The sequence below is a fragment of the Onychomys torridus genome, chromosome 13, assembly GCF_903995425.1.
Source record: "Onychomys torridus chromosome 13, mOncTor1.1, whole genome shotgun sequence".
In the NCBI taxonomy this organism is placed as follows: Eukaryota; Metazoa; Chordata; class Mammalia; order Rodentia; family Cricetidae; genus Onychomys; species Onychomys torridus.
The window spans coordinates 2,322,431-2,466,609 of record NC_050455.1 but is presented as its reverse complement, the minus strand read 5'-3'; the positions used below and the strand labels follow the sequence as shown (position 1 = coordinate 2,466,609).

The 144,179-nt window shown below is 41.6% G+C and overlaps 1 protein-coding gene across 2 annotated transcripts; it reads right to left on the bottom strand.

The window, feature by feature from the left end:
* Positions 1-36,564: 36,564 nt before the first annotated feature.
* Positions 36,565-115,337, bottom strand: Rbbp8 (RB binding protein 8, endonuclease). 2 transcript variants are annotated; one of them, XM_036205179.1, is made up of 19 exons: positions 115,131-115,337; positions 111,564-111,768; positions 100,962-101,004; positions 93,880-93,975; positions 92,143-92,255; positions 87,339-87,405; positions 79,074-79,249; positions 75,250-75,354; positions 67,875-67,972; positions 65,394-65,506; positions 63,171-64,062; positions 62,966-63,092; positions 60,151-60,239; positions 58,520-58,628; positions 52,728-52,853; positions 47,363-47,432; positions 42,288-42,384; positions 38,390-38,531; positions 36,565-36,808 (listed from the first exon to the last, which is right to left on the bottom strand). In XM_036205179.1, exons 2-19 carry the CDS (start codon positions 111,670-111,672, stop codon positions 36,711-36,713), a joined length of 2,670 nt encoding a protein of 889 aa, XP_036061072.1. In that variant the 5' UTR covers positions 111,673-111,768; positions 115,131-115,337; the 3' UTR covers positions 36,565-36,710. The 2 variants fall into 2 exon arrangements, with proteins under 2 accessions (XP_036061072.1, XP_036061073.1); XM_036205180.1 differs by lacking the exons at positions 100,962-101,004; positions 115,131-115,337 and having other exon boundaries at positions 111,564-111,626.
* Positions 115,338-144,179: the final 28,842 nt, after the last annotated feature.

Below are 144,179 nucleotides of genomic sequence, written 5' to 3'. Positions count from 1 at the left end.
TCAGAACTACACTTTTTCGTCACTGTGATGGTTGTTCTTGGTTGTCAGTTTGGCTACATCTGAAATCAACTAAAATCCAAAAATGGAGGGCATACCAGAGAGGGACTTTTGCTTAATTTGAAGCAGGTAGATCCATTTCTAATCCAGATCTTGAGGAAGGAAGGCACACTTTTGATCTGGGCCACACCGTCTACTGGAAGCCGGTGTAAGGACATGGAAGAGGGAAGCTTTTGCTCCTTGCCTGCTTGCCCTAACCTTGTTAGCACATCTCTCCCCTCACTGGCATTACAGCCTACTTCTTTGGGAGTCCAGCATATACTGAAGGCCAGCTGAGACATACAGCCTTGTGGACTGAGAAACTTCTGGATTCTTGGACTTTACATTCACAGCCAGCCATTGTTGGATTAGCTGGACCACAGCCTGTAGGTCATTCTAATAAATTCCATATATATTCAGTCTATAAATTCTGTTACTCTAGAGAACTTTGACTAATACAGTTAGAATCAATGTTGGCTTCAGATTGGAGAGTTTGGCAAGAGTTAATTAAATTGTTCTTTGAAAACCAGTTGGAGATGTAGAATTTAAAGAGTAATGTGCATCTTACAGTTTTTAAGTTATGTGATACACTTTTTTACCAGTCATTCATCATACACTTACATACAGATCTGTGCATAGCAGCACTTACTGTTCTTGTTAGAGGGGCAGTTGTTAACCATCCTCACCAGGTAGAGTGATCCCTTACCATTTCCTCACACAAGTACCAACATCCAGAAGCCTTCCTTTATAATAAGAGTTGGGGACAATCAAAATAATTAACATAAGCCAGGTGCACTCCTTTAATCTCAGCACTTGGGAAGCAGAGGCAGATGGATCTCTGTGCAATAGAGGCCAGCCTAGTCTACAGTATGAGTTCCAGGACAGCAAGGACTACACAGAGAAATCCTGTCTTGAAAAATAAGAATAATAAATAAATAAATAAATAAATAAATAAATAAATAAATAAAATTGGAGAAAAGAAAGAAAAAGAAGAAGAAGAAGGAGGAGGAGGAGGAGGAGGAGGAGGAGGAGGAGGAGGGGGGAGGAGGAGGAGGAGGAAGAGGAGGAGGAGGAAGAGGAGAAGAAGAAGAAGAAGAAGGAGGAGGAGGAGGAGGAGGAGGAGCAAGAGGAGGAGGAGGAGAAGAAGAAGAAGAAGAAAAAGAAGAAGAAAAGGAGGAGGAGGAGGAGGAAGAGGAGGAGGAGGAGGAGGAGGAGGAGGAGGAAGAAGAAGAAGAAGAAGAAGAAGAAGAAGAAGAAGAAGACTGTAACACTGTGGCAATTGAGCCACTACCTGTGGCCATATTGGTTTCCAATGACCAGGCTGGCACTGGGGCCATGCTGATCTGAATGGCCTGAGCTGCTGCTAAGGGCCATGTCTGGATGTGTTCCTTTGTTGCAGCTAGGGTCCGTGTTGATGTCCATGGCCCATGTTACCACAGGAAGCCATAGGAACCATGCCTGTTGAAATCCAAGGGCCATGGTGAGCTGGCCTCACTGTTCACTGGCCCTGGGATAGCTGGCTCTGCCCCTTGCTGCAGCAAGAGAGCTGGTCCCACCCTTCATGGGAAAGCTGCCTCCCCTACCCCATCCCCACACTTGGGAGAGATGCTCCCACCCCTCACCATTAGTGTGGGAGAGCTAGCTTTGATGACATGGGCCTAAAAGAGCTGGCTCTGTCCCTCACCTGAGGTGGGCAGTCCCAGTGGCCTGATAGACCAGCTCAGCTACCACTCAGACCCATGTCCTGGGCCTTCGGTTGGCCCTCTTTAATATCTACCCCATCTGTGACCTGCTGGAGCAGGTGAAGGGACTGGTCCTACAGAACCATAACTTGGGGCAACAGCAGGATATCTGAGAGGGGTTTTGGAGAGGGTCCGGTGATGATGGTGTGCAGAGGTCTTGAACATTTGTCGGTGGGGCTGAGTGGACAAAAGGGTGTACTGTGTGACACACTGCAGCTCTTGGTGACAGTAGGAGAAACAAAGGAAGAAACGTTGAAGCAATGGGAAAGATGGAGGAGTGAGGTGGGTTTTTTCTTTGTTTTTAATTAATTGGGGGGTCCTTTTGGGGAGGACACTGCAAGGGTGAGGGGCAGATATGGAAGGACTGGGAGGTGAGTGGGATTGGGATACATAACATGAAATTTCCAATGAATCAATAAAGAATTGTTTTTTAAAAAACTACTGTGGTAATGGGTTAAGTTCCAGCAGCCACATGGCAGCTCTCGACCATCTGTAAGTCTAGACCCAGGGGACCTGATGTTCTCTTCTACATCATCAGACACTGCATGCACGTGTAAGCAGAACACCCAGACACATGAAAAAACTGGGAAAAAAATAAAAATACTGTGGTAAAATGTACTTAGCATAAAGTTTATAATTTGACCCATTTAAAATGTGCTCTCAGTGGCGTCAGGAGCATTCACATTTCTGAGCAGCAGCAGCACCATCCATCTCCAGAACTCTTCTTATCATCCCTTTCTGAAGCTGAGTATCAAGCAACAGTAAGCCCTCATCCCGCTTCCCTCAATAAAACTCTGCTTTATTCTGTTTTCTGTATCTCAATTTTCATATTCTGGGCATCTCATGTAAATAGAATCACATCACATTTATCTTTCTGTGCTCTTTTCCCCACTTATTACAAGCATTCAAGGCTTACTTACATTAGAACCTGTCAAAAAAAACCTTGGTTTTTTGTTTTTTGTTGTTGTTGTTGTTGTGGGATAATCTTTTTGTACACTGTGAAGATGTATCTCTGTCTAAGGCACCTTCTGATTGGTTTAATAAAGACCTGAATGGCCAATAGCTAGGCAGGAAAGGATAGGCGGGACTTCTGGGGAGAAATAGGCACTCTGGGGAAGAATCTGAGAGGTAGGGAGTTCACCAGCCAGTCACACAGGAAGTTGGATGTATGGTACTGAGGAGAGGTAACAAGTCATGTGGCAGAATGTAGAGTAATACAAATGGGTTAATTTATGTTATAAGAGCTAGTTGGGAACAAGCTTTAGCTAAGGCCCAGGTTTCATAATTAATAAGAAGTCTCTGTGTCATTATTTGGGAGTTGGCAGTACAAATGGTCTGTCCACATTGGTTTATTCATTCACGTATCTGTGGAATTTGGGCTGCTTCTACCTTTTGGTTTTTGTGCATAATATTTCTTCACTACAAGTTCTTCCCTTCCTCTTTAGAATATTTTTAATTGTCTTCTGCAGGGCAAACAAGAGCAAGATGGCTCAAATGGGGTTCTTGTACGAGCCCAAACCATTGCTTTCACTGAGCAGGTGCTTTTGTCTCTTCTCCATCTTCCTCTTCCTCTTCCCCTTCCTCTTTTCATCTTCTGCTTTTGTTGTTTTTTGTTTTGTTTTTTCAAGACAGGGTTTCTCTGTGTAGCCCTGGCTGTCCTGGAACTCACTCTGTACACTCTGCCTCCCCAAGTAACGGTATTAGAGGTGCACACCACCACTGCCTGGCTTCTCCTCCCCTTAAATAAGAGGAGTTGTGTGCTATGGGAACAAGACCCAGGAAGTCCAAGCTTGGCTGCTGAGACAAGATACTAAGTGATGTTTTACAGATGAAACATGGTCTGGACTCCTACCATAGTATAAACTACACTTGCCTCCTGCAATGGGTTGATAGATACCCCAGAGGGTGGTTTCTGGTGAGCCAAGTGTCTTTGATATTGTGAGATAGTGGTCTCCGGGGATGAAGGAAGCAGCAAAAGGTTTAATCTCCTCCAGGAAATGCCAATCTAACTGAAAAGCTGCAGTGATGTGGATCTGAATAAGTTTTTGTTTTGTTTTGTTTTTTTAATTTTAACAGGGAATAATTTATCCTGATATGTGCATAGTTGCTGAAAAAGCGGTTAGTCTTTCCCAGATGGAAACAACTATTTGCTATTAAAAATTCATTTTAAAATAACATGCCTATCATCATGTTTCTTTGTCAGCTTTTTTAATCCCCTAAAAACAACTAAAAATAGAATAGATGATGAGAAAGGGTGTTTTTTTTTTGTTGTTGGTTTTTTTTTTTTTTTTTGTATGTGTGTGTATGGGGTTGTTGTTTTTGGTTTTTTTTTTTTTTTCTGAAGGGGAAAAACAGACGTTTTTGGTCTTTTGGGCAAACAGTAGAGCTGCGTTCAGCAGGGCAAGGTCACTCTAACAAATGTGTTTCGGCGGCATCAAAGCTTGGAATGGAATCAAAGACCCCAAGATGAAGAACACTTCTACAATTACTTTTAAATCTTTTGTCAGGCCTAGAAAAGGTTCCTAAGTTGGAGAGTGCTGGCCTCTGCTGACATGGGAAGAACTTTGATAAGGTAAGGATGGGGGCAGAGTGTTAAAATTGCCACGGTTGTATAATGCTCAGGTTGCAGCCACTTCTCCACTGCCTTTTGTAATATCTACTTACCAAGACCTCAGTTTACAGACATTCAAAATTCTGCTCTGTAATTCCTGCCTACACCTCCTGGTCATGGGAACTCTCTGGAAGACCCCAAATCTGAGTGTACTGGACACAGCTACCACAGAGTCAGTAGCAAGTTCTGAGCAATGCTCTCAGTTGTGCCCATCTGGGTCCCAAGTCTGTCTGTCTCTATGGAACACAAGCAGATGTGCTGGGCAGAAGCTGTCCACCTCAGTCCATATCTTCATCTGGGGCAGCTCCTACCTGTACCAGACACCTGGTTCAATAATGGATCTAACAAAGCCTCGGAGTGTTAGCTCCTAAAGAAGGAGAAAGGAATGGACCTAACAAAGCCTCGGAGTGTTAGCTCCTAAAGGAGGAGAAAGGAAAACCATCTCTCTGCTTACAAATATTCAGGTTTTTAAAACCAGACAAGTCTCCTATTCTCTATAGATTCCAAGTTGTGTCCATAACTTACTTCGGTTTTAATATAACCTGGAGTTGCAGTAGTGTGCACAATTTAAGAGCTCGGCATATGCCCTACTCCATATTGTATAAAACAGTGGCTTTTCTAGGCTGTGCATTTCCCTAGGTGACTCCATTTTATAAGCCGCTCTTCATTCCATTTTGAGGGAGAAGGATGGCTTCGGCCGCTGGACAGACTGAGAAACTGCACCATCTGTCGTCACCACCCATGCAGCATAGAATGATCAACAATTTATTCCTGCTAGTAGGAAGGGAGCCACCCTGGAAGTTTATTGGGGTGAATTTAAATTGTGGGGACACATGGGCATATTAAAATCCTATTGGGGAAACCAGGCCAAGAGCTAACTAGACATATCAGACTGAGGGGAGAGTGTGATTCCCTCTTATGAACCCCATAAAGTGATGGGCACTCAGCGATATGATGGCAGGGCTCCCACCAGCCTGTCACCTTCACCAGGGACAGAGCACTCCCAATGTGGCTCCATGCCCTGCTGTCAATGTAGCCTGCTCAGCTGTACATTCACCTGTTTGGACTGGACTAGACTGGCTGTTTCCTGTGCCTGACTGGTTTCCTGCTCTGGACCTAGTTTGGCCTTTTACCTTGAACTCTGCAGCTGCCCTCTCACCCCAGGCTCCAGCGGCTCCCAGGGCTCTGTCAGCACTGGTCTGGTTCCCTATCTCATCAACACAGACTCAGCCCTGTCCTGCAGCCTCTTGAACTTATATTCACTCTGTAACCACATGTATGCACATAGATACATTTACTGTGTGCTGTGGGATACAAGAATTAGTGTCAGTAAACAAGATCAGAGTAGACTTGCGTTTGACTTGGCCAAGCTACCAAGGCAGGCGGATTTTATTAAAAATTGATGCCATTAAAGCTATTGTTAATGGTTGTTCAATAAATTCTATCATTGTGGAAGGATATAAAGACATGCTCATGGATGTACCTTGTCAGATACTCCAGGCCTGGAGGGTGAAGATGGATGCCCTAGTGTTACAGAGGAACCTTGGGTGACTGTCCAGGCAGCCAGATGTCTCTGTCATTTCTATAGTTTTGGAAGTTGCTTTCTCTGCATTTCCTGTTTACTCAGGTAATATTCTTACATCACTGATGGAGTTGAAAATGAGATAGTTATAGTTACAGCTTTCTTTGTTACTAAATTCAAAAAAGAAACTCACAAAAGAAGTAGAAAATGTATAAGGTTGAGAGACATAAAAGTTTAAATTGTTTATGAAGAAAAATGTTTTGAAGTCTAAAAATAGGTTTAAGATGATGATACAAGTTATGATAGAAAATGGTCTAGGCATAGAACTTTAAATTCATCAAGACAAGATGGTAATAGAGTATTTTCTCTCAATATGCCAAATACAAATGGACTGGACATTGTTAATACAGTTCTTATCTGATAATTGTTCTTATTGCTTATAGTTTTATTATATTAGAGTTAAAACCTTTCCTTTTTATTTAGACAAAAAGGGGGAAATGTTGCAGAATATTCCTTTACACCATGTGAAGATGTGTCACTGTGATTGGTTTAATAAAGAGCTGAATGGCCAATAGCTAGTCAGAAAGAGGTTGGGTGGGACTTCAAGGGACAGAGAGGTCTCAGGGAAGAAGAAAAGTGGGGTTGCCAGCCAGATACAAAGGCAACAGGACATGTAGGAGAAAAGATAAGAGCCATCAGGTGTGTGGCAGCACATAGATTAAAATAAATGGGTTAAAGCCAGGTGGAAGTGGCACATGCCTTTAATCCCAGCACTCGGGAGGCAGAGCCAGGCAGATCTCTGTGAGTTCAAGGCCAGCCTGGGCCACAGAGTGAGTTCCAGGACAGGCACCAAAACTACACAGAGAAACCCTGTCTTGAAAAAAAACAAAATCAAAACCAAAGCCAAAACCAAAAATGGGTTAAGTTATAACAAGCCTAACCTATAGACTGAGGTTTCATAATTAATAATAAGTCTCTGTGTCATTTTTTTTGTGGGCTAGTGGCTCAAAGAAAAATCAGGCTGTACCCAAACAACTATTTGACTAAAATAATCAGGTATTTTCAAATTTCTCAGGTTTGATAATTTCTCTAAAACTTCATAGAGCACGGGGAACATTTTACTTATTTTTGCCAGTTTATTACGAGGGACATTAAAGGTCTCAAATAAACGGCCATTGAAGTGGCACATGAACGAGGTCCAGGAGGCCTTGAACACCTGTCCTGTAGATTTGGGGTACCTGGATGTGTTCACCGGCTCCCAAAGCCTCAGAGCTCTGTTTTCAAGGTTTCTAAGGAGGCATTATTAGGTAGGCATGATTGATTGAAGCACTGGTGTTGGTGGTTAGTCCAATTTCCAGCTCCTCTCGTCAGAATCGGGGTCTGACCACAAGACAACCCACAGAACCAACAGACCAGGGCTCATAGCGGCTCCCAGAGACTGAACCGACAACCAGGGAGCCCGCACGGGGCTGACTTGGGCTCACTGCATGGATGTCACCGCTGTGTAGCCTGGTCCTCTTGCGGGACTCCTAACAGTAGGGCAGGGACTGTTTCTGCCGCTTTTACTGACTTTTGGGACCCTGCTCCTCATACTGGGTCACCTTGCCCAGACTTAACACATGAGAAGGTGCTCAGTCTTACTGCAACTTGATATGCCATGTTTGGTTGATGCTCATGGGAGACCTGTCCTTTTCTGAACAGAATCAGAGAAGAAAGGGATTGGTAGGTGAGAACAGAGGGGGTTGGATGGGGGATGTACTGGGAGAAGAGGAGGGAGGGGAACTTCGACCAGGATGTAAGGTACATCAATGAATTAATTAAAAATAAAATTGGGTCTGGGTGGGGATGTGACTGACAGTGCCAACTCCTCATTATGCCCTTATCCTGGTCACTAGCAGACATTCCATTGCCCCAGTTACACAGGCTTAAGGAGCTCTGGGCCAGAACTTTATAATAGATGTATACACATACACACACACACACACACACACACACACACGGGGCACACACACACACACGGGGATCGAGAGAATCTGACATGCTGTCTATCAGATATTACAGAAGTGGAGTTACAGATAGGTGTGAGCTGCCATGTAGGTGCTGGGAGCTGAGCCTAGATCCTCTACAAGAGCAGTAAGTACTCTTTACCGATGAGCCAACTCTCCAGCCCTAAACATAGTTATTTAACTAACATCTTGCCTTGATCATCTGGAAAAACCAGGCCTTTAGCATTATAAAACATTAACAAGACAGCAAAACTATAATTGTTCAAATTTCGCAGTTTTTGCTAATGTCCTTTTCTAGGCAGTGGATCCAGGTTCCCAGGTGGTATGGGATTGCTACATCTCGGTTTCTTCTATTTTATCGTAATTCCAGTAAGTATATTCTTAAGAAAAAAAGGCCTTCCCCACCATGGCAGTGCTTAGTAATGGAGAATGCAATGGCCACTAATTGATTTAGGCACTGCCTTTGTGATGTCGTGGAGTGTTAGCATGGTGGAAAGGCAGGACTGTGTTAGTTACTTCCTACAAGGGTTGTCTGGAAAGAAGCAAGGCCTTCCGTGGAGCCAGAGGGATACCAGGTCAAGTCTGAGCGCAGGCATTTCTACTCGTAACTGGTTTCACAGCATCAGGACTGTTAGGCATCCAGAGAGAGCTGTTCAAAGCTCTCTGTGGATGAACACAATTCCTACCCAGAGGAAATAGCAGAGCCAGGAAGAGCCATGGCACTCTGTTGGGAAGCTTCTCTTTGGCACCTCTTTCCTACCAAAGCTGGGAGTCCAGTGCTGCCTGCTGCCTGAGGCCACACAGGAGAGAGCCTGTGTCACCCACAGTACAAGTGCAGAAACCTGAAGGAAAAACCAGGTGTCCTCAGGCTGTACTGGGTGCCTGTCCCGGCAACACTTGGACTTTGAGCAGCCTGGGGGAGTAGTTTGTGACTCAGATGCCAGACATTTTCCTCTTTTCTCAAACACTGCACCCTCAGGAAATCCTTCCTTGAGACTCTTCTCCACGTTAACCTGAGAAATGGATCACCACCAAGGTAAGGGCGACCGTGAACTGTGGGATGATTCATCAGGTAAAGGGGCTTATTACCAAGCCCGGCCTACTCCAGTTTGATCCCTAGGACCCATAGTAGGAGAGAACCAAATCCTCTCAAATTGTCCTCTGACCTACCTGTACACACACCCAAGCACATACATACATACATACATACATACATACATACATACATACATACATATGTAAAAAAATTGTGTTATGTAGGAGTGCTCACGTTTCAATAAGATAATTTTGCAGGTAGCATGAATTAAAAAGAAAACAATCTGTAGTGGGGCCATTTCAGGTGAGGCTTGGAGGCAAATGGGGGTGATTCTGGAGCTCCTGAAATTGTATCAAGTGCCTGCACAGCTGAGGCTGAATGGTTAAATGATTGGAGGAAAGAGAGACAATGTATGTGTCAGTAATTTATCTCTTTGTGAAATGAAAGTTGTGGGCTTTAAAAGTTTTAACTTTCTCATGAATGAAAATACATATCGCCAAAGGACAACTGGAATCATGACATCTGTCTCCGTTTGTAGCTGGTTTCACAGACAATCACATTTTTTGACATGGCCTTGTCATTACTCCTAGTGGTGTTTGGGCATTACTTATGTGGGGCATGTTTTGACGTTCGAGGGACAGGTCCCCAAACCTCTCCACTGTGCCGTTTTTCTAATTCAGAAGGTTTTCTCACGTGCTGTGCAGAGATGGAGGGAGGCACATGACAGGGAACATCTTTAGATAATTCAGCAGCTCTGTCATTTAACCCGGCTTCCCTCCACCCTGTCTGGAACAAATGGGTGCATGGAGAGGTACATTTCGGGGAACAGTTGGTACTGCCCAGAGGATAACTTGTACCTGAAATGCACACCAGTCTACTACCAGACCTATCGGCACACCACTGCATCTGCAGAAGGTCAAACTGCTTTTCTTTCAAGCCCTGAATTATGAAACAGGGCCACACACACTCTGGAACATCTCCTCTGTAGGCGTTTTTCTGATTGCCTTTTTTTGTTTGTTTGTTTTGTTTATAGACACGTTGATTTTGGCTCATGGTTCTGGAATTGCCAGGTCTAGAGACCTCATCTGAAGGTGGCCCCCATGTTGGCAGAATCCTGAGTGCCACAGACTACCAGATACCGAGAGACATGGAACTCGCCTGTTTGTGTGTAGGTATTTTTCCAAAAGTATTAATTGTGTCTTTCAGTTTTCATACAGACCCAAGATTTCAATGCCCGACTCTAATCCCCACTGTCTTCATCATGAGCAAAGAAGTGACGAGTTAACGTGGAATAAAAGCTACTCTTCAAAAATGACAGCATTGAAAACCACCCTGGCTTAGGACTGCAAATGCTGTTTATCCTTCCTCCAGAGTGGACATTCAGAGAGCAGGGAGGGATCCAGGGCCTTAGAGGGGTCCGGCATAACAGAGGCCTTTGTATAATGGATGCTTCACTTACCTCTGAGAGTGTGTCCTAAGGGTATGTGAGTACCCTGCTGGACTCTCCTGCCCATCCTGGGGCCTTCATGCCTGTGACCCATGTATCAACTATGTATCAACAACTATCTCCTGCCCTCTCCAAATGTTATCTGGCCTCCAAGGTCCAGCTGTCATTCCAACTTCTCGCCTTTCTGACTCACCATCCACATCCCTGTAACAGTGACAATAATTTAACAACAATCCAATTACTAGGTTGTTTTTCCAGGCATCATAGTGTAGCTGGAGACCTTCTCTCCAGCCCCCGCCAAGCCCTGTCAGTCCAACAACCCACTTATAAAATAAACACACAGATGCTTCTATAATTTAAACTGCTTGGCCATTAGCTCAGGCCTACCACTGTCTAGCTCTTACTCTTACATTCAGCCCATTTCTATTAATCTATACTTTGCCATGTTGCTCATGGCTTTCTGGTACCTTACATCTTCCTTGCCTGGTGGCCGCTGGCAGTGTCCCCTTCTCCCTTCCTGTTTTCTCAATTCTCTTCTCTGTTAGTCCTGCCTATACTTTCTGCCTGGCTACTGGCCAATCAGTGTTTTATTTATACATATTATATCCACAGCACCATAGTGAGAGCCTATACCATTTCATTTAACTCTCATAATGGCCTTATTACTTGTAAGCATGAAAAGTTCAGAGACTTTAAGTGCACAGTTCATAGCCTACTCTTTAGTGGTGGAACTGGAACTCTGGTCTTGTTTTCTCTGAAGATTATGCTCTTAACTACTCTCTAGTCTTCTTCTACAGAGGTGCTACTATGTAACTGTGGGAAGCTTGTGAAGCTGGGTGGGACCTCAGAGGTTATATCATCCCATCTCTTTTACCCACAAGATTGCTTAAAGGCACAAAAGGTAGTCTTGACCAAAGTAACACAGAGAACCTTTGGTCTAGACAAACACTTCTTCTGATTCTCAGATTCATTATTCACCTAACAAAATATGTTACATTCTAATTCATTCAAGCACTTTGCTGGCCTGCAAACATCTTCTCTAGGAGTTCCTTTCAGTTTAAACTATATTGTAAACATATTATGTAAAATTTGATAATTTGGATATCATGGAATTAAACTGTGACGCCCAACTAACTCAAATTTTGTGGCAATTCACATGAAAGTTTTCCCAACTAAACCAGGGTAAATTCTTATTAACGTGTGTGGTGGTTTGGATGTAACTGCCCCATGAACTCATAGGGAGGGGCACTATTAGAAGGTGTGACTTTGTTGGAGTAGGTATTGCCTTGTTGGAGGAAGTGTGTCACTGTGGGGGTGGGCTATGAGGTCTCATGTATGCTCAAGCCATGACCAGTGTCTCAGTGCACTTCCTGTTGCCTTTGGATCAAGATGTAGCTCCTTCTCCAGCAGCATGTCTGCCTGCATGCACCATGTCCTACCATGATGATAATGGACTAATCCCCTGAATCTAAGTGAGCCCCAATTAAATGTTTTCCTTTATAAGAGTTGTCATAGTTATGGTGTCTCTTCATAGCAATAGAAACCCTAACTAAGACAATGTGGAATCAGTCTGAAAGATTGTATCTCTGCATAAATTTGTGGGCTTTTTGTCTATTTGCTTTCTGAAATAGCATCTCACTATGTATTCCTATCTGGTCTGGAACTTGTCAGTGTGGACCAGGCTGGCACCAAAGTCACAGAGATCTGCAAGTCTCTGCCTTCTGAGTTCTGAGATTAAAGGTGTGCACCATCACACCCAGCTCCTCTGTGTAGTATTTTATGAAATCTGGTCTACTTATGTCTATTCACAGAACTGTGCAACTAATACACTATATATCCCTAGAATATTTAGCTAAATAGCAAGCAAACTTCAGTTGCATTTGCTATCATCGAGACACATGTAAGTCAAGATTGACGAATATGCTTTGAAGTTTGAGACACTTCCATGTACTGCACATTGCAAACTATTCAACTTTGTATTGAAATCACTCTTGCTTTTCTTCAAGATTCTGGGGTAATTTTATACAAGAGAACCTTGTGATACAAGATAGGTTGAAACAAACTCCCAGCCCTTCCACTGGCCAGCACTGGGCCATGTGACTGGAGGTACCCTTCAGCACACTGAGGGCACACTGAGCAACCCCACGCCGAAACAACCAGAGAAGCTGGCATAACGCCGTGACTGTCATTTTAACTGCAAGTTTGTAATTCACCTGAGTAAACGAAAGGGAAATTACTCCTGCACCCCAAACAGTTTATTTATAATGTATTACAGTCCTAGCATTCAACATTTAATCTATGATTCTGTGAATCTCTCAATCAAATGCTTCTGACTGTGACTTCCTTGACCATAACTCTAACTTTCTATGGAATCCACTCAGCAGCATTTCTGACAATCATACTTATTGTTTCCAATGCTTTTCTTTTCCTTTGTAACTCTACATTTTTTGAATACTTTTTTCTTTAATTAGCCTATATTAATGACACAAAATAATGGGTTTCGTTATGACATTTTCATAGCCTTTAAGAAATTATGATAGTATTACAGTACAAGTAAGGTGCTGATGAACGGCTTTTCTTGGAAACTAACACTCCCATGTCTTCTCTTTCTTCCCGTCCCCACCGCTCAAGTCTCTTCTTCCCCAGGCTACCTTTCGCTTTCATACCACATATTTGGTTTATGTGTCTCTAGGAAATCTTAGATCCACAGAGAAACCATGGTATTTTCCTTGTTTGAGATTGCCTTGTTTTGCTGAATGATTATCTCAAGTTGCATCCGTTTCAAGCAAACAGCATAATTTCATCCTTTGTTGTGGCAGGATGATTCTGTAACTTGGCTTTGTGACTAGTGCTACAATAAAAATGCCTGCTCGAAGACCAGGCAGTAGTGGTGCACACCTTTAATCTCAGCACTCGGGAGGCAGAGGCAGGCAGTTCTCTGTGAGTTTGAGGCCAGCCTGAGCTACAGAGCGAGTTCTAGGACAGGCGCCAAAACTGTCTTGAAAAACTAAAAAACAAACAAACAAACAAACAAAATGCCTGTTTTGGGTATCTCTGTGGAGTGCTGACTGTGTTTATAAACCAGAAGCAGTGTAGTTATGTTATGTGTTAGTTTGGTTTTTAGTTTAGCCCCCATATTGACTTGGTAAAACTAATTTACATTCTAACCAACAGATTATAAGGGTTTCTTTTTCCCTATATCCTTGGAGGATTGATTTGTTTCCTTCATGACAGCCATTCTAACTGGAAAAGATGGAATTTCAAGGTACTGTGCATGTGGTGCCCAGGGATATGCAGCCAGAGTTTGTGCTGATGTTGAGCATCTTTCTTGCCTTCCACCTTGTTTTTTGAGATAGGGTCTTTAACTGAACCTGGCAATGTTAGGGATCCTAATTTAAGCCTCATGCTTTTGTGGTGATCACTTTACTGACTGAGTCCCCTTTAGCCTTTTGATATAATATTTTTAAAATTTTGGATTTGTTTATTTTATACATATGAATGTTTTGCCTTATGTATGTGTACCATGTGTGGTCAGAAGAAGCTGTTAGATACTCTGGAATTGGAGTAACAGATGGTTAGGAGACACTATGTGGGCACTGGGAACAAACCTGGGTCCTCTACAAGAGCAGCAAATACTCTTAACCACTGAGCCATTTTTTTAAATGTAGTTTTAATTTGCATTTCCCTCATGGATGACTAAGGATGTTGAGTATTTTTTCATGCTTAGTGACCATTTGTACTTCATTTTTTGGAAACTGTCCATTTCATTAGCCCATTTATTGACTTTATTTTCTCAGTAGGCTCTTTTTTTTTTTTTTTTTTTGTTAGTTCCTTATTTATTCTATATACAGTTTTCTAGCTATCAGCAGTAATCCCACATGTCTCTGTGGTTGTTGGGGGACAAAAGCCCTGGAAGCAGTATTTACCAAGCTAGCTACCAAGCCCAGAAGAGCTGGCAGATTTTTTGCGGAGTAGAAATTTGGGGAGGTCAACCTACCTATCTTGGCAGAGAGGACAATTGTTCCCTGTTGCTCTGGTTATTCACAGTCTGGACAGGATCTCAGCAGCAGTCTAAGGCAGCTTTTCACTGCCTGGCTGGCCTTGCCATAAGCCTGCAGGTGGAAATTCTGTGGCTGTCTATCTTCTTGGAGAAGATATGGGATGCTGCTAGGAGCTGACATGTCTCTCTACCATAGAAAGCAAATGCCATATTCTCAGATCTCTACAGGTGTTTGAGGACTGGGGGAACAAAATCTGTTAGCTATGTCTAAATTGTACAAATGTTGTTTAGGCTTAACTTTGAGAGCATGTATAAGTTAAATCTGGATATAAAGTTTTCCCAATTAGTTACAACTTAATAAAGTTAGCAAAGACAAGGAGGCTAGACATATTTTCTTGTACTGTTATTTTTAAGGTCCTATAGTTCTGATCTTTGAGTACAGCCAGATTATAATCCTGAATGATTTCTATAGAAATAACAATTTCTTAAGGCCGTATAATACCTCTTTGGTTCTGCATAAAGAAGGTCAAGTGTCTTATTGAAGAACCATTTTAGTTAATATATCTGCTAATTGACACCTCTCGGTCCAGTTTCCTAGTATGTAGCCATCTTTGCCCCTACACCAGGGAATTTCCTTAGACTTAGCCTGTTTCTGGGGCAGGGATGAGGTACTCTCTTCTGTAACTGCTTCAAGCTGAGGCAGGGTGTGGTGGTCAGGGCCCAGGAAGGCTAAAGGCTAGTCAAAAGTAAGGAGGGAGTTTAGGGAATGGGGCATTTGTCAGCAGCATGTGGTTATCTGACCCAGCTGTAGAGACAGGGAATAATCACGTTGGCTGGGTTGGTCCACATCAGCCTTTAGCCAGTCCAGAGCTTGTGGTCATTGGGAGCAAGCTGCAGTCAGCAATTGGATGTGTCTCCCAGCCAAATGGAAACCAGTTGAGACAAGTTCAAACCAGGAACAGAAGTTAAAATTTATGAACTTATTTGGAACTTTCAGGCCCATAATAATTAGTAATTGGACAGATGGGGAAAACTCAAGCTGTACTTTTATTTTATAAAAGAACATAAAAGTTTTAGATATATTAGTATTACCAATCAATATTGAAATCCAAATCACAGGAAAGCAGGTAACAGGAATCTAGGCTCATAGCTTTGGGTTAGAAGGTATGTTCAAACATTTTAAATAATTTTTGTTTAGAGAGAACCAGGTACAGAAAAGCTGTTCTTAAAAAGAAGCCCAGGAGGGGGTGGCTTGAGCAGCAGAGCCAGGAAGGCAGGTCCTCAAGGGCTGGTGGGAGCTGCAGCATCCTGCTGTCCCGCCCACAGAGAACTAAAGTCTGGCTCGGTGTGAGCAGGAAAACACCTCTCTGGAGTCTTTTTCAGCCTTATTGCCAGTATGTGCTGTTGCTGTTTATCACAGCACAAGTGTGGGGGTTCATGCAGATCCGTGGAAAGAAGACTCAGAGGCATCTTAAGAATGAATCTAGTAACGAAGTATAGAAATGATCCCCAAGCTGTGGAGCCCCAACTAGATCAGGCCCTCTGGATAAGTGAGACAATTGAATAGCTTGATCTGTTTGGGAGACACCCAGGCAGTGGGACCAGGACCTGTCCTTGGTGCATGAGCTGGCTGTTTGGAGCCTGGGGCTTATGCAGGGACACATGCTCAGCCTGGGAGGAGAGGACTGGACCCACCTGTACTGAATCCACCAGGCTGGGCTGAATCCCCAGAGGAGTTCTTGCCTTGAGGAGATGGGAATGGGGGGGTGGGCTGGGGGGAGGGTGGGAGGGGAGCTGGAGAAGGGAGGACAGGGGAATCTGTGGCTGATATGTAAAATTAAATTAAATTATAAAATAAATAAAAAAAGAATGAATCTAGATTTTCATGGCTGCAGGGGGTCCAGCCTCTAAGGACTGAAGCACTTTCCCTTTGCCCAGGACATTTTTATTTTCTCTCTATTTACAGTTTATCCAGTTAATTTCCATATCTTCAAAGCAAACTGAAAGGAGCTCCCAGAGATGAAATGCCAAGTGCAAATTCCTCAATTTCTCAGGTACCACGGTTTTCTGGGTTTCTTGAAACAAGTTTGGCACAGGTCTTTAATCCTTGGGAGACTCTCAGACAAGATTCACTAGGGCAATAAGAGAAACAAAAGGTGTTGATTAAACAAAGGAAGGATTAGAGCTAGGTGCTACTCTCTGGAGTCCCAGGCCAAGAGTAGCTCAGCAGGAATGCAGCCACAATGTGGTGCTGCTGATGCCTGAGAGCCCAGGAGTGAGTGAGGGAGGGAGAAGATAGGTCTCTAGGGGCCCATATGAGCACCCTCTGCCCCCAACCATGTTTGAGCCAGGAAGTAACTTCCTGCTGCCCTTAGTAAAGATGGTGCTGGAACACGTGATCACTCTCTGGTGCCTGACCACATAGTCATTTTTTCCCATTCCTAGCAAAGATGTTGTTATGCCCAGATCATGAGGACCCCCAAAAGACCACCATGGAGACCAAAACCCATATGTAAAAGCAAAGAGCCTTTATTCAAGCTCAAGCTTGGTCTCTCTGTCTATCTGATGCAGTGGTGAGAGCGGAGAGCCCAACTCAGGAAGGGTAGGGTTTTATCATAGCAGAGGTTGAGGCCAGAGGATTTCCAGGGTTCAGGACCTTGACTGGCTGACATTTGTCTAGGGATGTTTTGGTAAAAGGGGGAAATAGGTGTGTGCTAGGCTCAGGGACATCTGGCTATCTTATTTAATCTTATGTAATGGTTGGAATTATTTGGGATGTCAGGTACTTCCCCTTGATGCTGGCCCTGGGTGGATCCCTGGGTAGTGTTAGCTTATGGTTTTTCTTGGATCTGGGTATTGCCTCTCAGTAAGCATGTCATGGCAACTGTGTGGTCAAGCTGTCTTGGGCCTACTCGCAGTGGCTGATTAAAAATGGTGGCAGTCCAAAATGGAATTATGTTATATCCACCACCCCTTCCGCTCAGCAGCAGGCAGGGCCTGGGGCCCCCAAGCACTGAAGGGTTCCCAACACCTGTCATATCATCTCTCAGCCTGTCTGTTGGCCTAGGGCTGGGCTTGGGGCTGCCAGCAGGAGGAGGGAGGGGAAAACTGGGTAACATAGTGGTGTTGAAGCTGGGCAGGAAAGAGGGAATCTCCGGGCTGTGGCGTGGTAGGGCCTGAACCATGGATCATCCGAGCCTTGGTAGCAGTGGCAGTGGCCAAGGGAGTGGGAAATAGGGAGCAGACTGAGACAGAACAGTATGAGACACTTGGAGCAAAAGCATGAGGGAGTGGGTGGTAGGGAAGGGATCTGTCAGGCCACAGCTGGGATAAGAGAGCAAACACGATGTGGATCGTTGGCAGACGTTGTAAAGATAAGGGGTATTAGAGGTTTGGTGGTAAGCTCATTTTCCATAAGTGAGGTAGAAGGTCCAACAGACTGAACACCAGCATCCCAGAGGGCCAGCGAGGACTGATGATGGCACATCATCCAAAGATCTAGGGGACATGGGGTGAGTGGAGGCAAGCTGTTCCGTATATCATCACTTGGGAGCAAATGCCTGAGGGCAGAGCCCAAGACACATGTTCATCCAGTACCAGGACTTTTGAATAGGCTGAAAGGTGAGAAACCACAGTTGAGGTGGAAAATGGCCAGAAGGGAGGGGCTTACAATAGTATGGAAGGTCCCAGAGATCCTCCAATGGGAAGGTACAGGGTCCCAGCATTTCTAAGGCTACAGGCAGGTGGGAGAAAATGCCAGGAATGCCTGCCAGGTGGCGCCAGTGTTATGGAATGACATGCCAGAGTGTTGATGGGTTTGAGTGGAGGAGACACACCACACGGGCAGCTGCCAGTGGGGCATGGTGAACAGTTACTCACACTGTGCAGGTACCACATCCATGTGGAAAGTTTTATTAAAGGCAGAGGGGACAGGGAATAGAGAGAAAGAGGGAGGGAGGGAGAGAGAGAGAGATAGAAAGGGAAGTGGAGGTGCACACAGCCTCGTGAAGAGAGCAAGAGAGAGGAAGAAGAAGGGGCAGGTTTTCCCTCTTAAAGGGGGCTTTATATAAGATGACATCAGGATGCTGGACAGGTCCTAACAGCAGGGACATCTGGGAGAATCCAGAATGGACCTGACCAGACTGACTGAGCTGGGCCATATTGGGAGGGGAAGAGAGAGAGGAGAGAGAGGAACCAGGTGCAGTATTCAGGAGGCCAAAGGCACAGAAGGGAAGGGTAATCAAAATGGTTGGATTATACAGGAAGAGCCTCTGGGGGAAGGGCAGCCCAGTCCCTGTACTGGAGAGTTCAGTAAGGGACATGGTATGCCAGCCATACCCTGTGGCAGGGAGGGACTGAGAGATGCTGGAAGAACCCGGAACCCAGGTCCACTTTGATGTATTTTTTGATTTCTCTGTGTAACAGCTCTGGCTGCCCTGGAACTGGAAATGCATATTTACATCCCTGCCTAAATTTCCCCTCCCTCTTCTCCTCCCAGCCCCCCCCCCACCCTCTCTCCCCCACTCCCCAATCCACTCCTCTTCTGTTTCTGTTCAGGAAAGGGCAGGTCTTCTATGAGTATCAACAAAACATGGCATACCAAGTTGTAGTAAGACTAAGCAACTCCCCATGTGTTAAGGCTGGGCAAGGTGACTCAGTATGAGGAGTAGGGTCCCAAAAGTCAGTTAAATAATCAGAGACAGCTCCTCTTCCAATGTTAGGAGTTCCCCAAGAGGACCAAGCTACACAACTGTAACATATATGCAGAGGGCCTCAGTCAGTCCACACAGGCTCCCTGGTTGTCAGTTTAGTTCTGGTGAGCCCCTATGAGCCAGGTTAGTTATTCTGTGAGTTTTGTTTGCTTGTGCTGCTGGAACTCAATTTGCAGACCAGCTTGGCTTTGAACTCACAGATACCTGGCTGCCTCTGCCTCCAGATAAAGGCATGTGCCACCACTGCCTGTTTGCTTTAGTATGTTGAATCGTCACCTCAGCTGTTTGTCCCAGGTTGGGAACTTAACAATGGTAAAAGGTCTTTTTGATGTAAAATTGAAAATTCAATTTTCAATTGAATTAAATTTTCAAGTATTTTATTGAAAAACTCTGGGAGATTTGTTGTTGTGTCCTTCTCTGACTTTGATATCAGGGTGACCAGCTCTGTAAAAACAGTTTGGTAGCGTTCCTTCACTTTCTGTTTTGTGGAATAGTATGGGGAACATTGCTGTTAGTTCTTTAATGGTTTGGTAAAATTTAGCAGTGAATCCATCCAGACATGAACTTTGGATCACTGTTTCAGCTTCATTGCTTGTTCTAGATGTATTTCTGTAGGTTATATGTGTTAGCACTTAGACATTTACACCAGCCTTCCCTCAGGGACCAGCATCTGCCGAGACTCGACACTGTCCCTGCTGTCCCTGGCATAGTGTACCCAAACCAAGCGCCTCTCTCCTCGCTCTCCTTCCCTCTGCTCTTGCTCTGCCATCTCTGACCTCCTAAGAAAAAACCACGCTGCCCCACATTTTCTCCCTTGAAAACCCCTGTGTTTGCAGTTAAAAAGCCCAATGGGCCTGTGGTGATTTGAAAAAAAAAAAGGTCCCCAAAGGGAATGGCACTAATGGGAGTTATGGCCCTGTGGGAGTAGGCATGGTCTTTCTGGAGGAAGTATGTCACTTTGGAGGCAGGCTTTGAGGTCTCATATATGCTCAAACCATGCCGGGTGAGACAGACTACTTCCTGTTGCTTTTGGGTTAGATCTCAGCTCCTTCTCTAGCACCATGTGTGTCTACATGCCACCATGTCACACCATTATGATAATGGAATAAATCTCTGAAACTGTGAGCCACCCCAATTAAACATTTTCTTTATATGAGTTGCAGTGGTCATGGTGTTTCTTCACAGCAATAGAAACCCTAACTGGAACAGGGACCTATTACCTGGTTCAAGATCTCCAGTTCGTCAGTTCTGCAATGGTCTGCTCTCCCCTGTGTGGATGGATAAGCCTTGCACACTCCTTTCCACTATCCTCCCAGGAGCCTCTCATTTCTCAGTCCTGGCCCTCAGGAGGCCTTCTTCTCTAGCTCCCCAACACCCAGCCACAAAATATTTTTGCTTTCACCTAGACTGACCCTGACACCCACCTCTCTACCCAACTCACCTAGACTGTCCTACTCCATGGGTTCTGGGACATCCACACTTATTTGGCCAGGCTCTGACCTCTCTGATCTATTCTCTTTATCTCTCCCCAAAGATAAACTTATACAGTATGTAAATGACCTTTTCCTCTGCAGTCTGTCCCTGCAAGTCAGCCAAATGGACTCCTCTGCTCTTCTAAATTTCTTGTGCAGTCAGGGCTATCGAGTCTCTTAAGGTCCAACTGTCCACTTCTCACATCATCTACTTGGGACTAACCTTTACCCCAACCCTCACCTAATCCAGTGCCTTTAAGTCCCCTCTACCAAAGAGGAGATTTTATCTTTCCTAGGGAAGCTGGCTTCTTGTATTCCTGGATTCCGATTCTCCCCTCCTTGCCTGCCCCTACTATATAAGGCAGCCCTTACCCCTCCACATGAACCCCCCTTCTCACTCTCATTCTCTTTCAGAAGCTAGGCCCTCCTCCAAGTCCCAACAGTACACCTGCCATACCTAACCCATCCCTCCTCCCTCTATGTAACAGGAAAAGAGAGATATGCCCTTGGGGTCCCAGGCCACCAACTGGGACCTTCCTTTGTACCTGTTGCATACCTGTCAAAAAAAATGAGACCTCATCACCCAGGGATGGGCACCCTGCATATGCAGTTCAGCAGCTGCCAAGCTCCTCATGCGAGAATCCCAAGCACCAACTTTTGGACCACCTACCACCATCTTCTCCTCCCACAACCTGCCCCACCTCTTAGCATATGAAGGCTTCCAACTCTCCCTTCCTCTGAGGCCCTTTCTCTCCAGGTGGCACTAGGAGAAGTTACCACAATTGCTTTTCAATCGTGTCCACCTTTCAATATCTCAAATCTTCTTCCCTGACCACACAGACCACTCTCCCTCTCATGCTGGCATTGAAACCCTAGAGGAACTGCTGCCCCATCCCTCACACATTCAAGAAGACACATTGTCTTGAAAAGAAACAGTCTTTTAAATCGATAACTATGAGAGGCCATCCTTTAGGTAACAGAGTAGGCAAAGGAATTCCAGATTGTAGCGAGCCCATTGGCTGAATTACTTTGTTAATTGCTCTAAGGTCTGTTACCATTCTCCATTTACCAGATTTCTTTTTAATAACAAATACAGGAGAATTCCATGGGCTAGTAGATTCTTCAATATGCTGAGCATTTAACTGTTCTTCTACCAGCTCTTCTAAAGCCTGGAGTTTCTCTGCTGTTAAAGGCCATTGATGAACCCATACAGGCTTGTCTGTTAACCATTTTAAAGGTAGAGCTGTTGGTGCCTTTGGAAGATCATCAGTTTTTGTGCCCTGTTCTTGTATAATATGGATGGCTGGTGACCACTCATTAGAATAATACCTTCTAATATTTCTCTCAGAAACATGTGCTAGTTTATGATTTATTTCTGAGGTTGGAGGGATGTTAATCTGAGTATTCCATTGTTGTAACAGGTCTCGACCCCACAGGTTCATGGCTATGTTAGCCACATATGGTTTTAATCTGTCTCTCTGTCCTTCTGGGCCTATACATTTGAGCCATCTTGCACTCTGTTTCACTTGAGATAATGTTCCAATTCCTAACAGTTGAACATTTACCTCCCGAAGAGGCCAAGATGGATGCCAAAATTCTGGTGCAATTATGGTAACATCAGCACCTGTGTCTACCAGACCAGACAACAAAACACCATTTATTTTTATTGTTAATTTTGGTCTTTGTTCATTTATAGAAGTTTGCCAAAAAAATTTCTTTATGGTTTCTCCTGAATTTTCTGTTCTTTCTGTCTCAGTTGTTCCATTACTCTGAGTAGCCTGGTTTATTCCAATAGGCATTTGGTCATTTAACTGCTCTGAGTAGGGGTCTCCTCTACAATTGCAGGAAAGGTCTGAACTGGATTCACTGTAGGGGCCTGCCTGAGGCCCCTCTGGGAGTTTCCCAAAGACTGAGGCAAAGTATTACCTTGTCTGTCCCTTGTTGATCTACATTCATTGGTCCAGTGTCTTCCCTTACCACACCTTCTACATAGTCCTGAAGGAAGGGGCATTCTATTTCCATTGTTACTTGAAGAAACATTGTTTCTAGAAGTGCCCTGTTTACAGTCCCTTTTCAAATGTCCTTGCTTTCCACATCCAAAACATCTAACATTCCTCAAACCTCTTGAAATTGCTTCCCCTACCCACATATTATCATGATCATGAGCCTCAACATTAACCGTGTCTCTAATCCAATCTTCCAAGGGTGCAGATCTCGCCTTTAACGGCCTGATTATTCTCTTGCATGCTTCATTTGTGTTCTCAAAAGCCAAAGATTCAATTATTATCTGGCTAGCTTCTGAATTTGGGACCATTCTCTTTACTGCTGAAGTCAGTCTTTGTAAGAAATCCGTGAAAGATTCTGTTGGGCCCTGTATAACCTTTGTAAATGACTCAGTTTTCTTCCCTGGTTCCTCAACTCTGTCCCATGCATTCAGACTGCAGCTCCTCTTTACATGAGAAGGCCCCCAAATCCTCCTATATAAGGCCCCCAAAGCCAATATAAGACATGACCTGCCACCCTTTTATAATTATCTAGCCTTACTAATTGGGCTTATTATGTGATAGGGTTGAGTGAATGAAATAAGTTTCTGCCATTAAAGTACCATTGTGTAAAATGGGTGTGGTGGTGAATGCCTTTGATCCTAGCACTTTGGAGGCAGAAGAAGGAGGATAAGGAATTCCAGGCCAGTTTCAGCCATATAGTGCTCAAGGCCAAAACTCTGCACACTGGGGCTCCATAGAAGATTTGGTGTGAATAAAAGAAATCAGAGACTTGAAAGACTTCTGTCTAAACTCCACTTATATTCCAAATCTGTGTCAAGGGCTTCTCTTACTCTCCCGCCTAGGAGTTCTCACACCCACACCTAGTGGGGAAAGAACAGATGGAGGGCCTGGACACATTCTAACGTTAGCTCTTTAGAACCATGGCATCACTGTTAAATCATTATAAAGAGAGTCCTGAACTAAAGTTCTGACATTTTATCTCCTGACACAGTGCCCTGTCTTTCCTCTGGTTCTCTAGGCTTCCTTGAGGTACAATCTTAGTTCTAATTACTTTTTTCGATTTCCTGGGCACTCAGTCTGAATGTATTTGGATTCTTAGGTGTCTTTTCTCTCACTGGGTACTTGGACCTCCTGTATTTGTTTCTCTAGACACCAAGCATATGTTTGATGACATACTCTTCTCTGGACCATAAGTTCCTGTTTGTATCATCTGCTTTAGTCTAACAGTAGGTATACTGAAATCTGAGTTTTCATTGCTGTATCAAAAACACCCCAGCATTCTATTTTCCCTAGACATTTTCTTTTGTGGTTATCCAGTTTCCAATGTAATTCTCTAGAAACAGCTCTCTTCTGACCTCTGCTGGCAGGACAGCAGACAACCATTTCATGAGTTCTGTTAAACTTCCTGTTAACGTTTACTCGGGAATCATTCTAAGGAGTTAGCATACTAACGCTGAGATGACTTATAGATTGGTAAGTATGTTGAAAAGACACAGCCGAATGGCAGAATGAGATTTAATTCACATGTTTAGTTTGGAAGTGACATTTTTCCACATTAAATCCATGCTTATAAGCTGTCGGGGACAGTGAAATAGGATATTTAGACATGTTTCTTAAAAATTTGCTCTTTTGGTGGTGTAGGTGGTGGTGTAGGTGGTGTTGTAGGTGGTGGTGGTGTTGTGGTGTGGTGGTGGTGGTGGTGGTGGTGGTGTGGTGGTGATGGTATGGTGTGGTGGGGGTAGTATGGTGTGGTGGTAGTGGTGGTGGTGGTGTAGTATGGTGTGGTGGTGGTGGTGGTGTTGTGGTGTTGTGTGGTATGGTATGGTATGGTGTGGTGGTGGTGGTGGTGGTGGTATGGTATGGTATGGTGTGGTGGTGGTGGTGGTGTGGTGGTGGTGGTGTGGTGTGGTGTGGTATGGTATGGTGTGGTGGTGGTGGTGGTGTGGTGTGGTATGGTATGGTATGGTGTGGTGGTGGTGGGGTGGTGGTGGTGGTGGTGGTGTGGTGGTGGTATGGTATGGTGTGGTGAGGGTGGTGTGGTGGTGGGGTGGTGGTGGGCGGGAAGTTTTACACTCTTTTGTTTGCTTATTCAAGACTATGTTTCTCTGAGTAGTCCTGATTGTCCTAGAGCTCTCTCTGTAGCCCTCACTGACCTAGAACTCAGAGGTCCACCTGCCTCTGTCTCCTTGGCTCCTTGGCAAATGTTTGGTAAATGAGTGAAGTAGTTGTTAGTGTTCTGACCCGCCCCTGGGGCCACCCTGTGTCCTGATGTAAAAGCCTCTTTTAAGGAAAATCTCTCCCTTCTCTCTCTTCTGTCCTTCCTCCCACCATGAGGTGTGTGCCCTCGTCCTCTCTCCTCACCATCTCTTCCTCTTTCTTTCTGTCCTTCTTTCTGTCTATCTAAATAAACTCATTTCCACATGGATGCAGTGTCTGGGGTGTGAGTGACTGCCCACGCACCACAGCCCGCCACCGCAACATGTTTCTGTCACCCTTGGGACACCTTGGCCTGGCCAACCAGGGCCTCCCATGTGCTGTGTCATTACATTGGTGCTGTGACATCAGGAGGCTCTCACTGCTTCCTCCTGCTCGCCAGCAGTCTGAGAAACTCTGGGGCCCTTTTGTTAGTTATTTTGGTGCTCTTACCCCGCGAGGAACGCGTCCTGAACATGACAAATCCACAGAAGAGCTGTTTATTAATAGAGGATAGAGGTGACAGGCCTGTGTGAAGCACACATGAGTGAGGAGAGGAGAGGAGAGAAGAGGAGGAGAAGAGAGACCTGTGCAACATGGCGCCGGCTTTTTAAAGAGTGACCTGCGCATGCGTACAGGACCGCATGTGGCTACTCCATGCATGCGTGTAGATTACATGGCCACGTGCGCTTTACACAACTATGTAAAGCCACAGAGTCCTAGTCATGTGAGATGTTCTGACCTGGAAATGGCTATTTTGAACCGGAAATAACTAGGCGGTCTGCTGGGAAAGCCCAACCGTGTGAACATGTTGTGATTTCCTATCATTCCCGACTTATATGTTCTTAAAAAAAGAAAAAAATGTGGATAGATGGGTATGGGGCGCCGTTTCTCTCAAAAACTGCTTCAGGCTGAATGGTGGACGTTGATTGGTTCTTGGGGGGAGATGGGGAAGCTGGCTCCTGAGGTCCTGGGATGAAGTCCTGCAGCTGTGTCCATCCTTCATGATGTGGCTGGTCCTGGGATGAAGTTCTGTCATGCCTTGTTCTGCAGCTGTCTGTCCTTTATGGTGTGGCTGGGAACCTTCTGTCTGACAGGACACTGGTGACATAAAAGCTTAGAGAAAAGACTCATTATTATTTTGTTTTTGGAGTTGACATTTATCTGAGGTAGATCTGGCCTGTCTGGATGGAGACATGTAAAAAGGTGGCTGTGATGTTTTAGTACTCTGCTTAATTTTTACCTGAGACAAGCCTTATTGGAGGTGGTTTATTTAAGGCACCTGTTTGTTTTGCTAGTTTAGCGTTTGGGAAACACAGGTGATCAGTTACTGAGTATTGAACAGTGACAAACTGTTATATCCTTACTGCCTGGATATTTTGATGGTCCCTTTTGCCTCCGGCTCTATGTGGCCCTAGTTGGGAAAGGGGTGATACCTTATTCCTCTGGAGCTTGAGAGTGGAAGAGAACTTATTATTTTGAATTAGGGACAAGGCAAAGATCATGGCCCTGTCTGTATGCACATGAGAAACACAGGCGGTAACTTTGAAATGAGACAATGAGCTCTTATCTTAGTTGGAAATCTTTCTCATTAAGTAACTCTGAAAGTACAATTAAATCTGGTGAGGTAAGTAAGGCTGTCCTCTGTTCCCGACAATAGAAAGGAGGAGTGACATCCTAAAACTCCCAGGACTGAGTCAGTGGCTCTGGTGTCCAGAGGGAAAGAAACTGATCGCTTCCCTGCTCAGTTCTGGGTTCCCTGCTGTGTCTGTAGCCAAGCCTAGGTTTGCTGGAGGTCTTAGCTTGCTGTACCCATGCGTCTTGGTGCCTGGGGGCAGTCAGCTGACTGGTTGTCTTTCTAGGCAGCACAAGGACAAGGCTGTTGATGGGCAGGGCATTCACGAGCCCATGGCCTTTTTCACTTAAAACAGGGACCCAACAGCTTTCCGGAGTCAGCGAGTGCCAGCATTTGGCAATTTTGTTTTCAGGCTTCTATCTCTTCCCTGGCACACCTTAAACACCACAGATGACTCTTTTGCCCGTGGGGTCAGGAGCCTTGTTCTCCAGATACTTAACTTTTAGCCGGGAACAAGAGACAGATTTTACTCTGTGTCCTGAATTTTTTCTGGCAATTGGTGGCTTAAGGACAGCTTTTGGAAGATCTGCCAGTAGGCAGGCTGTAAACCGATCCTTTGGAAGACTTGCCTGAGGCTATAAGCTGATTTTTCTGGCTTAGGAGACATCCTGATTATTGTAAACTTAATTGTTTAGATCTCAGCTGCTTTTAGACCTGTCTGTGGTTCTCAAGGCAGTTTGAGAATGAGTGGGTGGGGTTAAGGTGAGTTAGGGCGAGTCTTAGAAAAGCCCAATACTGGGCATTTGAGTCAGACAGAAAAGTTTGCACATGTCCAATGAAGAAGTGGGAAAGGAAAGAAAGGGTTTAGAGCTTTAGCAGAAAGCTTGGAGATGAAGCTACTCTTATTTTCCCGTTTACTGGCTGAAGTACCTGCCACACTGTTATGTGGTCAGGTTTACCGGTACCTGACCCATCCGCCAATGTAAGTGGGTGGTATCCACCCTCTGTCCCATGGCTGTAGCTGAGAGAAAAATAAAAAATGAAAAAAAACAAAAACCAAAAAAACAAAAAACCAAACCGGGATCAGACTTCAACTCAGGCATCCCGAGAAGGAAGTAAGATCTAAGATCAGCTCAAGTCCCCCCCACCCCCTTTTTGTCAAGGATGGGAGGAGCTGTGACTGCGCTGCCGTGGGTCCACCTGGTAGACCCCAGATGCCATTTTTGCTCCTTCTTGTTGGGAACAAAAATGTGCCTGCCAATGCCAGCACAACATGGACAACCCCCGGGATTGTCCGTCGCAAACATATAGCTCAGATTTCAGCTATTAGAACAGCAGACTCACTGTGAAAAATCGTGGCGGTATCAATAGTGGTGACCCGCGGCGGCCAGCTGGAGGTGCGTGCTGGTTGGCGGAAGAATCACAAGCCATGGGTACCTTTCTAGAGCTTTATTTAGAGAGAGAAAGCTAAGATAAAGAGCAACTCTTTCCATTTGCCTGTCCGCTGGCCAGAATTAGATAACTCCCGTAAAAGATTGGGATTTTTTGTTATTTTTTAAAGCATACGTGGGCCATCTCTCAGTACAGAGACGGAAAAGCTTAGGAATCTTTAAGTAAGGCATTAAGGTAAGAGGTTGGTTTCAAAGCCTCAAGGAGGCAGCCTAAGGGAGAATTAGGACTGATCGAGTTGGAAGCCTTATTTCCCATGTCTGCAGTGGAGAGGCAAAATAAATAAATAAATAAATAAAATTTAAAAAAATAAAAAAAATAAACATGATCCAGACCCAAGACCTCCGGAGGCCAGACGGATCTCGGGCACAAGCCGCCTTATCAGCTCGTCAGCTGATAAGCGGGGGCCCCACTATGTGAAGCAAGGACTCCCCACTATGTGAAGCAAGGACTCCCTGGGAGCCCTCAATGCCCAGCCGCCCCGTCGGGCGTGAAGAACATGCCGGCTTCACACAGCCCCAGGACGCACCTGACGGTGGTGGTCCCATCATGGAAAAATATCTCAAGCTGCAGACGTGGGAGGTGGCTGGAAATCTGGGCCTGCGATGGGGGCCGACCGTAGCCAGTGAAGACCGTGGCCGGGGGTCCCCGGTCTCAAGAATAACCAGCGAGGCTCAACGGTCGTTCTCACGGATTCAGGAAACTGTTAACGGCAGCCGAAAAGGGGAAAACTCACCAATCAGTAGCGGTGTTGCATGTGGATTTGTGCGACCAGGCAGATGGAGAGTGATCTGTCGTGAAAGGAGCAGAGTTCCCGGCTTGTGCAGCGCAGTTTCCGTCCCCGGTTCCCGGGTTTCCAGGTGCAGAGTGCCCGGAAGCACCCGTTCCCTCACAGCACCAATGTTAGTTATTTTGGCGCTCTTAACCCTCGAGGAACACGTCCCGAACATGACAAATCCACAGAAGAGCTGTTTATTAATAGAGGATAGAGGATAGAGGTGACAGGCCTGTGTGAAGCACACATGTGAGTGAGGAGAGGAGAGAAGAGGAAGAGAGGAGAGACCTGTGCAAAATGGCACCGGCTTTTTAAAGAGTGGGTCGCGCATGTGTACAGGACCACATGTGGCTACTCCACGCATGCGTGTAGATTACATGGCCACGTGCGCTTTACGCAACCATGTAAAGCCACAGAGTCCTAGCCTGGAAATGGCTATTTTGAACCGGAAATAACTAGGCGGTCCGCTGGGCAAGCCCAACCGTGTGGACATGTTGTGACTTCCTATCACCTTTACCGTCCACCACTCTTCCAACTGGAGGACTGTTGAGGTTCTTCATCCTATCAGTGAGATTCCTCCTTCCGTTATGGCCATTTCCCACAAGTGAGGATTTGTTCATCTCTCGACCGTGGTCTCCAGAAGCTCTGGTAGTGACATCACACGTCTCAGATGGTGACAGCCTGTGCCCACTCACTCCAAGGCCCACAGCCTTTGGTTCAACGGTCCACTGGCTATCTTGAGCTGTTATTGGTCCTCGATGATCCTCTGGGATGCTGGAGGTCAGTCCACTGGACCTTGTACCTCTCTGTGGAAAATGTGCCTACTTTCTTCTATCCCATTCTCCTCCAGTCTCTGCTAATGCAATTACATCATCACCTATCACCAGGTTCCTTTCTGCAGCATGTGCACCCTTTAAAACTGGCCCTCATCCCTTGCCTCTGCAGCTGCCTAGTCCCTTCTCTATCACTGTCTCATACTGTTCTGTCTCTGTTCCATTTCCTGCCCTTCGCTCTCCAGCTGCTGCCTCTGCTTGGAGCCCAGCCCCTCCCCATCTGGCAGCCTGCCTTCCCCCTGCCGCTGGGGGCCAGGGGGAAAGGGGCTGCCACTAAACGTGTTTCTGACAGACTTTTTTTTTTTTTTTGGTTTTTCAAGACAGGGTTTCCCTGTGTAGCTTTATGCCTGTCCTGTATCTCACTATGTAGCCCAGGCTGTCCTCAAACTCACAGAGATCTGCCTGCCTCTGCCTCCCAAGTGCTGGGATTAAAGTCGTGCATCCCACCACCGCCACCACCACCAGCTAAGTTGTTGTTGCTTTTGTCTGACTGACTTTTAAATGCTTCAGTCTATCTGTTTCTTATCTGTTCAGTTTGTCTTGAGGAAAACAAAACCAAAAACCAAATATGAACATCTGGTCAGGTGCCAGAGGGCCATCACTAAGGTCAAAGGCAGGTCATTTGGCTTCATCACCATTTTGGATGTGGTCGGGGCTGCCTCTCCCAAGGCCCTGTCCCAACACAGTCTTCCCTCTTACTCTCTCTCTGTCAAACCTCTACTCTGCTGCCCATGGCATGTCTGTGTAGTCCACTGAGGTTGCCTAATTCTGCAGACTCTCACTCGCCTGCCACAGATCTGCACCCCTCCCACCCATGACAGGTCTGCTTTCCAATTTGCTCTCACCAACAGCTTTACAGTTGCTACAACGTGCCAGTCAAAGATGAAGCCAGCGTCATCCTATCATGACACACCGGTTCTCCCTTTTAAGATTTTAAAACTGCAGATTTTAACACTAAATAGAATTCTGATACTTTAGGGCCACAAGCTCAGTATTTTAAATTTTTCTTGGTTGTCTTCTAAACTTAAACTTCTCATCAGGCCAAAGACATCTCTGTCCAATCTGTACCTGGCTCTCTCTAAATAAAAATTGCACATACTTTTTAAACTCAAATCTGTAATTTTGCTAGGACTCTGGTACGAGCCTAGATACTCATTACCTGCTTTTCTATGACTTGGATTTCAGTATTAATTGATAATACTAATGTATCTAACACTTTTATGTCCTTTTATAAAATAAAAATTCATATAAGCCTGAAAGATCAAAAGAAGCCTTTGGACCCACTTCACAGAGGTCTAATGAGCTCCAGATAAATGAGTTTCCTCACATGTCTGTTCCTGAGGGTCTCCCTTTCCCAATCACTAAGACCATGGGCCACAAGGTTCCAAATAAATTCATGTATTTTAGCTCCTGTCTCTCTCTAGTCTATTTCAGCAGGCTGGCAGACACACTAAAGTGGCACATATAAATGAAATCTGGGGATACAGGTTGTGGACCACGACCTGCAGCACTTTTACAACTATGGATGCCAGCAGAGACTCTTGTCTATGTGATGTGGACCAGTCCAGCCACACATAATTAATTGTTCCATCTCTACAGCTAGGTCAGATGACCACATGTATCTAATAAATACCCCACTGTCTGGGTTCCCTCCTTACCTTTGACCAGTCTTTTGACTTTCCTGGGCCCTCTGACTATCTACACCCCATTTCAGTTATGGAGGAGAATACATCGTCCTATGTTCCCTGTTCTCAGGACAGGCTAAAGAGCTAAGTTAAAGATGGAACCCCTGGCACAGGGGACCAAATGGCTACTTAATGCCCACTGATATACCAAGAAACTGGACCCAATATTGCAGTAAGACACTTTACCTTCTATATGCAGAACAAGAGATATTATATAACCTTGAGAAATTATTTCTATATAAATCATTCAGGATTATAATCTGGCTGTAATTAAAGATCAGTACTACAACTATAGGGCCTTAAAAATGGTAATAGATTCAGATATCACTTCCAATGGCTTAAAAAATGTCTCTCCTTACTCAAGGTCTATTCAGACTTAAGAATGAAAGCATCCCTGTCCTTGCTAACTTCACTAAGCTGTAACTAACTGGGAAACCTGTATACCCAGATTTAATTTATATATGCTTGCAAAGTTAATTTAAAAACATCTAACATATTTTGTTCCCTCAGTCCTCAACCACCTTTAGAGATCTGAGAATATGACATTTAATATAAAAGCTTTTTACGATAGAGAGACATGTCAGCTCCTGGCAGCATCCTGCATCTTCTCCAAGAAGATAGATGGCCGCAGAAGAACTTCCATCTGGAAGCTTATGGCAAGGTCGGCCACACAGTGAAAAGCTAAGATCCTGTCCAGACTGAATAAGTAGAACAACAGAGGATCAATTGCCCCATACTGCAAAGTCAAGGTGGGTCAGTCTCCCCAAATTCCTCCTCCACAAAAAAATCTGTCAGATCTTCTGGGCTTAGCAGCTGAACAAGTACTGCCTTTGGGGCTTCTTCCCACAATGACCATGGAGAGATTGCTTGGGATTGCTGCCTAGGTAGCTGGAAAGCTGTCTCACTTCTTAAATTTGCCCTTCTCAGATCTGACAGTGTTTGATGACTAAGAGACTATGAACACCTTGATAGCTCATTAACAAGTTTCCTGTTAAAATTACAGAAAGGTATGCCTCATTCACAGACTTCATGGTACAGAGTAGACTAGTTCCAGATATAACTCTGGAGATTCAAAGTTTTAATATTGACGAATGCAGTTCTGATACAGCGTTGACTACAAATATTTCTTAAGAGTCCTTAAATTTCTATGGATCTATTCCAGCTGTCTTACAGATACCTGCATGTTCCTGGGAAAAGTTCTGCTCTGCATCAAGAAATCTGGTCTGATTAAAAACTTAACAGTCTCCATAGCCCATTTTGACCTCACCCATTTCCAAGCATATTTTGCAGTTTTCCTCCTCCTGTCTGGGCCAAGGGGTCCTTCAAGTATGCCGGACCTTGCACCAGCACTGAGGACACCTACTGGGACGGATGCACCCCACCTCCAGAGGAATGGCAGATGTGGTGGCTCCTGCACTCCTACAGAACACGTCATCCCTCAGTTCACGCCGGTACCACCTCTCCAGGTTCAGGCGGGCACCTGCCCAGCAACTTGGTTTTCCAAGACTTCCCAATGAAGGGCATATTCATCCTCATGTCTCACCCATTCACCCTTCTCTTCTGTACAACCAGGGCACTTCTCCATCCATCCTTTCTAGTTATCACTCTCCCCATGGCTAGCCCTGCTTATGAGGCCAATGGTAACAATCTATTTTGTTCTCCTAGCAACTCAAGGAACAGACGCCTTAGATCTCCACAATGAGAGTCAACTATGCTTCTTTACTTAATTCCTCCTGCCATGTGTGTGACCCAGACTCCCAACTTCCCCCCTCAGTGTGAAGCAGTTCTGAGAATTTGGCACCCTCATTACCCCCTCCACTTGCTATCAATAACTCACCTTTTTATATTAATCAAAACAGCGGAATGTTAGTGTTCTGATCCACCCCCCAGGGCCACCCCACATCCTGACGTAAAAGCCTCTTTTAAGGAAAAACTCCTCCCTTCTTCCTCCCTTTCCTGCCATAATGTGTGCACCCTCGTCTCCTACCCCCTTCTTTCTATCCTATCTTATCTATCTAAACTCATTTCCACGTGGATGCAGTGCCTGGGGTCTGAGCAAGTGTCCTCATGCCACAAGCATCTGCCTGACATGTTTCCATCACCTGCAGGACACCATGGCCCAGCCAGCCAGGGCCTCCCGTGCCATCATTACAGCTGTGTCCTTTGGTTTATGTAATATTTTTATAACTGAAAGTTCTATATTATAAGGCAATCTTAAGAAGAACCTTTGCAGTCTTTATGGTTTAATATCTAAGAATGCCCTGTGTGCTGACAATAGTTTAGACTGAGTTACTAATAGACCTCTCAAGCAGCAACCTGCCCAGATGGACTTTGAAAAAGTTTTTTCACTTCTTAAGTGGTTTTAAAAAATATTGTTTCACACACTGCCATCATAACATTATGCTCTACATACATTGAGGTACTCCTACTAATTAACTCATTTAAACAGTTGCTGTAGAAAATCTTATGTTTCAAAAGGCTTAATGTTTCAAAAGGCTTAATCAGAATATCTGTTTATCAAAGGCAGGAGTTACACAAATGTTAAGTGATGGTCTATAGTTCTGCACATTTCCAGCATCTGTCAGTTCAACTTTATAAAACCTCTATGCAACTGAAATTACACAGAACAATATATAGTGACATATTTATAAACACCACCTAACATTTGTTAGTCATAAATTATTTACAAATATATGAAGCCCAATTCTATACATTATCTTTAAAAAGGAAGTGTACAGGTGCTTGCATGTCTGTGTACTGTGTGAGTGCTTGGTACTCCCAGAGGCCAGGATTCAGATCCCCTGGAACTAGTTACAGATGGTTGTGGACCGCCATGTGGGTGCTGGGAACTGAACCTAGGTCCTCTGGAAGAGCACTGTTAACTGCCGAGTTCTCTCTCCAGTCCTCCACACATTATCTTATTATATGTAAGAGTGCTTTGACTGTATTTAGTGCACCACGTGCCCGCCTGGCGCCTAAGCAGGCCAGCAGAGGGTGTCAAATTCCCTGGAACTGGATGCTATGAGTGCTGGAACCAAACCTGAGTGAGTCTTCTGCAAGAGCAGTGAGTGCTCTTGAACACTCAGCCATCTCTCCAACCCTAAACATTATCTTTTAAAAGTCAGAGTGCGCTGTGCCATAAGCTTCTACTTGCATTAAAGTGCCTTTTAGCTCAAGTGATTTTAAAAGTGTTTATTGCATTACTTCGGGATAGGGCTGGCTAACAGACATAGTGGCATCAGCTCATCCATGTACACGGGGTGATACAATTTACACAATTTAATTACTAATGGGTTAGACGACTGCCACACTATCATTCCATGGGCAACCACCCTTTAAGAAGCTGAATCTACGGGAGGCGACTACTACACTCTGTGGCAGCCTGTCTAAATGCAGAGGTCCCTCAGACCCCTAGGCTGTGGGCATGAGCCCTGCTGCTGGAAAGGGGCAGCCGTGGGCTCCTACGTGTACGTGAGTTCTGGCTACTTTCTGTAAAACATTTCTGATTGATTTATCTGTGGTTGAGACAGGGTCTTCCTGAGTAGTCCTGGCTGTTCTGGAACTTGCTGTGTAGACCAGGCTGGTCGGCCTCCTCTTGCCTCTAACTCCCTGCTGGGATTAAAGGTATGGATAACCACACCCAAGCCTGTAAAACTTTTTAAAGGAGACAAAACGAATAGTATGTGCTTTTTTTCTTTTCACACAGAACATAAACATGATTCTAGATACTGCATAGCTTTTTTACAGCCACAAAGGTAAGTATAACACAGAGTTTGGAAGAGCAGCAGGTCAGAAAAGATATGGTCGTGTGTGTGTGTGTGTGTGTGTGTGTGTGTGTGTGTGTGTGTGTGTGTGTGTGTGTGTATGTATTGGGTTATAGAACTACAAGCAGCCTCTTACTGATGATTTCTAGATTTTTTTTTAAGGTAGGAGGGAAAAGCCAGTCATTTGTTTATTTAATCTGCTGTCTGAGGGATCTACTTGTCATAATTTAACATTACTATTAAGTTCACAGGTTATTTAAGAATTAAAGGAGAAAATCCTGTGACGAGCACACGTCTTAGAATATAGCCACCAAAAAGATGGTTAGCTCTTGATACAGAAAACCACCAAAACAAAACACACACCCACACACACACCTACCCACCCACCCACCACCCACACCCACACCCCCAAAGCCACCAGACACAGGGTAAATAATTACTGAAGGAAAGGTGATGAACAGAAACTACTGTGGTGATGGAAAAGTCGATGGCCAAACAGTGTATCAGTACATTCCCGTATGAGACCAGGAACCTTGGTTATCATGAAGGAAGACTTGGCTGAGGAAGAGGATTTTCACAACTCTGAGAAGATTTCCTGTAGGATGTTACTTAGATCTTACCAGTGTATTCTCTTCAGTCTTTTGTATGGTGGTCTACATCAAATACTGGCAAGATTCAGGTTAAAGGACCATGTAGAAAAGGACACAGGTAGACCAGCGCTATTAAAACAGGAGGCACAGAATGTACCCAGTTCACTCAACACCATCAGACCCAGAGGAATACACAGTCACTAAAAGGCTCTGAGGCCAAACTACAAGTTACTTCGTAACATCAGTCAGTCCAGCAAAATTAGACAATGCATTTGAACACACAGGCAAAGATGCATCCAACAAATTCGGCTTGAAAACTACTAAAGCAAAATCTGGTGAAAAGGACTGGACTGATGTGATTAACTTGGTCTACTGGTATGTGTGGTAACACTGAGGACTTTACCGGGGTGCACCTTACTTTAACTGCACAGAAGACAAGACGTGGACAGTTCAAGGACACTGAAAACTTAGCTCCCATCCTTTCAAAAAGAAACACTTGAGTGTCAAAAATGGCTACGATCTACAGAAGGTTAATGGCAAACTGAAAACCCACAGAAATTACCAGAATACTTCTACATGTACACATCAGAGGAAACAGTAAGATCTGTAAGGAACAAATTATAGGCCACTGCGACCATACTTCAAAAGTTGTAATTAAGTTATGGTGGTTTGAAATGGCCTCTGGTGGCTTATTAGGGTATGGCACCATTAGGACATGTGGCCTTGTTGGAGGGAGTGTGTCACTAGGGGGCAGCCTCTGAGGTCTCAAATGCTCAAACCAGGTCTAGTGTGGCATTCATTTCCTGCCGCCTGCTGATCCGGATGTAGAACTCTCACGTCCTCTAACACCATGTCTGCCTATACACCACCACGCTTCCCACCATGGTGATAATGGACTAAATCACTGAAACTGTAAGCCAGCCCCAATGAAATGTTTTCCATTATAAGAGATGCCACAGTCATGCTGTCTCTTCACAGCAACAGAGCCCTAACTAAGACAGAAGTAAATAATCCTTAAGTTAGAGTGCCTTACTGCCTGAAGGCACAAAAACAAAACAACAACATAAACACATCACATTTTAAATGGTTATTTGTATGGTAGGTAAATGTTACTTTAAACATTTTTAATAAAAATTCATTTATAAACAATTTATAGAAGATCAAAAAACCAAAGATCAATGTTTATTACAACTTTAACTATAAATAGCTAACATGAAAAAAAAAAAAGTCTTCTGCTCTGCTTTTGCTCCAACATCTAGGTCCTCTGTTCCTTGCCTTTTGGAGAAAACACTGCAGTGTAAGGCTGCCGTCTTTTGGGACGAGGGCAAAGATCGAGATCTTCCTTTATATAACCTGAAAAACAAAATATGAATTTAGGACAGGATAATATCTACATGCATTTCTTTCAGCACAGATGAGCATGGTGGCTATCTCTCCTTGGGAAGTAAAGGCAGGAGGATCAGGAGTTCAAAGCCAGTCTAGCCTTCATGAGACCCTATCTTAAAACATAAAAACTCCACCCAAACAAAAACAACAGCATTTTTTTTTTCAGTACATATCCATTACATATTTAACTTGTTTAATGCCTAAGTACTTCTGATTTTTAGCTTTGTGATGCTGGTGAACGATTTTACTCTTAGCACCAAAGTGTCCTCATTTATACCAAGAGAAAAAGAACATCAAGCACTGATAAAATGCTCTGTATCTACCACCTTGGACAGCTCTCACACTCATCCAAGCCCTTCTACCACACTCTTCCCGGAGGAGGGTGGAAAGCTGTAGGAAACAAACCACTTGCTCAAGTTCACAAAACTGAAGAGTATGAGAGCCATGCCCAAGCTCTGTCTAACTCAGTGCCAGAGTTCTCAGGAGTTTCTCCATAGGTTTGTACATGGGGCCACACTGTTAAACCCCAAACTCTACATTATCATAAATTCCAGTGATTGCCCCCAAAGTCTTTTGTGGTAGCTATTCCACTGGGTGAGATGGCTCTACATTCTCCATACCATTCAGATCCTCCCAAGGAATCTCTAATCATGTAATTTTCAATGGAGAACTGTGCTCTGGGCCAGGCTAGTAGAGCAAACATCCAGTGTAGGCAGCTTATCTGATTCTATGCAATGACCAGGAGAAATGATGTCAATGACTGTGTTTTTCTTGCAGTTAAATATATGAAGCGTCTCTGAAAGTGAGGAGGACCTCTTGTTGTGAATCACAACTAGACCTTAAATGAGCTTGAAAATTATGTAAAAGGAGAAAGCTGAATGGAAACTCTAACTAGAGTTAAGAGTTATCTCCAACTGTGTCATCTTATCATTTGATATTTACTCACTGTTATATCTTTCTCTGGGTAAAAGTTTTAGATATTTTAACTTAAAGTATAGGCCTAAGACCAAAAGGCTACAAATTAATTAAATGCCATAGACTATTTAGTCAAATTATAATCTGAACATTATTATACTTGCCAGTCACATCTCAGAAAATGCATCCTTTTTCATGAAAACTCAGTGTACCCATATTTTTTAGCACTGTGCTACTGGAGACGGTGAGGAACAAAAATCACTACTTGAAACGTTAAAAACTAGCTTTGATGATGCATATTAAATGATAATGCCAAATCTGAAGGAACTGGCTGCATGTCAACACTAACCTCTGTAAGGTTATTTACTTAAAAGTTGTCTTGACAGGCCGAAACTGCTCCCTGAAATCTGAATGACAAAGCTAATAAGGCACAAGTCACATTAGGGAGATAGATTATAAGCAGTGTCAACACCCAAGTAAATTAACACAACAGCCGGAAGACCTTCCTACGCAGGAGGAGTTCACTTGATGCTGCATAAGCAGCACAAGAGAAAGAGTTATAGAGAAATGGCTAATATTCAGACTTAGGTCTATACAGTATTTAAAAAAAAATCTAAAACACTGAAATCCTACCCCTTTCCAGACATGTCTGAGTAGAAGGAAAACCAACTTCCCAGAAATTCTCTGGTGTGCTGGGTGGAATGTAGCGAAATCGGTGTCGGGAGCAGGAAGCCAACTTCTTTTCTCTTTCTTCAGGGGGCATATCTGCATAGTACTAACAACAACAGGTAAATGCTTTCACTGGGAATTATAAACAGAGCATTATGTTTGCTGATTATAAACTAGAAGCTAAAAAGCTACTTATTTAAATTAAACATTCTAAGGAGATAATACTGATGATGTAGTAATTAATAACACTAATAATGATAATAAAACAGTGCTGATACTCTGAAATGCCTGATTCATAAATGAGAAAAGGGGCTTGTGTCACACACAATGTGATCCACACAGCCTTCCCTTATTAACAGAGGCTAGCACTAACAATCGCTGACTCTGGCACACTAACACTGAGCTATCCTGGGTAAGCTGAGAAGACATTGAGAGGTACTGGCATGATTTAATTTCTATTCTAAAAGGTCATTAGGAAAAACCACAGAAGACCATCATCATGTTTAATAAGAGCTAAGAACAAAAACAAAGGGGAACACGGAGGTGAGCATGCCTGAGGACTGTCTTTTTGCCCACGTTCTAAAAGGTGAAGCATATCAAGAAAGGTAGAGTACTTCAACGGTCCAGGGTAAAATGGTGTCTGGGTTGTACTGGGGGTTGGCAGTGGACATAGTAAGTGAATATAAAGGGGGAATTTTCTGAAAGTAGAATCTGTGGGATTTGCTGAAAGGTAAGTTATTGATATGTGCAAAAAGCATAGTGAGTAACTAGAATCTTCTCTTCAAAAGAGAATTAGAAAAACAAAACAGAACAAAACAAAAAACCAACCCCAGACATATAAGGCCTGAGTCCTGAAGCATGGGAATCGAATGTAGAAAACACATTTGTTTTACACATGTGACAATTGGGGTTGTGACCACACTCTTTACCATATATTTGGGATAGACTTTGGGATGAACTTACATGTAATCTGCAGCTTACATGTAAGTATACGGAGACGTACCTTATTTATTTATTTTTACCATTTAAAAACCTCTTTTACAGTAAACAACTAGCAGAACTACATAAACAAAATGTTCAACGACTGGACAGCAGGGAAGGAACTGACTACTGAGAAGGAAAGCAGACCAACATGTCTGTGCTATGGAAACTTTATTTAAGTGCTTTTACTTGTACTGATGTGCTGGTTAGTGTTTTATCAATGACATGAGGTAGATTGATAAGAGTTCATATGGGAAGAGGAATCTCCACTGTGGAAATGTCTCCATCAGACTGCCTGTAGGCAAATCTGTGGGGCATTGTTTTGATTGATGACTAATGCCCATTGTGCCAGACTTTGAAAAGATTTGGACTTTTAAAATTATTTATGTTTTAATGTAAGATCTTGGGGATGAATAATAATGGATGTGGTTATGCAGCAGTTGACAAGGGGTTATTATACGATCTGGTTTGTGTATCAGCTTGAACAAGCTAGAGGGCTGGAGAGATGGCTCATTGGTTAAGAGCACTGGGTGTTCTTTCAGAGGTCCTGAGTTCAATTCCCAGCAACCACATGGTGGCTCACAACCTTTATCTGTAATGAGATCTGGCGCCCTCTTCTGGCGTGCAAGTGTACATGCAGACAGAATGTTGTAGACATAATAAATAAATCTTAAAAAAAAAAAAAAAAAGAAACAAACAAGCTAGAGTCATCAGAGAGGAAGAAGCCTCAGCTGAGGAAATGCTTCCATGAGATCCAGCTGTAGGCACTTTCTCAATTACTGATCAATGGGTGAGGGCCTCCTCACACACTGGTGGTGGTGTCATCTCTGAAATGGTGGTCCTGACTGGGTTCTGTAAGACAGCAGGCTGAGCAAGTCATGGAAGCAAGCCAGTGAGCAGCACCCTCCATGGTCTCTGCTTCAGCTCCTGCCTCCAGGAAACTGCCCTGACTCCTTTCCATGATGGACTGTATGACACAGAAGTGTAGGCTAAGACTCTGTTGACTACCATGGGAGGCCTCACACACTCTGAGGAGTGGATGGGGGTAGAGTGGGAGGGAGGTGAGGAGGCGGGAGAAGGGGAGGGAGGGGGAACTGGGGTTGGTATGTAAAATGAAAAAAATTAATAAATATATTTAAAATTAAAAAAAAAAAGTGTAGGCTAAACAAACCCTTCCCCCAAGCTGCTTTTCATCATGTTTTATCACAACCATAGAAACAACCACGATTGCCAAATTGTTTTTCAAAACAAGGTCCCCCAGTTTACATTTCTGTTGATTAGGAGTGTATTTTTACCAAGTGCTTACTGTAATCAATTAATGACTCCACGCCACTTTAAAGTGTTTTGGCTATGAGATCATAGTTAATAAGAAAATCTAAATGAGAAAGTTAGATGTTGAAGAGGGCATTTGACAACTACTGTGGGACAAAAAATAAAAACAGCACGCTTTAAGATAAAACAACAACCTGTCCAGGACAGCTTATTAATCAGATAATTAGTACTCACTTCTTCAGCATAAGGCAGCCAAGAGGGAAAAAAAAGTAAGTGTTCTAAGAGAAAGGGAAACTTATTTTTCACATTTTGTGATGCAAAGTATGTCAGAGAAAAATGGGGCGCATAGTGGTATTGATTTTTTAAAAAGTTATGGGTATATCTTATTTCCTGATAGTGAAAAGAAAAAATGTTAAAGTTTCCAACTGAAGATCAATTTCCCCTAATGGTATACGTACAGCAGCATTTGCAAGTAACTACAGAAAAGAAAAATGGCTGGGCAGTGGTGGTGCACGCCTTTAATCCCAGCACTCAGGAGGCAGATCTCTGTGAGTTCGAGGCTAGCCTGGGCTACAAATCGAGTTCCAGGACAGGCTCCAAAGCTACACAGAGAAGCCCACCCTAAAAAGAAAAGAAGGAAAAATGGCACATGATGTCTTAAGACAGTCATTAGGAATTAGGGTTAGGGTACCTACAAGATGGCTCAGCAGGTTATTGTTGCTCACCAAGCCCAACAACCGTTTAGTCCCAGGGACCCACATGGTGGAAAGAGAGAACCAACTCCCACAAGTGATCCCCTGATCCCACATCCTCACTGTGGCACTCATGTGCCCCACTGTGGGGGATAGTTTATTTGTGCTCTAGCAAATAAAGCTTGCCTAGACATCAGAGTGTGCAGCTAGCCACTAGTTAACCACAGAAGCCAGGCAGTAGTGGCTCACACCTTTAAACCTAGCACTTGGGATCTATTGCCTTTGCTCCCAGCACTTGGGAGGCACACACACCTTTAATCCCAGCACTAGGGAGGTGGAGACAGGAAGTGATATGGCTGGGCAGAGAAAGGAATATAAGGCGGGAGGAGACAGGAGCTCAGTCCTTTCAGGCTGAGGAATTGGAGAGGTAAGAGGTGGCTGTGGCCAGGCGGTGGTGGCGCATGCCTTTAATCCCAGCACTCGGGAGGTAGAGCCAGGTGGATTTCTGTGAGTTCAAGGCCAGCCTGGGCTACAGAGTGAGTTCCAGGAAAGGCGCAAAGCTACAGAGAGAAACCCTGTCTCAAAATACCAAGAGGTGGCTGTGGCTTGTTTTTTCTCTGATCTTCCAGTATTTACCCCTACATCTGGCTCCAAGTTTTTATTATTAAGACCAATTAGGATCTGCACTACATCCCACTCCACATTAAATAAATAAATGCATTTAAAGAGAATTAGGGTTAGGCCTCAGACTCAATCTAAGACAAGCTGGGGGATTCACTTTCATTTATTCATATTATTCCTTCTATCATTACTGGATCAAACAAGATTTTGGAATATAACTATGATCTGTATTTTTAAATCACGCACTTATGATGTATAAATCATAGTTCAAAAGAAGTATTTACATTAGTACTTACAATTTCACATTCCTTACATGTGTGTCCAAGCAATTTTCTTCTCTCTTCTTTTTTCCGAACTACCTCAATATGAGGAAAATTCTGTATGCTACTTTCTCTGGAAGGAAAAGGAATATAAAGTTAACCTATTTGCTATAGAATGATTTTTGGTTTAAAAATCTGAATTAAAACTGTAAGAACTCAGAAGAGAAGAGAAATGATCCCCAAACACTCACTCGAGATGTTCCTCTGTGTATCAGGAAAACAAAGGATTCTTTTCAAATATCTGTGAAAGGCCTACTACAGGCAAGCAGTCAGCACAGAGTGCTTCACTGTGTCACCTCATGCATCACTTCTTCTCTGTTCTCTCCTCCCTCCTCTTGCCCCTTGTCTGTCAACTGCCCCTCTGTTCTCCTGTCAGAGGTGACCCACTCTTTCTCCTCCCTACCCCTTCTCTTAAGACTCTCCTCTTAATGGTTCCCTTCTTAGTTTAATGATTTGCATATATACATACAAATTTAAATCTAACTTTCTAGAAGACAACTACATGAAGAATTACAAAATTGCACATATATGTTGTTTCTAATAGAAACACTCTCAGTGAACTCAAATACTCTGAAACATAGAAGATGGCTTTAAAATGATTTTTCTTGGGGACACAACTACTCTGAGTATTTGAATCTCATATTCCTTTAATTGGAAAGCATTTTTCTTCAAAACAAATGGTAACTGCTCCATTTCCAGCTATACTGAGTAACAGGCCCCTTCTGTGTTCTAACTTTAAAAACTCTCAACTCTAGAGTAATGCATGAATTAAAAAAAGGGACAGCATGAAAGTGTGAATAAAACATACTGCTCTACGATATTTTTTCAAAGAATTTATGGATTCTCGGCTTATTTTTTGCCAAATCCTTTCCTCTAAGCATAGTACATGTAGCAAGGAATTCATGAGAAGACTGGCATCCACAGCAGACTCAAAGCAAGCATCATGTAAAAGGTTGGTAAGCTTTGTGTCCCTGACTGGATCTGATGTGCACTACTGTTGACTTGACAGAATCTAGAGTCACTTAGTTGACAGTCTCTATGCACACCTATGAAGGACTATCTAAATTAGGTTGCCTCTGGGCAAGCCTTGAGTGTTGATGAGTTGAGGTGAAAGACCCACCTTAACTGTGGGGGATACCGTTCCATGGGCTGGGGGCCCAGACAGTGTAGAAAGGAGAGAGCTACGCCCTGTCCTTCCTGACTGTGGTACAGTCTGACAAGTGCCCCATGCGCCTGCTGCTGTGACCCCCACCACGACGGAACAGGTCTTAGCTCTGGAGGTCCTCATGGCTTTTGCCAGGTACTTGTCACAGCAGTGGGAGAGACAAGCAGTGAGCACACCAGGGTTTTCTAGAACTCTCAGTAGGAGAAGCACAAGATCACAGAGACCTTTACCACCCTTCTAACTTTATCCACTTCCTGTTTCCTTAGCTAGCCAATAGCTTCAGAAATAAAACTACTCATATTTTAAAATTAGTGAATCTCTATTAAGAAACATTTACAATACAGATTGTCTCAAAGACGCAGAACAAAGCTATTTATTCATTGTGTCATTAGGTGTGCTAGCGTCATGGTGACTAAAACAAGTGTTCAGTGCTAGAGGACAGGCCGCAGTAAGACACACAATGGCTAGGAAAGAAGACAAGCATCATTTACAACTCAACCCATTACCAGGATGTACAATTGAATGAAAACTACTAAAACAGAAAAAGGCGATATAATGTTATCACTTGCAGGCATGCACGCACGCGTGTGTCTCGTAGGCCACTAGAGGGGTTGGATCTCCTGGAGCTGTGGTTCCAGGCGATTGTGAGCCACCTGATGTGGTTGCTGGGAACCGCATCAGATCCTGTGGAAGGGTGGTAAGCACTCTCAACTGCTGAGCCGGCTCTCCAGCCCTAGCTAAGAACACCTTCTACCAAGGAAGCTGTCCATGTCAGGGAACTGCTCTACCAGGGAAGATGGACAGTGTCTGCAGTGGGTCCTGAACTGCTCTACCAGGGGGGGATGGACAGTGTGTGCAGTGGGTCCTGAATTGCTCTACCAGGGAAGATGGACAGTGTCTGCAGTGGGCCCTCATTTGCAGCCTCACGTCCTGCTGTGCTGCCCAGGTCTAAAACTATGACATGGACACTTGCAGGGATAAATGATGTGAAAGTTTTAAATGTATGACGTTCTCTGCATGTAGTAGGATGGAATCCTGCATCATCATGTTCCTTTTTGCCCCAGATGTGAGTGACCCTCTATCCAGTGTATCTGATCTGTATCTGCTACCCACTTGCAGTCATTTCCGCTATCAGACTGGCCCCCAGCACTACTGGAATGCTGGTGTTCAAGTCACCCTATTTATTTAATAATGCTTCCCAAGCACAAGAATAGCGATGCTGACAATGTGGATGTGAGGAAAATGCTATCAAATACTTGTTTTCAATGGGGTGAGAACTTTCCTAGGTGAAGGATGAAATGTTGTACGTTAGGAAGTCGGCAGCACCAGAGACCTTAAATGTATTGTGTGGATAGGAGGGACAGCTACTATACAGAAGTCAAATGCAATGGACGTAAACACATCAGATGGTTAAATTCATGAGCCTATGGTAACACTTCATAAAAAATTGCCTACTTACATTTGGGATTCTAGGGTACCATTTCTTTGGGAAAGTGGCAAATAAAGGAAAATAATTAAACATTTAATGACAAAATGTCAACTTAGTGCTTTTAGAGAATAGGAATCAATAAAAATTCCTTTTGGGCCAGGTGTGGTGGTTGGGCCTTTAATCTCAACACTCAGAAGACAGAGGCAGACAGATTTCTGTGAGTTTCAGACTAGCTTGATCTACCTAAGTGAGTTTGAGGCCAGTCAGAATTACACAGTGAGATCCTGCCCTTAAAAAATAATTAATTAAAATTTTGCCCTTTGGGGTTGGGGATTTAGCTCAGTGGTAGAGCACTTGCCTAGCAAGCGCAAGGCCCTGAGTTCGATCCTCAGCTCCAAAAAAAATTTGCCCTTTGGATTGCTAAAGTTTTCTCAACAGAAAAGAAAGCTGGAGAGTAACTGTATTTTGGGTTATGAGATGGCCCGGCAGGTGAAGACACCTGCTACCAAACCTGACCTGAGTTTGACCTCTGGAACCTGCACAGCAGGAAGGAACCTACTACTCCTCCAAGATGTCCTCTCATTCCCATACAGCAACTGTGGCATGCTCATGCCCTCCCCAATAATATAAAATACATGTAATTAAAAAAGAATAACTTAGGAAGTGACTCATTTTGAGAACTTCATAAAGAAAAAAAGCATATTTTTTTAAGAATAAGTATTAGGTCCTTATTTAGTTAATAACTTATTTATTTTTATTTTATGTGCATTGGTGCTTTGCCTGCATATATGTCTGTGTGAGGGTGCTGGATCCTCTGGAGCTGGAGTTACAGTTGTGAGCTGCCATGAAGGTGCTGGGAATTGAACCAGGGTCCTCTTTAAGAGTAGTCAGTGCTCTCAGCTGCTGAGCCATCTCTCCAGCCCCCCTAAATTTATTTAAAACAACAACATATAGAACATAACTGAAAGTTAACAGAATTTATAGTCTTTGTGAAAAAGGCAGAAAGTAGTCTTTAAGTTCAAAATTAAGCAGAAATTTATTGTTTCAAAGGTTGAGAACATAGTTCAAATTTCCAAAGTTCAAAATAAAATGGACTAAAAGTCTAGCGTTTGTTACAATAAAGCAAAGAAACCCTAGCCGCTATTTAAAAGTGAGCGACGCTAGTAACCCTCTATGTGAGCCGTGCTCTAATGTGAGCCGTGCTCTAATGTGAGCCGTGCTCTATGTGAGCCGTGCTCTATGTGAGCCGTGCTCTAATGTGAGCCGTGCTCTATGTGAGACATGCTCTATGTGAGACATGCTCTATGTGAGCCGTGCTCTAATGTGAGCCGTGCTCTAATGTGAGCCGTGCTCTAATGTGAGCCGTGCTCTATGTGAGACATGCTCTATGTGAGCCGTGCTCTAATGTGAGCCGTGCTCTATGTGAGCCGTGCTCTATGTGAGCCGTGCTCTAATGTGAGCCGTGCTCTAATGTGAGCCGTGCTCTATGTGAGACATGCTCTAATGTGAGCCGTGCTCTAATGTGAGCCGTGCTCTTATGTGAGCCGTGCTCTAATGTGAGCCGTGCTCTATGTGAGACATGCTCTAATGTGAGCCGTGCTCTAATGTGAGCCGTGCTCTAATGTGAGACATGCTCTAATGTGAGACATGCTCTCTAATGTGAGCCGTGCTCTAATGTGAGCCGTGCTCTAATGTGAGCCGTGCTCTAATGTGAGCCGTGCTCTAATGTGAGCCGTGCTCTTATGTGAGCCGTGCTCTAATGTGAGCCTCTTTACAATTGTAAAGTCAAGGTCACTGTGTGTGTTGGTGTGGGTGCAGACCTGTATATTTGAGTATGCCTGCCCATGAGGGCATATGTAGAGGTCAAAGGTGGACATCAGGATGCCTTCAACTGCACCCCTACTGTTTATTATTTCTTTGAGAATTACATACAATATATTTTGATCATATCCAAGTAGCCCTCTTCCCTACTCACCTAATAGAGCATCCTCATTTTTTGAGACAGGGTCTCTAACTGACCTGTTTCTGTTAGACTGGCTGGCCAGCAGGTCCCCAGGACCCACCTGTCTCCACTGGCCAGTGCTGGGGTAAATAACATGCACTCCATGACTGACTTTCATGAACTTAGGTACTCCTGTCTGTTAGGCAAGGATTCTACCCACTGGGACAAGGTTTCTCTGTGTAGCTTTGCGCCTTTCCTGGAACTCACTTGGTAGCCCAGGCTGGCCTCGAACTCACAGAGTTCCGCCTGGCTCTGCCTCCCGAGTGCTGGGGTTAAAGGTGTGCGCCATCACTGCCCAGCTTATCTTCTTCTTTTTAAACTAGGTAGCTTTGGATGGCTTCAGTCTCCTTGTAAATTATTTTGTTTTTTATCAAAGCAATAATTAGATACCTTACAGATTGGCAAAGACGGCTCTGCTGTCCCTCCAATGCATGGGTGATACTGCGACCACTCACCTCTCTTTCTCTTGAAAATACGGCCCCACGAATGCTTTCTGCTTGACTTTATCTTGTTGATCACCATGTACTGTAAACAAAACAAGATTTCACAAGCTGTAGAACTTGATAAGAAATAATCGATTTGCTTAGGAAAAAAACTATAGGATGTACCAAACTTCCTTTCATATGGATTTTCATACTTGCATTCTGGTGAGCAATTCATTACCATTTTATTTTTCATCTACATTAAAGGTGATGATTATCTTACCTCAGAGTCACTAAACTAAAAACTAAATTTCAGAAAGTATTTAGTTGATTGATTAATTTATTTTGAGACAGTGGCCTTAAACTCAAGAGATCCACTGACCTCTGACTCCCAGTGTTGGGACTGAAGGCGTGTGCCCCCACACCTGGCACATGAAGTACTAAGATTAACAGAAGGATCTAGATGTCTGTTATTACTTGGCAGGAGATATCAATAAACATTTTTTAGTATATCTCACTTATTTGCCCTATTAATTTGTGTAATGTATCTTTAAGATAGGTTATGATTAGAAATAGAGATTAAAGAATTTTATCAGAAAATTGATGACAAAATTGAAAAATTTCTGTCACTTCAAACTTTGCTATTATTCCTTTGTTTCTCGTGTACAGGGGTGTTCTCGTGTTTTTCTTCCACCCAACTGCTTAACACCAACTTGACTTCTTTCACCAAAGAGCGTGTTTTAGAGTTACACAGTAAGAAAAGATTACAGTGTGCTTTTGATCACTTTTATTTCCCTGCTTAGCAAGCTGGGGTGTTACCTATGTTGCTTTGATGTGTTTCCTTGCTGGTGGAGATGAGGCTGTTTTCAGTTTCAGTGACCTCAGACAGCACTATTACAACTATTCCCGGTGCTGACTCCTAACCCTATGGACAAAGAAGCACACTTCTCTGCATCTTCGTTTATCTCAGGACATATGCACACACCTGAGTCCAGTGCGGTGACAGGTGTGTGTTCAAGTCTGTATGAAACACTGCTTTTCCTCCTTTCTTTGTTAACCCCTGCCACCAGTGTGAGGCCCCACCCTCCCCTTTTCTAATATTTTGGTTGTCAGTGTTTTTAATCCCTCCAGGGAATGTGAATTTAACACCTGACACCCAATAATATTGGACACTTTTTTCATGTACTTATTGGTTATTCAATTATCTCCCCCCCTCTCGTTTTTTAAGACAGAGTTTCTCTGTATAGCATCCCTGGCTGTTCTGGAAATGCTCTGTAGTCCAGGCTGGCCTCGAACTCACAGAGATCCGCCTGCCTCTGCCTCCCGAGTGCTGGGATTAAAGGCGTGCGCCACCTCCGCCCAGCTTCAGTATCTTTTCAAAACCATAATAAAATCCAACTTGTATTTAAAATAAGGTCATTCTGATATTCTGTAGAAAATACAGGAGGTATGCACAGCATAGGTAAAATAGGGACAGAGAGAAAAGAGCAATGTAAAGTACCCTTTGCACAGTACCTCCAAGGCATCAGACGAGGCATGGAAGTGAGGTGGAAAATCAAGTCAAATACGAACCCCACTTCCCATTCCAACCTGTGGTTCTTGGGCTAAATCTCATTCTGAAACCAGCTTTGTGTGTCCTCCTAGGTAAGGGAGACTCTTTTTAGATAGCATCCACATGGTAGACAAGCCACTACTGCCAGAGCAAGTAATTCCTATCTATTTTCATTAAGGTTTTAATTTTTATGCTTCTGTGATTTATTCTGACAGTGTTAGGAATTTGACTCTCATGGAGTTTTGTTGTTGTAACTTGTGTCTGTCACAAAATAATGATGTCTACAAATAATATATGGCATTTAATTTTGATTGATAATAAAAAAAAGTGAACTATGTAAAAATTGATTCTCACATTTCTGCTTTTAACCACTGGGTAGATGGGTACTGGACAGATAATGAAACCTGGAGTGTCAGGAGAACATAAAAAACTGGTATAGAAAAACAAAAATTTATCAGGCAATTGGTGGTACATGACTTTAATCCCAGCACTAGAGAGGCAGAGGCAGGTGGGTCTCGGAGTTTGAAGCTAGACTGGTTTAGGACAGCCATATTGAATTCCAGGACAGCCAAGGCTACACAGAAAAAGCTTGTCTGTAGAGTCAAAAAAAAAAAAAAAGAGAAAAGAAAAACAAACATTTGTAAGTTCATGTATCTGGGTCTAAACACGTACAAAGATTGCCACAAAGGATTCCAGGAAGAGGAGTACAATGAGTAGACAAAACATTTCCCCTTGGTTTCCAGAATAGCAAAAACTATTTCTTTCCTACCTTGTTTCCAGAGCATCATATCCGTTTCCTTTGCTGCTTTTGCTAATCTGTGCTTTTTCTCTCATTCCCTCTCCTCCTTCTGTATTTTTTATTGTATTTCCTCATTTAATGTCCATGTGTGTGCAAAAATGTCTGTGGTGCCACAAGGACCGTGGAGGACTTGGTTCTCTCCTTCTACCATGTAGATCCCAAGGACTGAACTCAGTAGTCAGGTTTGGCAATAGATGCCTTTACCCACTGAGCCATCTGACTGGGTCACCTCTGCTCTCTTTAAGACTCTTGGGCTGGAGAGCTGACTCAGCTATGAAAGGCTAGACTCACAACCAAAACCATAAGCTGCTACATCCCAGAGGCTGGAAACCTGCCCTACTTATTTTCAATACCTTGGTGATCTTACTCAGTGTCATGGCTTTATGGAATGCCTACTTCCTGTTAACTTCCTGTCCTCAAGTTATCTTCTTGCTTAAAAGTCTACATACACTAACTGCTTACTAACAGACCCACTCGAATGTCTAGCAAATAAAAGCTATCAGAATGAGCTTTCGATATTGTTCCCCAAACTTACTTTTTCCCATGAAGGAAAATCAGTTAGAACTTTGGTGAAAATTAAAAGTTAAAATTTATGCCTGTGGTTGCTGGTAGGAAATACTTGGAACTTGGCTTAGACATTAATAGTTTAAACTGATAAAACACAAAGGTATCTAACAATTATTCACAAGTGTAGGACTGGGATTCATTACAAATCAAAAGAAATACAGATTTGCATTACTTTTCAGTAATGACTATAAAAGCTGTGAGCAAAAATGCTTTGTGAAGGGGCAAAAAGTCTTAGGAAGACTCTGCCAGTGTTTAAATGTGATGCATAGCAAGAATTTTACCTTGAAATTGCAATTATCTTCTTAAGAGTTCCAAGTAGATGGAGTACCCTGTGCTATCCTACTGTTCAGAACACTAAGTATATTAAGTATGTCCTCTGCCCTGTGCTATCACACTGTACAGACACTAAGTATATTAATATGTCCTCTGCCCTGTGCTATCCCACTGTACAGACACTAAGTACAGTAATATGTCCTCTGCCCTGTGCTATCCCACTGTACAGACACTAAGTATATTAATATGTCCTCTGCCCTGTGCTATCCCACTGTACAGACACTAAGTATAGTAAGTATTTTCTCTGCCCTGTGCTATCCCACTGTACAGACACTAAGTATAGTAAGTATGTCCTCTGCCCTGTGCTATCCCACTGTACAGACACTAAGTATAGTAATATGTCCTCTGCCCTGTGCTATCCCACTGTACAGACACTAAGTATAGTAATATGTCCTCTGCCCTGTGCTATCCCACTGTACAGACACTAAGTATAGTAATATGTCCTCTGCCCTGTGCTATCCCACTGTACAGACACTAAGTATAGTAATATGTCCTCTGCCCTGTGCTATCCCACTGTACAGACACTAAGTATATTAATATGTCCTCTGCCCTGTGCTATCCCACTGTACAGACACTAAGTATAGTAATATGTCCTCTGCCCTGTGCTATCCCACTGTACAGACACTAAGTATAGTAATATGTCCTCTGCCCTGTGCTATCCCACTGTACAGACACTAAGTATAGTAATATGTCCTCTGCCCTGTGCTATCCCACTGTACAGACACTAAGTATAGTAATATGTCCTCTGCCCTGTGCTATCCCACTGTACAGACACTAAGTATAGTAATATGTCCTCTGCCCTGTGCTATCCCACTGTACAGACACTAAGTATAGTAATATGTCCCCTGCCCTGTGCTATCCCACTGTACAGAAGTATAGTAATATGTCCTCTGCCCTGTGCTATCCCATTGTACAGACACTAAGTACAGTAATATGTCCTCTGCCCTGTGCTATCCCACTGTACAGACACTAAGTACAGTAATATGTCCTCTGCCCTGTGCTATCCCACTGTACAGACACTAAGTATAGTAATATGTCCTCTGCCCTGTGCTATCCCACTGTACAGACACTAAGTATATTAATATGTCCTCTGCCCTGTGCTATCCCACTGTACAGACACTAAGTATAGTAATATGTCCTCTGCCCTGTGCTATCCCACTGTACAGACACTAAGTATAGTAATATGTCCTCTGCCCTGTGCTATCCCACTGTACAGACACTAAGTATAGTAATATGTCCTCTGCCCTGTGCTATCCCACTGTACAGACACTAAGTATAGTAATATGTCCTCTGCCCTGTGCTATCCCACTGTACAGACACTAAGTACAGTAATATGTCCTCTGCCCTGTGCTATCCCACTGTACAGACACTAAGTATAGTAATATGTCCTCTGCCCTGTGCTATCCCACTGTACAGACACTAAGTATAGTAATATGTCCTCTGAGAAGACAAAGTGCTCACAGCAGAATATGGGTCTAAATTTTCTGTGAATTATTGATGAAATTAACAATTATAAAATTAAACTTTCTCACATTTTTATATAAACTTGTTTTTACATACTTACATATATATATATAAAGAAGTTTATATATATGTATGTATATAAAGAAATTTATACAACTGAACCAAAATTAATTTCTTAGTTCTAATAAATAGTTCAGTTATATACAAAGCTTGCATAAAGAGGTGCTCAGTGGAAGGTACAAGTGAGCACTCAACTTCTTTTTTGGAATATGTCCTTAGTTTGAAATTATTTCAAGTAAAACAGTAACTGGGAGAGACGGCTCGAGTGGTTAAGAGCACTGGCTGCTCTTCCAGAGGACGTAGGTTTGGTTCCCAGCACCAGCATGGTGGTTCACAACCTTCTGTAATTCCAGTTCCCGGGGATCCAATGCTCTCATCTGGCATCTGTGAGCACAAGGTACATATGTGGTACACAGACACAGACACACACAGACACAGACACGTAGGCAAAACAGCCATACATATAAAATTTTAAAAAATGTCTGAAAAATAAATTTACATAAGAAACACGAAACTTTTGTTAATATTTCCAATCAATTCTCTAATTAGCTCTCTAATTAGCTTGATGGCTTGGTAAACCCAGTATAATGGAAACGATACAGTTACAGAGAAAACAGACTTACTGTTTGGTTTCTTTGCCGCAGCAGACAATTCTTCCTCATCTGGTCCTTGGGGGAAGGATTCATATTCTTCATGTGTTGTCTGGTCAAACATTTCTTCTAAGCTATCATTCATCTTTATGTCTCCATCTATTTAAAAAAGGCACTGGCTTAGCAGCAAAGCAAGCTTTGGCCTTCCGTGAAGCCCACTGTGAACTTATACAGTAATAGTAACAACTATAGAGTAATGTAATAAATAAGGTCTTTGAGAGCACTTATTTTAGAAAAGATTTTTACAGTGGATTGTTGGTTTCACCTTCAAGATTGCTCTTTTCAATAAATGGGAATAGAGAAGCGCTGTACACATGTAAAAAGTGACTTTAAGATTGTTAGTTTCTTGACACTTGTCAAGAGAGTAGGTAACAAACCTTGATACGTGTAACAGAGTATTTAATGACACTTTAAAAAACGCAAGTATAATATCGACTTCAGTTATTTTTAAAAAGATTGTTTTATTGAATACGGAGTGAGTTGGAGGCATCTATAGACATGCTAAAAAGATGATTCAAAAGGCTGAGCGGTGGTGGTGCATGCCTTTAATCCCAGCACTTGGAAAGCAGAGGCAAGTAGAGCTCTGTGAGTTCGAGGCCAGCCTGGTCTCCCCAAAGCGAGTTCCAGGAAAGGCACAAAGCTACACAGACACACCCTGTCTTGAAAAACCAAAAAAAACAAAACAAAACAAAACAAAAAAACCTAGCAAGTGCAAGGCCCTGGGTTCGGTCCTCAGCTCTGGAAAAACAAACAAACAAAAAACGATGATTCAAAGAATTTAGTTGTAAATTGTAATATTAAAAGAGCAGAACTCAGTGAGTAAAAGTAGCTAATATACTACAATATATGTAATTAAGTATTTAGAGACCTTTAAGTCAGGTTCTTTCCATGTAACTTAATCCTCACAAGGGGCACATGAGGTAATAAACTCCTAAGTCCCAGTAGTTACTGTTCAGTTATAAAAGCTTTATGTGGAGACTTCAAGTGTTATCCTATGATGATAAAGCTAGTTTTTGTTGTTTTCATAAAACTGGATCTCTTACATATGTCAAAGACTTTCCCCTTCTATTAGCTCATGTATAACTCACAAAAATCAAAACAATTCTTGGGACTGGAGAGATGGCTCAGAGGTTAAGAGCACTGGCTGCCCTTCCAAAGGTCCTGAGTTCAATTCCCAGCAACCACATGGTGGCTCACAACCATCTGTAATGAGATCTGGTGCCCTCTTCTGGCCTGCAGGCATATATGCAGACAGAACACTGGATACATAAATAAATCTTTAAAAAAAATTCTTATCAAAGAAACTGTGAGGACTAAAAAATATACCATAATATATAATGAAAAATGCTAAATATAAACAGGTATATAAATAGCACACATTAAACTCTGTATAAAATTTTACTTGCTTTCCTATTTTTCTAATGAAGCAGCAAATAGTTATTCTGTTTTAAAAATCACTGTTAGTGCTTGGTAACTCAAAATGGATGGAAACAATGGATTCACACCCTATCTACTATATCAACATGCTGAATTCATTTTCACAAATTTAACTACATTACCCATTGTATAGTCAATTCAGATACAGATTCAGACCAGAGCCAGCTAAAACTGTTCAGGATAAATAACTACCATGGTCTTTTTTTCTCTGCTTCCTTTTTTTTTTTTTTTTTGAGACAGGGTTTCTCTGTGTAACAGCTCTAACTGTCCTGGAACTTGCTTTGTAAGACCAGGCTGGCCTCGAACTCACAGAGATCCTTCTGCCCCTGTCTCCCAAGTGCTGGGATCAAAGGTGTGTGCCACCACCACCTGGCAGTTCTTAATCTTTAATCTGGAGAACTCTTACCTTGATTAATTTCTACATTTACATTCCATCATTATATTACATTATCATATTATATATTCACTAGCTTCTTCCTCATTAAAATGTAAATTCCATGGGGTATTTTTGTTCTATTTATTCCAGTCCTAGATTTTTGATATTTACTAAATGATTACATATTTGTTCTTTTTCCCCGAGGAGCAAACTTATAAATAATCTTTAAGTGATGTCACACACCCCAAACACTCTGTATACTTGTTAGAGAGCTAAGGTGCCAACTAACTGGTCTAACTTTTGAGTAAGAAATACTTGTACAAAGGCAATACATACTATCTGATATTTCTATCATAGCATCTGGTAGGTCTAATGCACAATAGGGGTACAAAGATATTAGCCACAGTTGAGAGTTTTATTGGTGTACTTCACTTCTGTATTAAAGAGGTTTACTTTCCTCCCCTCAAGTACAGCTTCAACAGACCGACTATTACAAATACTGTTCTTGCAATATGAAGTTGACAGCCATCTGGTTGGTGATACTATTTGCTATTCACTACTGGAATTTTCTATCTTAATGCAGTTAGGACACTAAGAAAGAATGTGATTCAAAAGAACTTATTAAGACTCGATGTTTCAGTGGTAAAGAGCACTCTCTTGCAGGGGACCTAGGTTCATTTCCCAGCACTCACATGGTGGTTCACAACTCCACTTTCAGGGGATCTTCTGATCTCCATGGGCACCAAGCATACACGTGGTACACATACATACATATGTAGGCAAAACACACATAAAAATAAAATAAAGCTGGGTAGCGGTGGTGCACCCCTTTAATCCCAGCACTCAGGGAGAGGGAGGCAGAGCCTGGCAGATCTCTGTGAGTTTGAGGCCAGCCTGGTCTACAGAGCGAGATCCAGAATAGGCACTAAAACTACACAGAGAAACCTTGTTTTGAAAAACCAAAAAATAAAAATAAAAAAATAAAATAAAATAAACTTAATAAAAGGGTTGGATGTTTCATTTTTTAGCCTAAGTAGGTAGACCGCAGAATGCACACACAGATGGAGTCCTCACAGCTTATGACATATGACCACTGAGCAAGCCCTTTGCATTTGGTACTGTCTCTTCCTGTGCGGGTCTTGACTCTTCCGTACAAAGTGGTGGTGAGTGTCCTAACTCTTTATGCTGTGTGCCCAACAGGCCTAGATGTCACCTTGTCTTCTGGAAAATCAAGGTTTTAGCAAAGAATAAATTCTTCTTACTACAAAGGGGTAGGTAGATGCTCCTGATTTGACTAAGACCTCTTTTTGGTAGAGGCAGAATATGACAGATTAACTCATTATATATATTTCCTTTTCTTAGCAATAATGTATAAATCTATACCAAAACTTCTATATCAAATTGCTTCAGAAATAATTGTAAGTCTAAAAGTATATATACACTATATAATAAAAATGGTCTACACCAGAGAGATAAGCAAACATTTTTCCAAAAAAGACTAGATAGCAAATATTTTAGGTCTACAGGGCCACAAAGTCTCTACTGACTAACCAACTGTGCCCTTGCACAGAACAATCAATCACAGGTAATGCATACAACAAAGGAAGCCATGTTCCAATAAAACTTTATTTACAAACTGGCTACTGGGTAGACCTTGCTGACTCCTGAAAGCAAACTGGAATTCCTGAAGTAGGGTTATTATGGCTAAAGCATTTCTTCTGAAATAACCAAACTGAACTTTCCTAAGGAAGAATATAACATTAACAGAGCTGGAGTTGGGATGGTGATCCAAGCCTATAATGACAGAACTTAGGAGGCTGAAACAGAAAAGACTGCAAGTTCAAGACTAGCCACCAAACCACCCCTACCATTACAGAGAGAAGAGTAAATAAACTAACTTAAAATAAATGGATAATGAAAGTTAGTACAACGGAATATTACTCAGTTCTTAAAAAATGGAATTATGAAAAGTGCAGGTAAATGGATGGAGCTACAAAACCATCATCTAGAGCAGCGGTTCTCAACCCTCTTAATGCTGAGACCCTTTAATACATTTCCTCATGTTGTGCTGACCCCAACTATAAAATTATTTCATTCCTACTCTGTAACTGTAATTTTGCTACTGTTATGAACTGTATGTAAATATCTGATATGCGACTCCTATAAAAGAGTTGTTTGACCCCAAAGGGGTTGTGAACCACAAGTTGAGAACTGCTTCTCTAGAGTAAGGTAACTCAGACCCGCAAACACAAATATTCTGTTTTCTCTTCTATGGAGATGTTAGCTAATACGAGGCCTTTGATATGCATGCTACAGTCCTATAACCAGGGGTTAGGTTAAAAGGCACTAGCAGGGAGGAGAGGCTCTCCCAAGGAAAGGGAAATAGAACATATTGTCATGGAGAGACAGGGGTCAGGAAGAGAAGAGTGTATGAGAATAACACTAAGGGCCATATAAGGGGCATATGGAACCTTGTTACTGTCGAAGCTTCTTAAATACACAAGAATATGAACGGAATCTAAATGGAATCACCAAATAATGGAGGAGTCACTGCCTCAAACAGACATCTTATGCCACGAAGCGAAACCTCCAGTGCCTGCCAAGAATTAATTACATCCAGTTGAGTTGTTGGCCAAAGGAGCTCCATGGAAACTCAAACATCTCAGGCTGTTGCCAAGGCTATTGGTTGCTCTCCACAAAACTGATGGCAAAGCCCTATTCCTGTAAACAATACTTACGTATTTCACTGGATATGGAGAGGTCAAGCTGGTGCCTAACTAGAGGCTTCACCCCTACTAGCTAGTATTCATGGTAATGGAAGGTAGTCTGCCTACTAACAGAGGAGAAAGGTAATCAACCCAGCTACAAACCTGCCTTCAAGAGTTCAATTCCCAGCAACCACATGGTGGCTCATAACCATCTGTAATGAGATCTGGTGCCCTCTTCTGGCCTGCAGTCATGCAGGCTGTATACATAATAAATAAATAAATCTTAAAAAAAATATGCCGGCATAAACACTGTTGGAGGAACCATCACTACTCTGACTGGATATAAGGCCCACTCCATGAAATGGAACCCATGTCTGACACTGCTAGGGTGGACAAGAAACTGAATAGACCACGGGACTAGACGAAAACCAAATACTAGCTTTAATAACGGATCACAGGAATAAAATGACTCTTAATTACGTTCTGCAATACCTATGTCAGTACCTTGCTCACCCATCATCACAGAGCTTCTCGTAGTAAATGGGAACTAATACAGATACCCACAATGAACAAAATGAGAGTGAGAGACTCTGGAGTACTCAGTGCTCAAACACCTCCCCTCAGGGATCTATGTGGAAGAGGAGGTGGAAAAAAATGTAAGAGCCAGAGCTGATGGAGGACTCCAGGAAACAGTGTCTTTTAGACACAACAGGACCGATGCCCATAGGAACCTACAGAGACTGTGGCAGTATGCACAGGACCTGCCTGCACAAGTTCGAGCCAGATGGGGTCCCAGTGCTGAGAGGAGGAAATGGACCAAGGCCCCCACACCTAACCAAGGAGCTATTTGCAGCTGATAACCACTTGCAGAGGAAAAATTAGCTTTCTCTAATGGAATCTCACTGGGTATATTAACCACATTGCAGGGCAGGCCCTGGGCATGGCTGTACTCAGCCAATATAAAATGAACTCAATGCATTTTTGTCGTTTATATCTCACATAACTTTGTTTGGGGAATTTTTGTTTTACTGGTCTTTTGCTTCCGTTTTTGTGGGGTTTTTTTTGCCCCTAGAGAGAAAGAAAGAAGACATGGAGTTGGGTGGGTGGGAGGAGTTGGGGGAGGGAAAAATGTGACTAGAATATATTGTAGAATGGTTTATAAAGTCACTGCACTTATCACTATAATCTGACCACACAGTTCATTCCACATTTGGCTGAAGTAACAAAATCACAAGAAATCTTACTTGGAGTTTCTGCTTCGTGCTCTTGTCTCTTCATCTTTAAAAGCACGGTTTCACTGACCAATGTGCAGTCCATGTCCACCGTTTCTCCTAATCGAGAATGACTGCCACCCTAATAAATATTTTAAAAACTCAGGAGCTTAGCAGTTATGCATGCCTTCACAGTCTCATATCTGTGTTTGACCACAAAAAGCGTTAAAAACTCTCATCAAATTTTACTATTTTAAAGCATTAAGTTATTTACTTTTGTATCGCAGGAACAGAGGTATAGATTTTCTTGTCTCTAGAACACTTTGCCCCGATCTATCAGCTCTTCACGCCAATCTGAGGAAAAGGACTACCCCTGGAAAGGCCCGCGGGTTTGTTTACCACTACAGTCCTCTGTGCCCGACTCACCTTCTCCAATCTGCCCCACAGCAACAAACTTGAATGCACATGAAAAGCAACTTTAATAATAACATTTGATTTCCTCATAGCTATATGATGCTTTAATAAACTATGTGATTTCTTAATGTGCCACCAAGTAGGAGAATTTAACAAGCTATATGGAACCTGAACACAAAGCAAAATTGTATTTCCAGTACAAATTAAACAAAACAAAACAAAACACCATAGCTGGGTGTAGTGATACACACTTTAATCCCAGCACTCGGGAGGCAGAGGCAGGCTGATCTTTGTGAGTTCATAACCAGCCTGGTCTATAGAGGCTTCCAGGACAGCCAGAGCTGCATAGTGAGATATTCTTTCTCTCTCTCTCTCTCTTCTCTCTCTCTCTCTCTCTCTCTCTCTCTCTCTCTCTCTCTCTCAGTCTCTCTCTCTCTCACACACACACACACACACACACACACACACACACACACACTACTTTTTAAAAAGTAAACTGAAAAACAATGTCTTGACAACACTTTTTTCTTTTCTTTTTTTTTTAAAGCTAGTATTCAGGTGGCTGGAGAGATGGCCTGGTGTTTAAAGTACTTGCTGCTTTTGCAGAGGCCCCAGGTTCAATTCCCAGCACTCAAATGGTGATTCACAACCATTTGTAACTCCAATTCCAGGGGATCTGACACCATTTTCTGACTTCTGCAGGCAATTTCAGGCAGACATGGTACACAAAAATACAAGTAGGCAAAACTCATGTACATAATAAATAAATATAAAAAAATTAAAGCACATGATGGAACTATTAGCCTGGTGATACACACCTACAATCCTAGCACTTGTGAGGCTGAAGCCTGAGTATAGTTTGAGACCAGTCTGTGTTGAGATGCTATCTAAAAAACTAAGAACATATGATAGGTGATTTTTGATAAAAGTAAAATCACTTGGAATGCGTACCTATAATTCTGTTATAGTTGTTAATAAGTTGTCTGGGGCACACAAGAAGACTCAGTGGGTAAGTGCACAAGCCTAACAACCTGGTTTGATCCCCAGGACTCACACCTGGAGAGGACCAAATCCTGAAGGCTGTGCTCTGGCCTCTGCACGTATGGTGTAACATGCACATGGTATGCACTAATGTGTATATGCACACATACACAATAAATGGAATGTGTAAAAAAGTATTTCAAGGAGAGGAGACTGATAACTCACTAGAGTAAGAAACAAATGGGCTTTAGTTCAATTTTTTAACTTACCTTTGTATCTATTACAGTAACATCCATTTTATACTGAGAAAGGTCTGCTCCTGGATCTACACTCCACTGGATATTTTCAAAGGACACATCTTGGAAAAGGAGGAGGAGAAGCACAAATTAAAAACCCAATTTGAAAATGTGTTTCACTTTAAAAGCATTAACTGCTATAGCAGAAGACTTGGGTTTGGTTCTTGGCATTCATATGGTGGCTCATAACTGTCTGTAACTCCAGCTCAAGAGGACCTGTTACCCCTTCTGACTTCTGCAAGCATGAGGCACACACAGTGCAAATATACAAACAGGCAAAACATTCATATACATAAAAATTAAAGAATCTTAAAAAATTCAAAGTGGGTAAAGAATCTTACCACAGTTCAAATGGCCAATAAAAACATTATGAAAAAATGACCAATACAACCAGCAATCAGAAAAATGAAAGACAAAAAAAAATGAGATCATTCACACAGATTAAGATGGCTAGACTCAAAGAGTGTGTGTGTGTGTATGTGTGTGTGTAACCTGAAACCCACACAATCACAGTGTTAATGTGAAATGGCATAGCTGCTTTGGGAAATAGACTACCTAAGAGCTGGTATGAGGTCTAGCAATGTTAGTCTCAGGTAAATTGGGAAAAAGAAGAAAACACCCATTTCCAAAAAAGTCTTTACACAGGACTATTCATAAAGGTAACAATGACAGCAAATTTGTATTAACTGATGAAAACATGATTGTATTGTAATGAAATTTTATCCAGCAATAAACAGGGATGGAATACTGATACATCATACAATATGGCTGGCAACTGAAAACACTGTGCCGTTGCTAGGGAGATGGCTCAGCAGGGAAGGTGCCTGCCAAGCAAGCATGATGATCTGCATTTGAACACTGGAACCTATGTGAAAGTTCAAGGAAAGAACCGACTGCACAAGCTGTCCTCTGACCTGCAGATCCACTTCAGAAACATATCACACATACAATAGTAACAGTAAAATGAAGTTAAAAGAAAACATTATTATGCTAAGGGAAAGAAGTTACAAGTTACATGAAACAGCTACAATATTTCAATCGACAGAGATAAACATTAGACCATTGATAACTAGAGTTGGGAAGGATGAAAAGGCTTGGAAGATGATAAACTCAACAGCTGTACAACTCTTTAATTATACCACAACCACTGGACTGGGCACAACGGACATTTTCACGATAAGTGATTTGTATTTCACTAAAGTAATTGCTTAAAAGTTAAAACTGTGAGACAGTTTGGATTTTCATGTATTATATGTAGATGTAACACCTGACAACTACAAACTGTAGTTTCAGAACATGAAGCAACAGCTGGGTGGTGGTGTATGTCTTTAATCCCAGCACTCAGAGGCAGGCAGATCTCTTTGAGTTCGAGACCAGCGTGGTCTACAAAGTGAGTTCCAGGACAGTGGGGGCTACACAGAGAAATCCTGTTTCAACCCCTCCATCCTCCCCTGAAAAGAGCATGAAGCAAAATGATACTAACTGCAAGTAGACTGTGGAAAGTTAATAGGTATAGTATGATCCTTAGAGGTATAATGAAAAAAAAAAAAAATCAAAGACAAAAAGCTAAGAGAAAGCAGGAATGACAGAGGAAAAACACACAAACAAAAAACCAAAACCAAACATTTTCACTTAGGGACTGAAACCGTGTAAGGAAAACAACTAAATAATGTGTTTCAGGGGAAATGGAAATAAGCCAATTATGAAAGAGTAACAATTTACTAACGATGAAAAAATACTGCATATGAAGCATAGAAGTGGTGAGTGGCTGAAAAACAAAAGGATGTTTATACACAGATTAGGGCAAATTTAAGGACTCAAGAGACATCTTAGAAGTTAAAGGGCTCGCTGAGCCCTTCAATATATGTCAAAAGACCAGGCATGGATCCCTGGGCTGGCTGGCAGGCAGTGTGCGGAGAGTTCCAGGCCAATGAGAGGCTACCTAAAAATAAGGTGAACAGTATCTAAGTAACAACATACCAGGCATACACACACCTACATGTGCACTTGTATAGATGTGCATAGGCATATGTACATACATACTTATACACACACACACACACACACACACACACACACACATACAAGATTTAAACAAGAAGTTAAAATCTTATTAAATTTTTATCTGTTTAAGCTTATACACAAACATTTCAATGCAAAGAAAAAAGACAGTATCTAGGTATCTAAGAGGTAAAGAACAAGTTTTGAATGATGAATAATTACTGCTATTGTTACTACTGTTCCTTCAAGACAAGGTTTCTCTGTGTAGCCCTGGCTGTCTTCAAACTCAGAGATCTGCCTGCCTCTGGCTCCTGCGCGCTAAGATTAAAGGTATGCGCCACCACTGCCCAGCAATGAATTATTTTTAAATATTCTGTACAGTTTAGGACTGTGGATGGAGCTTAGTGATAGGTTGCTGCTTATCTAGCATGTTTAAGGCCCTGGGTTCAATCCCTAGTATTGCCTCCCTCTAAATCACTAAAACCCAAAACCAAACCAAACCCCAGTGGGATAGTTAAAATACTTTTTAAAAGTCTTTGCAAAGGAAGAAAGAAATAACTACATAAGTAAATCCACAAAACCATCTAAATGTACATATCAAAGTATTTAAAATAAAGATTTAAAAAGCGTAAGAGCAGAAAAACCCAAGGTAAAATGAAAGGAGTGAGAATAACGCTATTAAACACAGACACATGCAGGAAAAAGATGTGCCCTCACCAGCTTTTGTATAAGGAATGTGAACCCCACCCATTAAGAAGAGGATCGAGCCTGTTGATAGTGCACACACCTTGGTTGTTTGGCGGAGGCTTTGTTTTAGCAACTCTACAGGGATTTAACTGAAGAACTGATGCAGGCTCACATCCTCCATGGACTGATCTGTTTTTTACTTTGGTTGGCACAAGAGAACCAGTACCCTAAACAGAAATGATTATTAGCACCTAAACAAAATCACAAACAATCTTAATCAAACTCTCTCAACACTGAACACAAACCTTCGCGTCACTAAGACGACTCTCTGTCTCCAAACTCTCCTGTGAGCACAGAGGGGTTTTGAAGACAGCAGGCCTTTCCTCTTTTGTCTGCACTGGCATTTTAGGGTCTGGAGAGACTTTACCAGAGGACTGCAGGCCACACTGCTGTAAACAGGACACCTCTGAAGGATCTCTGGCTAATATGCAGGCCCCACTCAAGGCTTTACGACCTGAGGAAGAGCCCTTTGGGACAGGCTTCAAGGCCTCACAAACAGTCACTTGTTTAAACTTGCTTTTAAAAGTTTCATTCCCGTGGCTCTTCTCTTGACGTTGGGCAGCTGCAAACCGATCTGACAGGTCCAGGGGTTTATCCATCACGTGGTCTCCATTCATGCAGAACTGATTCTCCACTGGGAAAGGCAGAGTGTTTTCCTTATCAAAACAAGTCTGGGGACAGTTTACTGCACGGTCACTCTCTTCCTCAGCCTTCTTCCTTTTTGATGCTTTGCCTCCCAGTGATTTCAAAGGCACCAAGCACTTATCAGTAATAATGTGTTTAATGTGATCAGTACTGCCCTGCTCATCTACGGATTCACTTACATTTTTATTCATAAGTATCTGCTTCTTAGGTAATGATTGGCTAATGACCTTGTTCACTTCAGATCCAAGACTATGATGTGTGAAAAGAGCACTGTCCTCAGATTTTGACCTAGCTTTCTCTGATTTAGAAACAGAAATGTTGCTAAAGGGAGCTGTCTTCAAAAGGTTTCTTTTCCCAATGTCTAAGAGAGAAGGGGAGAAACTTGTATTCAAACCCAAATGAGTTTTCACAGTAGAGGTAGCTCCAAACACAGGTGATGAAGCCCGAATAGTAAATTCTTGGGGAGGTGTCTTTGCCACAGCGTCTGCACATCTAAATAAATAAAGAACGATACAAGATTTTTTTTAAAATGGAAAAACAGGATAAAAATTAAAATCCCAGCACTCGGGAGGCAGAGGCAGGTGGATCTATGTGAGTTCAAGGCCAGCCTGGGCTACCAAGTTAGTTCCAGGAAAAGGTGCAAAGCTACACAGAGAAACCCTGTCTCAAAACAACAACAACAACAACAAAAACAACAAAAACAAACAAACAAACAAACAAACAAAAAAATTAAAAGACCAGTAAACTAAAGAAACATTTCTTGATACAGAACAGTCAGGCATTACCGACCTATTAGAGGCAGATGATTAAAACAAATTTAAGATACAGTCTTGGTTTCTCTTCATTTGATATAACAGGAGATGAAGGTGGAAATGAAGTCCACTGAGGACTCCAAAGTCTTTTGTTATTATTAAATCTTAGGAGTAATTCCAAGAAAAAAATTCTTAACTACAGAACTGAATATAGAGCCCAGTAAGTGCTCTTAATAGCTATATGATCTTAAACAAGATATTCAACCTTATAAAGCCACAGAGTTCTTTAAAGAACAGGGTAATGAAACTCACATTACAAGTTATTATCATGATAAACTAAGAGTAATCGAGGTATCTAAAAAAAAAAAAAAAATCAAGCAAGGGCCAGCTGGTGGCAGGGGCACACTTTTAATCCCATTTAATTCCAGCACTCAGGAAACAGAGGTGAGTGGATCTTTGTTGAGTTCAAGATCAACCTAGTCTACAGAGGGAGTTCCAGAAAAGCCAGAACTACACAGAGAAACCCTGTCTTGAAAAAACAAAACAAACAAAAAACACCCAAAAAACAAACAACCAAAAACAGAACAACCCCCAAAAACAGCAAGCAAAATGCTTTATTAACATAGGTATTGTTAAAATGCTTTATCAACGTAAGCATTGTTAAATATTATGAAATTAGAGAAAAACAAAACAACAACAAAACCAAAAACTGGGCTAGAGATGGCTCAGTGGGTTAAAAGCACCAACCACTCTTGTAGAGGATCCAGGTTGGGTTTCCAGAACCTTCTTCTGACCACTGTTACCTTCTGGAATACATGGTGCACATACATATATACAGGTTCACACACCAAACATAAAATGTATTTTTCACACCATTTAGTGTTTGGAGATATAGTAATGACTATGTCTTTAATGGGATAAAGCAAGACTGGGAGTTCTTAATGCTGCTTGATGATGCAGGAAAAGGATCTAGAAATAGTATCTGCAGCCACTTTGGGGGAGTGCAGTATGGCTGAAATTCATGGAGCTACACAAAACAAAACAAAACAAACACTAGATGTTCCACGTTACCTTAAACTGTCTTCACTACTTCCTGCAGATTCGCCCGAAGGCTGTTTTTTGTGATCTCCTTCAAGACAGTGGTAGAGCTCATCCCCAAGAGGGCTTGTAGGACCTTGGTGTTCCTTCAATAGTAAAGTATGCTTAAAGTTGATACAATGCAAATAAGTCTCCAAAGAACAAGAAGTAAAAGAAACCAGAACGAAGAACTATATAATAAGGGAGTTGTATAATATTGTGAATATATAAATATCACTGTATTGTAGACTTTAAAGTGACTAATTTTGTTACCTAAATTTTATTACAATAAAAAATATGAAGAGAAGACACTACCAATATTTTAATACTTTATATAATTTACTACTGCATAGAAATATTTGGATAACAAGATACATTAAGACAACCCGGGTGAATTGAAAATGATCCTTTAGAGGACATTCTCAAGATTTAATGTGCATACAAGTCAATCAGGAATCATTAAAACACAAGGTCAGTAGCTCTGAGATTCTGATAACACATTCAAGAATGATATTGTGTTCAAGTTTAGAGGATCTATTCATTTATTTCTGATAAATGATAAAGATGTTATTGACCTGTGAATCAGACTACAAGAAAAGTCCTCTGATATCTTCTTCTTTAATATATTTCATATTTGAACTCGCTAGTTTTATGGAGGATAGTAAGGAACTAGAAACTATAAAACATATTTAAATATTCAGAAGCTAATTACCCACTATCACTTTTTAGAGTGAAATTTTTTTTTTTTTTTTGGTTTTTCAAGACAGGGTTTCTCGGTAGCTTTGGAGGTTGTCCTGGAACTCGCTTTGTAGAAAAGGCTGGCCTCGAACTCACAGAGATCCACCTGCTTCTGCCTCCCAAGTGCTGGGATTACAGGTGTGCACCACCACTGTCCAGCTTAGAGTGAATTTTAAAAAGTTAAATTCCAAATGCAATGAAAATTAACTCAAGTTTTAGAAATTCAACAGTAAGACAATTTTCTAAGAGCACATACATATTTACTGGCAAGAGCAAAGGAGGACTATGTTAAAGCTGTCATTTGTTTGTTTTTGTAGTGCTGGTGGTCATACTCCGGGCTTTGACACAGTACACAAGTGCTCTGCCACTGAGCTAAGTTCAATCCCCAGTCCTTAAAGTTGTATCAAAATTGAACTTCACCTAGCATTTGTGAAGCCCTGGGTTCTAATACCCAGTACCATCAACAACGAGAGTAAAACTCTGCAGTCTGGGACTAGAGAAACAGCTCAAGGTTCAGAGCACTGGCTGCTCCTGCAGAGGACTAGACTTTGATGCCCAGCACCCATTTCTGGCAGCTCACAAGTGCCTATACCTCATACCAACATGGAGATGTACACATAAATAGAAACAAATGAATAGATCCTCTAAGCTTCAACTCAATTCACATCCCAAGAGTCTGTTGCTGTGACTGCAGGGAAAGGACAGTGAAATGGACCTTTCTACAGTTCTGTTCTAAGCCTTTATCCAATGCTGACTGGATACAATTATTTTTCCCTCCTCCCTTTCTTCAGGAGGACTCTCAGGAGCTCAGTCCAGTGCTTGGCTTTGGATCTCTGCATCTGCTTCCATCAGTTACTGGATAGAGTATCTCTGATGACAATTAGGGTAGTCACCAATCTCATTACAGTAGACGGCCAGTTCAGGTACCTTCTCCACTATTGCTAGGAGTCTTAGCTGGGGTTATTCTTGTGGATTCCTGGGGGTTTCCCTGGCACCAGGTTTCTCCCTAACCCCTGGAATGGTCCAGGGGGAGGAGCTTGGTCCTACCTCAACTTGGTGTGCCATACTTTGTTCAAGCCCATGGGAGGCCTGCCCCTTTCTGGATGAAGACTGAGGAGGAGTAGATGGGGGTGGGGAGTTGGGAGGGAGGGAACCAGAGGAGAGGATGGAGGGGAAACTGGTCGGTATGTAAAACTGCTGAGGATGTGTTGCTCTGATTGATTGATAAATAACACGTTGATTGGCCAGTAGCCAGGCAGGAAGTATAGTATAGGCGGGATAAGGAGAGAGGAGAATTCTGGTAAGGGGAAGGCTGAGTCAGGAGACGCTGCCAGCTACCACCATGAGGAGCAGAATGTAAAGTACTGGTAAGCCACGAGCCATGTGACAACTTATAGATTAATAGAAATGGGTTAATTTAAGGTGTAAGATCCAGCTAGCAAGAAGCCTGCCATGGCCATACAGTTTATAAGTAAGATAAATCTCTGTGCGTTTAATTGGGTCTGAGCGGGACTGGAGAAAACTCCGGCTACATAAAATAAATGAAAAAAAAAAAGTTAATTAAATAAAATAAAATAATTTTTTTTTCTCCTGCTCATTTTCATAGTCCCTCTGCCTCTGTCTCTTCAGCATATCCTACTAGCCTGTGCCATTATAACTGGTTCCTGTTTAATTCTTTAAGAATAAATCCAATATCAATTATTAATAATTCATATAATTATCAAACTGATTACTTACAGATTCTTCTTGAACATTAATTCCAAGTGTTTCAGCAACAACAGTGTCTAAATTAAAAGGTGACTTATCAGTGGGATAACTGCTTGATCCACATATTTCTAGAGTAGGAAGAAAAAAAACAATCATTATACAATTTTAGAGAGTAGATATATATTAAAAAAACACAAAAATTAGGAGAAGAATCAAGGTATTAAAAAAAAAAAATCAAAGACTAGGGAAAAACAAACAAACCAAGGTACCCTTTTAAGATGACAGCGAACAAATTTTAAACTCTATTAAATAGGTCTAAAATATTTTCTATAGATAGCAATGCATTACAGATATTTAACCTCCAAACTTGTAAAACTTTATTCACCTACATTTTCTACTTTTTCCACAATGAACTCAGTATAACAAGCAGGTTACATGCTTTCTTCTCAAGGGGCTTAGTGACTACATTTGAATGGTGAAACAGAATTTTTGTTTTCTAAGGGAAAAAAGAATTTGCAGAATAATGTAAAAAAACATAATGAAGGTTTAAATTCAGGCCCCTGACTCTCCTTTGGGAAATCAAGACAAACTACACAAACTGACGCCTAGAGTGGTCCTTAAGGGAAAGGGAAGTGTGGCCACTTAATGAGATGGGGGAGGGGCGCAGAAAGTAAGGTTTCAGGTATCTTTAAGGACACAGATATATGGAATAAAATTGCTCTTTTAATAGCTAGGAACTGAATTGTGGAAGACGAAGTAGGACATGAGCCCAAACCTGTGAATTAGGGGTCAAATTATGCTCACAACTTCTCCTGCGAACAAGGAAAAGAGTCGTGAGTTTTAAGAGGCCAGATGTAAACACTTGGGTAAGAAGAAGAATTCTGACTATGACAACAAACTCAGTCCAGAGCAAACTCCGACAGGAGAACGGAGCAAAAGTCCTCCAACAGTCCAGACGATGCTGGTGGCTGAAACTGGTACAGAGATGTGTAAAATAAGCGGGGAGGCAGCAGATTCCATAGGAAATTCAAGGATGTTTGGAAATGAGGAAGCAGCAGTCTAAGATGACTCAGCCTTCTGACTGAGGAAACCTAAAGAGATGTATACAGTGATGATCATCACTGAGTCTCTGAATGTAAGGACAAAGATTATAAACTCTCAACAGCAAGCAGATTCACTGCTCAGGAATCCAGGAACAAAGCCTTGAACAGAGATTCAGATTGGGCTTTTATTAGCATATGAATAGGAGCATACTACTGAGAATTTTACCGAAAGAGAAAGTGTTAGTATTTATTTTGCGCTAGGAACACGTCCCGAACACGACAAGACCATGGAAGAGTTTTATTAAAGAGGATAGAGGTGACAGGCCTGCGTGAAACACACGTGGGTAAGGAGATAAGGGGGGGGGGGGCTGAGAGAGACTGAGAGGCTGAGAGACTCATGCAAGATGGCGCCGGCTTTTTAAAGGTTGGGCCGCGCATGCGTACAGGGACTCCAGGCATGCGCGTAAATTACATGGCTGCGCGCGCTTTATGCAACCACGTAAGGCCACAGAGTCCTGGTCCCGCGAGATGTCTGACCCGGAGATGGCTATTCTACACCGGAAATAGTTAGGCGGTCCGCCGGACAAGCCCAACCATGTGAACATGTAATTCTCTATCATTCCCGACTCTCATGTTTTAAAAGAGAAAAAAAAAATGTGGATAGATGGGTATGGGACGCCGTTTCTCTCAAAGACTGCTTCAGGCTGAATGGTGGACGTTGATTGGTTTTGGGGGGGGGGGGAGATGGAGAAGCTGTCTCCTGAAGTTCTGGGATGAAATCCTGTAGCTGTGTTCATCCTCCAAGGTGTGGCTGGTCCTAGGATGAGATCCTGCAGCTGTCCGTCCTCCATGGTGTGGCTGGGAACCTTCTATCTGACAAAACACTGGTGACATAAAAGCTTAGAGAAAAGACTCATTATTATTTTGCTTTTGGAGTTGACATTTATCTGAGGTAGATCTATCTGGTCTGTCTGGTTGGAGACATGTTAAAGGTGGCTGTGATGTTTAAGTACTCTGGTTGTTTTTTTACCTGAGACAAGCCTCATTTGAGGTGGTTTATTTAAGGCACCTGTTTGTTTCACTAGTTTAGCGTTTGGGAAACACAGGTGATCAGTTACTGAGTATTGAACAGTGACAAACTGTTATATCCTTACCGCCTGGATATTTTGATGGTCCCTTTTGCCTCCGGCTCTATGTGGCCCTAGTTGGGAAAGGGGTGATACCTTATTCCTCTGGAGCTTGAGAGTGGAAGAGAACTTATTTTTTGAATTAGGGACAAGGCAAAGATCATGGCCCTGTCTGTATGCACATGAGAAACACAGGCGGTAACTTTGAAATGAGACAATGAGCTCTTATCTTAGTTGGAAATCTTTCTCATTAAGTAACTCTGAAAGTGCAATTAAATCTGGTGAGGTAAGTAAGGCAGTCCTCTGTTCCCGACAATAGAAAGGAGGAGTGACATCCTAAAACTCCCAGGACTGAGTCAATGGCTCTGGTGTCCAGAAGTTCTGGGTTCCCTGCTGTGTCTGTAGCCAAGTCTGTTTGCTGGAGGTCTTAGCTTGATGTACCCATGCGTCTTGGTGCCTGGGGGCAGTCAGCTGACTTGTTGTCTTTCTAGGCAGCACAAGGACAAGGCTGTTGATGGGCAGGGCATTCACAATCCCATGTCCTTTTTCACTTAAAACAGGGACCCAACAGCTTTCCCAGAGTCAGCGAGTGCCAGCACTTGGCAATTTTGTTTTCGGGCTTCTCTTTCCTGGCACACCTTAAACACCACAGATGACTCTTTTGCCTGTGGGGTCAGGAGCCTTGTTCTCCAGATACTTAACTTTTAGCCGGGAACAAGAGATGGATTTTACTCTATGTCCTGAATTTTTCCTGACGATTGGTGGCTTAAGGACAGCTTTTGGAAGCTCTGCCAGTAGGCAGACTGTAAACCGATCCTTTGGAAGACTTGCTTGAGGCTATAAACTGATTTTTTTTGGCTTAGGAGCCATCCCGATTATTGTAAACTTAATTGTTTAGATCTCAGTTACTTTTAGACCCGTCTGTGGTTCTCAAGGTAGTATAAGAATGAGTGGGTGGAGTTAAGGTAAGTTAGGGCAAGTCTTAGAAACCGCCCGAGCCCGCCCACCAACGGCACGAAAGTCAGACAGAAAAGGTTACACGTGGCAGACGCCTTAGTGGGAAAGGAAAGGGTTTAGAGCTTTAGCAGAAAGCTTGGAGATGAAGCTGATAGACAATTACACGGTTGGGCTTGCCCGGGGGACCGCCTAACTATTTCCGGTGTAGAATAGCCATCTCCGGGTCAGACATCTCGTGGGACCGGGACTCTGTGGCCTTACGTGGTTGCGTAAAGCGCGCGCGCAGCCATGTAATCTACACGCATGCGTGGAGTACCCACAGGAGTCCCTGTACGCATGCACGGCCCAACCTTTAAAAAGCCGGCGCCATCTTGCTCGAGGCTCTCAGTCTCTCTCTGTCTCTCTCTCCCCACGTGTGTTTCACCCAGGCCTGTCACCACTATCCTCTTTAATAAAACTCTCCAGTGGTTCTGTCGTGTTCGGGACGTGTTCCTAGCGCCACATAACTACTAACAGAAGCAACTCTTATTTTCCCGTTTACTGGCTGAAGTACCTGCCACACGGTTATGTGGTCAGGTTTACCGGTACCGCAAAGCTGTTAAGCGGCCATATTTACCGGTACCCGCCCCATCCGCCAAAGTAAGTGGGTGGTATCTGCCCTCTGTCCCATGGCTGTAACTGAGTGGAAAATAAAAAATTAAAATAACAAACCGGGATCAGACTTCAACTCAGGCGTCCTGAGAATGAAGTAAGATCTAAGATCAGCTCAAGTCCCCCCCACCCCCTTTTGTCAAGGATGGGAGGAGCTGCGACTGTGCTGCTGTGGGTCCACCCGGTAGACCCCCGACGCCATTTTGCTCCGAGCAAAAATGTGCCTGCCAATGCCAGCACAGCCTGGACAACTCCCGGGATTGTCCCTCGCAAACATATAGCTCAGATTTCAGCCATTAGAACAGCAGACTCACTGTGAAAAATTGTGGCGGTATCAATAGTGGAAAGCCGCGCTTCTCGTGGCTGGCCACCACCCGCGGCGGCCAGCAGGAGGTGCGTGCTGGTTGGCGGAAGAATCACAAGCCATGGTTACCTTTTTAGAGCTTTTAGAGAGAGAAAGCTAAGATAAAGAGCAACTCTTTCCATTTGCCTGTTCGCTGGTCAGAATTAGATAACTCCCGTAAAAGATTGGGATTTTTTGTTATTTTTTAAAGCATACTTGGGCCATCTCTCAGTACACAGACGGATAAGCTTAGGAATCTGTAAGTAGGGCTGATCGAGTTGGAAGCCTTATTTCCCATGTCTGCAGCGGAGAGACAAAAAACGAAAAATAAACATGATCCGGAGCCAAGACCTCCCGGAGGTCTGGACAGATCTCGGGCACAAGCCGCCTTATCAGCTCTTCAGTCGACAAGCGGGGGCCCACTGTGTGAAGGAAGGTCTCCCCGGGAGCCTCTATCAGAAAGTACATTAGCAAGCTGTTTCAAGTGCCCCGAAAACAACTTTGATAGCTTTTCTCAGAAGCAATCTAGATCAGTAAGAGAGAGTGTGCAAACGCATTCTCTTTCTCCACACTGTGTCCTTCTCGTCTGTTCTCTGCCTTTGTATTCTTTTCTCTTTCCATCACAAGGAACATGGCGGGAGAATAGTCAATTCTAGAGTAGGTGCAAATAGATGAGTGTTAAGCAAAGGTACTGAGAATAGACTACTCCCCCAACCTTGAAGAGAAGCTATAGCTAAAAGCAGCAAAGATTAAGAGGATTTTTTTTTAATGAAAGATAATATATATGTACATGCCAACAAGAAAAGACCAGCAGAGTAGCTGGAGATATAATATAATATAATATGATATAATATAATATAATATAATATAATGTAATGTAATATAATACAATACAATACAATATCAGCAGACAGGCCTGGGATACGGCTCAGTAGCAAAGCCACTTGCCTCATATGTGAAAGCTCTGGTTTTAATCTCTAGCACGGGACATACAACAAACAAATAACAACAAAAACAACAAGAAACAAAGACAAGAAGGCAAACGATAGAGTAAAGGCGGCCACAGAAGAGAAAAAGGAGCATTGAGAACCGAGTATCTGCCATATTCATGTGTTCTATTCCGAGCACCGTGGGTGGGGCTAGTAATCAGCCTACATATATACAAACACAACTGTCCACATAACTATAGATTCACAGCAATACAGGATCATCTGTGGCTTCTAGAATAGCACTCTGCCACTAACAAGACATGAAACAGTTAATTAACATTGCTAACCCTTTCAGTTAGCCTATGGCTTCCACTTTCTCAATGATTTAGCAGTTATTTCATCTTCCTTGTGTATTACTAATTTTCTCCTTTATATGATCATCTCATCAAGCATAGAAATTTGCTGCCAATATTAAAAACATAAGGCAATTTGACCCATTTTTCTTGCTAGCCACTGTCCCATTCTCTTTCCCTTTACTGAACAATACCCTAGAAGACTCATCAATCTACATGTATGCTTTCTGCCTTTTCGGCCTCCAACTTTTTTTTTTTTTTTTCAGAGCTGAGGGCTGAACCCAGGGCCAAGCGCTCTACCACTGAGCTTAATCCCCAACCCCCAGCCTCCAATTTTTTAATGATAGTTTCAGATAATCACTGTTGTTCGTTTCAAGTTTTGAATCATGCTACTAGTTTACTAATGACCTCTATGCACCCACACTCAGGTCAAGTCTAAGAGGCCATCATCTTTTGGGTACTATCACCTATCAGCACTGTTCAGGACAGGGGTTCACTTCGTCCTCTCCTCTCCCACAGGAGGCCCTTACATGGCTACTTAGTTCTCTCCATTTACCCTTCACATCACAACAGAAACAGCCCGAACACTGTGGGGGGGGGGAGGGAGGGAGAAAGGGGGCTTTGGGGACAAAAATATCTTTCTTACTCTTTTTATGTATAAAGTACAAATAACACACAAAGTACATACACAGATACACTGTGTGTCTACAGTACTAAATTCTATGGAGAAATAACTAGACTGGGCAGTGGTGGCGCACGCCTTTAATCCCAGCACTCGGGAGGCAGCGCCAGCCTGTGAGTTCAAGGCCAGCCTGGTCTACAGAGTGAGATCCAGGACAGGCACCAAAACTACAGAGAAACCCTGTCTCGAAAAAACAAACAAACAAAACAAAAACAAAAACCAAACAAAAAGAAGTAACTAGGGTGGAAAACGTGTAAAATGGTTCCTAGAAAAAAAAGAACAAAAATCACTTAACACAATGGCGGAGCTGCCCAAGCCTTGGTCCCTGAACTTATCTCTTCCACCTATACTGCTTTGCTTGGTAACCTCATGGTTTTAATACTATGTAAACAATTTCCACATGTATCTGAGTACTCTAACCTCCTCTAAAGATAAGCTCATATATGCCCCCCACCTCAAATCTTTAGTAACCCGTATCTGAAGACATTCTGAATTTCAAACAATATTTCCAAAGCCAAACCCCTGAATTTCAAGCTTCTCCACACCCTGGAACCCTGCTACCCAGTCTCCTCCGTGAAGAGGTAGTTCTATTATTCCTGGTACCCCATCACTCTTCCCTCCACCCACCCTGCACCAGCCAGACTTCCACAATGCTCCCAGCAAACTAACTGAAACTGTGCTCTGCTCAGGATGCTGTTCCTGGACACCACCTGCTCCCCTAGCCTCTGCTCAAGTGTCATGTTACAGTAAGACTCTCTGCTGTCCTCCCCACCTTGTGTTGTCTGCAGAGCACTTGACTTTGCCTGATGTGAATTTATTTTCTTTCTCCCATAACCAGACTGAAAGCTCCAAAATGGCAAAGGCTTTCTTTGTTTAGTGCCTGACGTAGAAGACTTTTAAATATTTGATGAATAAAGGAATAAATCACAATAAAGTCTTTCTTACCTAAATCATTTTACATTATGTGAATTAATACTAGCATAAGATTACTTTCTCAAACACACCTTTAAGGCCTGGTGGTGGTGATGGTGCACACCTTTAGTCCCAGCACCCAGGAGGCAGAGGCAGATGGTACTCTGAGTTTGAGGCCAGCCTGGTCTACAGAGCTAGTTCAAGGCAGCCAGGGCTACACAGAGAATCCCTGTCTCAAACAAACAAACAAAACCCAAACCCAAATCTAAACACCAAACTAAATCAAACCAAAAACAACAATAACACCAAAAACACCATACCTTTAAAATATTGCCTAATTCTGACTGTTGGTCATTTTTGCCTACCAACAACCACAATCTTAAGCTTATAACCTCAGGATCTACTTACTAGAAAGTGGTGAGTGGCTTTGACTGCAAGTGTCAGCCACTAGAATTTCATGCTCCTCAGAGTTCCGTGGTGCAGGAGCTAAAGCCTTGGACATTTTTCTTAATTCTAAGAAAAAGAAAGTTATATAATAAACAATGATAAAATATACTATCAAGCTTCATTCTGCTAAGTCAAATAAATTTGTCTTTAATGCATCACAACCATTATTTTATTGACACAATTCTCCTAAGTCTTTAGTTTGACTGAGAAACAAAGTTACAGGCTAGGATAGTGGGGGAACAGGTTAGTTTGTGACCTAAGTTACCTAGGAAGTGACAATTCAGTCACTTTTCTTATATAGGACAAAGCACTAAGTTTACTGAAATGTTGCTGGACCATGTTTCTTTACAATCTGTCCTGAAAGAATACTGAAACATGCATTATTGGAAATATTTCTACTGCTTAAATATTTAGTTCAAAGACAACTCCAAAAGGACAAGGTAAAGGAATAGAGCTGTACTTTAATTATAACTTGAAAATTAAGAAGTGTTAGAAACTTTTTAAGATAAATACGATAAAAATAATAGCACTAATTAAGTCATTAAATCATTTAAAATTATTTTTACTTTCTAAGTAAAAAAATGAATAGAATAAGATTTAAAGAAATTGTCTTAAAGTATTTATATTGTATACTTGTTTTCTACAATTAGGAAATAAGCCAGAAGACTTTATGGATAAATGACTACTTATAAGATCACTTGCAGCTGCTTTTACAGGTTCATATAGATAGATTTAATCATGATCTATATTACACAGATAGCTGTCTATCATGATTCAGATCTTGCCAAAACTTAAAGACCAATAAATATTCATTTAAGACATAGGGTCTTATATTTTAATTTAACTCCAATTAGACAAAGGATTTAAAAACATTTCTTCTGTTTTTCACTAGATGGTGGTAAAAATCACAAAATGAAGAAAACTGCCAAGTTTTACACTTTTCAAACAATAAAGATGTTAACTAATTTTTATAATTTTAATTTTTATTAAAAATTTTCATACAATACATTTCGATCATATATTTTCTCCGCCCAAATCCTCCAAACCAATTCAGCTTCATGTTCTCACTCTCAAAAACAAAACACACACACACACACACACACAAACCTAGAGCCCATTTTGTGTTGGCTAGCTAACTACTCCTGGGCAAGAGGCCTGTCTGGAGTGTGGTTGGTAAATCTAGTGACACTCCACTGAAGAAAACTGGCTTCCCCTCTCCCAGCAAGTTATCAGCTACAACTAGCTTCTTAGTTAGGGTGGGGCTTTGTGTCCACTTCCCATTCTCTGTGCTGGAGTGTTTCTGTTTGAACCTCTGCAGTCTCTGGGAGCTCCTGTGTGTCAGCCCTGCTGCGTCTGGAAGAAGCTGTTTCCTGGAGTCCCCTCCTACCTCTGAGTCTAACAATCTTCTGTCTCCTCTTCTGCACATATCCCTGAGCTGCTACGAGTCGGATTTGATAAAGACATCCCATTTAGGGCTGAGTGTTTCAGTCTTTCATGTTCTATGTTTTCAGTTGTGCATCTCTTTATTCATTACCACGTACTGCAAGAAGCTTCTCTGATGGGGACTGAACAGTGCTCTGCTCTATGGGTATAGCAATATGTCAGTAGGAGTAATTTTACCGCTATATTCCTTTAGCAGCAGAGTAAGAGTAGTAGACTTTCCCTCAGGTTCATCTAGTTTCAGGTTCTTGGCTACATCAGCAGCATCAGGTAGGGTCATTCCCATGAGGTGGGCCTTGTATCCAATCAAAAAGTGGCTGGTCACTCCCATAACATTTGTACCACTACTGTGCCAGTGTACTTTGTAGGCCGGTGTCTGTTGTAGGTTATAGGCTTTGTAGCTGGGTGAGATTGATTACTTTTCTCCTCTCTTAGTGCATAAAACCTTCCAGAACCATGAACGCTAGTCAAGAGGGGTGAAGCTTCTAGTTAGGCACCATCTCAATTTCATGCTCAATGACATAAGTAAGTGGTGTCTTCAACAATAGGGCCTCACCATCAGGTTGTGGAGAGCAACCAATAGCCTTGGAAATAGCCTGTAATATTTGTGAGGTGGTGGTCTTATGAGACACCTTTGGTCAACAATTCAACTAGATGTAACCCATTCCTGGCACTGAAGTTTTACTTGGTGGTTTAAGATGTCTAGTTGGAACACTGTCTCCCCCATTATCTGGGGATCCATTTAAATTCCTTTCACATATGTATTTCAAAAGGCCGTTCGCGCTGTCCTTCCCACGCTCCTCCTTTACCCGGCCCTTTCACCGCCCTCCCCACTTCATTCTAGTCTAGTGTCCTTGGTCTCTGCCCAAGACTCACACACTTCTACCTTCAGTTTAAGTGTAATAAGACTTACACTTTCAAAGAATAAAGACCTAATTAATTTTTAAAATTTATTTGTATGTATGTCTTGCATGCATATACCTATTTATACCACATGCCCATAGATGTCAGAATCAGACCCCTGAAACTAGTTATGGATGGGTCTAAGTCACCATGTAGGTGCTGGAAACTAACCCAGGTCTTATGCAACAACAAGTACTCTTAACCACCAAGCCATCTTTCCAGGATCCTGGATTTATTTATTTTTACTTCATGTATATGGGTGTTTTGTCTGTATGTACATATATCTGTGTATCACATATGTGCCTGATGTCTGCGGAGACCAGGTAAGGGCATTGGATCTCATGGAACTGGGGTTAAGAGAGTTGTGTTATGCTATGTGCTTGCTGGGAATTGAATCTGTGTCCTCTGAAAGAGCAGCCATTGTTCTTAACTGCTAAGGCACCCCTCTACCCACATAGATCTACGTACTTTTTAAAAGCATGATTATCAATAATGTACTCACTATATACAAATACTTTTACAACTTAGTAAACCTCCTTCTTCCAAATGTTTCAAATATTTTTGGTTAAGAATTAGACTTCGTCCTTAACTTAAAATGGACAATAAAAAAAAAAATCAGTGTCCTATCATATAAGCTACAAGTATAAGAACATTTGAAAAAGTAGTTTTTGAAGCATTTAGCCAAAATAGTAAACTATGATGGAATTAGAAATAGTTTCCACAATCCAGGCACGGTGGAGCATGCCTTTAATCTCAGCACTTGGGAGGCAGAGGCAAGCGGATCTGAGTTCAAGGCCAACCTGGTCTATAGAACAAGTTCCAAGATAGCCAGGGCTACACAGAGAAAACCTGTCTCAAAAACAAACAAACAAAAAAGGTACATTAAGACAGGCACAGTGGCACAAGCCTTCAATCCCAGCACTCTGGAGGTAGAGGGAAGTGCATCTCTGTGAGTTTGAAGCAAGCTTGGTCTACAAAGTGAGTTCCAGGACAGTCAAGGGAATAGAGACTGTCTCAAAAAGAAAAGGAATAGGTTCAATAAAATATATACATTAAAAATTCCATGCAGAGGGCTGGAGAGATGGATCAATAGTCAAGAGCATTTGCACCCACATGGCAGGCAGCTCACAACCTCCTATAATTCCAGTTCCAGAGGATCCAACTCTATTCTGACCTCTGTGGGCTCCAGGCACATACATATATACCTAGACACAAACACACACATAAGATTATGCACACATATTCAGATGAACTATTGCTTATGTCATACATAATGCCAGCAGAAAAATACCTTATTAGTCATTTTACTAATGGAGGTTAACTTCAGTGATATCCTTGATATCTGAACAATGTCCAGCTTCTTTCTACCAAACCAGGATACATAAAACAGTAGGTGGATACTTTACAAAACCAGCTAACTAAAACACAACTCTGACCCTTACCATTTGTACATACAGAGTGCTCCAATTTAGTATGTGTTTGTTCTATGTATCGGACATGGAGATTCTCCTTTCTTCGTAGCCGGTTAGTGCCAGAAAATGAAAAGGATGTTATTGGTGAATCTGGAATAATGTTTTCCTCACATTCAAGCTCAGCTACTTGATCCTGTTGATCATTTCTGGAGGAAAATGACAAATTGAAAGAGAATGAATTCTGTAAATATTTATTAAAACATCTACTAAATAATGTGTGACTATAGTAGAATATAAATACAAAGATGTAAGAGATGCTATCCCTTGCATCTAATGTTCCAAACCCAGAGACTAGAGAAGTATGCAGATAAATCAGTACAAGGTGGGGAGTATCAGCAGAATTCTTAACCTAACTGAAACATCTGGAACTGAAGGAGACAGTGCAGACTGCAGCATTGGAGGCCAAAGTAAAGGTGTTTCTAATGACCTAGAAAAACTGGGTTTGGAATGAGCTATATGACTTAACGACCTATGCCAATCTACTGTTGATCTTATTAACTAATGAACAGTACTATTCTGTCAGCCATTTAATTTTTAAAGACCAAACTAGCTATATTATGAAAATTAACTTGTCACTTGACTTCAAAGAACTACTTAGGAATTTTGTAAACTATAATCAGCAGAGACTGACAGAAGGCCAGCAAGATGATTGGGTAGGTAAAGGTGCATGTTGTGTGAACTGGCAACCTGAGTGTGATCCCCACAACACATGTAAAGATGGAAGGAGAGAAATGACTGTACAAAGCTGTCCTCTGACCTCCACAGGTGTATCATGTATTATGTGTATGATGTGTGTGTGCGAACATGCACACACACGCACACACACACTAATTTAAAATAAAATAAAAATAAATCTAGGACAAAGACAAATGTTTCCTAACAAATATTTATACTTTAATTTCCTGAATAAAATTATTCAGTTTCTATAACATATGATAAAGGACAACCTTAGAGCTAATATCTAATTAATTTTTTTCTAATTGATAAAAATTACTGTACACACACACACACACACACACACACACACACAGAGGCACATACATATGTATATATCTTCTTTTAATATGCTGATACTGTGGAATTATTTAATCAAGCTAACTAGTAAATTCACTTTGTAAACCCATTTTATAAAGTAAAACATTTAAAACCTATATTTGTACTGAACTTTAAATATACAATGTGCTATTATTTTAGCTACTTTTCTGTGCAATATATTTAACATGTGATTTTTATAACTTAATAGTATTCTTACTTGAGAAACCCTTGCAGGTCAGTGGAGTGTAAGACTTAGGAGACCTAACTGGAACCTGGAGCTACCTGCATTCTCAGCAGTCATAAAAGTCCAACAGCAACAATCATGAGTCACGAAAGAAAATCACGTCCCAGTAGGGTCTACTTACAAAGGGCAGGAATTGCAAAAGAGACAAACCAAAGAGCAGCAACCCAACACCCCAAACACAAAGCAGCTCTGTCTCGGGTGCCTGTGGCTATGTAAACAAGTACAAATTCTTACCCTCTTTGGTCAGAAAAGGCTGGCACTGGATGGAGAAATTGCAACTTTTGTTTGACCTGATTTAATTACTTAAGACTTGGTTCCATTCTGACTTTCCAAGAAAAACTGATGTGTTCCTGTCTTACTCATTCAGTGAAGCACCTACCACCTTCCTCTAGCTTTTCCTTCTGATGATGTTACAGTGTTTGCTGTTGTTTTACTCAGAGTCTACCTCTTAAACCTCCATCAAAGACAGTTAGCTATTCTTTCTCAACAATCAAGGAGCCGGGGTTTCTCTTCATAAGACTTTAAAGTTTTTAAAATTTAGCTTTTTTCTTCTCTACTTTGAAGAATTTATATCTCCAGTTAAAACATAATTTGAAGACAATGTTATATAGCCATCATGCTGTTATTTAAATTTTCTCATTTTCAATCAAAGAACAAATAATCTGATATTTTAATTCCTTAGAGCCAACGTAAGTTTATTATATAAATAATGCAAAAGCTGATTTTTATAAGTAGAGTTATTAGAACAGTGTTCTTAAGGAATGCTTCATTGAGTATCCTGGCTACTGGGAAATCTGAAAATGACCCTCTTGATACCCTCTCACTGCAAACAATAAACAAAAAAAGAAACACAAACTTGGTGTGAACACAAAAGCCAGTCACCAAGTTATTATCAATAGTAACATGCTTCAAGGTTTCAACCCCAGGCATGCTTTGACCTTGATACAAGGCATTGACAGAAGTCACTTAAACCTGTGAGAGACAGAAAGCTCAAGAGAATGAAAACGAACCTGCTATCTATCCGTGGGAACAGCAGCACATGGGAGCTGCCCCGACCTCGAGTGATGAGGCAAACCTAGAAAGTGCAACAGCACAAGAATAAATGCTAGGGGCCACCAAGATGGCTTAGCCAGTGAAGGTGCTGTCGATAAGCCTGACAGCCTGAGTCTAATCCCTGGATCCACACAGCAGAAGGGAAGAACTGACACCCCAATTGTCCTATGATTACTACACACATGCACACCCCCCCCCCAACACACACACTAAGTTTCTTTTCAATTGCTGTGATAAAACAGCATGATCAAAGGAGTTTATTTGGGGCTTACAGTTTCAGAGTTAGAGTCTATGAGCATCATGGTGGAGAGCATGGCAGCAGGCATAAAACCGAAGCTGAGAGCTCACATTTTGAGAGTGAGACTCACCCGCCCTCAGTGACACACCTCCTCCAACAATGCCAATTTTTCCAAACAGCTCCATCAACCAGAGACTGAGTATTCAAATACACGAGCCTTTGGGGCCCTTCTCGTTCAATCCACCACACAGACAAACGTCATTTAAAATTAAAAAACAGGATATTTTTTAACATTTGTGTGTGTCAGAAGAGAGAGAATGTGTGCTTTGCCATCTATAGGGTGGCACTATGTACAGGCAGCCTGTGGGTGTTTCAAGAGTGTCTAGTCACACTGAGTAAGTTATCTCACCTCCCTGAGCTCAGCTCCCTTACTGGCTGACTAGGTATGCTTCTGCACTTCCCTCTTTTCTTTTTATGGCAGGTTTGTAAAAAGGAAAGATATAACTTAGTTCCTCAAATATAAGCAAGTATTAACCAAAAGTGCTACCTCAAAAGTGGTCCTAAGGAGCTAGGGAGATGCCTCAGTGAGTAAATGGTTTGCCATACAAATATGAGGACCTGAGTCTGGATTCCTAGAACCCACATACATCTAAACACAGGACATGTGTTTGCAATCCCAGGGCTCCTAATATAATATTAGAGGCAAAGATAGATAAATCCTAGGAATCTGCAAGCAACCTAGCCTGGTATAAGTGGCAGTGACTAAGAGATCCTGCTTCAAATAGAAGGACAAATGCCTGAGGTGTGTATCATATGTTTGTGCGTCCTCTGACAGCTACACACAAATAACTGCAGACACAAAGCTGTTCTGACACACAAGGGTATCATATTAAAACACACACACAGAGGGGGGAATGAAAAAAGATTAACAAAACATTAACAAAAATTTAAAAAGGAGCTGGGCTGTGGTGGTGCATGCCTTTAATCCCAGCATGGGGGAGGCAGAAGTGTAGCATGAATCTTAAAAGTTCCTATTAATAAAAACAAACCCAGGGCCTGGTATTGGGGTGAATGCTGGAAGATCAGAGAGACAAAAGAAGCCACAGCCACCTCACCTCACCAATTCCTCAGCTGATCCTGTTTCCTCAGGCTGAAAGCTGCTGTGGATATTGCTCTGTACAAATAAAATGCTGTTTGGCCAGTGGCTAGGCAGGAAGTATAGGCGGGACAAGAGAGAAGAGGATTCTGGGAAGCAGAAGGCTGGAGAGAGACACCGCCAGCCGCTGCCATGAAAAGCAACATGTAAAGACACCGGTAAGCCACAAGCCATGTGGCAAAGTATAGACTAATAGAAATGGGTTAATTTAAGATAGAAGAAGCAGATAACAAGAAGCCTGCCACGGCCATACAGTTTGTAAACAATGTAAGTTTCTGTGTGCTTTCTTGGTTGGGTCTGAGCGACTGTGGGACTGGCGGGTTAAGAGAGATTTGTCCTGACTGGGCCAGGCAGGAAAACTCTAGCTACAGAAAGCCTCTGAGTCCTTATCCAGCTGAACTGCTACTGGAAGCCTAAAAGCTTAACCAGCTCTAATTCCTGGTTTTCACGCCTTATATACCTTCCTGCTTTCTGCCATCACTTCTTGGGATTAAAGGCTCACTTCCTGGGATTAAAGGCATGAGTCACCATGACTGTTTCCAGTGTGGCTTTAAACTCCGGTAGATCTCTGCCTCCCAAGTGATAGGAATAAAGGCGTGTGTGCCACCATTTTCTGGCCTCTATATCTAGTGGCTGTTCTGTTCTCTGACCCCAGATAAGTTTATTAGGGTACACAATATTTTAGGGAACACAATACCACCACACAGAGGCAAGTGGATCTCTGTGAGTTTGAGGCCAGCCTGGGCTACAGAGTGAGTTCCAGAAAAGGCGCCAAAGATATAGAGAGAAACCCTGTCTCAAATAACAAAAACAAACAAAAATTTAAAAAGGAACAAAAGAAAGCTGTGTGTATGATAAAAGGTTTCTCCAATGAACTATTAAACTATGTCTCTGAAATCCTGCATTTATACTTAGAATAACAAATTTGCAAATAGAAGGCAGAGAAAAGATAAACTAATATGTATGTTTGTTTTTACTTAATATTGGCCAAACATACATAAGTAAAAAGAAAAAGATGAGGAGTTGGCAGCCTTGCTCTGTGTTTAGATCCTACCTGGATTACTGAGCCAAAATTTAAATGGTACTCATGAAGGACAGCCAACAAATTAACGAGCAAGGTGGGCCAGGCAGTTGTTTTCTGAGGTACCAAAAGTGACGTCAGGTAAAACAAGAAGAGTGATGTTCCAGAGGGTCCCAGAAGGTAAAGCTGAGATCAACAGTGTAATTCTAAATAAGCTTAGAAAACACTTTAAAAATTTCATCTTGTCAAAGTATAATTACTCTTGGGAAACAATGAACTTGCACCCAAACTATCCAAAAAATGGTTGAAGATATCATACAACAAATTCACTTTTAGAGGCAATAAAATGAATCCTCTGAAATTCTATGTAGACTCCTTTGGTCAAAGAGAGCTATGACCTCAAAATCCAGCTTATTTAATTATTTGCTTTCTGCGAATGATAGAGATGGTCCTTCTTCTTTTCTACTGAATGATTTCTTACTGCAGTTTCACTTAATAATTATCTTGCCACACAGGAAAAAAAATCTTGCCACATCAAATTCAGCTCACGTGAGTTAGGGAAATTCAGGTAGTCATAGAGTGACACTATGGTGTATCCACAGTCAGAGGAAATGATGTTGCCTTTGTAAGATAATACTTGCTACTTTTAAAAACTGCTAACCAAAAAGAGAACACGTTGAGGAGAGCAAGTTACTAAAAAAGTTGGCTCAAGACAATCACAACTCTCTTAAATTTCAGAGAAGTATGAAGAACTATAACAGATTTTTTTTTTTAAAGATCTATTTATTTCATGTGTATGAGTGCTCTATCTGCATGTATGACTTTATGCCAGAAGAAGGCATGAGATCCCACTATAGAGGGTTGGGAGCCACCAGGTGGTTGCTGGGTCCTCTGGAAGATCTGCCTGCCTCTGCCTCCCGAGTGCTGGGGTTAAAGGCGTGCGCCACCACTGCCTGTGGCACCACCGCCTGTGCCACCACTGCCTGTGCCACCACCGCCTGCGCCAGTGCTCTTAGTCACTATCGGTATCTCTACAGCCCCTCCTACACTGTTTTGAGTTTGTCTAAGTGACTATTATAGTGCTTTTTAAAAAATCAAGATCAATGATTAACAGAAAAAGCCTGTGTATTTCAGAACACTAAAAACAAATTCTATATTAATTAGAATTAACATTTAAAATATACTTACTGTATATATGTGTGTGTCAGAGTGTAAGCATGTATACCACACGCATGTAGGAAGCTGTGGAGGTCAGAAAAGAGCACTGGGTCTCCTGGAACTGGAGTTACAGGCAAGCGAGCAGTTATGAGTGCTGGGAACTGAACCTGGGTCCTCTGCAAGAGCAGTAAGCAGTCTTAACCACTGAGTGCTCTCTCCAGACTGAGAACTAATGTTTTTATCAAGTAAATGACAATTTAGTTTCAATATACTTAACACACTTTAGGCTTTTAGGCCATCACCCATTTAATTCTGTATAATCTCTAAACACTTAGCATATTATCTATTGGTATTTAAAGATGTAAGTAACAAAGCTAATACTTTCAAAGCTAATGTATCATAAGCTATATGTGCTAAATCATGTTGTAGTAAATAGATATATGTCAACAATAAACTACCTGAAATCCTTGGAAGAAATATTCAGATGCATTTTTAATGAAAACACCAGCACACACAGATTACAACACATGCAGTAAGTAGCATGTAGAGGAGGTTGTTGGTGCTTCACCCCAGGGTGGGGGAGGGGGTGGGATGGGGATGATGACACCACAAAGACACACACCACCCTTAAGACCTGGGATGAGATGTGCTCGCACTCTCTGGCTACCTTGTGGTCTTGGATGCTGGATGCTGGTGCTTCAGATCAAGGCAGAGTTCTCCAGAGAACAGCATTGGACCCCACCCCACCCCTCCTGGATCCTTCCACCAACACCTTTATGCTTGTTGTGAGTTAACCCAGAATAAATCCCTTTGATTATCAGACAGATTCCATGGAATTTCCTTATTAGTAGAGTCTGAGGCATCATCAGCAATGAACACCTTGATAAGGTCATTGAAAAACGTGACTATCACATGGAGTAAGAAAATAAAGTCTACAAATAGTATTCTGGCAGTTGAAATAAACACAGGTTGTCAATTAGCACACCTAATAAACAAAACAACTTTGGGGCTCAGACCTCTTTTCATCACAGAAGATGAGTGAACAAGAGGTATGCATTTTTATACACTCAGTATAGACTCACTCTTTCCTAGTCTTGAGTTTTTATGGTTGCCTATTTATTGTTTATTTATTTCATTATTGGTTTTTTTTTTTTTTTTTTTGAGATAGGGTTTCTCTGTGCTGCCCTGGCAGTCCTGGAACTCACTTTGTAGACCAGACTGGCCTTGAACTCACAGAAATCCACCTGGCTCTGCCTCTGCCTCTTGAGAGCTGGGATCAAGGACCTGTGCCATCACTGCCAAGCTTAGACTATTTAAATGCAACAGGATATTAAGAATTCCGTAATACTACAGGGACTATCCTGAATGCAACAGTCTTAAAAAAAAAATCACAGGGGGCAGTCATCTTGGTGAGCCTGCTGTCCTAGCTAACCAGTAGGTAAGGTAACTTCTTGAGGACATAATTTCAAAGCCACCTGGATAACAAATGTAGTTACAAGACCCCACTTCAAAAATTAAATACAAACCCAAACCAACAAAAACTCTAAATAAAAACAACCCAACTTTTCTTATGGGATACTTTCTCAACTAAGGTTTCTTCTTCCCAGTTAATTCTAGCCTGTGCCAAGTTGACATGAAACCAGCCAGCCAAGTGGGAACTAAGAAGTAGGCCCTATCTCTAACCTGGACATTGTCAGACCGCATTAGAAGAAAGTCTTTTTTTTTTACATTTTGAGACAGTGCTGCACAGTGAAAAGAACCAAGGTTTTTAAGTCAGAAGATAGAGGTTTGGTTAATGCTCACACTACTCACTAGTGATGAAACTATAGGTGAGTCATTTGACTTTGTGAGCTGTGTATCTCTCATCTGTAAAATATGGATAATAAACTACTCTGCAGAATCACAGTATGGATTAGGAATAATACAAGGCAGAAGAGCAGGAAAAATGGAAAATAAAAAGTAATTTCCATTCCTACAGAGAAGGGAAGAGGGACAGAAACAGAAGAGGAGTGCTTATATGTTGAGAATTCTGCAAGAGGAAGTACTTACTATAAAGCTTCCAGACCACAAGGAAAGAGTAAATAATCTTAATATTTATTTGAAGTACAAAGTAACTAAATAATTTTTCTACTACTTATGTTATTTGAAGCTTTAAATGTTTTAAGATGCTGATAGATAATCCCCTAAAACATAAACAAAATGCAGTGATTTTCTTCGATTTCTTATTGTAGAGCACTTCGTAGTTTAAAAAAATAATACTGTGACTATACTTTCAGTTTGTACAACTAAGTATAATAAAAGAAAAGCTGCTATTGAGAGAAAATACTTACTCAATTTTCTGCTGCAGCTGCTCAGAAAGCTTTTTGTTTTCTTCCTGAAGAACATTTTTTTCATTCACTTAAAAACAACATGGAAGAGAAAGCATATTGATATTCATGTCAGGTTCCTAAAATGTCAACATTTATGAAGAAATTAGGATTTTATTCATTTTCTTTTTTTGAGACAAAGTTTCACTCTGTAGCCCAGGCTGTTTTGGAAATTATAGGCCAGGATAGCCTCAAAAAAGAAAAACAACAACAACAAAAAAAACCAAAAAACAGCTGGGCGGTGGTGGCGCATGCCTTTAACCCCAGCACTCGGGAGCCAGAGCCAGGAGGATCTCTGTGAGTTCGAGGCCAGCCTGGGCTACCAAGTGGGATCCAGGAAAGGTGCAAAGCTACACAGGGACAAACAAACAAAAAACAACAGAAATCCTCCTGTCTCAGCCCCTTAGAAGGGATTGCTGGGATGTGAGGCATGACACTCAGCCGGAAATGAGGATTTCTAATCCTAAATCATAATGTTATGCAAGGTCAGTGCTACTGTGCAAAACTAGCTTGCTCCTGGGTAATGATTACTGCATTTCATATTGTGCCAATTCTATGTAACTCATTACTGATAATTTTATATAATGCTTGTAGGCAAAATATTAAGGACTATGATCTATTTATTCACACCTATGACAAGAAAGAATTCTATCTGAGTTATTTATTCTTATTTTCAAATATTATGTTAGACACTCATCTTGAAATAAATTTAGTAACAAAAATATCTGCTAGTGTTCCCAAGGTCTGGGTTTGATAGCCAGCATTACAAATAATAATGCCAAATATTAATAAAATATTTACAAGCACAATTATAAAATCAATCTTTCTTCTTTATCATCTTTTTATGAATAATTTAAATATATCCCACTCTAAGTTGTACCTATTGGAATCTATCTCTACTAAATCTTCCCGTCCTTATTTAATTTATAAAGCTGAAAGGTAACTATAGAATATAATTTCCACTGGAGACAGCCCCAAGGTCCTATTAGTGATCTGTATGTTACTACGGGTTAAGCAAGCACTACTGAACTAGGAGGACAAGATCTAAGAAATATCACAGCAAAAACAGCCTCCACCAATAAAAGTTAATCATATTCTAGAAATTGATCAAAATCCAAATGGTTGTTTTCTTTTTTCTTTTTCTTTTTTGTATTTTTCGAGACAGGGTTTCACCGTGTAGTTTTCGTGCCTGTCCTGGATCTCGATTTGCAGACCAGGCTGGCCTCGAACTCACAGAGATCCGCCTGGCTCTCCCTCCCGAGTGCTGGGGTTAAAGGCATGTGCCACCGCCGTCCAGCCCAAATGTATTTTCTTAGAGTGAGTAAATGACCTTCTGAGTAGAATCTGGAGCTTACAGGGACTATGGGGACAGACAGATCTCCTTGGGAAACAGAATAGAATGTGATGGGTGGATGGCAGGGCTGGAACAAGAGGATCAAGTGGAGAGTGGAGGGAATCCAGGTAGAGAGAACTAAACTAAGGGTCCTTTGAAGGTAGTATGCAAACAGTAGAAGCTTCCTAAAATATACACATATATAAAGGTAATCCAAATGGAATCACCAAATAATAGGGGAGACACAACCCAAATGGACATCTTCTGTCACCAAATGAAGCTTCCAGTACCAGAATTGGGTTACATTTAATTGAGTTGTTGGCCAACAGGAACCCCAAAACAACCCAGGCTTTTGCCAAAATTGTATAGATTGTTCTCCACAAACTGAGAGCAAGGCCCAGTGCTGAAGATATCTTAACACCTACACAATTCACTGAACATGGAAAGTAGGGCTGCTGCCTACATTGAGCCTTCACCTTTGGTACAGGAGGGTATTCTGCAATGCTACCAAAGGAGAAACCTAAAAAACAACCCAGCCACAAATCCTTTGATCTACAAGGGTGCCCTGCCTGCAAGATACACTAGTGTAATGGTGGCACAAAGCTTGTGGGTATAACTAACCAATAACTGATCTGACTTAAGGCCTACTCCATGAGATGAAACCCATACCCAACATAGAGGCCAGGCATTGGTGGCACACACCTTTAATCCTAGCACTCAGGAGGCAGAGGCAGAGATCGGTCTGGATTTCTGTGAGTTCAAGGCCACACTAGGCTACTTGAGATTAATCCAGTCTAAAAGAGAAACAGCCAGGCAGTGGTGGCACACACCTTTAATTCCAGCACTTGGGATCTCACACCTTTAGTCCCATCACTAGGAAGGTAGAGACAGGAAGTGACACGGCTGGGCAGAGAAAGGACTATAAGGTGGGACACAGGAGCTCAGTCCTTTCAGGCTGAGGAGCGGGTGAGGTGAGAGGTGGCTGTGGCTGCTCTGCTTCTCTGATCTTTCAGCTTTCACCCTGCTATCTGGTTCTGGGTTTTTATTAAGAGCAATTAGGATTCGTGCAACAGTTTCATGTTATTATATTATCTTACAGAAGTCTGTTTTCTAATGAGAGACAGACAGGGGGATAGATCAGGATTGAAGGGGTTTGGGGAGAATCTGGGAGAAATAGAGGGAGGGAAAACTGTAATTAGGGTATATTATGTGACGGGAAAAAAAACCTTTTTTTCAATGAAAGAAAAAAAAAAATCACATTTTACCTGAAGCAAACTTATGTGAAATCATTCTGTAACATGAAATTTTTTCATATACACTAGCAATATACAGAGGGGAGTTGTGGGACAAAATGTATAAAATTCAGCCTTTTAATTCTTACCTTTGCAGTAGGTCTTAAATACTACGCCAGATGTCAATTTTAACATTCCCCATTATCAACCCCGTTTCTTTTATTTAGAAATAGACTGGACTGATTGGCTTTTGCATACAATGGGCCAATACTTAATCTCTTCAAGATATACATTTGTGGAGAATGTACCTAGTAAATTTCGCTTTTTCATTTTGAAAAATGAATACAGAAACGGGAGCTGGAGAGACGGCTCAGTGTGAAAATGCTTGCTGTACAAACATGAAAACCTGGGATCATGTCGCCGGCATTCACATAAAAAGCTGGTATGGTGGCACATGGGGGAGGGAGGCAAAGACAGGGTGATTTCCCAGGGCTTGCTGGCCAGCCAGCCTAGATAAGATCGTGAACCCCAGGTTCAGTGAGAGACCCTATCACAAAAAATGTGAAAAGCAACACTGACTTCTGTCCTCCACATGTGCACTTAGGGCACATGAACCTACAATCACATATGCATGCATAAACCACATATATTCACAGAGAGATAAATGACCTAAACAAATCATTATGTCATACAGAGAATTAGTACAAAAAGGAAGACTGAGTATAATTAGTGATGAAAGTCTTTTGATACTAAACTAAGAAATCAGAATTTCTGATGGCTGGTGATAAATTCTAATACTACCTGTGGGATGGGCCTCTGTGCATGTTGATGAGGAATTTACTGATTATGCTGAGGAGTGGTACCCTTCCCAGGCAGAGTGGAGGAAGAGCTGAGCACCAGCATGCCTACATTCAGTGCTCTCTTTTCCTGACTGTGGACACAACTGACTAGTTACTTTAGCTCTTGCCACTGTGACTTCCCTGTTGTGATGGACGGGAACTGTGAGCCAAGATACACCCTTTGCCCTTGTTTCTTTTGTTAAAGAGTATTTTATCATAGCAATAAGAACAGAAACTACGACAGGATTATGTTTTAAGACTACCAGGAAACTGGGAATGGTGATACAAATCTGTAACTCCAGAACTTGAGAGACTGAGGCAGGAGGATTGCCATGACTTCAAGATCAGCCTGGGCAGAATGAGATCTTATCTCAGAAAACCAAACCAAATAAAACCAAGATAACCAACTAGCATTTTTCAGAGACAAATAATAGAAAGACTAAAATGTTGGTATGTAGTACAGCATAAGCAAAATGAAAACAAAGTACAGACAAAATGACTTCTAATGATAATTAAAAGAATCAGTACCTTGAGCCAGGCATGTCAGAATATTATCTATAATTCCAATATTGAAGAAGCTGAAGTAGGAGATTATAAACTCAAGAACAGGAGGCCAGTGTGGGCTACAATGGAAGACCCTATCTTGAAAAGAAGAGCAGAGGGAAGAGCAGGAGAGGGGGAAAAGAGTATCTGAATTGATGGAGGAGGTAGAGAGACAGACAGACTGTTATGTAGAACCAGTAGGATGTGGCAATTCATTTTTTTCAGGGTGACCAAAGGCAATGATGACTTTAATAGAGCAAGAGATAAAAATTTAACAAATGACTATAATGAATGGGTAGGAAGGGGAAAATGAAAATAATATACTCATATACATGAAAATCAAAATAATACACACCTTTGTGAACATATTACATTGTTGTATTTAACTTTACTATGCATCCAACTGCATGCAATCAAGATAAAAGAAACAAATATGGTTATGCCCAAAAACATGCATCTGGTCTTGAAGCTTAAAGATTTTTAAAGGACAATGTAAACAATACATAGATAACTTTTGTGCCTATTTCCTACTTAAACAATAAGATTAAATCTATAAAAGAAGACACTTAAAGTTTTAAACGTGTAAAAAATTACTATAATTACAGCCAATTCCCTATATGTTTTAACAACAGGACAGTCTACTTTGGTGCTTGGTAAAAAGAAAGGCTAATCCCAGCACTTGGGAGGCAGAGGCAGGTGGATCTCTGTGAGTTGGAGGCCAGCCTGGTATATAGAGCTAGTCCAGGACAGTTTCCAAAGCTACAGAGAAACCCTGTCTCGAAAAACAAAAACAAAAAACAAAAAGAAAGAAAGGGACTCACTAAGCTCTGTGATAAGCTTGAGGTTCTGCTGCCGGATATTCTCAAACTCCTGCTGCTTTTTGTGCATATGCTCTTCTGTTACCGCACAGCGGTCACACAGTCCTGCTCTTAACCTGTGAACAGAAACAAAGCAGTTTTTATCTACTAACTCAGATTTCCTTATACAGATGACAATCCTTTTTCACATACTTGGGACTTGGTGTTTCAGATTTTAGTTTCTTGGCTTTTGAAGTATTTGCAGATAGTCAATCCAAAGTCTAAAAACAAAATTTTTTTCAAAGTCTAAAAATATCCCTAAATGTAAAATTTTGGGGCTGCTGGCATGGCATTGGAAAGTTCTGAGATCTCAGAGCATTCTGAATTCTGGAATTTTTAAAAACTGATTTGTATTTTCTACTTATGTATACAGATGTGTCTGTGTCTATATCTGTGAGTACAGGTGCTCCAGGAGGCTGAGGTGTCAGCTCCCATGGGAGCCAGAGTTGCAGGGGTTGTGAGTTGTCTGATGTGGACGTGGGAATCAAATCCAGGTCCTGTGCAAGAGCAGTATATGCTCTGAACTGTCAACCCATCTCTCCAGCTGCAAACGTGGAGTTAGGGATGACCAAACTAACAGTATCTGACAGGGTTTAAACATGTAGCCCTGGCTGGTCTGGAACACTCTACATAGACCAGGCTGATCTCAAATTCACAAAGATCCACCTGCCTCAGACTCCCCAGTGCTGGAATTAAAGGCTGTGCCACCACATCTGGCTAATAAAGTGGTGGTGCATGCCTTTAATCCCAGCACTGGGGAGGCTGAGGCAGGTGGATATCTGTGAGTTCAAGGCCAACCTGGGCTACAGAGTGAGATCCAAGAAAGGCTCAAAGATACACCGTGAAATTGGAATTAAGATATGTGATCCCAAAGCATGTAGATTCTTTTCCACAAAATACTGCCTATTCAAGTAAATGGATATCCTTAAAGCCAGCAGCTATAGATGACACTCAGCTCTGGTTTGCGTATGTGCGGAATACTAGATTATTTTGGAATGATAAGATGGTACAGCAAGTAAAGGCCCTTGCTGTCAAGCATGATAACATGAATTGGATTCCTGGGACCCTACAGTTGTTCTCTGACCTCCACATGTACATCAAGGCACACACATGCACACAAATAAATAAAATAAGAAATTATTCCACCACTGGAAAAAAAAAGATGATAGTTAAATCAGTTAGCCTTTTTGTAACATATATGGAAATGGAAAGCACCCAATTCTGGAAGCATTTTTATTCCTGGGTATTGATCTTATCGGAGTGGAAAGGAAAAAGTCTATGTGTTAAGGCTGATTATGTTATCTCAAGAATATTTAGAAAGAAGAATCTCTATATTGGTGGGAAGTGAAAAACTATAAAAGAAAAGAAATCAGAGTTGAAAAGATAGCAGAAATAAATTTATTAATTTCTATATACTTGGAATAAAAGGAAATGTAAGCACTGAATGATTAGAACATTGATACCCTTAAGTTCCCCTTATAGCTAATGTTAGAGACACCATTTATAGGTTAAGCTACGATTGCTAAAAATAATGAGAAAAGATACGCAAAACCTGGGAGAACGTCCTCATGTTGGGGAGGACTTACTCAACGATGACACAGGCTGAGGGAAAGTCACTTCCTAGCCCAGAATCGATCAAAAGTAAACCTAACGGACACCCATCAAGAGGAAAACAATTTCTTATTCAAGTACCAAGCTTACCTATCTTCTAAAATTTTAATGGTTTCCTGAAGGACTTTCTGTTGGTCTCTCAGCTGCTGATTTTTGGTGAAGAATTCTTCTAGTCTTTGTGCATCTCTAAAGTTAAGAAATAAACAAAAATTCACAGAAAATTAAAAGGATAGTTCTGACATAACTCCAAAGTTTGGTCTCAAAACAAAAACAGTAAAGTGCTTGCTCACATCCCTAGCAATCACAGCAGCATGCACCTGTAAACACAGCACCCGGGAGGCAGAGACAGAATTCCTGGGGCTTGTGGGCCAGCCAGCCTAGCAAAATCAGTGAGACCCTGTCTAGAACCTTTCAGTGAAAAGCAAATGAAAACACCCAACATCAGTCTCTGGCCTCCATACACATGTGCATACATGTATGTTCACACACATCACCTTGTCTCAAAAAAAAAAAAGTAACAGCTGATTAGGGTACACATTATGCTTATTGTTTACTTAGTAAAATAATGCATTTTTTAAAATAATGGCAGACTTCTAAGTTTATCATACTGACTAATTGGCCATTATAACAATTATTCCTTTTGTTAGAGAATAGATATAAAGTAGATAAACACAAATTCCTTGTCCCACTATGCAAGGACCTAGTTTACTTTGGAGAAGGCAAAATAACTACCCTTTAGTTTTCTAGTTACTAAGGAATTTAGCTGCTCATTTGTGCTTCTAAACTGTCATACTGCAATCTACCTGAAATCCAGACCTTAAAGAAGGTGCTAGGACCAAATGACTGGGAGCTATAAATCAAAGTGAAACATTGTTATCACCTACTGAGTAACCAGCTGTTTTAATTCTTTAATATTCACAAGTATTACAGGTAATTTTGAGAAATTCATAGTGAACACTAATTTACACATTCAAGAAGCACCTTTAGGCGGCTGTTTAGTTATGGGTGAGGAGTAATACTTTTATAAAAAGTATGTTTACAATAAGCAAATCTAGACCAATTCTAAGAATGCATAATTTAATTTTCAGGGAAATTACTTTGATTCAAGAGAAGATAAAAAGCTACTTTATAACTTTAAAACTATCACTAAAATAGTATTTTATAAAATAAAATTAATAGATTTACAAGAAGGATACATTTTAAATAAAACTAAGTTCTTTCAAAAACAGGTAGTGAAAGTAACTTAAAATGTATAATCAAATAGTAAGCACAATGATTTCTGGGTGTTAGTGCTGCTTCTTAAAAGTGATCAACAGCAGGGCGGTGGTGGCGCATGCCTTTAATCCCAGCACTCGGGAAGCAGAGCCAGGCAGATCTCTGTGAGTTCGAGGCCAGCCTGGTCTCCAAAACGAGTTTCAGGAAAGGCGCAAAGCTACAGAAAAACCCTGTCTCGAAAAACCAAAAAAAAAAAAAAAAAAAAAAGTGATCAACATTTGAGTCTTAAAGAAGGCATTTGAATCAGTGGTTGTTAATTCAGAATTTACAATATTAGCAACAGTAACACTGATCCAAGAAGTAACATAAAAGATTTCATCCTGTAATTACTAATCAACTCTGAAACATTAAACCTATTAGAAAAAGCCAAACACTGAAACTGAAGAGATGGCTCAGTGGTTGAGAGCACTGGCTGCTCTTCTAGAGGACCCAGGTTTGATTCCTAGCACCAAAATGACTGCTCACAACCATCTGCAACCTTCTTCTGTCCTTCATGTACATTAGCACACACATGGTACATTAGCATACATGCCGGCAAAACACCCCAAAACAGACAATGATAATAATAATAAAATTCTTTTTTAAAAAGTGAAAGTGAACAAGAACTCTGAGACTGTTACGTGTATTATACAAGGGAGAACTGTAGAATGGCTCCAATACACAGTCATCTAGATATTTCATTTGGTTTTCACTAAGTTACCATATTACTGACAGTACTCATATTCTGGTTGACAATGTTCATAAAGGACATCAACACAAATTTTAAAACTCAAGTAACTCAAAAAAATTTTAGCATCGAAGAAAAGTTTATTTACTCTTAAATAAAACAAGTATTTCCATATTTCAAACAGATATAAAAATGAATTTTACTTATTAAAGAAATAATTATATTTTTTGTCTCATACATTAAAATGCAATTTCATCATTTAACTTTTGAGAAATCTGTATCACAGGGAGAACTTACACATAAAACTCTTGAGGTGACAAATGTAATTCATATGCACATATAATGAATAAATATAAGGCTATGCTATCAGTATTAAAGTATATTAAAAAGTTGGACATGAAATAGACTTATGAAAGTCTATTACCCACAAAAATAAAATGTGTGCCACACCAAGAATACCACGCTCCAGGAGCTGCACTAGTAATGACTCTTTACTGGCTACTGCAAGAATTGTCACACTAGCACATTTCTAGTTGCTACTCAATAGCCATTTTTCCAGTTTATTTCTTGCTAAGATCAGTCTTCATTTCTTCAATATTTAGTAGTTTTGGGGAGAAAAATTGATCTTTTCTAATGATTCATTTTGAAAACTATTTCAGACTTACAAATAAATTGTTATTACGGAACGGTAACAACCAATCGTCAAAATAAAAAAAATCAACACTAATAACAGTGATAAGTAGTAACTAATTAACAAACCCCGTTTAAATTTTACCAACTGTTTCTTTAACATAATTTCTCTGGTTCAGGATCCTACAATGTATTTGTCACATTTCCTCCAATCTGGAAAAGTCTGTCATGTCTTTCACATGTTGACATCATTGAAAAATACTGTAGTTATTCTTTTGACTATGTTGACCATGTTTCCCCAGTATAAAACTGTTTTGCTAATATGAGAGAAGCAATATTGTACCCTTTTTATCTCACCACATCAAGAGACACTTAAGGTAAATACATCTATTATTAGTGATATTAACTTTGATCATTTGATTTAAGTTGTAATGATCCCCCAGCCTTTGAATTTAGTCCCATGAAATTTGCAAATACAGTTTCTATTTTAAATTCATACATTTTATAGGTAATGAGTGTTCTGACTGCTGTATGTTATGTGCACCATGTGTGTGCCTGATCCCCAAAGAAGTCAGAAGAGGGTGTCAGATCCCTGGGAACTGGAGTTACAGGCCACTGTGAGCAGCCATGCTGAGAACCAAACCTGGGTCCTACGGAAGAGCAGTCAGTTCTCTTAACCATTAAGCCATCATTCTATAGGCAAATACTGTTTCTTATCACACTGTATCATACTTTTTTTTAAGGCTCAATTGGTGGTTATCACCTTTAACAATCATTGCTGTAAAGCTTTCCAAATAATGATTTTTTTCCTATGTCTACTAGTCTTTCTACATTTACTAATTGGAATCCCACTAATAAAGAGTTATCCCCTTATCTTAAAGGAAATATAATTTGTAGTTGTGGTAATATTTTGGGTATGATGAACAAAGCTTACCTGAAGATCAGAAGGCTAAGCCAGTCACTAGTTAGCCATAGAGGTCAGGTAGTGGTGGCATACACCTTTAAACCCAGCACTAGGAAGGCTGAAAAGTAATATGGCTGGGTGGAGAAAGGAATATGAGGCAGGAAGAGACAGGCACTCAGTCTTTTTGGCTGAGGTGAGAGGTGTCTGTGGCTTGTTCCTGCTTTTTGATCTTTTAACTTTCACCTTGATATCTGGCTCTGGGTTTCTATTAAGACCAATTAAGATTTGTGTTACAGTGGTGGTTTTAATGTAACTGATCTCCATAAGCCCATAGGGAGTGGCACTATTAGGAGGTGTGGCCTTGTTGGAGTAGGTGTGGCCTTGTTGGAGGAAGTGTGTCTCAGTTCACTTCCTGCTGCCTGATGTAGAACTCTTAGCTCCTTCTCCAGCCCTCATGTCTGCCTGAACATTGCCATGTTCCACTGTGATGATAATGGACTAAACCATGAAACTGTAAACTAGATCTAATTAAATGCTTTCCTTTAGAAGAGTTGCTATGGTCGTGGTGTCTCTTCACAGCAATAGAAAATAAAACGAAGATAGAATTTATCATTATTTGTTCAAGTTGTCTTAGATTTACTGTTGTGAGTTTTTTTTTTCATTTTATTTGCCTCTTTATTTTTATTTTTTTTTTGGGGGGGGGGGGACAAGGCTTGGTGTAGCCCAGGCTGACCTCATAATTACTCTGAAGTCAAGGATTACCAACTGCCTCCATCTCCAAGTACTGATATTATAAGTAAGTATCACCATGCCTGGATTTTATTTGATTCTAGGAATCAACCTCAGGGCTTTGCACATGCTAAGCAAGTCCTCTACCATGTGAGTTACATGACCACCCTTTTATTATCTTTTAACACACTACCTTTTTCACTATGTCCTTCTTTTCTGACATCACAAAATGTCCCAGCTCATCTTGCATGTTATAAGCCTCAAGTGGCTATTAACATTTCTTCAAAGAACATAGATTCCTTTAGAAATTATTCATGAATTTACTTATGTATATGAAGATTTTGCCTACATACATGCCTGTTCATCACTTGTATGCCTAGTGTTCTGAGGCCTAAGAGGACATCAAATCCCCGGGGACTGGAATTATAGACAGCTGTGAGCCACACCACTTGTGTGCTGGGAATCAAACCAGGTCCTCTGGAAGAGCAACCAAGTGGTCTTAGACATCAAGCCATCTCTCCAGCCTACACAGACTACTTTACTAGAAGACATTGTTTAGAAGTCAAGATCAGAGCTAGATACAGATGTGCTTGCTCATGATACTGAGGTGTCACTGCTTTTAGAACTTTTCAAGAGACCACACATAGAACCTATACATATGTCCTCACCCACATTAACAAAAATATCAACTTCTGTACTATTTATCTGTCAAAATATTCTATTTAGTACCTACTGTTAATTCCAATTCCCTACCAAACAGCACGTTCCGTTCAATTCTCCCCCTTTCTGGCGTTTTAACTCCCTTCTCCTAAAAATAACAATTCTAGCACTCATTATCAATAATGTACTTACTTATTCGAACCATTCTGGAATATAAATAATACAGATAAAGCACTGTCAAATCTATTAATTTAAACCAGTCATGTAAATTCTTTCTGTGTAGCTATATAGGAAATGATGGTAAAATTATGGTCAGTAAGTTTAGAGCAAGTCAGCTGAATGTTCTGGTAAGTGTGGATAATTAATAAAAAGGGATACAAGTTCTCCAAGAGATGGTCACAATGGCATGGCATGATTACAATGGGAAAGGGAAACATGAACAATGGTAGAGATGAAAGAAAAGATATTCTGAGTCTTCAGTGATTTCTGAGTCACTGATTAAGTAGTGCTAAAATGTCCCTTTTAGGGGCCGTGTACAAGAAAGAACATAGTTTCCTTAATATGAAAGTAATTTCTGGTTGGTTGGTTGTTTGCTAGTAAGAAAATATATTGCTAGTAAGCAATACCTTCTAATTATGTACTCTGAAAAAGCCCACTAACTTCCATTAGTAAGCATCTCTCAATTGTGAGAACTGAACATTTTATTACAGAAGCAGAGAAATGGCTTATTCTATGGTTAAGGTAATTTAAAACACCATCCTTAGAAAGTAACACATAGGTCAGGCACCTCGATGTACACATAATCCTAGCACTCAGGAGGCAGATGCAGAAGCAGGTGGATCTCTGGGTTTGAGGTCAGCATGGTCTACATAGACTTCAAAGCCAGTTACAAATCTATATATTACACATATATGTAGAGTGTATACACACACACAAATACACACGAGTCATTTGCCAATATGTTTGTATGTGTATCAATGTAGGTATCTGGTGTCTGTGGAAGTCAGAAGAGGACACAGATCTCCTGCAAATGGAGTTAAGGTTGTATACTACCACATAGGTATTGGGAATTAAATCCTGGGCCATTTCTCCAGTCCCATATTTAAATTTTTTTGTATTCTTCCTATTTCTGAATCTACCTCTGCTATCAAATATTACTTTCTAAGTGTGAAGGAAAAGTTCTGTCTTTTGAAATAAATATATACGGTAAGTAATCCTAGATTTCAGCTATAGTCTGGAAATATTAGAAACATGAGGCTCATAAGTACATGGGCATATGCTGTAAAGCAAATATAAAAATCACTTGTCATAATGACATTATTTTTGGTATGTGTATTGACATTCTATTATGACATCTATTTCATATTCTCAAATGTGCAAACTCTAAATAACCATGAGTAAAACCTATACCAAACTTCAAAATCAAGTATGATTTATAGTTTAACAATCAAAGCAATTCAGAGGGCCTTCTGGTCATTCTAAACTTCTTAGAAGTAGTATCAGAATACCCATTTAGCATTCGTTCATTCATATATATGTGCATTCACACACATACACACATTGTGTAGTTGTGTGGTCTTTAGAGACAAAATCTCATGTAGCTCACATGTGCCTTTAACTCCTGTTGTTCCTGTCTCCACCTCCCAAGTGCTGGGATTAGAGGTGCAGCACCAGACTCAGCTTTGTTATTTTTAAGACACATCCTCATACAGCTCAGGCTACATAAATGAGATTGGCCTAGAACTCCTGATCCTCCATCATCATCTCCCAAGTGCTGAGACTACAGGAATACCCCTCACTGGTTAAGAGGACTTTTATGTAGCTTAGGCTGGCCTCAAACTTACTATGTAGCAGAAACTATTCTTGAACTCATGATCCTCTTGCCCCTATTCTCAAGTGCTGAGATCAAAGATGTCTGCCACCATGTCTGGTTTCCATTTCTTTCAAGTGTAGAAACCTGACAATTTTTCTTCTCTCCTTCTTGTAATAACTTGAATTCCAAGAATTAATATACCGGAGAAAGGAATGACACAAACAGTTCTCATTTTACTAAATATTTTATGAAAAGATGATTTTATATTATATAGTAAAATATACACATGCATGTTAACTAAGCTTGTACTTAGAAACCAGTTCTTTTTTACTTTAAAACAAACAAAAAACCAAAATCATGATTAATTAGCCCAAAGCTAATTCCTTTTTAAGACATGAAGTTTTTTGTTTTTTGTTTTTTTTTAAATGAGACTGGCTATTAATATCAATTACTTATTAATAAATAAGACATTGGCATTACATATTGATACTTACAAAATTCGTTCCTTTTTCAGTTTGGTTACTTTTATTTGTAAACCTGCAAAGTAACAAAGAAAAAAAAAAAAAGCACAGTATTTTTGTTACACATTGTACCAATTCTAAAGCAGTTATCTAAGTTCCTTTATAAGGCAAATGCTACACTATTAAGCCAATTTAAACTGGCTTCTGAATAATGATCCAGAACTTACTTGATGTCCAATGTATTCCCCTTACTCAGGCTACAAAAATAAATCTGCAACATTATTGCTTTTAGTCTATTATATGGCAGGCAAATAGATTAAAAGTGAGTTATTTCCTTTCTAATAGTGAGGGCAAACATGTAATTAGCATTTCACTATAAACACAAGTCTGTGTTCTGACACAGCTTATGCATTTGCTAACAAAAATAGTGCTTAAATAGGCTCAAGTCTCTGGGGATTAAGCTAGATTGTGGCAGGAAGTCGTGTATTAGAAACAAAATTGCTTACAGAAAAGTACTTAACAAAGGGCACTAAGATTTTTAACTCTAGACATGCTCTTTTAAATTTTAGTTAAGTCTGATATAAAACAAAAAGCTCGAGTAATAGAGTGTTCCCAATTCATGGCAGTAACCAAACCATTTCCATACCATGGCAGTAAAAGAAAACTACCAAATAAGCACAAAACATAGTCTACAACATTACTAGCAACTTAATATAAATGCAAACCAAAAGAATTACTAATTATAAAAATGATAGTGATGAGCATTGGTTAAAAAAAAAAACTATATAACCATACTTTTCTAGTACAGTGTTTGGAAAACAACTTAGCAATATATCCAAAGCTGTTCTCAATAGTATCTGATTTCTTGGGTTCTAATTTATGTAGAAACTCCTAATCAGAAATATTCAAGCCAGGCAGTGGTGGTGCACGCCTTTAATCTCAGCACTCGAGGCAGAGCCAGGCGGATCTCTGTGAGTTCGAGGCCAGCCTGGTCTACAGAGTGAGATCCAGGACAGCCAGAACTACACAGAGAGACCCCGTCTGGATTAAAAAGAAAGAAGTTTTTCTAGTTGAATATGACTTTTCTCTTTTTCCTCTGCAAATCTGATTAACATAGGAGAGTAAAAGGACTTTCTGTTTACTTTGATTCCTAATTAACTATTCTGTAATTTCTTCAAACTACAAAGATTATACTTTAAAAATAAATTGCCGGTTGGGGATTTAGCTCAGTGGTAGAGCGATTGCCTAGCAAGCACAAGGCCCTGGGTTTGATCCTTGGCTCAGAAAAAAAAAAAAAAAAAGCAAGCCTAGAAATTGTTAATATCTTCTAAGAATTTCCTTTCCTTTCTTTCTTTAAAAGTCTGGTTCCCAGACTAGAGAAATGACTCAGGCTGCTCTTCAGGGCCAGGGTTGGATTCCCAGCCCCACATGGAGGCTACAACCACTGTACTCCAGTTCCAGGGGAGCTGATGCTGTCTTCTGACCACATGGGCAACAGGCATGCCCATGACATATATGCATACATGCAGGCAAACCACTCATACATGCAAAATAAATCTTGGGGAAAAAAAATTAAAGTTTTGGGGAGCTGGAGAGATGGCTCAGTATTTAAGAGTCACTGGTTGCTCTTCCAGAGAATCCAGGTTCCATTCCAAGCAACCACACAGCTGTACCTAACTGCCTATAATGCCAGTCTTAGGGGATTTGATATACTCTTCTAGTTTCTAAAGAAACACAATATACATTAAGGCAAAACAATCATATACATAAAAATAAAACGTACTTAATAAAATTTAAAACAAGTCAGCATCTTTCTATATTTCTCAGGTTGGCTTCAAACTCACTAGTAGCCCAGACTGGTCTCAAACTCACAATCCTCCTATCTCAGGCCGCCACATGCTGAGAATTTAAGTGTGTGCCACCACGTCCAGCTAAGATTATCTTGTATTAGACAGAATTAGTCCTGAAGAAATAGATACTAGTTGAATGATTTCTGAATAATAAAAGATTATTTACTACCTGCCTTTGATAGTTTATAGACACTCGTAAGTTACATACTTCTACCAACATGATGTGTCTAGAAACACTAATGCACTTACTTTTAAGAACAGGCTTTTTCATAGTATCTGTAATTACTACAATCTTAGACAACATAATCTAGGTAAGGGGGGATTATTTAAATTTAAAAAATTTAAAAAATTTTAAAAAAATCCTCATATTTCTTAATCATTGTCAAGACAGACACTGATGTCTATCTACTTTCCTTATTGTCCCCAGTGATGCCAGGAAATCCAAATAAGCAAAATGAAGGTTCTGAAGAATTTGGAGGTTAGTGTTACAGTTTCATTCTCTCGAGTTTGGCCTCTAGGAAATGGTTAACTAATATGACACATTTTATCCTTGGCTCTACAACCTACTATTCAGTTAAATAAAATATTAATAAGGAAGTGTAAAATGTCATAGACATTACAGTAGCTTTGACTATAGCAGCTACACATAAAAAACAACCAAATGCTTTTCAACTCAAGTAACATCTAACAACAATTAAAAGCCTAGCTCAGAGACAGAGAGAATAGCAAGTTTGAGGCCACCTTATGCCGCACAGCAAGACTCTCTCTTAAGCAATTAACTATTGAACATGCACAATTTGGATAGACCTCAAAGGGCATTGTGTTGAGTAAAACTCACCAATTTCAAAAGGTTATTTTTTATGATTCTACTTATGTAACATTCTTGAAACAAAAAAAGTTAGAGATGGGGTTGGGGATTTAGCTCAGTGGTAGAGCGCTTGCCTAGGAAGCGCAAGGCCCTGGGTTCGGTCCTCAGCTCCGGGAAAAAAAAGTTAGAGATGAAGAACAGAACAATTAATGGGGAGAAACTGGAGAGGAAGGGTGGGACAGAGGAGGGTAAGCGGCATCGAATCTACATATTACTAAACTGTACAGAACTAAACACACAAGTCTAGGTTTCACACATACACAAGTGTACATACAGAATCTGTGTGATCTGAATAAGGCCAGTAAATTATACCAACAATTTCTTAGCTGTGACACTATATAATACACATAAAGCATAACCAGGTGTGGTGGCTCACACGCATAATTCAGCATTAGGAGGTGAGGCTAGAGTCAGCCTAGGCTATAAAGTGACTTCCTATCTCAAAACAAGCCAACAAAACCAGACAGTATACCAGTGGGAAAACCTAGGAAAAGGTACACAGGATCTCTGTACTCTTTCCTAGTTACATGTGATTTAAAATAAGAAAAATGTGATTTGCTGTTAAAAGATTTGCAAAACAATAAAAAGGAAACCTTGCATTATAACTGGTAAAAGTAAACTGTTGTGCTTTAATTAACATAATAATAATAACAATCCTTCACAGCTGCCAGAGTAGTTTCTTTCTCTTGGGTAATTGCTGGCAGCCATCCCCAGGGGTGGATGGGTCCTGCAGAGGGTGTAAGGAGAGGAGGGAGAAGGAAGTGAGCCAGGCCATGATGGTCGGGAGAATCTTGCAGCCTGACTGATTAGCAGCCAGAGTGGTTTTCTTTTCTTTTTTTTAATTTATACAGAATTTAGTAAGCAGGGATACATTCATGATGTTCCAAAACATAGATTATATCATTTTTGGTTTTGGACATGTGTCTCACTTCCTTTTGTTCGTCTTTTAGTCATCATTAATAAACTATGACAGAACAGAGTTATCATTTCCAATCATTTTCCCTCAAGTTTTGACATCATTAATAAGTTATCGTTCTTACTAATAAACCCCATAACCCAATTTTTGAGAACCTAGAGGCACATGACAGCCTGTGCTCAGGCTGGTAGCTTTGGTTATTTCAAGGACACTAGACCAACACAAAATCTTCAACCACCCTGGGCATTTTGCCATTTCCCAAGCAGTGTATTATTAACTCTTAGTGGTCAGAGTGCCCAGGAAAAATCCTCAGGCTGAAGCTGCTGCAGTTATTATTCAAATTCTGGCATAACACAATCAGTGTTCACAGTTACATCCTTATAGAATTGGTCTATAGTCTAACCCTGCATTCTGCTGTTCCTGGTCATATGACATTCAGGGGCTCCACACGAGCTGACTTCTGAGAGAGGGAGGCCCTGCACCTCATGCTTTCATCACCTTTCCACTCCACACTGTGCTCACCAGTGTGTCTCCGTGCAGGGCAGAGCTGTGTGCCACGTGACTGTCTGAGTGGACAGTGGGAAGAGCCTTGTAATCCGAACTGTGGACAGCTTCTCGAGCCCACCGGATCTTATTGACCTTTTTGAGTTTACTTGGTTTTAAATATCTTGTTCTGGTGTAAATCAGGGACAGGTGTTTCAAGAATGTCTCAGAGCCTCATGAAGAGACCTCTGGCTTCTTTATGTGTCACAACCTCCAAGGCATAAGGAAGGCCTTCAAGTAGATAAGGATATCATCCTCAAAGTGTGTGTGGGGGGAGTAGTATGTTCAGGACGTTCTTGGGGAAGCTTAGAAGCAGCATTCCTAGGAGAAGGCATGAATGATTCATAAGGAATTTTCCATCAACCCAATATCCTCAAGTTGTACAAATATTAAAAGTGCCCCAAGTATGTAACAGGTGGAGATGAGAACCAAAGGTGGCATGGCAGCCATCATGCAGCTCAACTTTGCTGGATCTTTGTGAAGCAGCTGTGCTGGCTTAGGATTCCTGTCATTCCGTTCAGATGTGGCTGTGCCAGGAAATGACAACAAACTCAAGAGACCTTGGAAGTACTCCGCAAAGCACCATTCTTGCAGAAATAAGAACTTATGCCCCATTAGAATGAAGACTAGACTCAGCAGTTTTTGTCTCCCCAAACTGTGGGGATTTTTACTTGCTGACAGATTTTCTTGTTTTTAATTTGGCTGACTTCTAAAATTCAGGTCCACTTTTGCAAATGAAAAGTAGCCAAAGATGAAATGGACTCCTGCCATGAAATAAAGATTCTTTATTTTTTAGAAAAGAAACAATGAAGTGGAAAATCCACATACACTTCAAAAGGAAATTCTTGGGAAAGATGGAACGACTACTCTTTTATCTTATAAGCATTCAACACCTGTGAGCATCTGTTCTGTCACGCAGATCAGCTCAGAACAGGTTTGTGTGTGCGCGCTCAAATTTTAGCATTCGCTATTCATCAAGTCATTAGGTGTCTACAATTAGAACCCTATAAAGTGTGCTTTAATCCTGCTCCACACCCATCGGAAGGAATGAGGCAATACAACAATGCAGCTCCTGTATGAACAGGCAGTCTGTTCAACACAGTATTTGGGATCGTAACACTAGCAACCCGAGAACCTACTGAGGAAAGTGTTCAAAAGACTAAGCACTAGGATGTCAATTAATCATACACCTATTCATTCTATGAATTTCAGAGGAAATTAAACAATCAAGGGCAAGTATATGTTGTTATACTACACCAAACAAGTTTAAGAGTTCATAAATGAGGCAAGAATTCAATTTGTGATGTATAAACAAAAATCAATGCTATTAATTCTTGTTTTAATTTTTCATCCAGATAAAAACTACATACAATGCCTACCATCACTTCAGTTGCTTATGTTTTTAAATAGAAATTATTAAACCAGTACCACTTTTCTTGACAAATAACAGCTTCACTTTTAGATCAAATAATTTGATTTTACCAAAAAATCCTATTTCTCTAACTATACAATAAATTATTTCTATTCTAAACTAAAAACCTGTATTTATGAAATCAGCTATATTTAATGTATGTGTACTTTGCTTAATATTTAATTATCTCAAAACAGATAAACTAATCATTGTGAATTTCACTGAATTTACAGTAGTTATGAATGCAAACAATAAAATAATATGTGACAGCTACTTAAAGAGCTCTTAATGAATAGGCCTTGGTACGTCTTAACGTCAATTTTTTGTGTAATGCTGATGAAACATTTGAGAGTAAGTAGAACAATAAACTGGGAACAATCAAAATCACTCCATGTGCACTTGTACTGCCATGGTAGAGCCTACAATCTGTTCCATTTCTTTAAATCAGCTGCAAATATAAACCCCAAACTGCCTAGTTTTTTATGAAAATGGTCCAGACTTATGAGATACAGAAATTATATTAACTGAGATATGATAGCAGAAGCTAGTGTGGACAGTGAACACTATAAAATGGAATGAAAAACAAATATTCCAAATTCCACTTTATTACCTGCACTTTTAATAATAAACCCGATGCTAAGTCTAAAAAAAAAAAATCCTATCCAAATATTTAAGGATACAGTTATGCTAAAAGACTAAAGACTTAGTGACAAACATCACCAGAATCACCCCCCACCCCGAAAACAACACATCTTGCAAATTGCTGATTTTTTCAACATAAGATGGGAGACCATTTATTCTTAGTTTTAAAAGAAATGCATGTAGCTTGTTCTATTATGATCAGTGCATCCAGTTTTGTATATGGCATATCATCGATATTGCTTTATTATGTTTTGGTCAAATGAAGCAAACAAGAAACCACAAAAGCATATATAGCAGTGTATACAGATGCATGTCATTTCTTATGGACAGACTTCCTTGGCTGTCTATGTAAAAATTATGCATTTCAAGTACTGTTTACTCTTCCTAATATTTCTCCTTTGTCTTTTACTGACATGAAGCTTTAAAAAGTAATGAGTCAATTTTGATTCCTATATATACTTCAAAACCTGCAATGTCTAGACATGTCTATGTTTGATGTCTTGCAAACAGCTTCTTGTATTGGTTTTTCTAAGTAGATCCCCCACCTTCTTTTTAAAAAGTAAGTACCCTCTAGGCAGGTTTTTGATGTTATTACACAGTCATAGGATCCAATTTTATATGGAACTATGTGAAGCACACTGACAGAGGACCAATAATAATAAAAAGCCCTCTTTCGTTTGGGAAGTTTCCAGTAATCCAAACTAAATTTTTAAATAACATCAGTGTTTACCATACTAAGCATGGTGATCCCATCATGCCTGTGATCCCAAGAATTGGAGGCTGAGGCAGGAAGACCTTGAGTCTGAGGCCTGCCTGGGTTACACAGCAATTTCTAGACCAGCTGGGCTCCATAGTGAAACTCTGTCTTAAATGAATAAACAAAAACTACACCTTCAAGAATCCATAAGCAGGAAACAAGCCTGCTTCTTCTTCTTCTTTTTTTTTTTTTTTGCCGGAGCTGAGGTCTGAACCAGGGCCTTGCGGTTGCTAGGCAAGTGTTCTACCAATGAGCTAAATCCCCAACCCCACAAGCCTGCTTCTTATCCCCTACCCTCTAAATGCTTTTTATAGTACACTAATGTTCCTGGGACCATGAAGCCTATTAAAGAACAGCAATAAGGACTGCACAACATAATTATCTACTATAAACAAAGGTGAGAGATCTACTATGTAGTATTTGTCAAATTTGAGAATATGTCGCTTTGCTCAAGGAATATATTATTTTCTTAATGCTACTTCATCATAAAATAGAGATCTCCTGAAGACCTTGTTTACAGAAGAAAAGAAGAAACCTGTCAAAATATATTCCCTGTTAAATAAGACAAAAAGTAAAACTTTCAACAGCATGTTAGTCAACTTTCTATCACTATAATAAAATACTTGGCCAGCGGTGGCGCACACCTGTAATCCCAGCACTCGGGAGGCAGAGGCAGGTGGATCTCTGAGTTTGAGGCCAGCCTGGGCTACAGAGCAAGTATCAGGACAAGTAGGGTGACACAGAAACCTTGTCTTGAAAAAACAAAACAGAACACTTGGAATTAGAAAGAGCAAAGATTAGACTGGCAAAACAAGCAAGGTTCTTGTTGCCAACTCTCACCAACAAGGTTCATCCCTTAAATTCACACGGGGGAAGAAGAGAACCATCTCCCAAACATGTCCTCTGACCTCAACTAATCTGTCTGCCTTGTACGTAAATATCTCTGAGATAGGATAGGAAAAAGGCCGACCACTGCAGTGGCCTAGCTGTGTACCTGTAAAACTGGCATTTCAGGAAGCAGAGGGGGAGGGCCAGGAATTCAGTCACCCTCAACTATACAGCAACTTACATATCTACAACTATACAACTTAGCTTAGCTAAGTGACGCCTACTCTAACTGCCCACCCCCACACAAACCAACAACCTCAGAAAAATTAACTAAGTATATAAATAAATCACAGACAAAGAGATACAAACTATAGCCAGGCGGTGGTGGCGCATGCCTTTGATCCCAGCACTCGGGAGGCAGAGCCAGGCGGATCTTTGTGAGTTTGAGGCCAGCCTGGTCTACAGAGTGAGATACAGGAAAGGCACAAAGCTACACAGAGAAACCATGTCTTGAAAAACCAAAAAGAGAGAGAGAGAGAGAGAGAGAGAGAGAGAGAGAGAGAGAGATACAAACTAACTTTAAACAGCCCTTGGGAGATAGAGGCAAAAGGATCAGTTCAAGCCTAGGATACATCATCATACACTAGCTCAAAATTTTTGTAAAGAAAAAACTCTATTTGATAATATGAAAATAAAATGCTCAGGAGACATAGGACTGATACACTAAAAATCATAAAATCTTTCTGAAAAAAGCATTATAGAAGGCACTAATACATGCCAAAATGCTTCATGTTCATGGTCAGCCCGGGCAATATCAGGGAATTTGGGCCACATCCTGTCTTTAAGAAAAGAACAGGGGAACCGGGCAGTAGTGGCGCACACCTTTGATCCCAGCACTTGGGAGGCAGAGGTAGGAGGATCTCTGAGTTCAAGGCTAATCTGGTCTACAGAGTGAGTTCCAGGACTGGCAAGGCTACACAGAGAAACCCTGTCTTGAACTCCCCCCCACCCACAAAAGAGCTAATCCTAAAGATAAAGCTGGTGAGACTCTCCTCAGCATGTACATACAGCTAACCTGAACACACCTGCTTTCCTAGCATTAGATCTTACCTACAAGCCTAACAGTTGCCCATCACATTACCACTTAGAAATATATCCAGCTGCCTATAATTCTTTGGGGGGAAAAAAATCAAGCTCTTATATCCAACTTTTCTAGTGTCTTCCTCACCCTCCTACCACCTGTATTGCCTGGATGTACCCAACTATAAAGCCTGATCTTCCCAAATACCATACACTATATTAAAATTCTGTCCCACAGCAAATCCTCAAAATACATTTTGTGATTAAGTATCTCTATGTACACTGGGACTTGAAATGTTATTTTGAGGTTCATAGTTCAGAATCTACTGAGGCTATTATAAGGTTTCAAAAGAAACTAAATTTACTTTGGGAAAGACTCAATATAGCCCTAAAATAAAAAGTTAAAATTGATTCACGTGCATCACATTTTAATGCACTAGAGTGTAATGTTAAATCTGTTGCGCTGTAACATAAAGCACATGGTTGTAGTAGGCAATCAAGAAATACTCATCTGTGCTAGCACTCTCTCTTTGTACACTGTGAAGATGTGTCTCTGCCAAGACACCTTCTGACTTGTTTAATAAAGAGCTGAATGGAAAACAAAAGAAATACTCATAGGGTTGGGAGTATAACTCAGTGGAGAGTACGTACTCACTCAACATATGTGAGGCCTTGGCTTCCTTCCTCAGCATCACCACAAAAAGACAAATTTGTAATAGGAAACATCTCTCATATATGAAGAAAATCTATCATACAATAAAGATCTGAGAAAAACCTTAAACTCTGATCCTCTTGCCTCTCCCTCTCAAGAGCTTATAGGTGAGTGCCAATATATCTGCTTATGTGGTACTTACTGGGGGAATCAAACCCAAAGCTCTGTACAAGCCAGGCAAGCATTCCAACAGAGCTATATCTCCAGACCCCAAGGTATCTTTTAACACAAATATTGATATGCTCATCCTAACAACCTGCACATTCACTGAACTCCATGTAAGTCTTCTGAGCTCTTAATTCCCTGTACTATGCATGACTGTTTCCATGACCATCTCTGGCAGCCTACAGGAACTTTGAAAGGAAACTGCCATCACTTTTGTATATGAGTTTCAGTCACGGACAACTCCTGAAAGGTTTGTCAGATTACTTAAACGGCACTTTTACATCTAGAAATAATCCTGCAAATAATGGTAGAAAAAAGATAAAAGGTTATACAACAGTTGAGATCACAAAGCCATCAGGAAAATGAAATTAGAATTCAAATCTAAGTCTTCAGTCAATCAATTCTACTGTTTTTTAGCACCTTAAAACATATTTCCATGGGTAACTAATGATAAGTTATATACAAACTGTTCTGGGGGCTGGAGGGATGACTTAGCAATTAAGAGCACTTACCGTTCTTGCAGAGAACCAAGGTTCAGTTCCCAGTACCCACATTGTGGCTCACTGCCTATAACTCTAGCTCCATGGGATCTGATATCCTCTTTTGACCTCCATGGGTTCTGAGCACATATACTCATGCAGGCTCACACACATACATATAAATTTCAAAAATAGTAAAACAAAACAAAACAAACTATATTCTGCAATAGTTGTTGTTATACAAAGTAACTACAACATCAATAAAACAAATCATAAAGCACTACAATAGTAAATGAAATGCCCCTAAGGTTATTTCTATCTAAAATAAAATAATCAAAGCTAGTTCCTACTACTACAGTCTCAAGCACTTAGAAAAGACTGTACCTTGTACTTCCTTGTCATGATATTCTTTTAGTTTTGTCCAGAGTTCCTTGAAGTCACTGGACACATCTGCAGAGTTGGGGCTTCCGCAGCTGCTTCCCGAAATGCTCATCTTCTAATCAGGCTTCACACTTCCGTCTGCTGAGGTTTCCTGGCCTTCCTTGTTGCCTTACATAGGTGTGAAGTTGTCTCTGGATTACTGAAATGCCTGAAATGACAAATTGCAACATGTCATATTTTGCATTTCTATTTATGTAATTTGAAATCAGGATGAAATCAGAAGCCCAGCTGTTTTCAAGTTTTCTTTATCTATTTACAAGCAATCTTTCAGAGAATTTGACAGGAGCTGGGTCAGAGTGAGTAAAGAAGATAACTCGGGAGCAGGGTATGGCTGGTAGACAGATGCAGGCAGAGCTCTGAGTTCAAAGCTTGTCTACTTAGTGAGTTCCAGGAAGAGCCAGGGACAAAAAAAAAAAAAAAAAGGAAAACTATGATTTCAGTTACCTGGCCTTCATATAGGACAAATCTCCTGGCAGATTTTCAGTTTTTCTATCTAAGAAGGAGTAATTACCTAAATTATGTTGAAGTTAAAAGGACTCTAATAATATTGAAAGGTTTATAACCATTCACAGTCAGTGTTCATTTACCTTTATAAAACTTACTGGCCAGCTGTGCTGGTTTATATCTATAATCCCAGCACTCCAGAGGTGGAGGCTTCCCAAATTCAAGGTCAGCCTGGGCTATATAACAAGATCCTATCTTTGAGAGAGAGAGAGAGGGAGGGAGGGAGGGAGAGAGAGAGAGGGAGGGAAAGAGAGGGAACGAGCCAGAGAGAACGAGTGAGCTGGGCGGTGGTGGCGCATGCCTGTAATCCCAGCACTCGGGAGGCAGAAGCAGAAGCAGGTGGATCTATGTGAGTTCGAAGCCAGCGTGGTCTACAGAGCTAGTCCAGGACAGGTGCAAAGCTACACAGAGAAACCCTGTCTTGGAAAAAAAAAAAAGGAGAGAGAGAGAGAGAGAGAGAGAGAGAGAGAGAGAGAGGGGAGGGAAGGAGGGAGAGAGGGTGGGAGGGAGGGGAGGGAAGGAGGGAGGGAAGGAAGGAAAGAAGGAAGGAGGGAGGGAGGGAGGGAGGGAGGGGAGAAGGGAGGGAAGGAAGGAGGGAGGGAGGGAAGGGGTTGGGGGCTGCAAGACGGGGATCATCAGGTAAAAACACCACCAAGCCTAACAGTTTGACCCCTGGAAGGGGAAGAACTGACTCCAATAAGGTGGTTTCTAACCTCGACATGTGCACTGTGGTATGGGCACATGTGGTCATTCATAAGGTAAATAAATAAATGTTGTAGTGACAGATACGCAGGAATGAGAATATAGATTAGAAAAGAAGTGCTTGATGAGCACATACAAGGCCCTGGGTTCAATCCCTAGCCCTGAAAAAAAAAAATCATTGCTTTACTTTTGAGAGCTGTGCAGTGCAACACTATACTGAACCAGATACTAGAAAACATTCTGAAATATTGCCGATTTTACAATCTTTGTGACTCTTTCATAGTAACAATGATCAACTTTACAATGTAGTCCCTAACAAGAAGTAGCAGACTATTAAGAAACTCAAGTGGTTTAATACATAGTTTAAACTGGGTTCTTACTTGGAACCATTAATTAGCTACCATTACAAAAGGAACCAGTTAGGCAGTGACTCATGCCTCAATCTCAGCACTGGGGAGGCTGAGGGAGAAGAGCTGCAAGTTCCGGCCGACCTAGGCTAGCACAGCAAGACCTTCTCAAGAAAGATGATGGAAGGAGGCAGAGGAGGAAGGAGGGGAGGGAGGGAGCAGGACACATACGGTGTCTGGGGATGTGGCTCAGTTGGTAAAGTGTGTATCTAGCATTCACAAGGCCCTGGGTTCTATTCCCAGCACCCATAAATTGAGCCCAGTAGTCAATGCCTATGTCCTAACACTTGGAGGATCAGGAGTTGGAGGCCATCCTCTCCTCTCCAGCTACACAGACTTTGAAGCTAGCCTGGGATGCAGACTGTACAAAAACAACTTCCGGGCTAGAGAAATGGGTCAGTGTCCAAAAAGCACTGGCTCCTTTTTCAGAGACCCTCAAGTTGAAGACCTAGCACCTACATAACACCTTCTGCAACTTCAGGTCTAGCAGATCTGACACCAGGCATGGATGTGGTACATACAGTTAGGCAAAACAAAACTAAAACTTTCAAAGGAGCAATAATTCATTCAACCTGACAACATCGCATAATGACATGTGTGTGAAGAAACCCATTACTCTGGCCAGATGTGGCTCACACCTTTAATCCCAGCACTCAGGAAGCAGAGGCAGGAGGACCACCCTGGTCCACAGAGCAAATTCTGAGAGCCAGGCCAGGGCTACTCAGAGAAACCCTGTTGAAAGAAAGAGAGGAAGAGAGGGCGGGCAGGGACTGGGGACGGGGAAGGGAGGGGAAGGGAGGGGAAGGGAGGGGAAGGGAGGGGACGGGAGGGAGAGAAGGAAGGAAGGAAGGAAGGAAGGAAGGAAGGAAGGAAGGAAGGAAGGAGAAAGGTTTAATAACTTTAATGGAAAGCTGTAAACTAAGTATCCTTTAGGAAACACCTCAATGAAGAGGTAGTTAAACTAATCCAGGGCTTTTGTTGTTTTGAAACAGAGTCTACTTAGCCCTGGCTGGCCGGGAACTCCCTATGTAGACCAGGCTGGCCTCGAACTCAGAGATCTGCTCGCATCTGCGTGCGCTGCCACCACGGCCGCTCAAGCTGTTTAAAACAGCTACATAAAACACCATCAGTACCAAGTTTGCAGATCTCGGTTCACAACATCCAGTCCGTCTACCATGCTCGCCCAGCACTTTGGCGCCAATGTTTTTGCTCTGAACCGTTATTCGCAGCGCACCGCACCGCGTCCTTCTCTCTCTCTTAACACTCCTGTCTCCCGGGCTCCGTGGACACAAAGGGGTGTGCGTGTGTGTCTTTATATGTGCGTGTGTCTTTATATGTGCGTGTGTGTCTTTATATGTGCGTGTGTCTTCATATGTGCGTGTGTCTTTATATGTGCGTGTGTCTTTATATGTGCGTGTGTGTCTTCATATGTGCGTGCGTATTTATGTGTGCGCGCGCGTGCCGGGCAGCGCGAGCCTCCGCACCGAAGATGCCCGGGAAGACCAGGCTGTCACACCACACAAGGGAAACGCGCGGGACACTCGGCGTCCCTCTCCGAGCAAGGCTCTCACCCCCACCCGGTCTCCATCCGCCTCTCTCCAGTCGCCCCTCGGCTCCCCGCTCGCCCCAGGTCACACGGAAGACGCTCCCGAGGGCCCGCGAAAAGCGCGCGCGGCGCAGATGGCGCATGCGCGGGGCGGGGTCTGCGCGGGAGCCCCAAGACGGCAGGGAGCCCGAGCCCCGCCGGCGCGCGTCCTGCAGGCCGCCGGCGCCCAGCCTCCCTCGGCGGCCGCCTCACGCCTCTCCGCCGCCACAGCCTTCCTAGAGCGCGGCTCCGGCCGGAAGTGGCCGCCCCGAGTGCGCACGCCGGGCGGGGGAAGGAGAGCCCCGTACTCACAGCTCCGAGCCTCCCTGGAAAGCCCGCGGGAGCCCAAGGCAGACAGCGGATGTCCTCCGGGCCGGGAAGGCCCCGCCGCTCGCTGCTCCCTTTTGTCGCCGGGCGGCCGAGCCCGCGCCGGGACGGCCAGAGCCTCCCCGAGGAAGGCCGGAGGGCGGCCGGCCCCGCCCGGCCCGAGCCCTGCGGCGTCACGTGACGTCACGCGGGAGTTCCCGCGGCGCCACGCCCCTTCCCCGGCAGCTGGGCGGCGGCCGAGCGGGCTGGAGGTCTGGCCGGGTCGGAGGGTGCTTCAGGAGCGAGCTCCCCTGTGTCCGTGGAATTCTCTGCAAAATTGTCCAGCCGATCTGTTGAGAACCTGACCGCGAGTCCTTGTGTCGGATGAAAGTTAGCCTTGGCTGTGTCTGACTGCAGCACGGTCCGCGGCAGGCGTCCTGTACCACGGAGAGTTGAGGCAGACATGCTGTACCAAGATGGACAGATGTGGGATGCATAGGCTCACTCTTGGTTTTCAGCCTTAATTGCCTACGGTTTAGTGATGACATCCGAGAGGCCTGGGTGGGAACGCCACATTGCAAAACGATTCTGCCAAAGTTAAATGAGGAGTTTCTGGCAAGTGCGAAGTAAGAAATTAGAAGTGTCTAGAATTAAATGTTAAGAGGCTGTTAAAACTTTTTTGCGTGTGTTTTTGTTGTTGAAACGAATGTTGAGTGCCCCAGGCGGGCTTCAAACTCACTACACATGATATTGAACTCCCGATTCTCCTGTTTCCATCTTCTGAGTACTGTCGTTATAATAATATAGTTATGAGGCAGCCTCCACATCAGGTCAGTTTTGGTTTTTTTTTTTTTTTACTTTTTGGCAGTGCTGGGCGTCCAACCCAGAGCATTGCACATGCTAGGTAAGCACTCTACCAACGGAACCACATTCCTAGCTTTTCACTAATTATTTTAAAATCAGGATTTCCTGTGGCTTGTTTTAAGATTCAAAGTCAATAGGGAGAAGGACCAATTTGAATACAAACAGCAGATTCTACTGAAGCAAATAGAATTGCAGTCTCTTTTTAAACCAGCCCAATAGTTTTCTGTGATACTTAGGTGTTCTAGAAGACCTAGGAATAATACAGGTTTTAAAAGTTACGGACATGGTGACCAAGCCTGTAATCCCAGCCCGGAGAAGCAAAAGCAGCAGTGAGCCTGGCCAGTTTGAGGCCAGCCTAGATGGCGTTTTCCACTCATCTCAGATCTAAATGGATAATACTTTATTCACTCATTGGGATTGCACATCCCAGTGTATTTTTGTCCTATCTTGCCACTGCCATACAAACGTTGGAATGTTTAAATAGTATTCATTACTGTTACAGTAACTTCCCAGTTTTATTTTTTAAATATCTTTAAAATTTCATTTTATAATTTAATTTAATTTTACATATCAGCGATGGGTTCCCCTGTCCTCCCCCTTCCCGCCCCCGACTTCCCCCCCAGCCTATTCCCCATTCCCATCTCCTCCAGGGCCAAGACTCCCCTGGGGATTCAGCTCAACCTGGTGGATTCAGTCCAGGCAGGTCCAGTCCCCTCCTCCCAGGCTGAGCAAAGTGTCCCTGCTTAAATAAAGATCTTATTTTATGTGTATGAGTGTTTGCCTGCAGGTATGTATGTATACCATGTGCATGCCTGGTACCTGCAGAGGCCAGAAGAGGACTTTGGATCCCCTAGACCTGGAGTTACAGATGGTTGTGAGCCACCTTGTAGAAACTGGGAACAGAACCTGGTCCTCTGCAAAAGCAGCCAGAGCTGTTAACTGCTGAGTCATCTCTCCAGCCCCTGTTTCCCCATTTGACAAGACTTAATCAAAGAATGAAAAATGGATTATATTTTGCCTCCAGAAAACACTACCACAAAGTTACGTGCCCAGACCTATTATGCTATTTTTAGCGCAATGTATAGTTCCTAATTGTCAGAGTGAAACGTGTAGTTTCTCATAAAACAGGAGTGTAGATGGTACACACCTAAAACCCCAGCCCTTTGGAAGCCAGCAGGCTGAAACAGGACAGTTGCTGTGAGCCTAACACCAACCTAGACTACATAGCCAGACCTTTCCTAACCAAAACCAAATACCTCTCTATGTATGTAATCCATTGATGTAAATCATAATCCCTGAAAACATCTCTTCTTCCTTGAACATCCTATCAAGTTATCACCAGATCCTGTCCGTTGTACCTACTGAATCATCTAAATTCATCCCTTTACTTCATCATTGACTCCATAATCTACCACAATCTCTTATTTTTGTTGCTGAGACAGGTCACATGCAACCTAGGTTGGCCTTGGACTTGCTGTATAGATAATGTTGGCCTTTGAACTCTGACAGTCCTACTTGTAATGCCCAAATGAAACTCCAGTTTACCAAACTCCAAAAGGCAGTTCAAATATCCTTAAATGAGCTCAACCTGGACACAGGAGGATTTCTGACAGGTGAAAGCCAGCACTCCTCAGGAACTTGTGAAGCTGGTTCCCTCTACCAAAAGGAGTCCTTTCCCTTACCTGTGGCAGAAGGGACTTATGGCTACATGTGGCACCTATCAAAGCTCGTGCTGGCCTCCAGGCTCCCTCAGTATGGAACCTGGTACACATTTCAAAGCCCACACATTATTAGCCCTTCTCTCCTCCCTTTTCCTTGTAATAACCCTCACTGTTCTCCCTCTCTCTCACTTCCTCACTCTTGCTCTGCTCCTGCTTCTCTTACTATGTTTTCTCATCTCTGTCCCCTGCTGTTCTCTCCTGTCTTGCAGATAGCTGTGGCCTTGTCCAGTCTGCTGGCTGTGTTCAGTCTACTTCTACTGCTCTCTGCTCTGGACGCTTAGACATGTCTGTGGCTTTTCTCTCTCTCTCATATCTATAATAAAAACCTTCCCTTGGCCATTCCGTGGAACAGTCATGTTGTCAGTTTATACACTGCCCCCACCTACAAAGTCATGGGATCATAGGCATGCACTAACTACCACAATCTCTTGCCTAAACTATCAGTTTGTCTTCCACCCCACCCACCATGTCAACCTATCTAGGCCTTTTTCTTCTCTGATACTTGGGAAAAATTGGGCATCTTTTCCCATGGTGCATATATTTTCTGTTTATGATGCTAAACAATTTTTTAAGATACATAGTCTAATTAGCAAGATGCAGAATTTGGAGACATAACTGAGTTTGAATCCTGCTCTCACCATGACCTCTACCACATTTCCTTGCCTATAAAATGAGTACAGTTTTGCAGACTTCCAGGGTACAAGGATTAAATGAATATTTGAAAGCCAGTTAAGATAGTATTCAAATATATGCTCAATAAAAGCTAGCTATTATTAACATTTCAGAGCTAAGAGACAAATATTGTGATACATTTAAAAGTAATTTTAAATAACTGAAGAATGGAATTAAAGGCCTAATCTCCAAAAACAAAAGTAAATATTTTAAATTTAAAGTTTAAACTGAGCATTATGGTACATGCCTTTAATCCCAGCACTTAGGAGGCAGAGACAAGGCAGATTCTGAGTTCCAGGCCAGTGGGGTCTACATAGTAAGTTAGATTTAAATTAAAAAAAACTAGTTTGTTTTTTTTTTTAAGGTAATTTAAATTACCCTGTCCTTAAAAATGCGTACTTCCTGATCACTTTTGCGCAGCAGCTGTGAATTTAAATCTGGTAATGTCACCTTGCTGCTTAAATCCCTTCAGGGCTTCCTGTTGCTCTCTCAAGAAAGCCCAAGTAAGGCCTCCAGCTTTGCATTTTCTGTTCTGGCCTCTCTAGCCGACTGTTATAGGTGCTTCTAGCCCTTGCGGTGTCTCCCACCAGACAGACTCCTTTCCTGTTCGCCAGTCATCTTGATCTTATCGCAGTAGACAACTAGTTCCTTTTCCAGCACTGTGCTCCTGTCTTACACTTTGTAGTATACAGCTTTAGTTACTTAGTTTTCCTCTCCTTTGGGCTTGTAAGATCCTTCCCCTGATAACCATGACATATTCACTTTTTTTGTTGTTTTGTTTTTCTGGGGTGGTTTCTTTTTGTCTTGTTTTGTTTTGTTTTTTGAGACAGTCCTGGAACTCACTCTGAAGATCAGTCTGGCCTTGAACTCACAGAGATCTGACTGCCTCTGCCTCCTACGAGCTAGAACTAAAGGAGTTTATCAGTGTGCCACCACACTGGCTTTCTTGTTCACTTTTTTTTTTTTTTTTTGTTTGTTTTGATATTTTCTTTTTTTGGAGCTGAGGATTGAACCCAGGGCCTTGTGCTTGCTAGGCAAGCGCTTTACCACTGAGCTAAATCCCCAGCCCCTCTTGTTCACTTTTAATATCCCCAATAGAACCTAAGTAGGACTCTGGCTGATAATGAATTGGGCATCCCTTGATGGATTCCCGTTTTTCTTATATTTTGGTTACACTGAAAAATCTTAGGCCAGGTGTGGTAGAACAGGCTTGAAATCCTAGCATTCAGGGAATGGAGACGAGGGCCAGGAGTTCAAGACTAGCTTTAACTGCACCCGAAATCCCAGGCCTGCCTGGGCTACATGAGACCTTGTCTCAAAACAAACAAAAACAAAGAACAAAACATAACTTAGGTTTTCTTTCCTTTAGTTTTCCATTTTTTCCCCATTTGTTTTTGAGGCGGGGTTTACTATGTAGCCCAGGCCTATAAATCGCTGTGTAGTGGAAGATGCCATGAGCTCTTGTCATTGGCTTCTCCCTCCCAGGTACTGGGATTACAAGAGTGTGCCACCACATCCATCTTTTTATGAGATTTTATAATGTTCACTTTAGTCATGGAAATGGTGATCATAACTGTAGATTTTTGCCCCCCAAAAAGAATTTTAAGAACTACCATGAGAATAAATTCTGAAGTTCCAAACATTTGCAGTTACTTTGGACTCTTCATAATACTGCTTTTTTCATAACTTATAATTTAGAAATTTGATATATTTATATATTTTTCCCTCATACTAGTGTGATATGTGTTGTGTAGAAACCAAACTTCAAAGTTTTGACCTCTGATCTTTTCCTAGGCTAGTGATAACGCAACATGACTCTTGTAATTCTGGGCATCCCTAGTGAACCAGAACTCCCAGAAAGTTGCTGGTCATGGAGGAAACAAAACTGTACAAAGTACCGTTGGCTAAGCTCAGATGTTCTCCTAGGTTTCTCTTGTTGTTGTTTGTTTTCTACTTTGGTGAGTGTATGTGTGTAGCCTTCTGCATGCTCAGCAAGGGTTCTACCACTGAGCTACCTCCCCAGCCTTATTAAATGTTGTTTTGACTTGAAATATTTTTAATTCTTCTTGGGTTTATGAGACCACAGCCCTGTTGTAAGACAAGGAACACCCGTGCTTGTGTACTGTACTGTGATGGCAGAATAATACTGCTTCTCTCGAGTTTGGGGCCCTAGCACCCCCACCCAGAGCTGCCGTTAGACCCGCTAACACACTGCCTCAGCATACCTTCCACCCATTAGATGCCCCTATTGGGATGCTCAGTTAAGATTCGTGTGAGGAAATGGTTAAAATGGTAAATTCTGTGCTGTGTGTATTTAATCAATTGCATTTCTTGTGTTTTATAGGATTTTTTTTTTTTTAATTTAGGACCTCATGTAGCTTTCTAAACCACTTAACTCACCATTTTAAAAATAAAATTCTTGATTCTACAGTAAATGCTCGCCCCCCCCCCCCAGTTGGATAACTGGGTAATGTGAAGGAAAGTCACATGTCAGGGTAGGCTAACGACACTAACATGACATGGTTTAAAACCTGCTGGAAGGGCCTGGAGAGATGGTGCAGTAGTTAAGAGCACATGCTGTTCTTCCAGAGAACCTGGGCTCAATTCCCAGCACTCACATGGCAGTTTACAACTGTCTATAACTCCAAGATCTGACACCCTCACACAAACATACATGCGGGCAAAAGACCAATGCACATAAAATAAAAACAAATTTAAAAATTAAAAAAAAGAGGTCCTGCCTCATTAAAAAAAACAAAAACCAAAAAACTCCTGGAAAGTGTTGGTTGATCTTTACAAAGCCTTTGTTCTATTCCTCCTGTTTCCTTTGCTCTCTTCCAAACCCTCAGTGTATTATTCTTCAAGCCTTTCTGTACAGTATTTTCATTTTCAACTGCAAAGCTAGTCCAGATTAAATAAAACAATTTAGCTAAGTGGGTGTGATATTCCCACATTTTTTTCTCAGTTCTGTGATTTGGACAATGCCATAAGGCTGGTTTGAGAAAAAAACGCAGTTGCTTCTCACTGCCTGCCTTATTCCCCCTTAGGGTGCAGAGCCTTCCACTGCAGCTCAGGCTGTTCTGGGACGCACTCCAGTCCAGGCTGGCCTGAAAACATGGCAGTCTTGTAGCCCCCTCCGCAGTGCTGGGTGACAGGACTCCAGGCCTCACTTCTCACCTCCATGAGTTTTTAGTATCCTTTGTCCCTCCTGACAGGAAGAGACAGTTGCATGTGCCTCCTCAAAACAGGCCAAGGTCTTGCTACCACACACCCCCCCCAGACTAGTCGCCTACATGTCTACAGAAGTCACCTCCTGAATAGTGATTTGTTTAGTGCTTTCTTCCCATTCATACTTTTTTTTTGCCCCAGTTTAGGCCATTTCTTACCTCTGCAGTTTTGTCCACTCTAATGAAGTCTCTGTGCACTTGCCTAAGATAAGAGCCGTTATTTTTTATTTTACCACTCTCCTTAAAACCCTGCATTGACTACTCCACTGCTTAAGGATTAAAAGGCATCCCGTCTTACAGTGTCACAGAAACTTGAGTCTTCTCCATTCTGCCTTACACCTTGACCTTCTCCTTTATGAGCAGGAGAGAACTTTTACTCTTCCCCCGTTTTGACTTGGTTTAGCCAATTCTTTCCCCGGTTCTGCTTGCTGAAGTCAGTGTAGGCGGCGCTGCTTCCGGGTGACTGGCCTAACATTTCTCTGCACCCCTCTTCTGTCTTCTTCCACAAAGGCCCCTCGTTCGCCCATACCTCAACACTCATCTTTATCAGCACGCTAATGCTATTAAATTTTAATTCTTTTCATAAATTTTTCTAGTTATGGTTTGTGGGTAAAAATAATTGTCCTGCATGCTTGATTACCTGATTTTGATCCCTAGAACCTACATAAAAATCTAGATGTGGTAGCCAGAGAGGCAGAGACAAGCTCAAGAACCAGATAGGCTGGTGAACACAGCATCAAAACCAAGAGAAACCCTGTCTAAAAACAAGATAGAAAGGCAAGGGTCAACTCCTGAAAGTTAATGTTCACTCTGTACATGTGCCTGTACTCACATCTTACACACACACACACACACACACACACACACACAAAATGCCCCCAGATTTTTATATTTTTATTTATACTAAGGGCGTCTTCTTTTGTCCTAAGGCAGCATCTCACACTAACTCATGCCAGCCTCAGAATCACAGACTGCTCCTGCCACGGTCACTATCCCTGCTTTCACGCTGTGTTTTTGAAGACTAATGGATCTCTGACCTAAATGGCACTTCTCAGTTCAGACTAGCCATGTTTCATGTGCTCAAGGCCATGAAACTATTGTTTTGGATGCTACTATACATAGTAAACAAATTACTGTTAGAGGAACAAATGATAGTTTGTGGTTCATATAAAGAACCAAGATGGAACTAGGAGCAGGGTACAGTTTTTTAATCTCATTGTCCCCTATTTGTGTCTAGAACTCCCCATGTTTCTTTAACACCCCCCCCCATGTTGTCCTCCTCTTCCATCCCATTAAGTGAGAACCTGTATCTCCTGGCTCAAAACGTAAGCCAGGGATTAACTCCATTATGGCAATTTACAAAAACAAACAAACAAACAAACAAAAAACAGTATCTCCAGCATAAACACAATACTGGAAAATTAGAATGAGCTGTCATGCTTGTAGTCAGCATTATTTTAAGCACAAACCAAAAGTTGTTTAAGAGACAAAAGGGAATAGGATTTTTAAAACATAAGTACGTTAATTGAAAATATTGGACCAAATTAAATGAACACAATATAATTTTTAAGAATTGTTTATAGTTGTTGGTAAGTGGTGTTCATGGATGGACATATATACCATCCATGTAGATGGGCATATACCTCATCACTAGATCCTGCTCCAAGTGCCAAAATGCCTGGTTTATGATTTGAGTTGAAAGTGCCAAAGGCAATTATGCTGAGTAAAAAGATCTCTCTTTCCTGGGTCTGGTAGTGCATGCCTTTAATCCCAGCACTTAAGAGGCAAGGGTAGATGGATCTCTGTGAGTTCAAGGCCAGCCTGGTCTGCATAGTGAGTTCTAGGACAGCCAGAGTTACATAGTGAGACCCTGTCTTGAAAAAAACAAAACTCGAAACAAAACAAAAGAGTGTTCTAGCCAGGCTTAGCGATTTTAGCATTGTTTTAAAAGATACATTCAGCACCCACGAGTCGTGTCAGCACCAATGTCTTATGTTGATAGTGCCTTAGATGCTCATGGAAGTGCTTACAGCAGGCATTAAAGATTGCCAGGGCATGGTAGTTTCCTTGTTCTTAGAAGGCTGCGGCATGATTGCTGCAAACTGGGGACCAGCCTGGCTATACAGGAAGTTCCAGCTAGCCTCAGCTACATAACGGAATATTTCTCAAAAGTACTTACCCCATAGCTAAGGAATGTAGGTCATTAATAGAGTCTAAGTTAGCATGCATAAGCTCCTGGGTTTGATCCCTCATACCAGCACTGCAAACATGTAAACACAAAAGATTACACATTACCTTCAATGAGAAAGAATAGCCTCATTTAGTCTGGCCAATTTCCAACCTAGATCAGCAAGTTTTATTATTTATTTATAGACTTGGACTCTATGTGACCCAGGCTAGCCTTTAATCCCCCTCTTTCAGCAAGCATTACACATGTGTGCCGTCATACCTGGCTAGAAGCTTTATTTAGTTTGGTTAAATCAGCAGCTATAGCTATACTGGAGTAAATTTCCTTCTTTTCCTCTAGAAACTATTTGCGTGTTTTAAGACAGGATCTTACTCTATAGCCTGTGCTGACTTCATGGCAGTCTTCCTGCTTCAACCTTCCAAGCATTGGGGTCACACGCATGAGCTACCATACCTTCTGCATATTTGTTTATATTTTAATTTAACCTAACTTGTTTTAACTTGGTGTGTGTATTGTTGTGGCGTGTGTGTGATATATGTACATGTTGGTATGGATATGTGCATGTGTGCATATGTCTGTGGAGGCCAGGTCAACATCAGGTGTTTTCCTTAGCTCTGCTTCCTCTTAGAGAGTGAGTGAGTGAGTGAGTGAGTCAGTCAGTCAGTCAGTGAGTCAGACGGGGTCTCACTATGTAGCCTTGGCTGGCCTGGCATTTGCTGTGTTGATCACACTGGCTTTGGACTCAGAGATCGGCCTGCCTCTGCCTCCCAACTTCTGGAATTAAAGGGTGTCATCACGCTTGGCCTCTATCTTATTTTTTGAGACAGGGTCTCTCACTGGGCCTGGAGCTTACTGACAGAGTTAGGCTGGCTGGGTAGTAAACCCCGAGTGTCCACTTGTCTCCACCCACTGGGGTTTTAAGGTGCTGGGATCTGAATTTGGTGCCTATGCTCAGACAGCAAGTATGTTTTGGACCAAGCCATCCCTTTATCATGTTGCTACTGTTTGTTTTTTTTAATTTATTTATTTTTTTTATTTTACTGGGTTTGGGGACACAGCACATGTGGGAATCAAGACAACTTGCAGGAATTAGTTCTTCCTTTCTACCATGTGGGTCCTGGGATCAAACTCAGGGCATCAGTGTTGGCAGCAGACACCTTTCTCAACTGACTCATCTCACCAGCCCCCCATTTGTTGTTAAAGGTTCATTGAGCTTCATTTCATGTTAGTAGTGGGCAATGTTTTACTGGATGTGTGATTTTTCTCAATGAAGAAACTCTATATGCTTGATAAAGAAGATTCTTACACAGTTTATTCCTAGTTGTAGATGTGGTAATGGTTTAAGATGTTAGTCTCTTATTTTTAAAATGATATGTCATGGACAGGGACATCTATTTATAATGTAGTCATATTTAGGCAATCTCTGTGGCCCCTGCATAGGTCTTATATCACCTTTCCAACAGTGGCACTTAGGAGAACCTCAGGACTTAATTGCCAAAGAGATGCCAGGAAAATGTAAAAGCAGTCTCCAAGATTGCATAAGATTGAAAGGTTTGTTTATTTTAAGAATCTTAAAATAAGCCGGGCGGTGGTGGCACATACCTTTAATCCCAGTACTTGGGAGGCAGAGTCAGGTGGATCTCTGTGAGTTTGAGGCCAGCCTGGGCTACCAAGTGAGTCCCAGGAAAGGCGCAAAGCTACACAGAGAAACCCTGTCTCAAAAAGAAAACAAAAAAAGAAAATTGGCTGGGCAGTGGTGATGTACACCTTTAATCCCAGCAGAGGCAGAGGCTGGCAGATCTCTGTGAGTTCAAGGCCAGCCTGGTCTACAGAGCGAGTTCCAGGACAGGCACCAAAGCTACACAGAGAAACCCTGTCTCAAAAAAAACAAACAAAACAAAACAAAAGCAAAAAAGAATCTTGAAAAATAAGTCTTTCTACTTTTATCCAGTCAATATATTGTAGTGTGTGTGTGTGTGTGTGTGTGTGTGTGTGTGTGTGTGTGTGTATGTGTTGCAACCATGTCAAAAAGTGAGAATAGTACTTATTTACAGTTCTATAAATAGAAAATATTCTGAAGGGCTAGCTTAGAGTCAATTGTTAAATCATTCCTCAGTAGATTTGTAAAATAAACACAGGTAATCATCTCTGTTGTAGTTTGCTTTCTGTTGCTGAGATAAAACACTAACAGAAAGCAACTTGGGAGGAAAGGGTTTGTTTGGCTTCTACATCTCAATCACAGTCCATCATTGAGGGACGCCGAGGTAGGAACTCAAGCAGGAACCAGGGAAGAAGCTGCTATGGCTTGCTTCCCCTGGCTTGCTCAGCCACATTCCTTATAGAACTTAGGACCCAGGGGTGGAACTGCGCACACTGGGCTGGGTCCATCAATTAGCAATCAAGAAAATGTCGACTGACATGCCCATAGGCCAGTTAGCAAAGACTTTGAGTTTTAGCTAGTATTTTCCCAGTTTTCCTTGAGTTAGGATCAAGGGCATAAAAATTCACGATGAAATCATGCTTTAACACATCATACCCTTGATGATTTCTTTGTGAGCTGTTTGGGACACTGATGTTGTAATGGACAGGCTGTGTAAGATCACCATGTGGCTGGCTTACCAGTCCTGGTTAATATCTGTTGTTTTAGTTTAATTATTAATGGGACTCCTTTTTACTCAAAAAACCTTGGATTGGGTCTTAAATCACAGGTCATAAGTTTTAAAGAATTTTAAATGTAAACTAATAAAAAAAAAAAAGAAGACAGATGATTTTTGTGATCAGGAATATTTCCTTCTCATCCATACACAGTCAGTCCTACAGTCATATCTAAACTACCTGTAGATTATTGCATATGTAATATAAGCAATGGAGCATTGTATTTTTGATTTATTAATAGTACCCTGAGCCTGGTGTTGTGGTTTATGCCTGTGATCTCAACACGTGGGAGGTGGAAGTAGGGGACTCAAGTTCAGGCTGATCTTCTTCTGCTGCATAGAGTTTGAGACTAATCTGAGCTACATGAGACCATGAATCAGATAAAAATTCCCAGATAAAAAAATAATAATAAGGGTTGGAGAGATGTCTCAGAGGTTAAGGGCACCGACTGCTCTTCCAGAGGTCCTGAGTTCAATTTCCAGCTCACAACCATCTGTAATGAGATCTGCCGCCCTCTTGAAAAAAAAAATAATACTCAGAATTGCTATGAGTTGAGAAGTGGTTTATTATTGGTAGGAAATTAATTCAAGAACAGTGTTAAAATGCAAATGTGTGTGTGTGTGTGTGTGTGTGTGTGTGTGTGTGTGTGTGTGTACATATAATTGTTTGTCTTGGTTTTCTGAGCTTGGGACTTGCTTTGTAGCCCCAGCTGGCCTAATCCTTGTTATAAGTCTAGTCATTCCTCAAATTTGTTCACTCCTTCTGCATCAGCCTATAGAATGCAGTGTATATCTTCTTTTTTTTGAACCTAAAAGTAAGACATAATGGTAGAGCAGGTACAGCTTTCATTTTTTTCACAGAGGTTGAAAATTAACTGCTAACTACTATTAGTGTAAACTAATAGGTAAGTAGACCCAAGACTACAATCTCAGTTCTCTGTCTATAAATGTCATGTTTGTGTACAGATGTTGTATTCTCATATACTGTGCAGTTTTTGAGGATAGAATCAATATGAAACCTTTAAATTTTTCTTTCTTTTCTTTTTTTCTTTCTTTCTTTTTTTTTGTTTTTTTGGTTTTTTTGTTTTTTGTTTTTTTGAGACAGGGTTTCTCAGTGTAGTTTTGGTGCCTGTCCTGGATCTCTCTCTATAGACCAGGCTGGCCTTGAACTCACAGAGATCTGCCTGGCTCTGCCTCCTGAGTGCTGGGGTTAAAGGCGTGCACTGTCACTGCCTGCCTAGAAAATATTTTTGAAAAAATAATAGTTTCTGAATTTTAACCAAAAAATTATTACATTAAAGTTAACTTATATGCCCAATATATCTTTCTATTTACTATAGAAAGCTTTAAATTGCGAGAGATCATAAGAGGTTTTAGTTAGTTAGTTTCAAGACAGTCTTTCTACGTGGTCCAGGCTGACCTTAAACTTGCCATTTTTCTGCCTCTGCCTCCTGGGGTTATAGATATGTGCTGCCATGCCTGATGAAAAAAAGACTTAAATTTGATGTAACTTGCCAGGCGTGGTGGCGCACGCCTTTAATCCCAGCACTCAGGAGGCAGAGGCAGGAGGATCTCTGTGAGTTCAAGGCCAGCCTGGTCTACAGAGTGAGATCCAGGACAGCCAGGGCTTCACAGAGAAACCCTGTCTCAAAAACAAACAAGCAAACAAAGTTTGATGTAACTTAGTCTCCAACTAAGAAAAAAATAGATGTTTCAGCCAGTGTTGGCGTTAAGAACCTACCCTAATCCACCTTCATTCATTATTATTAAAATTTTGGATGTGAAACTACCTTTAACAGCTGAGCCATTTTTCCAGTCCTATTATTGAAATTTATTTCATGATTTCATAGAAATGTGAAATGTACTTTGATAAAGTTTTCCCAGTTTATTATATTTAAACTTTAAAATTTTTTTTTAATTCTATGAGAATTTCATAATTCATACAATATATTTTGGAGATATTCATCCCCAACTTCTTCCCCTAACTCCTAAATATAGGGTCTCATGTAGTTCAGGCTGGCCTGGAACTGCGTAGCTGAAAATGATCATAAACTCCTGATCCTCAAGCCTCCGTCTCCCAAGTGTTGGATTACAGGTGTACATTACAATACTAGGTTCTATTTTTTAGACTTTTTTGCATTAATAATTTATTTCTTAGGAATTTTGTTCTACACAGACTTTTATTTGCCTTACATATATATGTATACATTTGAAAGATGGATATAAGTCAACTGCTGATGGAATTAGAAAACATATTTACAATTGCTTTTTCATGCCTGTGTTGTGGGTTTTTTAAGTCCTAAATTTAAAGATTTATTTACTTCAATTTTTGCCTCAATGTCTATCTGTGCATCAGGTGCTTGTCTGGTGCCTGCAGAGACCAGAGGAGGGCATCAGATCAGAGTTAGAAAGCTGGTGAGCTACCGTGTGGGTGCTGGGAACTGAGCCCAACCCCTCTGCAAGAACAGTAAGTGATCTTAGCCACTGAACCATCTCTCTCCAGCTCCTCGTGGGTTAAATTAAATTAAATTAAATTTAATAGATTAAGGCAGACATGGTGGCTTATACCTGTAATCAGCACTTAGGAGGATAGGGCAGGAGGACTGCCATAAGTTCAAGGCCAGTCTGAGCTGCTGAGTAAGACTCTATCTCAAAAACCAAAACAAGGACATTTAATTCATTGAGTTAGGCATGGAGGCGCACATCTAATCCCACAAGAGTGACGCTGAAACAGGGTGAGTGTGAATTCAGGGCCAGCCTTGGCTATATATGAAGACTGTCTACAACAAACAAACAAACAAACAAACAAACAAACAAACAAACAACTAAAATCACAACAAAGCCATAGATCCAAGGGCCTTATCTCATTATTTCAGAAAAAAACAAAAAAGGAAGTGCTCCAAAAAATGATCATATCTCATATGCCTACATCCTCAGGAAGAGTTATGAGCTGGGAGATGGGACCAGAGCTTGAAGTTATCTCTAATTATCTACATGTTTCCTAGACTGGTCTTACTTTCCCAACAGAAAGTATTAGTATTTATTACACCTGAAGAGGTTGTTCTAAGAATGAAGAACACAGTACGAGACTGCAGAGTGCACAGCCCGAAATGGGGTGTCTCCGTCACAGCCTCTTCCCACGCTCAAGGGTCATCATAGGATAGGGAGGAGATAGGTTGGGAGAGCCAGAGGTGTTGGCTGAACGAAACAGTTCTCCGGACACAGCAGGGCGTTTGCACACATGAACTCACACAGTTGTAACAGCCTGGACAAGTCCTGTGCAGGCTCAAGTCAGACATAAGTCTAAGCACAGGGAAGGAGGTGAGCAGAGTCCTTCCCACTTCAGCTGGAAGCTGTTGGCAATCATAGCTCTGGAGAGCGAGAGCCAATTCTCTTCAAGGGTGTGACCTGATAGGTTGATCCAGTCTCCGGGATAGCCTCACTTCTGAGTATTTGAGCAGCACAAACTGGACATGGTGGGTTTAATAATAATAATAAAGGACATGAAGTTGAGTGGGTAGGGAGGTGGGAATGGATCTGGGAGGAATTGGGAGAGGGGAGTAAATATAACCAAAATTACAGAGTATAGGATTTTCAAAGAATTAATACAAGTATTTTTTAAAAAATCACCTATCCCAATTACAAAATTCTATAGAAATGAGAAACCAACTTATTCATTAATTTCAGAAGTTAGTGTTTGTTTGAAATTATTATTATTATTTTTGAGCTGAGGATCGAACCCAGGACCTTGCGATTGCTAGGTGAGCGCTCTACCACTGAGCTAAATCCCCAATCCATTGGCGCAATCAGTTAGCGTGCGGTACTTATAAGACTGAAATTATTTTTTTAAAGACTTATTTATTTATTATATATACAGTGTTCTGCATGTATGCCCTCACAACAGAAGAGGGCACCAGATCTCATTACAGATGGTTGTGGGCCACCATGTGGCTGGGAATTGAACTCAGGACCTCTGGAAGAGCAGCCTGTGCTCTTAACCTCTTAGCCATCTCCCCAGCCCCTGAAATTATTTAATAATGGTGATTCATGTCCAAGGAAGGTAATATTGATGTAATTTTTTACCTTTGGTAATATGTAATAGTAAATACCAGAGTGTGTTTTTTTCCTCCATTTGAAAGTGCATCTGGGTTTTTTGTTGTTGTTGTTTTGGTTTGGTTTTTTGGTTTCTCTGAGACCACCCTGGCTGTCCTGGAACTTGCTCTGTAGACCAGGCTGGCTTCGAACTCACAGAGATCTTCTTCCTCTGCCTCCTAAGTGCTGGGATTAAAGGTGTGCACCACCACTTCCCACTATTATTATGGGTTTGTTCAGCAGTGTGCGTCCTCACCTCTTCCTTGCTGTACACTAGGGTTAATTTTCCTGTTTTATCCTCATTCAGTTCATTGGCTACTTTAGCACTCAAGAGTTCCTTTTTTAGTCCCAGGTATAATTATTCTAATAGAACTCAAGCAAATGAAAGATACACTCATTGTTAGATTTCTGGAGTCTTTCTTATCTGCACCTGTATCTCCTTGACTTTTGTTCTGGTTTTCACTGGATCACATCTCATGCTGTAGCTCAGGTTGGCCTCCAGCCTGGAGCAGTCTGTCTGCATCCCCTCCCAAGTCCTAGGATCACAGACATGAATTACCATGCCAGGCATTGCCTTCATGTTCTGGAAACTATGCTTATGAGCGCGTGTGGTGTCTGTGCCACTGAAGCACAAGACAAGCTGGTGAGCTTTTCAGTTTCTCTTCTGCTTGACTAGAACTTGAATGCATAGTCTTCAGAGTCAAGCTCTTGTAACATGTTAGAGGTTATATGTAATTACTTCTGGTAACCAGACCTTGGAAACACTCCCAAATAAACCTGTACTGTTCAAAATCCTGTGTTTCGCTAGGATGAAGAGTGTTACTTAAGGTCCAATGTAGTCAATTTGTTTTTACTATAATTTTACCAATGTAAACTTAATAAAGTCTTTGGATCAATACTTGAAATAGAGTGCATACTAACTGGTCATTTCTCTGCTCTTTGGCCCTTTAAGATCAGCAGCCAAATTCAGGAAACGAGTTGTAGTTTATTAGAAAATGCCTTTCTTACAGAAGGTCAAGTTTCAGTGCATCTCAGGTTTTGTGGGAATGGATTCAATACATGAAATAATAAAAATAAGCTAAAGTTCCTTACTTCCCATTTGAAATCCTCTGCTACTAGCTCAGAAAATCCATATTAGGTTAAAGGATATCAGAATTTATCGATAAACTAAAAAAAAAAAAAGGAGTTTGATAATGTTTTTCCTGTAATTTAATAGATTAGACACTTCTTGGGCCTTACTTGTCCCAGCCACTTCAGTGGCAACCAGATTTAGACGGGTGAACTTGAAAGCTCCTCCCCAGCCCTTTGGCCTGTGGTTTCTTTGAAACTAGTGAAAAACTCTACAAAACCGGAAACTGTAGAAAATTGAGAGCCTGCAAGGGCCCTAGATGGAAGTCAGAGCTGGTGCATATGTGCTCTTTGCTTCTGTCCTCTGACAGGGAAATCTGGGGTGGTTTCATGGCTCCGAAGGATATATTGGCTTTGGGGCACTATTTGATTGAAGTTGAGGATGGATTTAAAAGTGCAGTCTTGGGGCTGGAAAGATGGCTTGGTCAGTTCTCAGGACTCAGTCAGGTGTCTTACAACCACCTATGACTCCAGTTCTCAGCCTCTTTGGTCACCCAAACACATGTGGTATATATTCACACTGACACACACGTTAAAAAAAATCTTTTAAAAAATAAAACACGGGCAGGAGAGATGGCTCAGAGGTTAAGAGCACTGACTGCTCTTCCAGAGGTCCTGAGTTCAATTCCCAGCACCCACATGGTAGCTCACAACCATCTGTAACGAGATCTGGTGCCCTCTTCTGGCCTGTAGTCATACATGCTGTATACATAATAAATAAATCAATCTTAAAATACATTAAAAAAAAAAAAACCAAAAACACAAAAGTATAGTTTGCATTTTCTGTTCCCTAGTTCCTTTTCTTGTCCTCTCATTCTTGATTGGGATGACCTCCAAATACAGAATTACACATTGGCCAGAGGACTAGGCTCTACTCGCCATGAAGGACATTAACTAAGGGGTAAGAGGGACACACAAGATTTCTATTTCACTAATTTTTTTTAGTAATGAATGAACATTAGACATTTTAGAAGTTCATGTTAAGACATGGTAGCATACACCTTTAATCCCAGCACTTGGGAGGCAGGGACAGGAGGATCTTGGTGAGTTTGAGACCAGCCTGGTATATATAGCAAGTCCAGGACGGCCAGGGCTACAGAGAGAGACACTGTCTCAAACCACACACACACACACACACACACACACACACACACACACACCACCTCAAAAACTGTAGAAGTGTACACACATAGATGGGTTCAGGACTAATTGTACAGAGTTGTTTTTAAGGTGTGATGTGATCTAAGATTTGTTGAACATGTGTGTTTGAGTTTTTTCTGGTAGTGTTCATAGCTTTGCATGGAGGTATTCATTATAGTAATACATAAGGTAGAAAATGCATTTTTTCCTGCTTATTTTTAAGGCTGTCTTTAATACAAGAAACTGTAAGATTCTTAATATTCTAGTTCATTTTTTATTCACAGCAAGTTTGTTAGTCTTGAATTATCCAAATTAGCTAGTTGGGGGGGGGGGGTTCAATTAAATGAAAATTAAAGAATCCCATTCCAAAATGTAGAGTTGGGCTTGAAATTTTAGCCATGTATTTTTATGCAACACACACATTTGGTTCCCCAACGGCTTTTTCTTCAAAACCCTAAACATAAGAAAATGTTCAGTCTCAGGTGTTTCTCTGAGCAGTAAACCCTGTATTTAAACAGCATCATTTACAGTTTTACAATATGCAGCAGAGTAGCAGGAACATCATGATGTACTCTGAATGTATATTGTACCTAAAAACTAACTGGAAAGAGAAAAAGATTTGACTCACATTACCTCAGACTTGGAAAATGCAATTTATGTGGAATAAAATGAAGAAGCCTGGTTCGCTGACTCAGCCCATTCCACTGCAGCTGCACTGCAGAGCTCCTGGGGTAGTTTATGCAGAGCTGCCTAGAAGCACATTCCACTGTATCTGCACTGCAGAGCTCCTGGGGTAGTTTATGCAGAGCTGCCTAGAAGCAGGACTGAGAAGCATCTAAGGTGTTCTCTGTAAAAGTGGGGCTCTCCTGAACACCCCCTGCCCACTTTACTAACACACTAAAAGTGTTATGCTCTCTGTTGACCATAACCATGACCTAGGGACAATGAAAAGGTCCACTTCCTCCCAGGCAAGATTCCTGCCAAGGTAACTGACAGGAAAGTACTCAGTCTAACTCTTTAGGTTTTTAAAAGTTCTTTGATAAATTCAAACGTCAGCTGTTAGGTTAAATTCCCCAGAGGTAGGTGGGCTCAGTTGTTCTCACGATGACTAAAGGAAACCCAAAGGCTGCTTGCCTTCTAAGTGACAAACTCCTCACACAAGTTAATTGGCTCCATGAAAAGACAGGAAAGAACTGTTTTAGAATTTAAGTGAAAGGGAGATCCAAGTATTCTGTAACATACAAAGCTTTCAGACCTAACAGACATGACATAACCTGTCCTCATTCCTTTCTGCTCAGCTCAGCAAGTGCCTTTGAGCCCAATAGTTAATCAGTTACCAGATCCCACAATCTTTGTTTTTCACACTCTTCAATCTTGCTGTGAATTGTCCCTCTCAGGTGCTTAGGATCACCAATCAGGACAATACCTTTTTTCTTTTGCCTTAAAGAAACAATTATTATTTTATTCTCAATTAGATTTACTATATGAAATTGTTAGCATGTAGCAACAGCCTGTAAAACATAATAGTATATATTATCAAAGAAATAGATGGCTGAAGATGATTCATTAATATGTGAGATATACTTAGCAGAATTATTTAACTCAACTTTTTAAATGACAATAGTTATAACTAACTTACAAAAAAGTATAGCAAAGTGTATAGTGTACTAAATAGCTTTATCTCAACGAATAGATGAACATAGATGCAAGTTCATAAAACAATACTCAACCAGCTTTACAGAAAAGTATAATAGTGCAGGTATTTTAATGCTGCTATATTAAAATACATATCTTAAACATTTAATTTAATCTTTCAAAGATGCATTTAAAATTGGAAAATATAAAAAATATGAACTTACCCTTCAATTTATTTAGACACTGTTTGCCCCTGGTCAAAAGCAGATGGCATTTCACTGCTCACTTTACCTGAAGCTATGAACTCAGATGTCAGATCAGCGAACGCCACCTCTCTGGACCACATCAGAGTTAGCTAGACACTACTGCGAGGTGGAAGAGTTCTGCTGCATCTAAGCTCTATACCGTGTGCAATGGATAACCTAATATGCCTTTCACTGAACTCGCCAGGCAGGTTTTCTACGTCTGTGGAACATGGAATCAAACCAGAATATGTTGGCATAACAGGCCAGTCAAACTGGTTCTTCTGTAGATCCAGAACCTGTTGGACCAGTCTGCATCAAAGGCTAGCCCAACATGCTGCAGCGGCTCAGCTCTGCTAAGCTTGTATTGGGTGAGTTATCCCCACCTCCAGTCAACTCCCAGCAAACTACTCAGAATGTTGTAGCCTCCAGCAAAATAATTCAGGGTTCTAGTGGGAGGGGTAGCTATGTGCCAGGCACACCAGGGTCCATTGTTAGGAGCTTCTCCTGGTGGATACGTGTAGCTGTCAGCCTGTTATCCTCAGTGGTGGGTAATCTGTTCAAAATGTACCCTCGGGCCCTGTGCCAACCAATGCCTCTAGATACAGATTATCCACAGTGAAGAAGAATCCCATCATGCCTGCCCTTTCCCGCTTGTCCAGCTAGGTTCATTTTCTAGTTTAGCCTTGAGGAGTGAGATTACTATTCTCTACAAGGGTAGTTGCCCTGGGAGCTGAAGGAAGCACTACCAGAGGGGAGAAACAGGTGTAGGTTGACCAAACATTTGCCTGGGTGTGTTGTCTTCCTTGTTTTCAGCGAGCCTCACAGCATTCCAAAGTCTAGAATTGGAAGGCCTGCTTCCACACAAGAGAGAACTTAGAAAAGGTTTTACTTTAGATATCCAGCAGTTTAACACAGACCATTGAAGACTATGTTCTAGGAACCGTGCCAATTTTAGGTTAATGTGGAAAAAGGCACTTTTGAGAAGAGACGGGAATGGTGTCAAAGTCTCCTGTTAAACATGACTAGGAAGCTTTTGGAAGAAGGAAGTGAGCAACACAAGATTGCATTTTGATAGAAATTGCAATTCATTTTATTTTTTAGGGAGATGAAGTGGGGCTCTTACCCTCATAACACTTGTGTGTTTAGAAACAGCTTGTCCTACTGAGGCGGTGATTCTCGAACTTCCATGCTTAAGAATCATCCACCTGAAGTACTACTTAAAACACTTGCTGGACCTTACCTAGACACTCTACCTGAATAGGTCGGGATGGTGCCCAAGCGCTGCTGTGCAGCTGTAGCGCTCCTAGGCCCAGACTCCATGCTCTGCCCCCTCCCCTCCCTCTTCTCACCCCCTCTGGTGTCCCCCACACTTCTTCTCTTTTTGAGACAGGGTCTCATGTAGCCCAGGCTTGCTTCATTCTTGTTATGTAGTGCAGGATGGATATGTTTCTGTCCTCCTGCTTCTGCTTCCCAAGTGTGGCGAGTACAGCTGTGCTCTGCTCTCCTGGACAAAAATTAACAGAATTTTTTTAAAGTGTCTGGAATGAAAATTCCACTGAAATAACTCAGGTTGTCCTGATACCCACCATCCAGCACGCACTGGCCTTGAACCCCAAGTGCTAAGATTTCAGGCATGAGCCACCATTAGTAAAGTAACGAAGTTAATGTATCCATTTTTGAATCTCCAGTGTCTGGAACACTAACTGACATTTAAAAGTGCTTCAAATTGTCTCAGGCAGACTCAGTACCACCACTGTCCTTCCAGGGTGTCATTTAGTCTAACCACTACTAGAAAACTGCCAAAGGTAAGCTCCCCAGGCCAAGGAGGAATGGTGGGTACTTTGGTCACAGCCCCGCCACCTTCTCATCTGGTGACTGAGCCTGGCTTTCTGAGAGGACTGCCCTGAGTAGGAGGCATGTTGGAGATCCTGCTTCATGGAGTCTGGCCCCATGGAGTCATCAGGGTTTGCTTTGACTGCTGACATGTTCTCATGAGCTACCCAGTTCTCTGAGATAAGGGAGGCATTTGGCAGATGACCTGAGAAACTCCCATTCCATCTACCCCTACCCTGAATCCTGGGTCCTCTTGCTGCTACATGGATGCTATTGTGATTGCAGTGTGTATATTAAAATGCTTTTATATTCAAAGTTTTTGTTGGTTTAAAAATAAAAGCACTAAATTTTTTTTTAAAGTGCTTAATAAATGCTTGCTAAGTGACTGTCTATTCAGAGACAGCATTACTAGATTCCAAGGAAACCACAGTGAGTAACTATTATGTGAATCAAGCTGCATTAAGTACTATAATTATAACAAGAAGATGGAATCCCAGAAAAGAGAGCAGGTATGACCGAGAGTGTAGTTAAATGACACAAAAGACTGTTTAGAACAGGGCTTCTTTAAAAAATTTTTATTTATGTGTTTCGTGTGTGTGTGTGTGTGTGTGTGTGTGTGTGTGTGTGTGTGTGTGTGCCCCATGTGTCTTGCCCAGCTTGTCCTTCTGTCTTATCCCTTTGAGATAGGGCCTCTCACTGAAAATTGGAGCTAGGCTGGTGGCCAGCAAGCCCAGGGGATGATCTTCATGTCTCTGCTCTGGACAGTGCTTGGATTATAGACACATGCACGGCGTGCCTGGCCTCTTATGTGGGTACAGGGATCTGCACCATGGTCCTCAAGCTAGCAAGTGCTTGTACCTACTGAGCTGTCTCCAGCTTCAAGTTGGATTTTGTAAACATTGTCCACTCACAGCCGCCCCCCCCCCCTTTTTCTTTCTTTTGAGAAAGAGGTTTATTTGGGAAGGAGGAGTCCAGGAGAGTAGTCACCTCTATCAGGGTGGAGAGAACAGCCCACAACTGACCAGGCAGGGTGGTTTATATAGGATGTCTCGAGGGTGGACAACTGTGATTGGTTAGTTTTTTTCTGCCCAGGGATTGGCCAGTTTTGTGGGGTAGGGGTAGAGATGGCCCTGATTTCAGGGCCAAACTGTGTTTCTTTCACTGGCCTTTCTTGGCTTTTTGACACTGCCTGTCAGGCCAGGGCACATTTCTCTCCCTGACTCTGATTCCAGGGACCAAGAGTGTTTCTTTGGTACTAGTTTCAGAGTCATGGCATATTTCCTGGGTTTGGGGATAAAGTGTTCATTTCTCTGGCTCAGGTCCTCCAGCCCCATTTTAGCTGAGAAATATTTACATGAGCTTGGGTACCTAGAAATATAGTAGGTATATCAACAAAATATTTACTGATAATAGATCATAAACAAATTCACTTTAAAACAATTTTTGGTATATGTATAATTTTGTAACTTATTAAGAGGAGAGAAAATTTATATTCCAAGGAAATAGATGTGCTTGTTTGTTTTTACATAAAGAGTTAATCTTGGCTGAATATTTAATTCTGCAGGATGTAGAACATTAGAAACAGTTTTCATAGTTGATTCATATTTTGATTTTATAATGGTTGCAGAGAACACTGCTTCACATAAATACACTGTAAAGAAAAACAGCAGACATGCGTAGTATAGAACGGCTGAAACTACTTTAGACCATTGCAGAAATTGTTGGAAATTCTGTCCTAATCGCAAACCTAATTCATTTAACGTTTCTTTCTCCTCTATTTTTAAAATGAAATTTAGGTCAGCAACTAAAACAGTAATTTTTGACATTTTGGTTGTGAACCTAACCTTTCATGGCTAAGCTATCTCTTTAGCCTCAAACAGTAGTTCTTTTTCTTAAATTTTTTCATACAATATATTTTGATCATATTTCCCCTTCTCCAACTCCTCCAGGTCATCCCCACCCAACTTTGTTCTCTTTCAAAAGAGAAAAAAAAAATCAAACAAAAAACCCAATAAAACAAAAAATTCCCAAACAAAATATAACAAAAATCCCACAGAAACACCATGGAGTTCATTTTGTGTTGGCCAATTACTCCTGGGCATAGGACCTGCCCTGGAGTGTAGCTGATATACCTAGTGAACTTCACTGGAGAAGACTGATTTTCCCCTTTGTCAAGGGGTATCAATTGCAGGCAGCTTCTTCGTTAGGAGTGGGACCCATTGTCCACTTCCCCCTCTCACTGCAGGAGCCTCCTCTGGCTTGAACTTGTGCGAGTCTTGGGTGTGACTGCCACAGTCTCTGAGTTCAAATGTGCATCAGTCCTGTTGTCTGGAAGATACTGGCTTTTGGGGTCAACCATCACCTCTGGCTCTTACAGTATCTCCACCTCCAGACTTTGGTGGAGATATCCCATTTAGGACAAGTGCTCCAGAGCCTCTCACTTTCTGCGCATTGTCCATCTGTGGGTCTCTGTCGGTTCTCATTTAGTGCAGGAAGTTTCCCTGATGAGGGTTCCCTGAATGATGAACTGCGTATGTATGGTGTAGCAATATGCCATTAGGAGTATTTTTTTTGTTTTTTTGTTTTTCGAGACAGGGTTTCTCTGTGAAGTTTTGCACCTTTCCTGGAACTCTCTTTGGAGACCAGGCTGGCCTTGAAATCAGAGATCCACCTGGCTCTACCTCCTGGGTGCTGGGATTACAGGCGTGCAGCACCACTGCCCAGCCAGGAGTATTTTTATTGCTATTCAAACAGTAATTTTAAAAACAATAAATTTAAAAATCATGTACCAGGGTTGGATCCTGGTCCCACTGCCAGGGGGCTCATTAAGCAGATCAAGCTACACAACCGTCTCGATTATGCAGAGGGCCTAGTCCAGTCCCATAGAGGCTCCACAGCTGTTGGTCTAAAGTTCTAAATGAGTTCCCACTAGTTTGGTTTGGTTGTCTCTGTAGGTTTCCCCATCATGATCTTGATGCCCTTGCTCGTAGAATCCCTCTTCTCTCTCTTTGACTGGACTCCTGGAGCTCGGCCTGGTGCTTGGCTGTGGATCTCTGCATCTGCTTCCACCAGTTACTGGATGAAGGCTCTATGATGACAGTTAGGGTATTCACCAATCTGATTGCCGAGGTAAGCCAATTCAGGCACCCTCTCCACTATTGCTAGTAGTCTAAGCTGATGCATGAGCTGGCTTTTTGGAGCCCACTACCTATGGTGGGATGCCTTGCACAACCTTGAGGCAGGGGGAGGGCCTTGGACCTACCTCAGCTGAACGTGCCAGGCTCTGCTGACTCTCCATGGGAGGCCTTACCTTGTCAGAGGAGGGAATGGGGAGTGGGTTGGGGGAGAAGGAAGGCTGGGGGACTGGAGAAAGGAAGAGCGAGGAATCTGTGGTTGGTATGTAAAATGAATAAAAAAATTTTAAAAATTAAAAAATTAAAAAACCCCAAACATTCTAATAGAGTACAATCCAAAGCTATAATACTATAATTTGATAGCTACATACTAAGAAATATGGTGATATTTTGTATATGCTCTAACAAATAAAACTTGCCTGAAGATCAGAGGGCAAAGCCAGCCACTAGTTAGCCATGGAGGCCAGGCAGTGATGGTACACACCTTAAGTCCCAGAACTGGGGAGGCAGAGGCAGATGGATCTCTGTGAGTTCAAGGCCACTGTGGTCTATACAAGTTTGGTCCAGTCTAAAAGAGAAACAGAGCCAGGCAGTGGTGGCATAATCCTTTGATCCCAGCACTTAGGATCTCAGGCCTTTAATCCCAGAACTATGAAGGTGGAGACAGGAAGTGATATGGCTGGGTGGAGAGAGGAACATAAGGCGGAGGAGATAGGAGCTGAGGCCCTTTTGATTGAGGGTTTTGTAACTAGTGACTGGCTGCTCTGTCTCTCTGATCTTTCAGCTTTCATCCTGATATCTGACTCTAGGTTGTAGCTGGAAGATTTCTCTGGTCCTACTTGGCCCTGTGGTCCCCCAGCTGCTTATAAAATAATCATTTGCCAGGCGGTGGTGGTGCACGCCTGTAATCCCAGCACTTGGGAGGCAGAGCCAGGCAGATCTCTGTGAATTCCAGGCCAGCCTGGTCTACCAAGTGAGTTCCAGAAAAGGAACAAAGCTACACAGGGAAACCCTGTCTTGAAAAACCAATAAATAAATAAATAGATAGATAGATAGATAGATAGATAGATAGAAAAATAAAATAATTATTCAGAGGCTTAATATTATTTACAAACTGTATGGCCTATGGGTCAGGCTTCTTGTTAGCTAGCTTGAGAAACTTCTGGCTACACCGGGTTTTTATTAATAAGACCAAATGGAATTTGTGTTACAAGGAAATGATTGGGAAAATATGAAAGTTTTTGTTTTCCTTAACTGAAATAAATTTTTATAAAGAAGAAAACTTTGTATGTACATTAGAAATATACATTTCATAACATCCAGTGGTTTGTAATCTGAGCCCAGGATGTAGCAGGAAGCATTCATTAGGGGTGTGTGTATGCCAGAAAGTATGCAGGGAAGGTGTGCATGCTGTATGTCTAGAGACAAAGCTGCAGTGAGGTCACATGGCAAAACACCTGCCAGAAACACCTCAGATTCATCACACACTTGATTCTGAATTCATTTTCAGTCATTGCAATTTCAGAAACTTTTTACTGTTATCAAAATTTTTGTGACTGGACATATTTAGTTACGCAACCCCATCAGGAACTAGGACTCAACTTAGAAGCTGGAGTTAGGAAATTCTCTCCTCCCCCCTACTCCCACGCTCTTTCTCTCTCCCTCTCCACCCATCCATCTGTCTGTCTATGATTAAACATGGCTATCTGTAGGATGGCATAGAGGTGGAGGCACACTGAGAAGAATTCTTTTGACTTGGTACCATGAAAAAGTGTTAAGTATCCGAAGGAACCCTTACTCAGAACTTGATAATAATGTTATTTTCTAGAGGAAGATTCAGAGGCGATTTTAGAGTTTGTAGGCTAGACTGGTTTTGTTGCAACTATTAAAAGCAGATTTAGCTAGGCCTATCTTCTAACCCCAGCAATCAGGGGGCCCTGGCATGAGGATGGCAAATTCAAGGTTGGCCTAGACTATGTAGTGTGATCCTCCCTCAAAAACAAACAACGGAAATGAAACAAACCAACAAAAACCCAAACCAAACATAAAGAGACTTAGTAGGTGGGGGTGGGGGTGTCTTCCCACCTTAACCTAATCCTTTATAGGTGTGACCAGAGGCTTGTCTCCCAGTTCACTCTAGAGCTTGTCAAATTGACAGTATTAATCTTTATCTCGGAGCCCACCTTAAGAAAAAGGGATGGGTGCTCTCAACACCTGCAAGAGATTGCTGTGGTTTGGATGTGGTTGAGTGTCTCCTAAGTGTTGGTGCTGTGAGCCAAGTCTTCACAGTAGAGGGTGAGTGACCTATGAGAGGTGGGATCAGTGGGAAGCAGTTAGCTCACTGGGGTTCTACCATTAGAAGGGATGAACCAGTTATTGTGGGACTCCAGAGTTTCTCTGGCTTCCTCTTGCCACATGACGACACTCTCTCCCATGTGCTTTTGGCGTCACAGTGACATGCACAATGGTAGTTTTACCAGAGCCCTGGTTAATGTTGGAGCTACGCTCCTGGGCCTCCTGAGCTATGAGCTAAATACACAGCACTGCTGTATACTGTACCCAGCTTCAGGTATTTTATTATAGTGACAGAAAATTAATACAGAGATCAAGATCTATTTTAACCAAGGAAATTCCTAAGGAGGTTATGGCATTTTCATAAATGCAACAGTGTGATTGATGAGTAGATTTATTAACCTATGATGGCATTGGAATTCCAACAAGTAGTTTGTTGCCCAGATAATTTCAATAGGTGAAATTTGAGACACAGAAGTATTTGTTTTGCTTCGTTTCCTTTCCTGTCTCTCACCTAGAAAAATGTCTTTCATATTGAAATGTGGCTATTCAATACCTATTTCTTTTTTTCTGTATACACCCGAATATCCATCAAAGCTCAGTTTTCAGAAGCATTGTCAAGGGACAGAATATAGTTTGGCATAGCCAGTAAGTTTTTAAATTACTGAAATACCTCTTATATCACAATTTGATTTACTAAATTCAGAGTAATTCTAATAAGTAATATTAAATTTCATTTTGAAAGCTTCTTTTTTAATTCAACTGTCTGCTTTTTATTCTAACCTGCCTGTCCCTTGGGAAAGTTTTCTGTCTGGCGATTTCATGCTACATATTGTTTGCCATAATAACAAAATATAATCGGGGTTAGAGAGATGGCTCAGAGGTTAAGAGCACTGACTGCTCTTCCAGAGGTCCTGAGTTAAATTCCCAGCAACCACATGGTGGCTCACAACCATCTGTAATGAGATCTGGCGCCCTCTTCTGTATACATAATAAATAAATAAATCTTAAAAAAAAAATAACAAAATATAATCAAATTATGTTTCTACCTAGAAACAACCTAGATGCCCATTAACTGAAGAATGGATTAAGAAAATGTGGTACATATACACAATGGAGTACTACTCAGCAGAGAAAAACAATGACAGCATGAAATTTGTAGGCAAATGGATGGATCTAGAAAATATTATCCTGAGTGAGGTGACCCAAACCCAAAAGGACAAACATGGTATGTACTCACTCATAAGTGAATACTAGATATAAAGCAAAGGACAATCAGACTGCAACCCACAGAACCAGGAGGCTACATAGCAGGGGGGACCCTAGGATAACTGTGGCTTATAATAAGTTTATAAGACTCAATCACTGGGCAATCCTCAGTGAAACATTTCACTATTAGGATAAGAATTTGTACTGTATCAAGCTGATAATAGAAAAGGAATAAAAATTACATTTCTAATTTATAAGTCAAACCAAAACAACTAGCTTAATTATTTTGTACAATGTAGCTACTGCATATATCTGGGAATCTTTTAAATTGACTCAAAGTTAATAGAAAATGGGGCTAATGTTCATGGATCATAAACAAGGAAGGCAATCAAACGATACAAGTCCTGACTTGCATGTCCAGGGAAAGTATGCACAAACATTCGTGCCTGCCAATTTTCCCAAGGAGACATTTGCAACATGCTACTCAGTAGTTGAACTTGATCACCATGAAATTAAGAGCCCACGTTACCCAAACAAGCTCCAATCAAGAGCTTGTCCTAACTATCATAGGTTACCCAAACAAGCTCCAATCAAGAGCTTGTCCTAACTATCATAGGTTATAAACGGGTTAGTTGGTTATCCATCATCATATGGTGAATTTGACAGATATATCCCAATATCTATTTATCACAAGACACTGTTGTAAGTCTTCAGGGTAAGTGAACAATTGAAACGTATGAGGGCAAAGGCAGATGAGGCTCTAAGGAAGCATTTTACAGAAGGATGTTTTAAAAAGGATGAGCTACTTTAGTATCGGGTTCTCCACAAACTGCTGCTGAGACATGGGTGCAGGTACCAGTGATCACGAGAAATGTGTTTCTTCTGAAGCAGTAGGGCACCTGGGGAGGCTAGTTTGGGAGGAACAAGGCAGGTAGAGGTCTCAGCATCAGCACTGGAACTCCAGGGGCTCCAGAGCATATATTACAGTGAGTTTATTCTACCTGGAGGCAAGGGAACTGGA

Coding starts and splice junctions, on each gene's coding strand:
- Rbbp8 (XM_036205179.1), bottom strand. CDS start 111,672: ATGAGCATTTCGGGAAGCAGCTGCGGAAGCCCCAACTCTGCAGATGTG. Junction 101,005..111,563: donor TCATGACAAGGAAGTACAAG/GTACAGTCTTTT, acceptor GTTACTTTGCAG/GTTTACAAATAAAAGTAACC. Junction 58,629..60,150: donor TTACTGTAATAGATACAAAG/GTAAGTTAAAAA, acceptor AATATTTATTAG/GGTGGCAGTCATTCTCGATT.